Source organism: Telopea speciosissima, chromosome 8 (assembly GCF_018873765.1).
Source record: "Telopea speciosissima isolate NSW1024214 ecotype Mountain lineage chromosome 8, Tspe_v1, whole genome shotgun sequence".
In the NCBI taxonomy this organism is placed as follows: domain Eukaryota; kingdom Viridiplantae; phylum Streptophyta; class Magnoliopsida; order Proteales; family Proteaceae; genus Telopea; species Telopea speciosissima.
The window spans coordinates 48,739,617-48,857,274 of record NC_057923.1 but is presented as its reverse complement, the minus strand read 5'-3'; the positions used below and the strand labels follow the sequence as shown (position 1 = coordinate 48,857,274).

The 117,658-nt window shown below is 37.9% G+C and overlaps 4 protein-coding genes and 1 long non-coding RNA gene across 10 annotated transcripts; 2 read left to right on the top strand and 3 right to left on the bottom strand.

Moving 5' to 3' along the window:
* The first annotated feature begins 299 nt into the window (after window positions 1-299).
* Window positions 300-50,174, top strand: LOC122671878 (protein yippee-like). Of its 5 annotated transcripts, none has more exons than XM_043869348.1 (6): window positions 300-469; window positions 563-665; window positions 1,490-1,533; window positions 49,521-49,629; window positions 49,717-49,772; window positions 49,866-50,174. In XM_043869348.1, exons 2-6 carry the CDS (start codon window positions 570-572, stop codon window positions 49,948-49,950), a joined length of 390 nt encoding a protein of 129 aa, XP_043725283.1. In that variant the 5' UTR covers window positions 300-469; window positions 563-569; the 3' UTR covers window positions 49,951-50,174. The 5 variants fall into 5 exon arrangements, with proteins under 5 accessions (XP_043725283.1, XP_043725282.1, XP_043725279.1 ...); XM_043869344.1 differs by lacking the exons at window positions 300-469; window positions 563-665; window positions 1,490-1,533 and adding exons at window positions 47,230-47,268; window positions 47,367-47,469; window positions 48,765-48,808; XM_043869345.1 differs by lacking the exons at window positions 300-469; window positions 563-665; window positions 1,490-1,533 and adding exons at window positions 47,250-47,311; window positions 47,343-47,469; window positions 48,765-48,808.
* Window positions 18,297-33,399, bottom strand: LOC122671880. The gene is made up of 3 exons (XR_006334406.1): window positions 33,385-33,399; window positions 31,345-31,355; window positions 18,297-18,368 (listed from the first exon to the last, which is right to left on the bottom strand). It is a non-coding gene; the product is annotated as an uncharacterized LOC122671880 (long non-coding RNA).
* Window positions 50,175-54,396: 4,222 nt separating the features above from the next.
* On the bottom strand, window positions 54,397-67,600 carry LOC122671875 (arginyl-tRNA--protein transferase 2-like). The gene is made up of 6 exons (XM_043869339.1): window positions 67,371-67,600; window positions 64,482-64,520; window positions 60,094-60,244; window positions 58,019-59,164; window positions 55,094-55,406; window positions 54,397-54,683 (listed from the first exon to the last, which is right to left on the bottom strand). The coding sequence occupies exons 1-6, from the start codon at window positions 67,513-67,515 to the stop codon at window positions 54,561-54,563; spliced, it is 1,917 nt and encodes a 638-aa protein (XP_043725274.1). The 5' UTR covers window positions 67,516-67,600; the 3' UTR covers window positions 54,397-54,560.
* Window positions 67,601-76,649: 9,049 nt separating this feature from the next.
* Window positions 76,650-82,805, bottom strand: LOC122671116 (non-specific phospholipase C1-like). The gene is made up of 3 exons (XM_043868212.1): window positions 81,627-82,805; window positions 77,643-77,819; window positions 76,650-77,134 (listed from the first exon to the last, which is right to left on the bottom strand). Exons 1-3 carry the CDS (start codon window positions 82,726-82,728, stop codon window positions 76,812-76,814), a joined length of 1,602 nt encoding a protein of 533 aa, XP_043724147.1. The 5' UTR covers window positions 82,729-82,805; the 3' UTR covers window positions 76,650-76,811.
* A 24,731-nt stretch (window positions 82,806-107,536) lies between these two features.
* On the top strand, window positions 107,537-114,705 carry LOC122671705 (flocculation protein FLO11-like). Of its 2 annotated transcripts, XM_043869084.1 has the most exons (7): window positions 107,537-107,752; window positions 107,787-107,832; window positions 107,980-108,161; window positions 108,597-108,708; window positions 110,905-111,019; window positions 112,461-113,534; window positions 114,117-114,705. In XM_043869084.1, exons 3-7 carry the CDS (start codon window positions 108,002-108,004, stop codon window positions 114,345-114,347), a joined length of 1,692 nt encoding a protein of 563 aa, XP_043725019.1. In that variant the 5' UTR covers window positions 107,537-107,752; window positions 107,787-107,832; window positions 107,980-108,001; the 3' UTR covers window positions 114,348-114,705. The 2 variants fall into 2 exon arrangements, with proteins under 2 accessions (XP_043725019.1, XP_043725018.1); XM_043869083.1 differs by lacking the exons at window positions 107,537-107,752; window positions 107,787-107,832 and having other exon boundaries at window positions 107,876-108,161.
* The last annotated feature ends 2,953 nt before the right edge of the window (window positions 114,706-117,658 follow it).

Genomic DNA, 117,658 nt, shown 5'->3' with positions numbered 1-117,658 from the left:
GTTGGTCCTTGCCCTCACCACTATAAATAGTTGTCACTGGCCCATTAAGTGACCACTCTGAGAAAACCTAAAGTTGAGTGGAAGAGGGCAGACCAGACCAACAGTTCGTATGCGACAGGGATCGTCAAGAGTTTGACTTCCAAAACCATGGATCCAGGTACGCCAAGAACACCTCTGTAATTTTATTGTATGTTCATTGATCTCCATGAATGTTCCGCACAGGTTATTCTATCAGATCATCGATCTTCTCTTCTCTGCTCCAAAATCTTAAGGCATATTCCTCTTTTTCCTATTATTTCCTGCTCCATTATCAATCTATGGAATGTGTTTTATCTACTTTTCTTTAATCTATAATGCTGTCTTGTTGATTTCTTTTCTGATTTCGTCTGTTTCCTTACTGGGTTCTGTTGTTTTCAAATTTGTTTTACAGAAGAAACACTTTTCGTGATTTTCAAGGTAAAGAAAGAAGGTTATTTTGGATAGTTTGTCAGATTCAGAACCAGAGAGAGAGAGAAGAAAGAGGAGAAGAAGAAAGAAAGGTTTTATTGGAAAAAAAAAAAAAAGGAGATATGGGTAGGCTCTTCGTGATCAATCTAGAAGGCAAGATCTATAGCCGCAAGCACTGCCAAACCCATCTCGCTTTATATGATGACATCATTTCCAAGGTTTCATCTCCTTCCTTCTCCTCAACCCGTTTACTCTTTGTGAATGTTTTGTATGTGGTTTCTTGATGTGCATTTGTTTGGAATCGATGATGTTCTGCTTGTTATTGGAGTTTCCCTCTCCAACATCCCCTTTCCTTTTTTGTTTCCCCTTCTAATTTTTATGTATTCGGAGATGAAGGATTAAGGGAAGTTCTGTTTGGGTTATTTTGTTATTATAACATTTGAAATTACTTCATCTTAACTTTTTCTTCCTATGTTGAGCTTTTGCATTGATTCTTATTTCTTTTATCCTATCAATCCAGTTTAACTTCTTTCCTTTATTGCATTAGTTCGATTTTGAAGCATGCAAATGTTGGAAACTTGTAGTAGGGGTTTCTTGTATGGATTGTTATTATGCTTGGTGGGGCAAAATGTATCAGCTCGGTATCCATGAGCAATAATTTCTTTTTACTTTTACAATAGGGGAAATGATACTACTAGAATCATGTAACCAATCACTCCCCATTCCCCCTCCCCCAAAAGGCAAAAACAGAAAGTGGGGGAGGGTAACCTCTAGATTCGGACACTTGTTTTCCTAACCATCCCATGATCTTCACTTCTGATCCTGTTTTGGCTATTGGTTCCTCTTCATTTATTTTTGTCTTTGATGTTTTTATTGTCATTTTAATTTGATCTAACTTGTCGGTAGTCAAGTGGTCTTTGTAGGTTTTGGTACTGTAGTAACGCACCCAATATTTTGTTCTTATTGTTATACACTATTGATAAATAGTTGTGTCAAGTTAATTGTTAACTTGGAAATGTCATTGTTCTCTTCTTTTATTCAGTCTTTCCACTGCAGGCATGGGAAGGCTTATCTCTTCAGGAAGGTGTAAGTTTTTTTTATTTTCTGTAATCTGATGCGAGCTAGTACCATCTACTTCGGTTCTTAGCTAGTGGAAATTTCCCATCGTCTCAGTATGAGAAGCAGAGAGAGATGAAATTATTGTTGATGAGTACCCCCTTCCCTTGGTGGCTCGTTTGGAGACATTCAATGGAGTTCTTATGTGAAATATTTATTGCAAAAAATTGAAAATCATTTAATGTAATATTTAATACAGTTCTTATGTGAAATACCAAATTTACTTTCATTGAAAAAATTACATTAAATGCTTTTCAGAAAAAGACAAAGGGGCAATTAAATGAAGGTGTAAAGTTCTAAACACACCTATACTTGTGTCATTCACATACTCTCTCTTTTAAGGGTAAGTTATTGTTGAGGTATTGGTTACCAAAAAAAAGGGTCAACATTGTCTTTGGGGGGGAGCGTGCCCTGCCAATGAGAGCATACATGTTAGCATTATGGGGGTAGGACTTCCGTTTTTCATGGGGAATGACAGTCATTCGTCCCCCTATGTGTTTGGGAATGGGCGATTCGTTTCCCCACAGAACTTTTCTCCAAAAAAAAATTACAGTTGATATATCCAATGTTTGAGAAACCATGTACGTCGTATAGTGTACTAAAGTTTGTAAAATTATGTGTGTGTTACATATTATTGCGCCCACCCCATGTGCCTGGGCGTAGCCTGCACTACGGCACAGAGAACAGCGCCCCTTTTTTATTTATTTATTTTTTGATAAAGAGTAGTTTACTAAGAAAAATGCTTCGTATGGTGAGCCTAATCAGAAGTAATTCACATAAATAATTAACAAAATGTGTCATTTTTTGCCCCCATCTTTTAGCATTTTTTTTTTTCTAAAATATAAAATTCACCTAATTGTAAAATTTGGACCAATTATATATAGGATCCTACTAAAGTCACTGAACATGATGATGTTAGGGACTTGAGTCTATTATTTTTTTCTTATGCGTAGATACCTCAACAGTCTCTTTTACTGCGTGAATGGCTAGTACGTAGAGCCTAAGATCCCGATCTCCCACTCCATACGGGAACTGACGTGGAATTTGAGATCAAACTTCGAAAATTCTTGATTAAACGGGAATTTTCACGCCCCAGCTCTAATATCACTTGTTAGAGACTTGGGTCTAATCCTCAAAAGCTAGCCATTAAGGAGAGGGTGCTCAAGTACCTATTAACCCACCTACATCCCCTTTCATATCTGATGTGGGACAATCCTTTTTGCCTTATGCGTGGATATCCCAATAGGTGATTTCATATGTTTCAAGATCGAGAGAGGATCTCCATTCAACATTAGGCCCCCCACACTATTCCAAAATGATGTTTCATGGTTCCTCGTATCCCCAGAGTTAAAAAAAATGAGGTATCTACAACGTTGAGGTCTTCTTTTCCCCCCTTTGTCGCAAGGTTGTGTGATCGTCAACTGATGGCACATATCTGAAAATCCTAATTCCTGAGGCTTTTATAGGTTTCAATTTTTAATGCAAAGCACAGCGAGATTAGAAGGTTGTGATATTTTACGGATAGTTCACAAATCACAAACATCAAATCAACTGTGAAAGAGAATTTTACAGCAAATTGCAAAATATGAGATTGCAATGTGCGACCCAATGCATTGGATTATGAACTATGGCTTCTTAAATGGGATTGGTGGCGTTTAAGTGTTCACAGTTGGGAGTGAGCACTTGTGGAAATTGGGAATGAAAATCTTATCTATCTTCTAAAATGTTTAGATGCGCTTGAAGGAGAATCATGATTAAAGGTTAAAGTGGAAGTCTAGTAATTTTGATATGTACATGGACATTGGTGGAGAGAAAACTGGGGAGGGGAGGGGTGGGGTGGGGTGGGGTGGGGAAATCTACCTGGTCATTTTAAGTCGGTCGTTGGCAAGTTATGCTTTTGAAAATTATGGTTTTTCTTTAGTTTTTTTATACGTTGGTGAAATACTTTTTTGAGAAATATTGTTTTCTTTAGCTTTCTTTAGTATAATTTATTCTGGTGAGATATGCTTTTGAAAATAATGTTTTCTTTGGTTTTTTTTAGTATACTTTATGTCGGTGAAGTATGCTTTGGAAATCATGATTTCTTTAATTAGTTTTCTTTAGTATATCTTATGTTGGTGGGTTATGCTTTTAGAAATTATGGGTTTTTTTGTTTTAGATTTCTATATTGAGCCAATCACCACACTTTATGTGTAAAGTTGTTTGATCGAATTCATATATAATAATATGTGAAATTTTTTATTAAAAATAAAATAATATAATTAAAATAATTGATAGAGGTATAGATTATTACAAGTTTAAGACCCAGACTTGAACATAAGAAATTGGCAAACATTGACTCCAACTTCTTTGCCACCTTACCTGGCAAAGCAAAGAGACACACTAGTCAATATAAGATTGTTTATCCAATGCTCTGAAGTGAAATAGAGAGAGACACACAGTCATGCCAATGAAGGAGTAAAGAGAAGCTCTGTCCTCAATCCGAGAAAACTGTACGACCAGTAAATGGTTTCTCAAACATTGGATATGTCAACCCCCTCACCTCGATTATGCCCGACTGACAAGTCCCACCCCAGCATATTGAGTAATAGTTCTTCCCTCCCTTGAAATTCGAAGAGTTTTATTATAAGGGAAAAAGTTCTATGTCCTGGAGTGTGGCCTACGCCAGCACTCCCATGAGTCTATCTCTCTCCTCCCAATGTGAAAAGACACATCTGCCCCCTTGTTTTAAAAAGGAGAGAGAGACACATGGGAGTGCTGGCATAGGCCACACTCCCGTACAAAAAACTGTTTCCCCATCATAAAAATAAGGGTATTTTAGGGTTTAAATGAATATATTTACGGTGATGCCATCACTTAACAGTCATTTTTAACGGAATGGGTACGATTGGTAGAATCTTATTAATGCAGGGAAGGTGACAGTTATTACTCAAGATCTAGGGGAGGGGTTTATCATTGGAGCATAATTGAGGGGAGGGGGAGAGTAATTACTTATAGGGAAGCAGTTTTTTTTACGGGAGTGTGGCCTACGCCAGCACTCCCATGTGTGTCTCTCTCTCCTTTTTAAAACAAGGGGGCAGAGGTGTCCTTTCACATTGGGAGGAAAGAGATAGACTCATGGGAGTGCTGGCGTAGGCCACACTCCCGGACAGAGAACTTTTTCCCTTATAATAAAACTCTTCGAATTTTAAGGGAGGAAAAATCTATTACTCAATATGATGGGGTGGGACTTGTCAGTCGGGCATAATCGAGGTGAGGGGGTTGACATATCCAATGTTTGAGAAACCATTTACTGGTCGTACGGTGTACTAAAGTTTTGTGTTCCTTATTATTAATCGGTTGATTTCTAGGGTGGAGATATTTCGACCATCACCCATGGTTGTTTTCTCATACCCACTCCCTTTCTCTCCCCCAGACCCCAATCTTACCTCACCTCCACCTCCACCTCCACCTCCACCACCACCACATCCGCCTGCCCTTTGCTCCCACATCTGCTACATCTTCGCCACCGCCACCAATGCCACACCATATTTTCCACCTCCTCTGTTCTTCCAACCCCACTCCCTTTCTCTCAGCCCACTCCACATCTCTCTTTCACTCTCCGCAATGGATTTTCAATCCATTCCAGTTCCAGGTAAACTTCATTGATTTTAAATGTCTCGTTTTACGAATACACACCTTTTATCGTCACACTTCCTTTGATATATTGTTACCTCTTAATTCAATTCATCTTCTCTAATTGAGTAATTGGTAATCCGATAATTCCCTTGAATCCTTGTAAACAAGTTAAATCCTAACCCTCAACTTCCAAGACCAATCAAAAGGTAAGCAAAGTCAAGAAAACCAATTCTGTGGGAACTCCTCCGATTCACTCTCACAGGAAATAACACAATCAGTAATACTTAGCCATCCACCCTGAATCCAACCTCTTCTTTCATAGATTACCTGCATTTCTATGATTCAGGTCTAAGAGCGTCCTCATAGCATTAGAAGCACAAATTTTCTGTTGAAAGAGGATCTTCATAACAGAGGAAATGACCACCCTATCCCCTGTACGAACAAACTGCCCAGGTGTGCAATTGGTAAATAGAGATTACTTCACCTAATCAGTACTTGTGCTTGAAGTCAATGTCGTTCACTCGTTTGTGTGGATGATCAACAGAGCTGAGTTTGGAAAGAAATTTTAAAGAAACTAATTCACCTTGTTAACTAGCTCAGTGTACATGGTATTCGGTCCAGATCCGGTTAGGTTCCAAGCAGTGGTAGTGGAATCCAAATCCAGAACAAGTCCGGAGCGGTTCTAGAATTGAATACTAGAACCTTTCTTGATCTGTTCTGGTTCGGATCTAGTTGCAATTCGGTTCTTGTATTCGGTTCTTATCTGGTTATTACATCCGGTTACTCTATTAAGTTTAAATTCGGTTATGCCATTTGGTTCTTGTTCGGTTCTAATATTCCCTTTTCTGTTTCCATTTGTTTCTCTATGCATTATTTGTGAATTCGATCTTTCTGTATTCTCCCTCACCAAACAAATGGAAAGCAAAAGATGGAAAGCAAATGAAGAAAGTGAATTCGTTCAAAAAAAAAAAAACACAAAAAAGGAGCTCTTAAGCTCTAATAGTTAATTGAGTATGAAACAAATCAATACCCAATGACATGTATCTCGTTTTTAATGCGTAGAACGATTTAAATGACAAAAAAGCAGGGCAAGTTAGGGCCAACCCAATCCTTGGCAAAAATTAGGGTCAACCAGGGCCAACCCGGCCTAATCAAAGTCAATCAAGTCCGGGCTGGGCTGGATTGAGCCTGGTAGGGTTGGGCCTGGGTTGAGATATCTCAGCCCAACCTAGGGCGGGGTTGGGCTTGGGTTAAGCTAATTAGAGGACTCAGGGTTGGGCTAGGGTTTTAAAAATCTTGGCCCAACCCGACCCTGTTTCACACTTTCACCCCTACGTTGGGGCTTTCGATTTAGGGTTTCTGGGAAGAGAGCAACATCACCGTTTTTGGGTGTTCTTGAAAGATCTTCATTGTACATTTCTTTGATTTACATAGTGAAACATCTTCAACTTTGCCCATGGACGTAGTACACCATATTAGTTTGTGAACCATGTACGTTAAATCTCCGTGTCATCTTGCTCTTTTTTCGTTTTTATTCGTATCTTGTTTGATGTTTGTTCTAACATCAGTTTTAGTCGATGGGAACTTTTACTTAAGTTTCATTCATGGAAGTGATCAAACTATGCAACTTCATAACTGAAGAAAAATTCAATGAATATACGATAGCATTCTCACTGCTAATATTCCAGCTCCTCTGTTGGTATTAAGCTTTCCTAGGAAAGGGATATATACTACAAAGCTAAATTGGTGTTGGGCCATATTTAATTTATTTAAAATGTAATATATACGACTTTATAATGATTAGAAGTAAGTGGGGGAAGGGAAATTTGCTAAATGGGTTCTTACTAGTCTATCTTGAAGCTGCTATCTAATATATTGCAAAATCTTTCACAAAAGATCAGAGAAAGTGAATGGAAAGGGCTTTGATCTATAATTGAATTATAGAAGTAAGAAGAGGTCAGGCTATGAGTAAGGGTTTAGAGAAGATTATGGTATGGAAAAGCTTAATTAATTATGAGACCCATTAATTGTAGTGCTGCTCCTTTTCTGGTCCTACACGGTGAAGACTCTTTTTCTTCTTCTTTCTATTGCAGTTTACCACATGTTTGAATTTTTGTCTCTTTATTAATGCTTTAAATTGCAGGTCTGAGACGCAATGACTAATTGCAACAAGAAGTCATCCATTTGCATCCAAAGTAATAATGCATGACAAATCTCTTCAATTCCAAGTGATTTTGAGAGTAAGAAGTTAAACAAGGAATCTTACTAATTGCTAATTAGTGATGGCCGCGTCATTAATTTCACTGTTCATCCTCGATTTGCACTATAATTAATTAAAGACTAATAGAAGCAAGTGGGGATGCACGTTCTGGTCATTTTGTGCACGCAGCTGTGTCTGGACGTAGGCAAGGTTTAAAGTATCGGTATCGGGTATCGTATCGGTTGGGTGATTTTAAGAGACGTATCGTATCGTTTCGGAGATACGAATCAAATAATACAAATACGCATAGAAATGGTCAAGATACACATGGAAATACACTTTTGAAACAAAAAACAATATAAATAAGCAATATATAATAAGTGTCATGCATAAAACCTAAAATGGTGAATAATATATAACCAAACAAGTGCATTAAATTGAAATTATTATAAAAGATGAAGTTTCTCACATGTTGTAATCGTCTATAGCCCTAAAAAGTATTGGATGATGCAAAGGATGATGTTGTAGCACTCCTTGATTCGTTTTTTAGTTTAAAAGTGTAAAAACCCAAGATTAAATGCAAGATTTTAGACTCTTGGTTGCGAGTTTTTCTTCATTTTTTCGTTAGATTAGGAATTGTATAGAGTCTGTGAGTGAAAATGGCTTTTATATGGAATGTATCGATGGTATCGGAATGTATCGATGGTATCGGTATGTATCGTTATGTATCGGTGTGTCTCAGTATGTATCGATACGTATTGGTGATGTATCGGTATGTATCGATCCGTATCAATCGATACGTATTAATTTAAACCACCCACTGAACCCTTTACTGGACGTATTGATACCATCAATACGTATCGGTCGTATCGTATCGTATTGTATCGGCCCGTATCGATCGATACATTTCGAAGTTCATTTAAAAAAAAAAAGAGACGTATCGGTATCGATCAACACTGATACGTATCGATCCGTATCGTATCATATCGATCCGTATCGTATCATATCGATCGATACTTTAAACCATGGACGCAGGTAAATGCCGGGCTGCGCAACTGGGTGACATTCCTTTTCCCTAACATTTATGTCACACTTTCGTTATCAATTGACTTAGTCTCCCAGTAAAAGAAATCCCATTTCATACGGTGATGCTCAGAGCCTCAATTGACCTTTCTTATCACACTATATGAGTATTGACCAATAAAATAGGAACGACTATATTGGTTAAACCATGGACGCAGGTAAATGCTGGGCTACGCAACTGGGTGACATTCCTTTTCCCTAACATTTATGTCACACTTACGTTATCAATTGACTCAGTCTCCCAGTAAAAGAAATCCCATTTCATACGGTGATGCTCTGAGCCTCAATTGACCTTTCTTGTCACACTATATGAGTATTGACCAATAAAATAGGAACGACTATATTGATCAACAATGAGAAGACATAGTGATTAAAAACCAGATAGTGGAGACCTTAATTACATTTTTGGTTCTTATTCTTGAGGAGACTTTCGCATCAAATTCTCAGAAAACAGGGTTTTTCTCAATAGCTTCATTATGCCTAAATTGCAATTGGTGAGTATATATACTGTACTCTTCAGTTCGTAATTGATCCCAACTCGATTTTATTCGATCCATAGCCTTCCAGGACCCGAGAAAATAATTAACATTTGATTGATGGCTTTTTCCTCGCTGCTTTCGTCCATTCTTCTTCTTCTTCTTCTTCTCCTCCTCTGGTGCAGCAGCAGCTGCATGAGATTATTTGCACATTCACAAAAATCAGGAAGAAGATCAGTTAATGATGGGCTGGCCATCAAGGCTCTAATAACCAATGATCCCTTTCATATTGTGAGCTCCTGGAATGAATCCATCCCCTATTGCCAGTGGCCAGGTGTTATATGTGGCAGTCGTCGACATCCAAACAAGGTCAGAGCCTTGCGTTTACCGTCCAATGGGTTGGTGGGATCCTTGGCTCCAGAAATAGTGTTGGCCAAACAACGGTCCAGGGATCAAACCGTGGTTCCCTAGGGAGACCAAGATATTTATTCTTAGGGTTTTGCACGCCCTGGGTTAGCCCATGGTGTCCCATGGGTGCCCCATTTTAATTTTTAGGGTTTCCCATGGTCGCCCATGGGAACCCTGGTGCATCCCTGTTATAGTTTCTCCTTCCCTCATGTGTCCTATAAAATTTATTATCACAGTAGGGACGAAGAAACTCATCCCTAGTCCATCACATGGCAAGGGGGATCCATCCCTAACTCGAATACGCAACGGAAAAGGTCGATTCGAGTTTCTTTCGTATCCCATAAATATTAATAATCAATAAACTGGAGGAATTAATGAAGAACTGCTAACCTGGTGAGCCTCAAGTGTTGCTCCTCCAATAGACAGTGGTTCTTCCTCTAGCGAGCGCTCCAAGCAAACAGATCTGAACCTCCAATGGTGCTACCAAGGTTCTACACGCCAGTCTCAGATGCCCTCAAACTCCTCAGCACAGATCTAGGGTTTCACAAATCCTAACTCTCAAACACAAGTGAGAGAAGCAAGAAGAAGAAGAGAGATCACAAGAGGGAGAGAGAGAAACCAAAAACGCAGGAGAGAGAGTGTCTACTCCAAAAACGTGGAGAGCTTCCTCTTCTGCGTTTTTTGGTCCCCTATTTATAATAATAGGGTTTAATTAAATCCTAGATAGATTTAATAGAGCCCTAGTGAGAGTCTGACTCTCTCTCTCTCAGTCTGGTAGTTCTGTTTAAACTCAAAGTGCTACACAGGTGAAGAAGCAGAATCTAATAGGGAAAGTATTAATTAGATTCTTTATTTAATTATTAATGGATAATTACAATTAGCATCAAAGCCATTAATTAAATAAAGAGCCAATCAAATTAGCAAATTCCAAATAACTCCCTATATGATAACAATTTATCATATACAACCCCCCCACTAATCAACACCATCATTATGGAATCTAGGGCATGTACACATGTACTGCCAAACCCCAATCCATAGTACATGTCCATATAAGAGCGTCTGTGCATCCGATCAGGTCCCGCAAAACTCGATAAAACACTTTATTTGAAATAACTATAAATAATGTATAATTTTATATAAAATAAATTTTGCAAAACCATTTCCAAAACGGTACTGGATCCAAATTCTGATTCGACCATGCACAAACAATCTCTATCTTGGTGTTCCCCAATCGGGGCAGTGGTGACCGTGTTGTATAACTCCTTTACTAACAAAGTGTTCACGCATTCCCAGAACACCGACTTTGACTCGCTTGAGTCTCAGTCATTGATGAACCAAAGAATGCGATCACACTTTGCAGTGACAGGGTTCCCTCAAGTACAGGGTGTCGGTGACACATGTCTATCCCTTCCTACATCTGGCAGTAATACATGAGGGAATCGACAAAGTAGATTCTTCGCCAATGCACACATCAAACATGTGAGCACTCGCATTCGTATCCTGACATCACATGTCTAGGCATACCCAATGCGACGACCATATGATAAGGGTGCCCAGCCCAAACCCTAGTCGTGACTACCATTTTAAGTATAACTTACGGACACATAATGCTCAAAATTTATATCCCATGTGACAATATTAAACTAAAATGTATAAATGTTCAATACAAAGGTGAACCGGGTTGAACCGGACCAAACCGAATTTGATGGACACACACTTGTCCAACAATCTCCCACTTCACAACAAAGTAAGTGACAGAATCGATTTCGAGGGAGCGTACCTTCTTTAGGATCCATGGAAATGACGAAGAACGAAGCAGAACAAACTTTAATCTCCCTTGAAGCAAGGATCTTCTCCTCTAAACTCCCCCTTTAGCACTGGCTCAATGGTAGAACCTTCAGGTCGCCGTTCCTCCAGAGTGACGACGCAATATTGTGAATGAACAGGGTTTAGAGGAGGGACCTAGCTTCCCTTTTATACAAGTTCCCATTAGATCTCTCCATTAAAGATCTGACGGTGATCTGTGAGCCTACACTAGCCAGTCCATATTAGATCCCTAAGATATTACATATCTACCTTATTAGACCAACCTAATTAAAATGGTAACAGCTACAATTAATTGAGCCCACACAATAGGAAAGGATATCAAATAAAATATTCTAACATTCTCCCACTTGGGCTATATTAATTGTAACCAAAGTTAGAAAACCAAAAATTTTGTTTTCTTTCAAAACAGTTCAAAAACATTTGCGCGTGCCTTTATGTTGGTCTAGAGATAATCCTAAAGGATCAATCCCCTCACATACCGGCTTAAACACCGGATCATGGTGGTAACTGCATCTTTTAAGCGACACAGGACCATCCATAGTCACGAATGTCCTTAACTCTACTGAGATGGATGCAATATGGTAGTGTAGCAACTGAATGACACTTTACAAACAATCTTTATGTGTCATCACTTTGTCAGTCCGATTCTCTTTCTTTAAGTGACACAAAGACACAATAGAGAAAACTTTATGGTTCCAACGAACCTGTATGTCTTACTTTTAGTAGCTCGAGTTTTACTTTATGTGATATAAGACATACCTTAAGGCCAAAAATAAATGCCCCAGCCTTTGCTTAAGGTTATCACACACCTAAAGACTTCATAACGAATACATATACAACATGTCACAATAAACTGCACTTTATTGAATAGAAAATTCATGCCATCGACAGTTGATATATAAATTCCAAAATTTTATCAAAAGATAAAGCACGGATGCTAACTTTATTACACAATAGAACAAAAATAAAATGGCTCCCACTAAATGACCGCATCCAATGATGCTCCTAAGCCCATGCTAGCAACATGTCTTTCAAAAACATTAGGGCGAAGACCTTTAGTTAGGGGATCAGCAACGACCATGTCATCTATGCCAATGTGTTCCACTGTGACGTCACCTTTTTTGACCCTTTCCTTGATGGTCAAATATTTGATCTCTATGTGTTTAGACCCTGTGATACCTTTATTGTTGTTGATAACCAACATTGCAGAATTGTTATCACAATATAGCTGGATAGGTCTGTCCACAAAATCAAACACTGTCAACTCCCTTATGAGATTCCTCAGCCAAACTGCCTAAGTAGTTGCTCCATAACATGCTACAAACTCTGCTTGCATAGTTGAAAAAGTAATCATTCCCTGCTTCGTGCTTTTCCACGATACTGCCCCTCTTGCCATTAAGAAAATGTAACCTGATGTGGACTTCCTGTCATCCTGACAGCCAGCAAAATCAGAATCTGAAAACGCTACTAGCTGCAGGTCTTGAACACGTCTGTAGATCAACATATAATCCCTTGTCACTGAGTGATATCACACCCTGGGTACAACGCTGTGGAAAGCCCTCCACGGTGCCCTGGTAGGCTCCCACAGCAAAGTGGAAAATTTTTACATTGCCGTGGGAGCTTGCGACGTCACCCATGGTTCTGTGGAAGACCCACACGACTTCGTGAAATGTGGCGCTCCCCCTATAAACAGGAGGGTCCCCCTCCCCCATTTTTAAAAGGAGAAATAGTAGAGAGACCCTCCTATTTCGTTCCCACAATCCTCTTGTCCCCTTTTTGAGCCATTTTTAAGTGAATGTGAGTGGTTCGCTCCAGTTATGGGTAGATCCTTCGATTACCCATTTAAGCAATGAGTGCTTCCATTTCAGCCTAGTTGTTACTTCGTTTGTATACGGATAACAAAAATCCTCTTTCATAGCCGTTATTCTGTTTGTGCACAGATAACGAAACCCACCTTTCCCAGCCGTTATTCTATCTGAATACAGATAACGAAGATTTCCTTATATAGTGGTTGCTCTGCCCGAAGTCTGAGTAACGAAATCCATCTTATATAGTCCTTACTCTGTTTGACGAGAGAAAAGCAAGTCGATCATTCGTCTCCACCTGAGCCGTGAGACATTGCATATTTCACATTTGATACATTTTCATTTATTTCTTGTATTTCTTGACAGGTACTTGTCTCTTTCTTTCTTATTATTTTTGGCACAATGTAGACCATTAAAGTAGTTCACTTTAGTGTACATAGTAAATGATTGTTCCCTTCTTTGTCATGTTTAGTACATTATAATCTAGTCTTGCATGTTGGTATAGGACGCATTATTAAGGAAGAATATTTAAAAACAAGCATCTAGTAGAAAGACCGGTTTACCCGGGTGAGGTGGGTACCTAATATCTTTCCACTCTCGTTACCTGACCACTTATCCCAAATCTCTGAACATACCATATGGAATCGCGTAGCCCTTTCCGCTAATCCCGAATGGGGTTACACCTATTGGGTCTTAGGCCCAAATCCTATGTGGCGACTCCGTTTGTTTTATTGAAGCATGACCCCAGTCCCCAAAATGATGTATCAAAATGATATGCCATTATTCACCAAAGACAACCCTGTCGCCATAAGGCCGAGGAAACCCCCTCTGAGGACCGCGGTACTTACAACCACCTTGTTCGCGAGCGCATTCAATCTGGGTGTCTTCAAACTTTTCATGTCTCCTCCATGTTACAGCTAGCCGACATTTTCATCAAGGCACTCGATTGTGACCAATTTCTATTTTTCCTTTCCAAGTTAGACATTCGCAACCTTCACGCTCCAACTTGAGAGAGAGTATTAACGTGACCTACTAGGAGAGTTTACGTTCAACTAGCTGTGTCCCATATTTTTATGTTTCTATCTATTATCACATGTGATAATAGAAACCAAATCAAAATAATATTCCTATTATCACATGTGATCAGATTCGGATTCTAGCTTACCATGTTGTACTCAAACTCAATCGTGCTATATGTATATGCACTCAAACTCAATCGTGCTATATATATGTATATGCACTCTGTCTTATATTATCTTCAAGTCAATTAAATCATTCCAATCCAAATTTTTCAACTGTTGTTGTCACGGTATAAGTCAGAAAGTGAATTGACTTTTGGGTCATTTCATTATTAACGGACTCAGTTGTCTGTAAAGAGTAATGGAAGTTATTATTATTAACAGACTCATTGCCTGTAGAAACTAATGGAAGTGGATCACCAATTAACACCACGATTGGCTATTGTTGTCACGATTTAGAAGTCACATAGTGTATTGACTTTTATGTCACAATTTCATTATTAATTGGTTAAGTTGCTTACAAAAATAGTTCCCATTTATTTGGTAATGACCATTTTTTCAAGGAATTAATTTTCATTTCATACGGTAACGACTCTTTTCTTAAGGATTCTAATTTCCTCATAGGAGACTAATAATAGAGGGGGGTATGTATTCTAATCACAGTTCAGATTTGGTACGGCGTCCTGCCCAGAGCGGCTTGAGCGGTGTACAAACAGGGCACCTTACAATAACCATTTTACCTATGCTCGGGCAAGGTGTTCAGGCATGGGCAAGACGGTCATTGCAGGGCGACCTATATGTGTGCCGCTCAGGCCGCTCTGCCCGTTACACCGTAAAGGATCAGGATCCTTCTAATCAACCCTAGAAATCTCCTTCGCATCAACAACAAATATTCTTATCAAATAGTGTTCTTATAGAAACTCTACATTCCTAACCAAACCGAGTCTAAACTTTATCGAACTTTGTCGAGGAATACCTCTTTTCCCTTCTCCACATGCATTCTACTGAAATTCTAAAACTTACATCTTTTTGTACATTACTCATGCTGAGTATGAAATTTAATCATTTTCTATTTTGGGTAGATTTTCTACCATATTTTTAATTAAATTTTGGTTGTGACAAATAATGCCTGTATCTATACTGCATAAAAACTGTTTTTAATTTTAAATACAAACCGTATCGAAACCGTACTGAATCAATACTGCATCGATATTAGAAATACAGTTTGTATTCGGTATGGTACAATTTCGGTGTCTGCTTTCTATCTTTTGTACAGTACTGAAACCATACTGAATTCTCGGTACCATACCAGTTGACACTAATTTCTTACTATAAATTATTTATTATTTTTTTTTTCTATACTATAAAATGAATAATACTTTTATTAACGATGGAGATTCCAAGGGACTAGAACCTATTTTGAGCAACTTGCATTACTTTTGATTCTCACCAGTCTAACGTAGAAAAATCCTGACCTAAGTTGCAGCGTAGAAAAAAGGAAGCCTACGTTAGTAGCGAAGAAAACTACTTATCGCTAACAAGCCACAACAAGAAAAGACCTACTCTAATCGTAAAGTTGGTCGTAGATCAGCAGCAAGAAAAGCTGATCGTAGACCACCCTATATAAAAGGATGTAAGTGTCCCCGCATTTGAGTTTTAGCTTGCATGATATTCAACTAAGCAACTCAAGAGAAATGTGTGAAACAATATAAATATAAAATATCCTCAAGGACAGGTTTGAGGAACAAAGTGTTTGGAAATTAAAGACAAGGCAATTAAATGGGCCAAGTTGCTAAACAGTTGGACTGTATTTTCCAATGGTTGGTGGGCCTGAGTTGTAATGCTAGTTGTAGCTTATCTAAATATTCTCTAGATTTGTGTCTTTCATGCATGCATTCCTATTTGCATTAATTCTACATCCACCAGTCCAGAGGCAATATATTGTATGAGAGACTATGCATAAATTGCAATTGATGAGGAGACTCTTCTAAGTTCAGAATCAACATTTAATTAGTCTGTTGATTTGTTTTGGAGCTTTCTCATTGTAATATTCTTTCTTATTCGTTCCCCTTATTTGGGAAGGAGAGAAGATTCTCTGTGCTTCGCTAATTTATTTTCATTCATCCAGGAAAAAAACAATATTTCAAAAGTATGATTTGTCATTAGTAATGCAGCTGTTGTGGGAACATCTCATTTTTTTTAATAGGTACCTCAAGTTTAAAAAATGGTGCTTCTTCCTTGGAATGTTCGGTTAAGTGTATCTCGAATTTTCGTACCCATCTTGAAGAGTGATTCGCTCTGATATTTTTTTGTGGCAACTTGACCTGACCTAACCTGATGGAGGAGTATTTATGTTCTTTACCCGTCTTGTTGTAAAGAAGTTGAATTTGGGGTTTTTACGTGTTGGGGTTTTCAGAAGAGAGAGCAACGATAGCACTGTTTTGGGTGTTTTGAGAGATCTCCACATTGTAACTTTCTCCCATTATATAGTGAAACATCTTCAGCTTTGCCAGTACATAACACACATATTAAATACTAGGAAACAGGCCTAGTTAAACAGTTGAACTGTATTTTCTTTATTGAATTAAAATTAAATTGTTGCTTTACTCTTGATGGCCCCAAGTTTTAGTGTTAATAGTAAGTAGTAGTTTATACTAATCTCTAATTAACTTGTAGTTTATCTAAATATTCCTTTATTTTCTCTTTTACTTTACACTTTTATCTAAATATATGGGATAATTTTTGGAAAATTCTCTTGCCACTAAAAAAATTAGGCCAGTGCAAGAAGCCAATGCAAAAGCTTTTTATCTGTTCCGGCCGTTCTGGGTTTCTAACTCAACCCAAAGGCGCCCCCCCCCCCCCACCCCCCCCGGGTCCCAGCAAAATGCTTGGGTTGGAGTGAAAGTAATGATTTAATTGAGAAACTTTCTGCATTTGAATGACCCATTAGTTGGTGAGATATGCTCTTAGAAAATAATGTTTTCTTTAGTATATTTTATGTTGGTGAGGTATGCTTTGGAAATCATGATTTCTTTAATTAGTTTTCTTTAGTATATATCCTACGTTGGTGGTTTATGCTTTTAGAAATTATGGTTTTTTTTTTTTTTTTTTTTTTTTTTACGGATTTCTATATTGAGCCAATCACTACACTTTATGTGTAAAGTTATTTGATCGAATTCATACATGATAATATATGAAAATTTTTATTAAAAATAAAATAATAGAAATCATCCATTTTGCATTAATTCTACATATCCACCAGGCCACACCGTGGGCAATGCCGTATGAAACAGGGAGACTATAAATATATATTATACTCTTCAGTTCATAATTAATCCCAACTCGATCTTCTTCGATCCATAGCCTCCCAAGACCCGAGAAAATAGTAATTAACATTTTGGATTAATGGCTTTTTCCTCGCTGCTTTCGTCCATTCTTCTTCTTCTTCTTCTCCTCCTCCTCTGGTGGTGCAGCAGCAGCAGCTGCATGAGCTTCTTATTGGCACATTCACAAAAATCAGGAAGAGGAAGAAGATCAATTAATGAAATGAATGATGATGATGATGGGCTAGCCTTGCTGGCCATCAAGGCTCGTATAATCAGTGATCCCTTTTATGTTGTGAGCTCCTGGAATGAATCTGTCCCCTATTGTGAGTGGCCAGGCGTTATCTGTGGTGGTCGCCGACATCCAAACAAGGTTAGAGCCTTGCGTTTACCGTCCAATGGGTTGGTGGGATCGTTGGCTCCAGAAATAGGAAACCTCAGTTTCCTTTGAGAGATTTTGCTCTTCAACAACAGCTTCCATGGTGAAATCCCTGGTGAAGTAAGCTTTCTTTCCAGGCTTCGTTATTTACTTCTATTCAACAATTCATTTGAAGGAGAAATCCCACCCAACATATCACGTTGCTCCAACCTTATAGAACTCCGTTTAGGTCACAACAATATTATGGGGAAAATTCCAGTAGAACTTGGCTCCTTGTCCAAGCTTCAATTCCTTTCATTACATCTCAACAGATTAACAGGAGAGATCCCACCTTCCATTGGGAATCTTTCATCATCCCTTGAAATCATTTCTGCAGCAGTCAATGATTTAAGTGGAAGTATTCCAGATGCCCTTGGCCAAATGAAGAGTTTAACGTTTCTCGGGCTTTCTGCTAATAAGTTGTCTGGTACTATCCCTCCCACCATATATAATCTTTCCTCACTTGTTGTTTTTAATGTTGGAGATAATCTACTTCAAGGGAGTCTTCCACCAAACTTAGGCTTCAATCTTCCTAATTTATCGGAGTTTACAATTTTTGGAAACCAGTTTCATGGACCAATTCCAATTTCTGTGTCCAATTTGTCAAAGCTTGAAGTACTTTCAGCTTCCGGCAATCGTCTTACTGGGAAAGTGGATATCCAATTTGGAGGGCTAGCAAAACTATATCAGCTTTCATTGTTCTCCAATCATTTGGGTGGAAGTGGAGAGGCCAATGACTTGAATTTTATCAACACATTGACCAACTCTAGTAGATTAACAATTTTGGAACTTGGGGATAATTGGTTTGGTGGCGTGCTCCCCAACTCCATAGCAAACTTATCGACACAACTGAGAATCCTTGCTTTGCTAGAAAATCAAATATCTGGAGACATACCACTGGGCATAGAGAACCTTGTAAAATTACAAGACTTGGCCCTTTCTAGTAACTTATTAGAAGGAAGTATTCCGACTTCAATTGGGAGACTTCAAAAGCTTCATAAACTCTATTTATATGGAAACAGATTCACAGGGCCAATCCCTTCTTCTCTTGGAAACTTGACACTATTGATTCAGCTCTATTTAGATGATAATCGATTGCAAGGAAAAATACCTTCAATTCTTGGAAAATGCAAATATTTGTTAGCCTTGAGCCTTTCAAGTAATAGTTTACATGGTGTCATCCCCAAAGAGATATTTGATCTTTCCACGTTAATAGAGCTAAACTTGAGTAGAAATTCTTTCTTTGAATCTCTACCTTTGGAAGTGGGTCGACTCACCAATCTCGAAATGCTAGATGTTTCTGAGAACATGTTGTCTGGGGAAATCCCTAGCACCCTTGGTACTTGTACAAGCCTAGAGTACATTTCTATGGATGGTAACTTATTTCAAGGATCTATACCATCGTCTCTAAGTTCTCTAAGAGGTCTTCAAGATTTAGGTCTTTCACACAACAACTTCTCTGGTTTGATCCCAAAATATTTGGGTACTTTTAAATTTTTACAATACTAATCATTTGGAAGGTGAGGTATTAGTAGATGGAGTCTTTCAAAATTTGAGTGCAATTTCAATTAAAGGAAACAATAAGCTTTGTGGAGGTATACCAGAACTTCATTTGCCAGCATGCGATATTCAAAAGTCAAAAGAAGATGGTAGGCATCATGTTTTCAAGCTGATAGTCATCATATGTGGTTGTGGGGGTTCTCTATGTTTGATTTTTGTGATGTTATTTAACATTATCTACCGGAGAAGAAAAGAAAATAAAGAATCCACTTTATTTTCTATTGGGACTCGTCATTTTAAGATCTCTTATGCCCAACTCCTCAAAGCTACCGATGGATTTTCTTCTGCAAATTTGATTGGAGTGGGGAGTTTTGGTTCCGTGTACAAAGTAATTCTCAATCATGGGAAAACTATTGTTGCAGTAAAGGTCCTCAACATTAGACAAAGTGGTGCTTCTAAGAGTTTCATCGTCGAATGTGAGTCCCTTAGAAACATCCGCCATCGTAATCTTGTAAAAATCATAACATCTTGCTCAAGTATAGATTTTGAAGGCAATGATTTTAAGGCTTTAGTATATGAGTTCATGCCCGGTGGGAATTTGGAGAGATGGTTACATCCACATGCAAATGACATACAAGATGAACAAAGGAATTTAAATCTTGTTCAAAGATTGAATATTGCCATTGATATGGCAATTGCATTGGATTATCTTCACCATCATTGTCATACGCAAATTAGTCATTGTGATCTAAAGCCAAGCAATATTCTTCTCAATGGTGATCTAACTGCACATTTGGGTGATTTTGGGATATCAAGAATACTTTCAAAAGCAACAAGTCAATCTCAAAATCACACAAGCTCAATCGGAATAAAGGGATCGATTGGATACATTGCACCAGGTAATGTACCTCTTTTATTGATATAGTCTAATTTTTTTTCTCTTTATTCAAAAGCTTTGACGGTTCATCTTTCCTTATTATGATGAATCTAACATTTTTCTTACCTATTTCACTACAAAACCTTAAGGTTCTCAAACCTCTTTTGAGATACATATTGTTACATTGGATACATACCTAACTCAAAACTTTAGACCCAAATAATTTTCTCTTTAGCATTCTCGTAATTGTTATACTTAATTTAACCCTGAGTTCAACTGAGTAGCAAAAACAAGCTTTCTATGTCATGTTATTTTTCCAATTGAGACCAATAACTTTGATCCTATTCTCACTAATAATAAAGTTACTGACCTCTTAGATGCATAAATTACAGAGTATGGTGTAGGTGTTGATGTCTCAACGCATGGTGATGTCTACAGCTACGGAATTCTCTTGTTAGAGATGTTCACAGGGAAGTGGCCTACTCATGAAATGTTCAAAGATAACTTTAATCTTCACTATTGGGCTGAGATGGCTTTGAATGATGAAGTGATTTCTATAATTGACCCATCACTTCTTTCCATGGAAGAAAATGAAGAAGATGCAACTGTAATCACCATTACTGGAAGTCGAAGATGTGTGAAGAATAGAGTGCAAGAGTGTCTTAATTCAATTATTAGAATTGAAATTGTCTGCTCTGCTAAATCACCATGTCATCGAATGGACATACATGATGTGGTCAAAGAGCTACATTTGATCAAGGATATTTATCTTGGAGTTGGCACTCACCGAGGAAGATAAACTATGATAATAGCTATGAACATTGGTAAGCCATCGTTTCCTTAAAAAAGTTGAGTTTTCTGTTTGAGTTTATTATGCTTTTAATCTTAATAATTTTGATACTAACTACAATTAATTGGGACATTAGTGAATTATTGTAATTTTTTTTAGCTTTTTATGTTGTTAGAAATCATTGTAGTCTGGATAATAAATCAAAATTTTTCATATGGTTTTCAACATGGAGACCTTGGGTTTAGTTAATTATCAGTAGGGGAGAGAAGTTGATTCTTTCTTTTTCTTTTTTTCCCCCTTGTCTTTATTTCTTTTCTATCTTCTTGTTCTTCTTGTAAAACTCTAAATGGGTAGAACATCCATTGGAGAGCCCATTTTGAGACAACCATTAGATTCCCTTGAGTGAGTAAAGGGAATCAAAGGGTATTTTGATCAATGTTGTTCGAAAGGCAAATTTAATTGAGATACCCATTTGGTGTTTTTTCCCTCCGTTGAAAGTGGTGTGCAGGGGACCATCCCTAGAACATGCGTTCTTGAGGATCTGAGTTCCTCTAAACAAGGGTGTTTTCTTTGTTTAACACTTTTGAAAAGAGTATTTATGAACAAAAGGAACCCTTAATTAGCTTTATTATGCTTTGATTAATATTATAGTCTCCTTCTCTATTATGCTCATCTGGAAGAAACTATATTCAGTTGATAATTTGCATAGGCAACATCATGTCTTCACTAAACAAGAACCATGTTATTAGGCTTTGCAACATGGAAAATGTAAGAAGTTTCTTGCAATCTCATGATATGAGAATACTCTTTTTTTAGGCAACATCTTCTCTTCACAAAGTTAAATGAAACGCATGTTGTTAGGCTTTGCAACGTGGAAAATGTAAGAAGCTTCTTATCATCTCATTATATGAGAAAACTTGTTCTTTTTTTGAAGGTTAGGGTTGTCTTCCATGGACGCTGAGAAGCTAGACAACTGAAAGTACAAAGCTTAAGGAAGCTAGTACATTGGCTACAACAAGAATTCCAATAATGACCATGGGATCTTTTTTGTCTGTTGCCGAATATCAAGGAGTAAACTAAACTACTGGATAAGCGTGTTTTTAAGTATATGCTATGTGAAAATAATTGGAAGTCTCAGTGCATTATGTTTCGGCTACAACAGTACTTGTGAGGGAAGTATCTATTGTAGATATACCTTGTCAAGTCGACATTTATTTTTAACAGTTTATGTGGAAACTGTTGTAGTGGGAGTTTAAAGTATATCATGTTTGTATCCTGATGTTTTAGTAGTAGTAGTATGCGATGTGTTCTTTTTATTGCAATGAAATTAATCTATATACAAGAAGTAATATGTTATAGTGCAAGATTTCTAGCTCAAATTTGTGCAAGATGCTATAGTTCAGTTTCTTCTTCTTTTTTTTTATTTCTGGATGTTGTAATGACAATAGTGCTTAGTTCATAGTGCAATTATATTTCTTTCAATGAAACCTTAATTTCTAGATTTTTTTAAAGGGTGCGTCTCCATGTAACTAAGTATGTCACAAATATAATTTATAACCAAACTTTTTTCCCTCCAAACAATGATATGGCAATGTTATAAACAAGTCTAATGATATAATTTCACTCACTCTTGCTCCTTTCCCCATATGTAACATTCTCCCCTCCCGGTCCACAACCTCTTTGTAGCACCTCCTACCAGTCTGGCCCCATCTCTGACCTCAACAACTCCCCATCCCTGCTCCTAACTTCTGCCCTGCCCCACCCCCACCTCTACCAATCTATCTATGAAACTCCGAACATTATAGAGCTTAGATAGGAGTAAGATGTAGACGTTTTCTGAGCAAGTGGGAACTTTTTCTTCTTGGTTGCTAAGATGATAGGGACACAACCAAAGGCTTCCATTGGTGTTTCACAAGGCGATACTGCATCAACCACCCAAGACAAACTGGAAAGTTTAGGAAATCTATGTGGTTTGCTTCTTTATGATCTATTTATTTGCCGGTGTCGAGAGCAGAAAGAAGGCTTACCTACACAATGATGGTGAGGATGGGAAAAAAAAAGTGTAATAAGGAAGCCATTTTCCAAGAAAGAGAAGGAATGTTCGACTTCTTTTCTCGGGTTTTCAGAATTAGCCAAAAGCAGAAATAGTAAAACCTGGGGTGGGATGAGCATGAAGATTTTTCTTTTTTAATTAAATTTTTTGTTCTCTTAACATTGTCTATGTGAATTATTTCTCAGAAGAACTCAATGAGTTTTCATAGATTCAATCTTTCATACCAGCCAAAGGGTTTTTTTAGGCTTTTAATTTATTTTTTTCTACTGTGCCATCCATTCTACATAGCTTATTTTCCAAATTTCCCGAACCAATTGAAGCATTCATCAATGCTAGCTAGAATGATTTTCTACAACAAATTAATTAGGTCAATGTCACACAGACCAAGCCTCGTCTTAGTATGAGATGCAGAGATAGATGAAATTATTTTTAATGAGCATTCCCTCCTTTGGTGGTTGTTGTTGCTACTTCTCCGATGTGTGTGTGTGTGTGTTTTTTCTTTTTTCAGACTTTCAATTTTAAAATAAGTGTAAGATTAATTACTTACCTAGACATTGAAATTGATTTAGGCTGGATAGGCGTGACACGCCTCCACCCAGGATTGAGAGAACCTTCTTCTCCACTCCCTCATTGGTCGTCAACCAAGCTGGCATGGATCAGGTGTGGATTGGGCTAGAAAATTGAAAGGTTGTGGCCGGGGGCCAGGGTTTGCAAGGGGAGGGCAAGGAGGAATAGGGACAGGTAAATTGCAAAAAAAAATCACTTAAAAAGAGAATTTTAAGTATAATTTGGGGGCGGGGGAGTTAAGGGATTTTCTTATTGAGATCGTAATATATTTGTAACCTTAGTTTTTGCCTTTTTTTTTTTTTTTTTTTTTTTTTTTTTTTTTTTTTTTTTTTGCTTTTTTGCTTGCTTGCTTGCTTGCTTGCTAGAAGATCATTTTAAATATGTGCATTATCAATTTGGTTTGACAAAAACTGCACATATTGCTCTTCTGTGTCATCCTTGTAATTACCAGGGGAGGATGCCTTCATCATAGAACTTGAAGCCTCATTACTGGCCAAGCTGCATGAAGCCTTAGCAGTATGTTGCTCTTCTGTCAACATAGATCTTTGGGTAAAAATCAATCCAACAGTATTGCTATAACCACTCTACTACAAGCAGTCTCTAGAATAATTCTAAACAAGTTAAATTTTTCAGGAAAGAAGGATATGTTGACAACATTGGCCAATTTCGATATAGGAAATCTCCCAGGTCCCACAAAGCTTCAACCTTGCAGCTTGCTAGAACATTAAGAGTTCCCTTAAAAACTAATCTAAAAACAACTACCCATCTTAAATACACAAAAGCATGGAATTTTCTTTGATTGTCTTAAACACTCAGAAGAAGAGGGGGGGAATAGGATTTAACATACAAAGGAGGCAGCATCACAAAGGTTAAACAGTTCAGACCTAAACTATTATTGGTGAAGCCTGATTTTTATTCAGATGTGCCATTGGGATCTTCAGAGGGCCATTTCGGCCTCGAAATGATCTCGGATTGTCAAAAATGGCGTACATCCCTGCCAAAGGCTGGGTGTTGTGTTGGGTTTGTCGAGATCTTTAAAACGATATATTTTGGGATATACGTTATGTTTTGGTCCGACCCTGTTCGACTTGGCAATTTCTGGGTCCAGGGGTATTTTTGTACTTCCTCGGATTAGGGCTTCTCTATATAATGTTCTTATCTCTGAGAGGGCTGGATGAGAGGTTTTTGTAACATATCCAAAAGATAGTGAAATTTCTTCTATTGCTCGGCCATGGATGTAGCTTCCCATCTTGGGGTTAACCACATAAATCTCTGGTGTTGTGTGTTGTATGCTTTCTCTGTTTCTCGTTTTCTTCTGCAAATCGTCATTCTGGGCGTTGTTTTCTTAACATGAACCATTGCATTTGTTTAGATACCCAAAGTTGTTCTTAAGAAGGAACATAGTCTGCCTTTAGACGGATAGTATAAAAGGGGCAGCATATCCTCTCGAACTCAGGTTTGTAAGGGAAAGAACCAAATCTCCTCCAACCTCGCTCAAGATCTGGCAAAAAGTGTACAAAAGCATTTGAAAGAAAGTAATGGGGTAGTCAAGAATTTTTCAACATGCTAGATGTATAATCACTGACATCAGAGGTTTCATACTTGTGTATCACAGTAAAAACAGAGTAGAATTTCCTCATTTTATAGAACTACTTCGTACTAATCAATACTTACTAATTGTATGTATATGCATAATGTCATACATAGCTACAGTGATTAAAAAAAATTATGAACAATTGGAACATAATCAATGAGGTAGCAAATGAAAATACAAATGAGACATCATGTAACTAACAAAAACAAATAATTAACCATTCTTTCCTGGAAGTTTTTTTTTCTATTCTTTCATTGTATTTATTTCTTCTTGTTATTATTTGTATATTATTTACTGGGCTTTTAGTCTTATCATGGATATACAGAAGCCAAAATGAACAAAATTAGTCTTCTTCATTGCTAGTCCAAAGTAGGAATGTAAACGGATATTTGAATATCCATATTTGATCCGCGTTTGTATCTGTGTAGGAGAATCCGAATATGTCCGAAACTAATCGGATACGAATATGATAATCTCCTTATCCGATTCGTTTAGCAATCCGACGGTAATAAAATATTTGAAATATATTTCTGTGTTTGTCTATCCTTTTAAGTTCCCTTATTGGATTTTGTTATCTTATTTTTATAAATTTATAAGTTAAGGTAATGTGATTCTTTTTCTAGATTTGCTATTGGTTTATATTTATTGTTTTATGCAATGTGATACAAGAAATCACATATCTATTAAAATAAATACAAGATAAAATCAAAAGTAAAACAAGAAAGAAAATCAGAGACTAAGAAGAGTATATTAAAGGATAGTTGTTGAACTCTCAAGTCTCAACCCTATTCCTCATCATAAAAAGGGCAAAGATATCAATTAATAGTTGAAAACTGGTATTCGATCCGTGTTCATATCCATTTAGGAGAATCTGTATTCAAAAAATCATTATCCAGATATTATCCGAATCCGTCCGAAAACTGATAAGATATTATCCGAATCTGTCCGAATATAATCGGATACGAATATGATAATGCCACTATCTGACCGAATTCGATCCATTTACATCCCTAGTCCAAAGTCCAGATGAAGCCAAAATGTCCATGTGACAATATCAAAGAAGAAGAAAACATTCCTGTGTAGAAGAAGAAGAAGGAGAGAAGTAGTGAAGAGAGAGAGAGAGAGGGAGAACAGCCCACAGTTTGTGTCAACCGATCAAGCGTGAGCCCTGCCAATGTAGTAAATATTACATCATAAGGATAGAAAGAAATAAAAATAACACAAAAGAATAAAAATAATGAAGAGCATGACTAAACTGCCCATGCGCAGGACCAATTTAGTTGATGAAGAAGTTGGTCCTATTTAGTTGAAATAGGAACATCAAGGACCAGCACTCCTACAAGTCTTAATTTATCACCCAGTGGAGAGCCTTAAGTATGTAACAATATGTAATAGAAGTAGAAGGAAGAAACTGAAGAATCTTGGTTGTACCATTTCAATGGGCCGATCCCATTTATTTGGGAGAAGGCTATGTTATTGTTGTTATTGTAGAAACTGAAGGGTTGAAATAGTCAGCAAAAACAAGACTTATGATATGATCGACATTATTGCACCAAATTGAGGGCAGGTCTTGGTGCAACGATAATGTTGCTCCATTGTGACCAAATGATTACGGGTTAGAGTCTGGAAATAGCCTCTCTGTGAAAGCAGGGGTAAGACTACGTACATTATGACCCTCCCCAGAACCTGCAGTGATGGGAATCTAGTGCACTGGGTATACCCTATTTTTTATAATATGGAGATAGAACAACTTATTAATTCTTGATAGACCTCTAAGGCTCCAATAGGCTTGCTGTCTAACAATTACAGGGCGGGCTCTATCAGGAACAGAACCCCCACATGCCCTCCTTGCAATCGCCCCATTTTTCTCAACTTCAAATTCATGGGAGTTATGGAACCATAGGCACTTCAATTAATACACAAAATCCCAAAACAATGGGAAGATCGATCAGATGGTAAGATGAGCCCAATCAACTAATTAAGCAACTCTATGTTGTCGCATTTCTCAATAGCTTCTCGGACCTTTATTTTGATTTATCATTATTGATTTTCCATAAAACAGAATTAATTTGAATGTATTTAGGAAACATTAAGATGATTGAAAGTGACAAATAAATCAGAATCCGGTATTGAACAGTGTTTTTGGGTATTTTTATTTGTTCCATTTTCGGCCCACTCCATTTTTTCAAGTTCCTCTAATAGAGGGGGTGGACCCCATCCAGGCAGGAGTAGGATGGTCATTTTCACCCCCTGTATTAGAAAAACTTGGGGAAATGGACCTGCCCAATTAATAGAGTAGATAAAGGTTCATGTTTTCCGAGAGAGATGAGACACGCCAGCCAACAATCCCTCAAATTCACCTAATTAGAGGTGTCAACAGGGCGGGCTTGGCCTTAGACCTAGCCCAACTCTAAGAGTCTTAACTTAAACCCCAAGTCCAGCCCGACCCTGCCAAGACCAAGTATATATACCTTCAACCCACCCAAAAAAAAGAGAGAGTAAACAAATGCCTTTTAATAAGATAGATCTCACGAATCGCGGCATACTCAAGCTTATCCAAACCCATAAGCAATTTTATCTTTGTAGGGCTTCAAAGAAGACTTGGGATAATATTTTCCTTTCAAAACTCACCCCAGAGAGCATCATCATATGTAATCCAACATTGTCTAGATAATAAAGCTAGATCAGATTTCTCCAATCTCTGGATCTCATACTCCCAATTTTCTTACTTGCACATAAGTGATCCCATTCACCCAATAGGACGGTGTTCATTATTTATTCATCTTAATCAATCTATTAATAAAGAATTGGGGAAAGTATTGATACACGGTATGCATTCAATAGGGGGTGGGGGGCTTTATGGTCATTTTGGATGGATATTTATTCCCATCTGGCGCCTAGCGGTGCTTCATATAGACTGTGTACATACACGATCGTGTATCAAACTTCTACGTAAAGAATTACTTGATCATCAAGGTTTCTTTCCTAGATGTTACTTGTGGTGTAAAGAAACACCATTTAGAACAACACAAGAGACCCAATCAGGTATTAAAAAAATATATGCATCAAATGTAAAATTACCAAAACACCCTTTGATGCCTTTTTCTTTTGTCTCGTTGCATATCAATGATTGGACAGTATTTACGTATGGGACAATCAAACCAAAGTTGGAAAATAATAATCAATTGATCTACTTTATCTAAAACATTATTCTATTTTTGGCTTCAACTACTCATCCAATTAACTTAATCAGTAGAATTTACCAAAAAAAAAAAAAAAGCTTAATCAATAGAAAATGTATCTTAGGGTGTTTTCGTAATAATAGGTTACCCTATTACACCCTTCGATACCTTTCTTATCAATGAAACTAATTACTCAATCAATAATGGAGCTCTTAAGCCCTTCTGATTATTGAACCAATAGAAAGAAAGAAAGAAAAAACAATCAGTTCCTAAGACTGGAATATCAATATCTTCAACCATTAAGATTTGTTTTTGAAAATCGATTGAAACCTTGAATGGAAAAATTCAATCCTACTTGATTCTTAAAAGTTGGCTGGTTGAATCCTTCCTCCAAACCGCAAACACGTACTGATTTTCTATTTTTTCTTATCTCAGGGAAGATGAAACGGTGAAGATTAAAGAGAAAAAAAATGAAAATTGAAAGGTTAAGTTAACCACGTAATCGTCAATTAGAGTCTTTTAAACCTAATAAAATATTAGGATTTTATATTAATTTTTAAGGCACGTATTTGGTTCAGATCCGGCTAGATCCACCAAATAGGTGGGTAGATCCAGATCTGACCCAAACCAAATTATAAAACCATTTTCAGATCTAGGACTTAACCATATTAAATTCGATCCGTATCAGAACCGGGTATTCGATCCAGATCCAGATTCGATACTTGGTTACTGGTTATTCATTAACACCCTTAGCTCAGTGTCCATCTTAAATTTCATTAATCCTTTAGAAAGTGCAGTCTTGAAAGATGAAAGTGAAGAGGGAGAGGGGTGGGCCGGGGTTGTAAGACTCGACCGGAATCTGGATGGAGTGCCGCCACTCCGATTCAAATCAAGCCATTCACTCAACCCAATTCCAATTCCTCGGTTCCCGTCTTTCATCGTCAGACTGCTTTTTTCCGATGAGAAACTGAGGCTATATGTTTGTATTTGTCTTACTCGACAATTTGGAAAGGACTTAATTAGCTTCCTTTTTCTTCTCCTCTTGTTCTTTCCCGGCCTAGAAAATCTGCTTTCATGATATGGTGTTTCAATGTTTGGGCCTGAATTAAACCAACTCCTCTTGCTCTTGTCACATGCAGAGTCATTTAATTCTCTGGCTAAAATGGACACACCGTTTGCGATTTCGGTTGTTACGTATGTGTTGAATTCTTGCACCCGTTTCGAAGAATGGCCTGCTCTAACATTTTTTGTGGCGATCCGATTGGAATTTTTTCTGAGATCTGTAATGGTAGTAGAGGGGTTTGTCCCGTGTTAGGTTTGACCTGATCCGATGGGAGGAGTATTTATATTCTTTACCCATCTTAATGTAAACATTGTGTGAGACTTTGGGATAGGGGTGTAAATTTGGCCCTGTCGGCTTGAGCCCGCCCTAAGCCTGAACAGGGCTTGGGCTAGATTTTTCAACCCTGAGGGTGGGTTAGGGTTGAAATTTTTAAGTCCTAGACCAGGTCCGACTGGGCCAGGATTGAGGCCTCGAGCTAAGCCCAGCCCGGTCCATCCCTGTGTTAGGTTATGCTTTATAATTTATTATTTATATTTTTTACTATTTTTATTTAATATATAATAAAAAAAAGATAATTATCTATTGAACGAAATGTTAATAATTTTAAAATTGGGTTAATTTTTTTAATCCAAAGAAAAGTCCAATAGTTACTTGAGTATGAAACAAACCAATACCCAATCACATGTGTCTCGTTTTTAATGCAAAGGATGACGTAAATGACAAAAAAACAGGGCAAGTTAGGGCCAACCTAGTCCTTGGCAAAAATTAGGGTCAACCAGGGCCAACCCGGCCCAATCAAGGTCAGTCAAGTCCGGGCTAGGCTGGACTGAGCCCGATAGTGTTGGGCCTGGGTTGAGATATCTCAATCCGATCTAGGGCCGGTTGGGCTTGGGTTGAGCTAAGAGGACTTAGGGTTGGGCTAGGGTTTTAAAAACCCCGGCCAACCCGGCCCTGTTTCACCCCTACTTTGGGGTTTTTGATTTAGGGTTTCTGGGGAGAGAACAGCATCACCGTTTTTGGGTGTTCTTGAGAGATCTCAAATGTAATTTTCTCTGAATTACATAGTGAAACATCTTTAGCTTAGCCTATGAACGTTGCACACCATATTAATTAGTATGCGAACCACGTTAATCTTCGTGTCATCTTGCTCTGTTTTCATTTTTGTTCGTATTTTATTTGGTGTTAGTTCTAACATCAGTTATAGTCGATGGGGAACTTCTACTTAAGTTTCATTCATGGAAGTGATCAAACTTTGCAACTCCATACCTGAAGAAAAATTCAATGGGTATACAATAATAGCATTCTCACTACTATTCCAACTCCTCTGTTAGTATTAAGCTTTCCTAGGAAAGGGACACTGCAAAGCAAAATTGGTGTTGGGCCATATTTAATTTATTTAAAATGTAATATAGAAGATTTTATAATGATTAGAAGTAAGAGGGGAAAGGGAAATTTGCTCAATGGGTTCTTTCTAGTCTATCTTGATGCTGCTCTCTCATATATTGCAAAATCTTTCACAAAAGATCAGGGAAAGTGAATGGAAAGGGCTTTGATCTATAATTGAATTATAGAAGTAAGAAGAGGTCAGGCTATGAGTAAGGGTTTAGAGAAGATTATGGTATGGAAAAGCTGAATTATGAGACCCATTAATTGTGCTGCTCCTTTTCTGGCCCTACATAAACTCTTGATTATTGCTGTCATTGTGTAAGACTCAATTTTTTATTCCAACTCGTCCATCTACAATTCAAACAAGTACACTAATTGTTCATCCACCAGTCTTGACAAATCTCTTGAATTCCAAGTGATTTTGAGACTAATTTAGAGAAGGAATCTCTTACTAATATGTCATACTTTCACTGTCAATTGACTCTGTCTCCTCTAATAGAAATCCCTTGAAATCAACAAGGGATCACTTGTAGAGGATAGATGGGTAGGGAGATGAATGTTCAAATCACAGAGCCACATATTTACAGACCATATAACAAACTGTGAATCACCAATAGCCAATCCATGGACCATTTTGTTTCTTACTAACCAAATATAATAACACATAATTAAAATAACTGAAAAAGCAAAAAAAAACCAAATAGAAGATTATTTATCCAATGCTCTAGAGTGAAATAGAGAGACACATATTGCCAATGAAGGGTTGGAGAAAAGCTTTGTTTTCAATCAAAGAGGGTCAGATGCTCAAATACGTTTAATTCAATCACAAGATAGAAAAAATTGTCACATGAACTCATCACAAGAACCACAAAGGACACATGTAGGATCGATCGCCACCCATTTAAAGAGAGTTGCTTTGACAAGCAATCCTGCATTTAAGACACACCAAATGAACATTTTAAATTTCGGATGGATATTAATTTATCAGAAAAATCTCCTCCATTTAGATTGAATGGAGCTAGATTGAGTATTTGAAATGAACTATACAGCCTGTTGAGTGGGGAACATTTTATGGGACCCTTGTGCTGCTCCTTCAGGCTTTCTTCTATGGTTTATTACTTCAATCAATGGATTTCTGTAATTTTTCTTACTTTTTAAAAGTTGGGGATTTAGATATTCTTCTTAATTTTCCTCCTTTGCTCCGCTCCAGATATATATATTTCCTAACCTTGTTCTGGACCTACATACACACAATAATTGACTGAACAGTGAAGTCAATTTCCTTTCAGTACACGCGGAGTTCAATTTTTTATTTAAAACAATCCCATTCCTCACGGTGAAGAGTGAAGACCCTTTCCTTTTTTTAGTTTTTTTTGATAAAAAAGGTTGAAGACTCTTTTTCTTCTTCTTTCAGAATATATTGCAGCTTACCAACAAGTCATCCACCCATCTACCAATCATCCATTTGCATTAATTCTACATCCTCCAGACCACATTGTGGGCAATGCCGCATGAGAGAGAGACTATAAATATATATTATACTCTTTTTCTTTTTTTTTTGATAAGTATAAATATATATTATACTCTTCAGTTCATAATTAATCCCAACTCGATCTTCTTCGATCCATAGCCTCCCAGGACCCGAGAAAATAATAATTAACATTTTTGATTGATGGCTTTTTCCTCACGGCTTTCGTCCAATCTTCTTCTTCTCCTCCTCTGGTGCAGTAGCAGCTGCTGCATGAGCTTCTTATTGGCACATTCACAAAGATCAGGAAGAGGAAGAAGATCGATTAATGAAACGAATGATGATGATGGGCTAGCCTTGCTGGCCATCAAGGCTCGTATAACCAGTGATCCTTTTCATGTTGTGAGCTCCTGGAAGGACTCTGTCCCTTATTGCGAGTGGCCAGGCGTTATATGTGGCGGTCGCCGACATCCAAATAGGGTCAGAGCCTTGCGTTTACCGTCCAATGGATTGGTGGGTTCCTTGGCTCCAGAAATAGGAAATCTCACATTCCTACGAGAGATTTCGCTCTTCAACAACAGCTTCCACGGTGATATCCCTGGTGAAGTAAGCTTTCTTTTCAGGCTTCGTTATTTAAAATTATTCAACAATTCATTCCAAGGGGAAATCCCACCCAACATATCACGTTGCTCCAACCTTAAAGAACTCCGTTTAGGTTACAACAATATTGTGGGGAAAATTCCAGTAGAGATTGGAGCCTTGTCCAAGCTTGAAGTCCTTTCATTACATTTCAATAGATTAACGGGACAGATCCCACCTTCCATTGGGAATCTTTCATCATCCCTTGAAACCATTTCCGCAGCATCCAATGATTTAAGTGGAAGTATTCCAGATGCCCTTGGCCAAATGAAGAGTATAGGGATTCTTGGGCTTGCTATTAATAAGTTGTCTGGTACTATGCCTCCCACCATATATAATCTTTCCTCACTTGTTGTTTTTGATGTTGGAGGTAATCTACTTCAAGGGAGTCTTCCACCAAATTTAGGCTTCAGTCTTCCTAATCTATGGCAGCTTTCAGTTGTAGAAAACCAGTTTCATGGACCAATTCCAATTTCCATGTCCAATATGTCGAAGCTTGAAGTAATTTTAATTGGTGGAAACAGTCTTACTGGGAAAGTGGATATCCATTTTGGAGGCCTATCGAGACTATATTGGCTTTCATTTTACTCCAATCATTTGGGAAGTGGAGAGACCAATGACCTGAATTTTATCAACACATTGACCAACTGCAGTAGATTAACAATTGTGGACCTTGATGATAATCGGTTTGGTGGCGTGCTACCCAACTCCATAGCAAACTTATCGACACAACTGAAAGGCCTTAATTTGCGAAAAAATCAAATATCTGGAGACATACCAGTGGGCATAGGGAACCTTGTAAGATTACAAAAATTGAGCGTATCTAGAAACTTATTAAAAGGAAGTATTCCGACTTCAATTGGGAGACTTCAAATGCTTCAAGAACTCTTTCTATATGGGAACAGATTCATAGGGCCAATCCCTTCTTCTCTTGGAAATTTGACGCTATTGATTGAGCTCTATTTAGATGATAATCGATTGCAAGGAAAAATTCCTTCAATTCTTGGAAAATGCAAATATTTATTACGCTTGAGCCTTTCCAGCAATAGTTTACAGGGTGTCATTCCCAAGGAGATATTTGATATTTCCACATTAATAGAGCTAAACTTGAGTAGAAATTCTTTCTTTGATTCTCTACCTTTGGAAGTGGGTCGAGAGATCAATCTCAATATCCTAGATGTTTCTGAGAACATATTGTCTGGGGAAATCCCTAGCACCCTTGGTACTTGTACAAGCCTAGAGCACCTTTTTATGGATGGTAACTTATTTCAAGGATCTATACCATCGTCTTTGAGTTCTCTAAGAGGTCTTCAAGATTTAGGTCTTTCACACAACAATTTCTCTGGTTTGATCCCAAAATATTTGGGTACGTTTAAGTTTTTACAAAACTTAGATTTATCATTTAATCATTTGGAGGGTGAGGTATCAGTAGATGGAGTCTTTCGCAATTTGAGTGCAATTTCAATCAAAGGAAACAATAAGCTTTGTGGAGGTATACCAGAACTTCATTTGCTAGCATGCCATACTCAAAAGTCAAAAGAAGATGGTAGGCATCATGTTTTCAAGCTGATAGTCATCATATGTGGTTGTGGGGGCTCTCTATGTCTGATTTCTATGGCATTGTTTTTCATTATCCACCGGAGACAAAAAGAAAAGAAAGAATCCACTTTGTTTTCTATAGGGGGATGTCATTTTAGGATCTCTTATGCCCAACTCCTTAAAGCTACCAATGGATTTTCTTCTACAAATTTGATTGGAGTGGGGAGTTTTGGTTCCGTGTACAAAGGAATTCTCAATCATGGGGAAACTATTGTTGCAGTAAAGGTCCTCAACATTAAACAAAGAGGTGCTTCCAAGAGTTTCATGGTTGAATGTGAATCCCTTAGAAACATCCGCCATCGTAATCTTGTAAAAATCATAACATCTTGCTCAAGTATAGATTTTGAAGGCAATGATTTTAAAGCTTTAGTATATGAGTTCTTGCCTGGTGGGAATTTGGAGAGTTGGTTGCATCCACATGCAAATGGCATACAAGATGAACAAAGGAATTTAAACCTTATTCAAAGATTGAATATTGCCATTGATATGGCAACTGCATTGGATTATCTTCACCACCATTGCCATACACAGATTATTCATTGTGATCTAAAGCCAAGCAATATTCTTCTCGATGGTGATTTGACTGCACATTTGGGTGATTTTGGGATATCACGAATACTTTCAAAAGCAACAAGTTTATCTCAAAGTCACACAAGCTCAATCGGAATAAAGGGATCGATTGGATACATTGCACCAGGTAATGTACCTCTTTTATGATATAGTAAAATTTTTTCCCTCTTTTTTCAAAAATTTTGACGACTTATCTTTCCTTATTATTATGAATCTAACATTTTTCTTACCTATTTCACTGCAAAACCTTAAGGTACCCTTACCTCTTTGGAGATACATATTGTTACATTGGATACATACCTAACTAGCTAACTCAAAACTTTAGACCCAAATAATTTTCTCTTTGGCATTCTCGTAATTGTTATACTTAATTTAACCCTAAGTTCAACTGAGTAGGAAAAACAAGCTTTCTATGTCATGTTATTTTTTCAATTGAGACCAATTACTTTAATCCTATTCTCACTAATAATAAAGTTACTAACCTCTTAGATGCATAAATTACAGAGTACGGTGTAGGTGTTGATGTCTCAACCCATAGTGATGTCTACAGCTATGGGATTCTCTTGTTAGAGATGTTCACAGGGAAGCGGCCTACTCATGAAATGTTCAAAGATAACTTTAATCTTCACTGTTGGGCTGAGATGGCTTTGAATGATGGAGTGATTGCTGTAATTGATCCATCATTTCTTTCCATGGAAGAAGATGCAACTGTAATCACCATTACTGGTACTCGAAGATGCGTGAAGGATAGAGTGCTAGAGTGTCTTAATTCAATTATTAGAATTGGAATTGTCTGCTCTTCTAAATCACCATGTGATCGAATGGACATATATGAAGTGGTCAAAGAGCTACATTTGATCAAGGACATTTATCTTGGAGGTGGCACTCACTGAGGAAGATAAACTATGATAATAGCTATGAACATTGGTAAGTCATCATTTCCTTAAAAAGTTGAGTTTTCTGTTTGAGTTTATTATCCTTTTAATCTTAATAATTTAGATACTAACTACAATTAATTGGGACACTAGTGAATCATTGTAGTCTTGTTTAGCTTTTTATGCTGTTAGAAATCATTGTAATCTGGATAAGAAAATCAAAATGCTTCATATTGTTTTCAATATAGAGACCGAGGGTCCAGTTAATTATCAATAGGGAAGAGAAGTTGATTCTTCCTGTTTCTTTTTTTCCCCCTTGTCTTTATTTATTTCTATCTTCTTGTTCTTCTTTTAATTATCCTTTGGAGAGCCCATTTCGAGATAATCATTAGATTCCCTTGAGTGAGTAAAGAGAATCAAAGGGCATTTTGATCAATGACGTTCGAAAGGCAGAATTGATTGAAATACCCATTTGGTGCTTTTTCCCTCCATTGAAAGTGGTGTGCAGGGGACCATCCCTAGAACATGCATTCTTGAGGATCCGAGTTCCTCTAAACAAGGGTGTCTTCGTTGTTTAATACTTTTGAAAAGATGATTTATGAACAAAGGGAACCCTAAATTAGCTTTATTATGCTCTGATTAATATTATAGTCACTTTTGCTATTATGCCCATCTGGAAGAAACTGTATTCAGCTGATAATTTGCATGGGCAACATCATGTCTTCACAAAGCTAAATAAGACCCATGTTATCAGACTTTGCAACATGAAAAATGTAAGAAGTTTCTTGCAATCTCATGATATGAAAATACTCTTTTTTTAGGCAACATCTTCTCTTCACAAAGCTAAATGAAACGCATGTTGTTAGGCTTTGCAATGTGGAAAATGTAAGAAGCTTCTTATCATCTCATTGTATGAGAAAACTTTCTTTCTTTTTTGAAGGTGAAGGTTGTCTCCCATGGACGTTGAGAACCTAGACAACTAAAATTACAAAACTTAAGGAAACTAGTACATTGGCTACAACAAGAATTCCAATAATGACCATGGGATCATTTTCGTCTCTTGCTGAATATTAAGGAGTAAACTAAAATATTGGATAAGCAAGTTTTTAAGTATGTGCCATGTAAAAATAATTGGGAGTCTCAATGCATTATATTTCGGCTACAACAGTACTTGTGAGAAGAGTATCTATAGTAGATATACCTTCTCAAGTCGACATTTATTTTTAATGTTTTATGAGAAAACTATTGTAGTGGGAGTTTAAAGTATATCATGTTTGTATCCTAATGTTTTAGTAGTAGTAGTAGTATGCGATGTGTTCTTTTTATTGCAATGAAATTAATCTATATACAAGAAGTAATATGTTTGTCATATTTCTTTAGGCACCATCTAACTTGTCAGATGTTTCTCCCCACTTCGAAGAAAGGGGGGAAAAAAGGTAAAGCTATGAATATCTTTGCTCCTACAAATTTGTGCAAGATTTCCACCTCAAAATTTTGCAAGATGCTATAGTTCAGTTTGTTCTTCTTTTTTTTTTTATCCCTGGATGTTGTAATGACAATAATGCTTAGGTCATAGTGTAATTATATTTATTTCAGTGAAACTTTAATTTCTAGATTTTTTTAAAGGGTGCTTCTTTTTGTAAGCAAGTATGTCACAAATAGAATTTATAACCAAACTTTTTTCCCTCCAAACAATGATATGGCAATATAATAAACGAGGCTAATGATGTAATTTCACTCACTCTTGCTCCTTTCCCCAAATGTAATATTCTCCCCTCCCGGTCCACAACCTCTTTGTAACACCTCCTACTAGTCTGGCCCCATCCCTACCCTCAACGACTCCCCATCCCCGCTCCTAACCTCTGCCCCTGCCCCACCCCCACCTCTACCAATCTACCTCTGAAACTCCGAAGATTATAGAGCTTAGATAGGAGAAGATGTAGAGGTTTTCTGAGCAAGTGGGAACTTTTTCTTGTTGGTTGCTAAGATGATAGGGACACAACCAAGGGCTTCCATTGGTGTTTCACAAGGTGGTACTACATCAACCACTCAAGACAAAGTGGAAAGTTTAGGAAATCTATGTAGTTTGCTTCTTTGTGATTTATTTATTTGCCAGTGTCGAGAGCAGAAAGAAGGCTTACCTACATGATGATGGTGAGGTTGGGGAAAAAAAGTCTAATAAGGAAGCCATTTTCCAAGAAATAGAAGGAATTTTCAACTTCTTTTCTCGGGTTTTCAGAATTAGCCAAAGGCCGACACAGTAAAACCTGGGGTGGGATGAGCATGAAAATTTTTCTTTTTTAATTAAATTTTTTGTTCTCTTAAATTTGTCTATGTGAATTAATTCTTAGAAGAACTAGTGAGGATCTCCTCAAGAGATCAAGCATTGCTCAATGGAAGAGAGATTGGGAGGGTGAATCGTTATTGCATGTGACGATAAAGGGGTGGAAGGGTTTATATTTTATGTGGAGTTCAAGGGATTGAGGGGCGATGAAGGTGGAGGATAGCGTGAGAAAGGGAGAGTAATGGAGGGAGACGAGAATGAGGGGAAGATGATGGGACGATGGAGGTGAGATGGAGGGTGAAGGTTGTGGCTCTTCTAGGCCGTGGTGAGGGCTCTCTTCAAGGAGCAGAGGGGTGGAACTCTTCTAGGCGCGGGCTGCTCTTTAAGGCTGCCGAAGGGTGGCTCTTCAAGGCTAAAGGAGGGGCGATCACAGCAGGATCGATTGAAGCTAAGTGCCTCACAATATTTTTCATAATATTTTAATCTGCTGCTATTTCATTCCATGGATGGGAATTTAAAACCCATAAACTGATTACAATTATATGGTAAGAAGGAAAAATAGAAACTAGGAATAATGGAAGTTTTCCTAAACTATTAAAACTTGCAACCCAAGTTGTATTACATAAGAGATCCTACGCACATAAGGAAACTAGTAAATAGGAAAGCAAATAATCCTACGTACACATGGAAACTAGTAAATAGGAAAGCTAATATTCTAAAAAACAAAAGATATGCTAAGATAGGAGGGAAGGCACCAATGACTTGCATTCCAAGGACGGATGTGGCACCTAGGTGAGGTGGCGAAGGCGTTGGGAAGGTTGGTGAATCCGTGTGCTACATCAAGAACTCAATGAGCTTTCTCAGATTCAATCTTTCATACCAACCAAAGGGTTTTTTTAGGCTTTTAATTTTTTATTTCTACTGAATCAGTCATCTCACATATATTGCCATCCATTCTACATAGTCTATTTTTCGAATTTCCCAAACCAATTGAAGCATTCATCAATGCTAGCGAGAACGATTTTCTACAACAAATTAATTAGGTCAATGTCATACAAACCAAGCCTCGTCTCAGTATGAGATGCAGAGATAGATGAAATTATTTCTAATGAGTATTCCCTCCCTTGGTGGTTGTTGTTGCTATTTCTCTAATGTGTGTTTCTTTTCTTCTTCTTCTTCTTCTTCTTTTTTTTTTTTTTTTTCCTTGAAGACTTTCAATTTTAAAATAAGTGTAAGATTAATTACTTACACAGACATTGAAATTGATTTAGGCTGGATAGGCGTGACAAGCCTCCACCCAGGATTGAGAGAACCTTCTTCTCCACTCCCTCATTGGTCGTCAACCAAGCTGGCATGGATCAGGTGTGGATGGGGCTGGAAAATTGAAAGGGTGTGGCTGGGGGCCAGGATTTGCAAGGGGAGGGGAGGGCAGGGAGGAATAGGGAGAGGTAAATTGCAAAAAAAAATCACTTAAAAAGAGAATTTTAAATATAATTGGAGGGGGAAATGGTTCAAACAAATTATTTTTTAAGAGACTTTCTTATTGAGATCGTAATATATTTATAACCTTACTTTTTGCACTTTTTTTTTTTTTTTTTTGTTTTGTTTTGCTAGAAGATCATTTATATTGAAAAAATTACAAAATAGAGGCTCAAAAGAGCTAGCATACAACTACATACTAGCTAGGGAAGACTCAACTACCTTCGGCAACCTCGGTTTAATTAGTGAAGAAATAGAATCTAAAAGTGAAATAAAAATAGTTAAATTTAATCTTTAATGGGCATTTAATTATAATTTACATCAATCCCATTTAAGATTAAATAATTAATTATTAATTATTAATTAAAAAATTCCATTTAAGATTAAATAATTAATTATTGTTCAATAGCTATTATACAACAAATCTTCAAATCCTTCAATTAACTTATTTTTTGTTTGTATGATCTTTTATATAGACGCCTTTGGTATTTGGATTTTGGAAGTAAATTCCTCACTCACAGCACATGCACACACCGCATTATCAATTTGGTTTGACAAAAATTGGACATTGCTCTTCTTTGTCAACCTCGATCAAGAAGATCTGACAAAAAGTGTAGAAAAGCATTTGAAAGCAAGTAATAGGGTAGGTAGTCAAGGATTTTTCAACATGCTAGATGTATAATTAATACTTATTAATTGAATGTATATGCATAAAGTCATACATAGCTATAGTGATTAAAAAAAATTACTGAGCAAAACATGTAATTAATTAACTATTCTTTCATGGAAGTTTTTGTAGGGATGTAAACGGATCGGATTCGGATCGGATATGGATCGGATGTGATCGGAGTCGGATATTCCCGATCGAATTCGGATACCTCTAAACGGATTCGATGCGGATCGGATTCGATTTTTACCATCCGTTTACATCTCCTTGTGTAACCCGGATCTTCCTCCCCTAGTGGATACAATTCACTCTCAATCCGTATCTCTTAGATCATGATTCTCTTTTCATCATATTCTAGAACCTATTGAATCTTAAAAAACCGTCAAAATCATTATTTATTTAATTTTTTATTATTAAGTATTCGGATTTTTTCGACGGATTTTAATCGGAGTATTCGGATTATTTCCCGGATATCTCTAAACGAATACGGATGCCCCTAAACGGACACGGATGCAGATTCGGATTCGGATTTCGGTTATCCATTTACATCCCTAAGTTTTTGTTTCTATTCTTTCATTGTATTTATTTCTTCTTGTTATTATTTGTATATTATTTACTGAGCTTTTAGCCTTATCATGGATATACTCATGAAGCCCAAATGAACAAAATTAGTCTTCTTCATTGCTAGTCCAAACTCCAAGTCCAGATGAAACCAAATTGTCCAAGTGACAATATCAGAGAAGAAGAAAACAGTCCTGTGTAGCGTATACACTATAACATTCCACAATAAAGAGAACATAAAACAAGTGCAGCTGAGATCTGGATTTCAAGATGGATGAGTGGCAAGTCTATGACCATTAGGATCAGAAGCACACTTGACTTGGGCACACTTGTATGACAATAAATGGAAAACTGGTGTACCATATAGTTGGGAGAAGATCGACTATGTTATTGTTGTTGTTATAGAAACTGAAGGGTTGAGATAGTCAGCAAAAACAAGGCTTATGATATGATGGACATTATTGCCCAAAACTGAGGGCAGGTCTTGGTGCAACGGTAATGTTGTTCCATTATGACCAAATGGTCATGGGTTCGAGTTTGGAAATAATCTCTCTGTGAAAGCAAAGGTAAGGCTGCATACATTATTATCCTCCCCAGAACCTATAGTGGTGGGAGCCTAGTGCACTAGGTATGTCCTATTTTTTATAATAGGGAGATGGAACAGCTTATTAATTATTTGATAGACCTACCAATAGGCTTGCTGGCACTAAAATCTCATCAGACCAATTCCAAATTGACCAAATAATTGACCACAGAATTGAGAATTGGAAACTACCCATTAAGATGATTGAAAGTGACAAATAAATCAGAAATTATTTAGCCAGTATGGCTCTGCCCACCCCTTGTTGGCCCCACGTTTGGGTATTTTTATCTGTTCCATTTTCCTAAGTTCCTTTAATAGAGAGGGCGGATCCCATCCGGGCAGGAGTAGGATGGTCATTTCCACCCCGTCTATTAGAGGAACTTGGTGAAATGGACTTGCCCAGAAAATGGAGCAGATAAAGGTTCGTGTTTTCCGAGGGAGATGAGAAACGCCAGCCAACAGTCCCACAAATCCACCTAATTAGGGGTCAACAGGGATGGCTTGGCCTTAGCCCTAACCCAACTCTAGGAACCTAAACCCAAGCCCAGCCCGACCTGCCAAGACCAAGTATATATACCTTCAACCCACCCAAAAAAAAGAGTAAACAAATGCCTTTTAATAAGATAGATCTCACGATCTAGTCAAGCTTCTCCAAACCCAAGAGCAATTTTACCTTGGGAAAATATTTTCCTTCCAAAACTCGCCTCATAGAGCATCATCATATGTAATGTAATAACCTCCAACATTGTCTAGATAATAAAGCTAGATTAGAAATCTCCAATCTTTGGATCCCATACCCCCAATTTTCTTACTTGCACATAAGTACGTGATCCCATTTCACCCAATATATCTATTTGTCAGAGTTATATTTTCACCAGAAATTTTTATTGAGCTTGTTCAAGTCCTTGCAAGTACCAATAAGGAATAGAAGCATAGATATAGAATAGGAAGGTATACTAGCATCCACAGATTTTATAAGGATCTCCTTCCTCCAACTTGAGAGATGGTTTTCCTTCCACTTAGATAATTAGTTTTGAAATCTCTCTACAATGTTTGAAAACAAGGTTTTCTTAAATTTACCTAACTTTGTAGGTAAACCTCAAATAACCATGATTTATAACCTTCTTAAAACTTGTGACAGTTGAATCATTCTTTTTTATTTCCATTGGGGTATTAGGGCTATCGGTCCGGTTCTCTAGCTGTTCCGGCTCTAAGATGTCAAGATCAGATCCGGACTAATAAGCTCATCAGTTCCAAATCTGAGATCCAGGACCATTAAGTGATGGGTGGTCTTGTTCCGGATCCTGATCGAGTTTAAACATTATTATAATGTAGAGCCCAAAACAAGGACAATAGGAGTTGCTCTAGAAAAATGGTAGACGTTCCAATGTGTCAATGTATATGTTATCATCTCACACGAACACATATGTTAGACTTGAACTAACTTTGATATCTACAAATTTCAATAATTCCTCATATTTAGACTTTGTTTATGCAGAGAAAAGACAGAGAGAGAGAGAGAGAGTTTAGAAATAGTAAACTATTATAATTCATCATCTGTCATCACCAATTTGGTGGTTCGTGAATAGATATTTTATTGAAATAATAATCTATACATTGCAGTTGTTAGGTATCAGTGGAGATAATACCAAAAACATAGCTTATGAAATTGTTTTACTTTTGTATGACATCATTCATCAAATTTTATTAGATGAAAATCCAGTCCCGATCATTTCTTTCGATTCGAACGGTTCCTTAACAGTTCATGAGACCAAACCAGATCCGGATCAATAACCTATCACTAAGAGTATATCCGAACCATTAAGCTACTGGGTGGATTGATTCTGGTTCCTAACGGGACGGTTTTGGTCCAAAATTTGACACCCTACTCACCCATGTTCACCACATTATGATTTGACACCGAGCTAAATCACCCCATTACCATTGTAATCTAGAAATCCAAACGGAAGTATTGGACGTTGTGTGCTCTTTTGAAGCTCCCATGATTCATGGATTTGAATCTTTTCTATAAGGTTTGCCATGCAATAAATTTAAAAGTTGCAAAAAGCCACTAAAGAATATGATGATGCCAAATCGGCATGCCAAATTGTAGGGTCCCCACAGAAGAGACAAGTAAGAATAAAAGGATGTCAACCATCTAATGGGGGGAGAGTCGAATAAGCAACATCTCCCAAGACTTAGGTTAGAGCCCAACTGCAACCGACAACTACCACCACACCAAGAAGCACTTCCCAGTGGCTTTCAAGTTGTCACCAGTGGATACGCATCTCATAGACATTATTAACTATATATGGGTTATAGAGTATAGAATATGATTCAAAATCAAATATTAGTGTGATTCCACGTCTAGACGAGAATACCACTTTTTTTTCTTCTTCGTATCCAGTGCACGAGGCTCCCGTCACTACGGGGTCTGGGGAGGGTTATAATGTACGCAGCCTTACCCCTGCTTTTGTAGAGATGCTATTTCCAGACTCGAACCTGTGACCTCTTAGTCACAATGGAGCAACCTTAACCATGAATCGTTATCCCTTCCAATTCGTTGCCCACTCCAATTCTCTCCAATTCCGCACATAGGAGTGGAAATGACCACCCTACCCCACCTTGGACAGTGTGTTCAGGCAAGGGATAGGGTGGTCATTTTCACTCCTATGTGAGAAATTGGAGGAATCGGAACGGGCAACGAATTGAAAGTGATAATTATTCCCTTAACCATTGCACCAAGGCCCACCCTCAAATAAAAATACCACTTTAGATAGTCAAATTTCGTGATCTATCTCAGTTATATGATTCACCTTTTAAAGACATTCTTTCCTTGTAACAACAATTCATGTGATAATTCTGGTTATTAAATATATATAGAGACTTGGTAAATTGACCATACGTTAAATTCTGAATATGCAAACAATCATATGGCCCATTCCATTTATTACTAACTACCAAGAGTCAAGACCATTGTTTGAGGAATCGAAATCGGATTGAACTCGCTCAGATCAGATTCCCAATTCTGCCCCTATTCTCAATTCAAAAAATGGGCCAAGGTTCAGGTTTATTCCGATTGAATTGTAATTGGCATCGGCAGAGGCCGATCCCTTTGGCAATTCCACTTACTTGAACCAGGCCTGTTAGGGATCTTTTCCACCTTGCTCTATAATTTTTACTATCTTTTTGATGATTTTCACAATCTAATGTTAGCTTAAAAATAACTTTCTAGGTAAACCATTTATCAAATTTGATTTCCACCGTTCATTTGCCTTTGATTTCTTAAACACCTTTAAGAACTATAGGTGTCACCCAATTGATAAATCATGGTATGATCTATAATCAATTATAGAATTGGAAGTAAAAGTCATTAATTTTTTAAGATTGTGAGACGACTACTCAACATTATTTTAATAGGACAGTGGTCATTATTTATTCATCTTAATCAATCTATTAATAAAGAATTACTTGATCATCAAGGTTTCTTTCCTAGATGTTACTTGTGGTGTAAAGAAAGAACAGCACTCAAAACAGCACAGGAGACCCAATCAAGTATTAAAAAAACAAATGCATCAAATGTAAAATTACCAAAACACCTTATGATGTCTTTTTCTTTTATCTCGTTGCATAACAATGATTGGACATTATTTACGTACGGGACAATCAAACCAAAGTTGGAAAATAATAATCAATTGATCTACTTTATCTAAAACATTATTCTATTTTTGTCTTCAACTATTCATCCAATTAACTTAATCAGTAGAATTTACCCCAAAAAAACCTAAAAACTTAAACAATAGAAAATGTATCTTAGGGTGTTTTTGTAATAATAGGTTACCCCATTACACCCTTCGATACCTTTCTTATCAATGAAACTAATTCCTCAATCAATAAAATTCCTTTGATTGAAGCACAGATTGGGGCACCCTTTTAAGGTTTCAACACCCTTCATTGAAATGATAATAATACCCCTACATAATGACATTTGAGAATTTGTAATCATCTAATGTGCTCTTCTCATTCTACAAAACAAAAAAAAAAAAATGTGCTCTTCTCATTGGAATGGAGAACTTCTTTAATGGATTTTAGAGGCCATTCATGAAATTTTATATAAAAAGCAAAAAATGTAAATCCTTATTTATGGAAGAGAATAATTAAATTGGTATCAACTTTACCAAAATACTCACTCAATGTTTCATTTGACTATATTGCCCAAAAGAAATATGTCTATTACTATTTTACGCAAAAATAATAACTCTCATATGTATGGGGAATATTGGCTTACTATTCAGACGAATTTGCCCATAACACATGCAAACCTATATATGCACAAGTGGGATAAGACCAAGAAAATCATTGTTCAGTTGGTTTAGGGATGTCTTGGGTCCTTTATAGCACGACGCAATGTGTAACGCACATCCAACGGGCTACAATGCTTGGGCACGCAGCCCAACACCCCACCAGTGTGCTAGGCTGTGTGCCCAAGCATTGTGGGCTGTCAATTGAAGCACAACACACCGTGTCACGCTACAGAAGAGCCCCACCCATCTTGTCAAACCACGCTTTGGGTTTTGGTCACTTATGGAGTTATTAGTATCGCATTTTGATGCTAACAGTCACTTCTCTGCCAACCTCTTAGGTGGCCCACCTAGTGGCCAATGGGCCAACATTTACTTGAAGGAAAAAAATTATAGCTCTCTCTCTCTCTCTTCCTCTATAGCTGAACTGATGATCCATCCAATCCTAAGCCCCTTAATCCATCCTTGGCCCAGTTCGACCCTAATTGATCTGGTTGGTCAGGTTGGGCTGAGTTAGCCCTAACTGATCTTGGCAACCCACAATATATGATGTAGTTATATTCAATTATATGGAGAAAAAAAATAACTTGTTGCAACTAAGGTTGGTGCAAAGGATATTGTAATCTTACTTTTATTCCCCTTTTAGCATAAAATAAATTTTTTTCATTGATGATAATAAACATTGTCATTTCACATATGTATTCCAAAAATACTTAAAACAATGATATCTTAATAATATGCTATAATGATAAAACTTTCAAAGTATTTTAAAAATCCTTACCATTAATTAGTTCTGACCAGGCCTTGATAGACTAAAGTCAATCTTGGGCTAGATTGGGCTCATAGGGCTAAACCTGGACCGCCCACATGTTGAGTTGAGAAGTTCAAGACATTCACGTATAAGGTTCTTTGACCCGGAATATTTTATTTGGTACAAACTGAACCGGTATTTTACTATGGGAGATCATAACATTTTTGTCTTTCTACACTGATTTGAAATTTTGACGGAGTAAAATCGTCCATAACGCTTCACCCAAACAAAAAAAAAAAAAATCGTCCATAACGTAGAAAATTGGTACAAATGCGTAAGATGGACACGGTTTTGTATAAAATTGTAATAAATAACTAGCTTTTAGGTATTACGGTAAAGCAAAACATTAGCTCTCAATATATATATGAGGACTGACTGATGTGTATACCTTTGTTGCAACTTGTGTTTTCTTGTAAATGAAAACAGCTGAGCAGGTAAGAAGATCATCGATCTTCTCGTCTCTGCTCCAAAATCTTAAGGCATATTCCTCTTTTTCCTATTATTTCCTGCTCCATTATCAATCTATGGAATGTGTTTTATCTACTTTTCTTTAATGTATAATGCTGTCTTGTTGATTTCTTTTCTGAATTCGTCTGTTTCCTTACTGGGTTCTGTTGTTTTCAAATTTGTTTTATAGAAGAAACACTTTTCGTGATTTTCAAGGTAAAGAAAGAAGGTTATTTTGGATAGTTTGTCAGATTCATAACCAGAGAGAGAGAGAGAGAAGAAAGAGGGGAAGAAGAAAGAAAGGTTTTATTGGAAAAAAAAAAAAAAAGGAGATATGGGTAGGCTCTTCGTGATCAATCTAGAAGGCAAGATCTATAGCTGCAAGCACTGCCAAACCCAACTCGCTTTATATGATGACATCCTTTCCAAGGTTTCATCTCCTTCCTTCTCCTCAACCCGTTTACTCTTTGTGAATGTTTTGTATGTGGTTTCTTGATGTATTCTGTATCTCTGATTTGTTTGGAATCGATGATGTTTTGCTTGTTATTGGAGTTTCCCTCTCCAACATCCCCTTTCCCTTTTTTTTTTCCCTTCTAATTTTTATGTAGTCGGAGATGAAGGATTAAGGGAAGTTCTGTTTGGGTTATTTGGTTATTATAACATTTGAAATTACTTCATCTTAACTTTTTCTTCCTATGTTGAGCTTTTGCATTGATTCTTCTTCTTCTTATGCTATCAAGCCAGTTTAACTTCTTTCCTTTATTGCATTAGTTGGATTTAAGGAGCATGCTAATGTTGGAAAATTGTAGTAGGGGTTTCTTGTATGGATTGTTAATATGCTTGGTGGGGCAAAAATGTATCAGCTTGGTATCCATGATCAATAATTTCTTTCTACTTTTATTATAGGGGAAATGATACTACTAGAATCATGTAACCAATCACTCCCCATTCCCCCTCCCCCAAAAGGCACAGAAAAAAAAGGGGGGGGGGTGTAACCTCTAGATTCGGACAGTTGTTTTCCTAACCATCCCATGATCTTCAATTCTGATCATGTTTTGGCTATTGGTTCCTCTTTGTTTCAATTCTGTGGTTTTGAGGATTTGTTCAAGTAGAACTCTTGATTAAATTTTGGGTCTTAAGGATCAAGAGAATAATGTTCCTTTCTTGAGAAAAGAAATCTAGACTGAATGTATTTTAAAATGACCAATGTGTGTTCATTTATCTTCTCTTGTAGCAGTTTATTTTTGTCTTTGATGTTTTTCTTATCATTTTAATTTGATCTAACTTGTCGGTAGTCAAGTGGTCTTTGTAGGTTTTGGTATTGTAGTAATGGACCCAATATTTTGTTCTTATTGTTATACACTATTGATAAATAGTTGTGTCAAGTTAATTGTTAACTTGGAAGTCATTGTTCTGTTAGTTGAGAAGTGAGTGAAAGTAGATGTAAACTCAACTAACCTTCACTTTACTCGTAACGAAATGCCCTGTAAGAAAGTTTGAACCTTCTAATAAAAATTCATTTTATATTTTTCTAACGAAAATCAAAATTTTATTTGTAATTTGAATATTGGTATGAGTTATACATATACCCATACTGTAAGAATATGATGGTTTTAACATATTGAAGTGTAAATTTCTTCTATGTTTTCACTGTCAACTTTATGTTAGGAATGTTTGTCTGGCAAACGTTCTGACTCAATGTTTTGCGTATGTTCTTTTATTCAGTCTTTCCACTGCAGGCATGGGAAGGCTTATCTCTTCAGGAAGGTGTAAGTTTTCTTTATTTTCTGTAATCTGATGTGAGCTAATACCATGTACTTCGGTTCTTAGCTAGTGGTTATTTCCCATTTTGGTCTCTGGATAAAACATTCTGTGTAATGTACTTGATTTTTCTACTTCAGAAAAAACAAGATTGGAAAACATGACTCTCTACTGTGGACCACACAGCATTGGGTTGCAAAGGCACGAACCAATAATTACTAATTAAGTAACAATTCAGGGTTACAGAAATATCTATGGTAACAAATTCAGCCAGTGATGCTTCTACTTACAATTAACATATTACTTCAAGATAATACCTGTCAGTTGCCAGGATGCTATCACTTGCTTTTTCCTCCATTTAAAACTAAAAGATTTGCAGATTTTTCGTTTCATGGATGTGTTTGGACTTTCTACTCGGTGGTAAATGGAATATCGATTAGAAAACATAATTATTGTTATGGATACTGCGGTTCATTGTTTTTGTCCAATCGAGTGAAGGTTCTGCGGTCTAGTCAGATATCCTGATTTGAATAGGAGAACTGAAGATAAAAGACGATGTTGAGTTATTGAATTATGCAAGACAGAGAAATGTTTCTCAGCATAGACATTTTCCTCTCCGCCACAAGCTTTGGCACAGTTCATATCTTTAATAGTGCAACTGCTTGTAATGTTTTTGGAGGCTTGTAGCTGATGTATTCTTCCTCTGACAATGCTCCACAGTGTGAATGTCTCAGTTGGGGAGAAAGAAGATCGGATGATGATAACTGGAATGCACACTGTTGCTGACATTTTCTGTGTAGGATGTGGGTCAATCGTCGGATGGACATATGTAAGACAAGCAGAATTTCAGAAGTTGCAGCTTGTGCATTGTATTATAATATTGTAGTGGTTAGCTTATTGCTGCGGCAATTTTCAGGAGGCTGCACATGAGAAGAGCCAGAAGTACAAGGAAGGAAAATTCGTCCTTGAGAGGTAGGTGGTGAACAAGTTTCCCAGATTCTGTTTGATGGTCTGACATTCAGAAGTTCCCCCAAGTGTTTAAAATGTTATTTTGTTGTTGAGCAGGTTTAAGGTGTCCGGCCCTGATGGTAGCAACTACTGGCCCAGTCGCGAAGCTCACATTAGTGGAAGTGATGCTGATGATGCTTGATTGCCACTGATCCTGGCAATGCTTCACCTGTTCAACTGTATATCCTCAATCCCATTGTTCTCAACATGAATGGATCTTCTTCAATTGTTCATAATTTCTGATCTTGCAGTTATCTCAGCTGCCTGTTGATGCAGATTCTATTCCATTGTTCATACATGATTGTTATTTTTTCATTTGAATAGTGCATTGGATGTGTAGTGTTGAAATCATTACATTCTAGGTGCCCATGTGATGTTAATGGTTAACCAGTGGTGACTACTTTTCATCCCTGTAGGTATAATAAGCCTTCCCTTTCTCCTTTTATCTTATGTGTTCTGCTACCTCACTTTAGGACAGAAGAAAGATGGTAGTACTCAAATCTTCAAATAACTGTTATTATTAAGTAGCCCTTTTGGGATAATTGACCATGTTAGTCAATGATTAATTTAAGAACAAAATTGCAAAAGTGGATAATATCATCCCTTTTAATATCCAAATTATTGGCAATGTGGAAAGAAATTTATCTTAGGACTGGAATGGCCATGTTAAAAAATAAATCAAAACTTCAAATAAGGTGTGGTTTGGACCTCTTACTGAAAGCTCATCTTCTTCTTTGGTTATCTATGCCTTCATCATCAAGGAAATTGAAAAGCATTCTTGCTTTATTCACAGTTGCTTGTCCCAGATGCTATTTAATAACCATGTTGCTTCAGATCCATGTAGCTGATCCCATTTAATTGGAATAAGGTTATGGTTGTTGTTTGTTGTTGCGTTGGTTGTAAATTTATTCACAATGTGTGGGTTCAAGGAGAAAAATGAAGGGTCAGGCCCTATAAATATACTTTTCAATGAGAAGAAATTAAAAAAAAAAACATCCCAACTATGAAGATTGGGCACTACTTGACTCTAGGAACTAGGTGGTTGACCAATATCGGATCAGTGATACGGTACGGAAAGAGGGTAAATGGTCAAAATGTGGTACGGTATTGATACCTTTGAGGGCAAAAACAGGCAAAAACGTCTGATTTGACTGATATGGATTGATATGTATCAAATACAATATCGGTTTGGAACTGGCTAATACCCGATTTGATATTGTGCACTGAGTATCATCTAGGAGTTCCAAAACTATGACCAACACCTAAAACCTCGGTATACATATATGCACCAGGGATTTCATAAATCGGAATCCGATAGGCTGTTTGACTGATCCATGTACAGATTGATTTTAGGATTCGGATTATGGGCCATTTCTAACCGATTCAGGCCGATTCCAAGCTGAACCTGATTTGAATCCTTGGTATGCATTAAATTTCTTGTATCTTGGGAGATTAACAGGAGGCAAAATATTTATTTGTTTTAAAAAAAGGGAAAATATCAATCCAGTACCCAAGTTTTGAAAAATATCTTCCCCTTCTCCTACTGTATAAAGTTACTATCAACCGTTTGTTAATCGTGAGTCTCATGAGTTTGGATCAGCTCCACATATGTGGAGAGTATTTAGAGCATCCAACACGTATCTCTTAAGAAACCGATTGATTACCCATTGAACTCTCTCCCTATTCCTCCCCTTTTCTCTCTGCCTCTTTTTTGTCTCTTATTTTTTTGTTCTTTTTCTTTTTTTCTTACATCTTCTTCATAGAACACTAACGCCCTGCAACCCCACCCATGACCCAACCACCTCTTCTCCCAACCTCGCCCTCTACTACCCATTCACCCTGTCCCGCAATCCTTACAACCTCATCTGCAACTCCGTCCCTATCCCTTACTTTTTCTTTCGCCCCTACCCCTGTTCTGTTTTTGTGTTCCACACCAAATTTGAAAAAAAGAAAACGAAAATGGACCACGTCCAGGTTTAAAATTTTCAGTTTGTTACCAAAAAAAAATAAGAGATAAAACAAATTCAGACGATCTTAATCTTAGGATGCCAAACTAAAAAATGCCGATCTATATTTTTTGCCTTTCTTTGATTTGTTTTCCATCAGGTATAAGTTTCTTTCCGACATTGAAAATTGAAAAGGAATCCCAAAAAACAAAAAATGGCTATTTGATGGTTTGCGTTTCTAGAGTTTTGAGAGACTGCGTGAGTATGGAATAGATTGGTATTGTTCTTTGTCGTTGAATGTTAGCCGTTTAAATAATGAGAGTCTCAACCCTGAAGTTGGGTAAGCCACTTCATGCTCGCATTCTCTTGAACACTGTAAATCTATTTTTTAGCGTATCGTTCTCTCTCTTTGTCGTGTTCGTTAATGTCTCTCCCTCGCTTAATTTTTTTTGCAACTTAGTTTCTAAATCAACGACTCTATCAATTGATTTGTGGAAATATTTCAGTATATTTCAGGATTAAATGGGGTTTTAGGTCTTTCAAGCATAAGATTTTAATGTCTAAACGGTATTATCCTGCAGAACTTTTCAACAATAATTTGGCCAACGAATCGACATGAACCCTAAAAAATGTATAAATCATTGTTCAAGTAAAGGGAATCTGCTTAAATCCTTTGCAAGTGGTGGGGCGTTGGTGTTCTGTTGTGAAGAAGAAGAGGGGCAGGGGTTGAATAAAGAAAATTAAGAAACAAGGGAGAGAGAGAGAAGAGAGGGTTCAGTGGGTAATCGATTTTCGTTTTCTTTTTTTCAAATTTGATGTGGAACCAAAAAACCAGAGCAGGGGGAGGGGCGAAAGAAAAAGTAGGGGATAGGGACGGAGTTGCAGACGAGGGTGTGGGGATTGTGGGACAAGGTGAGTGGTAGCAGAGGGCGAGGTTGGAAGAAAAGGTGGTTGGGTGGGGTTGCAGGACATTAGTGTTATGAAGAAGAAGAAAAGGAAAAAAACGAAAAACGAGGCAGAGAGAGAAGGTGAGGAATAGAGAAAAGTTTCAATGGGTAATCGGTTTGCAGACTCCTTCAATAGATATAAAAAAAGGTAATTTTGTCTTTATGCATATTTTTTTAACAGTTACAGTTGATAGTAACTTTATAAAGTAGGGGAGGGGAAGATAGTTTTTTAAAACTTGGGTACTCAATTGATATTAAGCAAACTTAGAGGGAAGGGGATGATATTTTCCCTTTAAAAATTTGTGTATAGACTATAGTATTGATGAAGTTAATTGGATTCTGGAAAGAATAAAGTCACTAATCAAATGGGTATCCTAATAAGGTTGTTCCATAGAGTGATCAGGTGATGAGCTAGGGTTGAAATTGAATTGAGGGAGAGATCATATGACTCGAACAAAGAGGAGTTTGAACATTTATGTAATGAATTTTTTTTTTTTTGATGAAATTAATGTAATGAATTTGGTTCTGCATCAAACTATCAATATAATGCTCAGATGGATACCACCAACTCTCTTGCAGAACTCAAGGAACCAACTGGATTTCCAAAATTGTCATGAGAGCAGGTAAAAATTTGGTGGCAACTGCTTTATGGAAAAGGGTTTTTGAGTTGGAGTCATTTTAAATCTATTTGGAGCAATATATCCTCTATGGTTGGTTGGAAAGAGATGAAAAATAATGTAAAACTAAATTATTAAAACAAAAAGCGGGGAAATTGTTCTCTGCAGCTACGCCCAGACACATAGGGTGGCAAAATGACCGCCCACCCCCTTGAATGGCCGATATGACCGTCACATCCCGCCCCATGTGTTTGGGCGCAGCCTGACCCGGTGCTCTCCCAGACAGATAACATGCCCCCACAACACCCCCCCCCCCAAAAAAAATAATAATAATAAATAAAAAATTAGCCACATCTCTCAGTCTTTGCGATTTTTTATTTTGTTAATACTTCTCTGCTAAAATTCAAGCAATTTGGTGGGAAAAAATTGAATAAAAAAACATTTCTACATTCATTATGTCGCCATTGATGACAAAGGCAGGCATCTTGGTAATTAAACACCCACGGCCAAAAGTACAGGTGCTGTTTCTGTTCTCATGATTGGACCTGTTTCTACATGGGGAAGATGGTCGACTGAGATGTTAGATGTTTAATGAAGGTCGCTCCATTGTGACCTAGTGGTGGTGAGTTCGAATCTGAAAATAACCACTACGTGAAATGGGGGTAAGGCTGTGTACATAATTACCTTCCCTAGACCCCGCAGTGGTGGGAGCCCTTTTTTTCAGACGCAATGAATTGGTTGATCACTTCTGTGTTTGAGTAGCTAATGGCTAAGCTATGCTTTTTTGCCCACAATTTTCTGATGAAAAACAGCAGAAAAAGAGAACCCATTGGGTAGCTTTCCTATTTTAAAGCTCCCATGTTCCAGTGCTTTCCTTGGTTAACCAAGCTCAGTATTGTGGAAAAGCTGAATCATTTGAAACTGGACCTCCACACGCATACTCAGAAACATAGTTGAATGATGCTACATTTATCATTCAGAGCATCAGCCATCTCCTCGGCCGGCATAGCTCCTCCTTTCTGTCAACTTTTCTACCTTTACTGACCTAGTTCTTGGAATCAATCAATTCAGAGATGAAAGGCCAGAACCCATGCAAGACTTTATACCTTTCGCTCATAAAATCAAACATGAAAACATATATATGAGGATCATATGAACCTCATTTTGAACCCAAATCGAACAGAATAATCCCCATCAGAAGGATTAAATAACATCTCCACACTGTTTTCCCCTATAGCCTTCTCAGAACCACTCAGCCAAGTTATAAACAATGTGCTTCGAGAGTGTGGGGCCCACCAATTTGATGTATCTATGCAACTCAAGTTCTAAGTATCTCCTTTCAGCAGGATTGAATGCTTGCAGATCCTTCACACAGGAAATGAGGTACAAAATATTAAAGAGTTTAAATGATAACAACCCACACACAAGGCATGATCTGTATTTGATACACTGAAGGGTCCCACACTCAATACACTTCAGAAACAACACATAAGTTTAACAACTCTAGCTAGCTACATAAAGCCTGATTCTTTTTGGCCAATAATTATTTCTTTTCATGAAAGGATGTGATGCATTAGAAAAGAAGTTGATGATGGGGCAGTTAAGATGAAAGACTAGAAATCAGAAAACAAGTAATGAAGAAGAAAACCACCCTACAATAAGAGAAATCCCTACACACAAATCAGTAAGGAACCCCTTGCAGAAACAGTAGTTGATGGTTTCTAGTTATAAATGTACCACAGCATCAATTATTGACATATAATGGATATCCATACCTTGAATCTCAGACGTGAGCCCTTTAACTCTATCAAAACATTGCTCGCAGCATCAGCAACCTTTAGTTCATCTGATGTTAGATCACTTGTTTCTGGACCTGAGTCATTGTCAGCGCCAACAAAAGCAGGTTCAACCATTTCTACATCTTCACTGTCAATGTCACTCTGGTCATCTTGACCAAAATCATCATGAGGTTCAACAGAATTTCCTGGAACCTTTCGTGACTCATCAATTTGTGTAGTGGCAAAATCTGATAAGACAACATATGGCCTTTTATCAAGTAAAGGCCTTGCAATATCAAATGGGATCCACCTGGACAACACATCAAAGATTCAGTCACAAACAAATTTAGACTGGAGTCAAATACAGCTCAAGAACAATATAGTTGTAGAAGAAGTTAGTTTTTCAACTAGTTGGTTTCCAAAGCTAGTGGTGTCAACCTGTCGGATATGGTCGTTTCGGTCAGGCCTTTAATCAATCCGGCACATTTGAGGTCCATGACCAAAACCAACAATTCATGTAATCAGTCTGCATAGAGCCCAAATCGAGACTAGGGTGTAATCGATCTCAGGCCAATTGGTCTATCATCAGGCCAGGCCAGAATTTTTCTTTTGGTCCAAGCACTTTATCACAGTTTATTTTTGAATTTCCAGGAGGGGAAAACTGTAATAATAATAAAAATATCAGGGCATTTGGGAAGAGAAACTATTGGAAGTCTGAAAGCACAATTTATTATTTACTTAATAGTATTATGTATAAGGTGCATCTTGTTGTCACCAAGTAGGTGAACTAAAAAGTTGTAACCTTACTTTTTTGCCTATTGTCTTACTTTTTTACCCATTGTCTTATTCTCAAAAGTTATTTAATGCAGGGGTAATCTTGTCATTTCACATTGATAATGACAACCTTTGAAAATGACATAATAATGAGTCACTTTCAACTTATTTTGATAACCCTTTTTTACCTTTGACTAAAACAACTTCTGAGAATAAGACAAGGGACAAAACTATAAGGTTATATATATATATATATTAATAAGAAAATTAAAATGATTTTATACGGGTCTGTTTCCAACCAACTGATTTGAAAAATGTTACATCTACCAAAATCGAAACTGGTTCGTTTAATACAAGACTGGTATGTTTCCTACTAAGAGTCCAATACTATAATATAAAAGTCTATTGCTGGACCAAAAGAGACTGATTCTGATTCTATCATGTTCTAGCTCTCCCGATCTTCTCTATCTCCCTCGTCTCCACTGTCCTTCTCTTCTCCCTCCTCTTCTCTTCTTCTTCACAGGTTCTGGTTGTTGAGATCAGGTTTTGTCACATGGTATCAAGGCTATGAAAAAGAAAAAGGAAAAGAAGATAAAAAACTGCTATGAAACTCTAATTGGAAAAAAAAAAAAAAACTAGGATTTCTTACGGTTTTTTTTCATAAAGATTAATCGTGCTTCTTTCCTCTGTTGTTCATATTTTTGTGATTAAAACTGAAGTAAAACCACAAATAACCAAAACCAGAGAAGAAGACATGAGAGGAGGAAGAAGGGAGACCATGAGGATGGAAGAGGCTGTGCGATAGTAACTGAATGAATTACCGTCAAGCACAACTCTTATTTATAAAACTTTAAATTACAATCATAATATGAACCAACCTTTTAGGTAGCTAATCCTAAGATGTCCCAGCTACTATATGAAACTATTCCTAGTTACAATAGGAAAGAATAAAGTACGGGCACAATCATCCCATGGTAGTGAGGTCTATGGGCACCATAGACCTCTAACCGATATACACACTCTAGCACTCCCCCTCAAGCTGGAAAATATATATCTCTCATATCCAACACGGAACAACCATCAACAAATGCAGGTCAAAAACAGCATTTATAAACATATCACCAAGTTGATTGCTGGAGTTGACAAACGGAATTTAAATAAGCTTTTGCATGATTGCATTTCTCATAAAATGACAATCAACCTCAATATGTTTGGTTCGTTCATGAAAAAATGGATTGTTAGCAACATAAATTGCAACTTGATCATCATAATACATCTTCATTGGTTGAGAAACAGAGAACCCCAACTCTTGTAGCAGAGACTTCAGCTCAGCTGCAGTATGAGGGACAGAGGGACAGAGAAAGGAGACTACAATCTCAACTTTCAAAAACCAACCTTTTCAATTCATTCATCAACCATCTGGAGGTTGTGCCTCTTACTATATATTTATAAATAAGTGTCCATGCATGATTGGTATTGGAGTGACCTGGACAGGATTAAACATTAAATAAAAGCAATTAAACAGAAAAGAACTGTAAAAATTCCGATCCAAAGTCTATGGAAGTACTCTACTCTATTGGGAAACTTAATAATAAAGAAAGAAAAAATCTAAACTAGCGTAACTAACTACATGGGAGTTTCTTTAGTGACACAACCAGTTAATCTAAAAATAAATAACAAAATAAAATAAACCAATGCACCCCATGTCTGGACTTTGGAGATTAGGTTCCTAAAATTTAGGAAAACTATAATTGCAAGCATCTTGGAGATAAGATTCCTATTTCCTGAAATCCTGAACCCGTAAGCAAGCTTTAAACCTCTTCAAATGAGTCACACAAATCCTGGTTTTAAGGAATCTAGAAATACGAGTCACAAGCTACTTAAAATCTTCAATGGGCCCCACAATTCCTGGTTTCCAGGTTTGAGCCTTCCTTGGGCCATGGGCTTGGTTTTGAATCAGAAAGCTGACTCAAAACCAGAACCGTAATCATGTTGTAACATTAACTGCAGATTGTAATAAAATAAGAGTGATAATTTGCATTTCATTTCAAAATGTGTCTATAAAACTCTATATTATTCGGGTGTCAGCCACCTATTTGTGAGGCTGTGACTACAGCTAAGTGCTATAGTAAAAGGAAGGAAACTCACTGGTAACGTAGAGGGCAAAGAAGCTCTGGTGGACGATATGCTGCCTTGTATCTCATCTTGCCACATGAGTGAATATAATAGCCAAGATAGTAGTATTGAAGGCTAGGACAATGGACCTGGTTCTCTTTTACCCAACCTATTTCTTGCAGAGCTGAATATTTACCCAGTGATAGAAAGGCAAGGTCAGGATCCCAGAACATATACTTACTTGAGAGACACCTTGGAAGGATATCCACTACACCAACCGCAACTAGGCGCCCATCAATCACATATTGCTGATGGAAAGAGCCAAATCCACAAGGTGGAACTGTACCATCACCAGAATGCGGAACAAACACTAAGGGAGTGTCAACCAGAAACCTTCTGTATGAACTTTCCATGACTTTATCAGGTGAATCTTTATGCACTTTAATTTGGTATCTTCTGTACAAAGCATATTCTTCCGGATCAAAACTAGACCTTTTCAATCGGATCTCAAGCTTCCGTCTTGACTGGGGACATTCCCTGTTCTTCTGGATATAGCTATGTTTACTTCCACTGACTTTAGGTGATTGGCCAATGGCATTATCCATCGCAGTCCCCTCACCTGAAGAAGCTTGTCTTGTAGCAGAATAAAAGTTAATATGCCCAATGCAGGCTCTGATTGACAAACCAGAAAATTCTCCAAGTTGATTTAAAGAACATGCCAGCATTTCTGCAATAGTATTGGGTGAAAGGTCAATAGTACAACCATTTTCATTTGTGCCATTTATCAATGGTCCTAACACATTATTCTTCTCCAATTGCACAGACTGCCTTAGGGTTGCTGCTATCTGAAATGAAATGTTGCTAGTGTACAACAAATCTTCAGATCCTTCAATTAGCTTCTTTTTGGTTTGTATGACCTTTTTCACAGAAGCCTTTGGTAGTTGAATATTAGAAATGAATTCCTCACTCACAGCACACGCATGCACCGCATTATCAATTTGGTTAGACAAAAGTTGCATATATTCTTCTTCTTTGTCATTCTCCTTGTAATTACCACCAGAAGCTGCCTTTGTTATAGAACTTGAAGCCTCATTACTGGCCAAGCTGCATGAAGCCTTAGCAGTACTTTGCTCTTCTGTCAACGTAGGTCTTTTAACATCTAACGTGCCATCCAGAAATCTAGACATTAGTTTTATTACCATATCAGCAATCTACACAAGGAGGACGTCTTAAATACTTTTGGGCGTAATTAGAAACAATTTGACAGCATCAAATGAATCCATGCAGGTCTATGCAGGAGGAATTCATTATTTCAGTTCCTGGCTAGGAAATCTCTTACATTAAAAATCAATCAAACAGTATTGGTGTTGGAAATGTGACCATCAAATCCATTTTATGTGCTCTAATTCATATAAATTTGCATGACATAATGGGCCTTGGTCGTCCTTAGCTTTTAACTTATAATCGTTCACAACTATGGACAGAAGTGGACTCCGCCCCGTTCATATGGTCACCACACTGTGTGTTCTTAGGAATGAAGATTCCAGGACATAAGTGCGAGTGTACATACTGTGTGTACATTAAACCGGATCATACGAGAATTTCGCATGTGTTATTATCAGTTGATTTGGAACGAAATTCTCTTACGTAGAATAAGTTTATATTCCCTTGTCTTGGGGGTCCTTATCAATGCAGACACACATTGCGAATACTGCAGCACCAACGGTTGACGACACCCTAACTATATATCGGTGTACTGGATTTGCATTGATTGACCGTAGTCGAAAGAGATGCCCACAATGGAATCCACCTCTCTCTCTCTCTCTCTCTCTCTCAAGATCCACAAAGGGTTATGATGACAACATTGGCCAATTTAAATATAGGAGACCTCCTAGGTTCCACAAAGCTTAAACCTTGCAGCTTGCTAGATCATCAAGAGTTCCATAATAAACTAATCCAAAAACAATTAAAAATCTTAAATACACAAGAGCATGGGATTTTCTTCTGATTATCTTAACACTCAGAAGAAGAGAGGAGGAATAGGATTTAATATGCAAAGGAGGCTGGCTGCATCACAAAGGTTAAAGAAAAAAAGTCAACCAAGGTACCTTTGCATTCGTCGAGATACCCGAAGTTGCTCTTTAGAAGGAACAAAGTCACCTGCCTTCAAACGGATAGTATAGGAGGGGCAGCAAGTCCTTTCCATCTCAGGTTTGTAAAGGAAACAACCAGATCTCCTCCAGCCCCGATCGAGAAGATCTAGTAAAAAGAATACAAAGCATTGAAAGCAAGTAACAGGGTAATCAAGAATTTATAGCATGCTAGATGTATAATGACTCATTGCTGAGGGTTTCTTGCTTATGTACTAAAGTAAAAACAGAGAACAAAATAATCTTTTCTCCTCATTTGATAGAACTATTTCTTACTAATCAATACCCATCAATTGCATATACAAACAGTCACACATAGCTACAGTGACGAAAAAAATACTAAACAATTGTCAGTTTGTCACATAACTAAAAAGGCAGCACAAGAAAATGCAAATGGGACATCATATTACCAAGCAAAGCAAATAATGAACTATTCTTTCTTTGAAATATTCTTTTTTATTCTTTATTTTATTTATTTATTATTATAATTATGTTATTTGCTGATCGTTTAATCTTTTCGTTGGTAAACCAAAGCCCAAATAAAAGAGATTAGCCTTTTTACATTGCTAGTTCAAACTTCAAAGTCCAGATGAAGTCGAAGGATAGCTACAAGTTAGCAAGTGGCAACAAGCACAGAACCTTCCCAAATCCATCACATGAGTTCAGCTGATTCAGGAAAAACTAAATCACTAATGCATTACTGGAGAGGCACTACAGGAAGTTGATGAACTGGTTCAAGTCATAATTGTGTGAATCATACACTAAGAAAATTGTCCTAATCTTTTCCAGTTTGATAGCACATATAATGGTAGCCCAACCGCTTCAAATTTTCAAGATAGCATACTTCATGGCATCTAAAACTTGTTTTCCTTCAACAAAGAACCTTGGAGAGGCAACAGAATGAAGATCCAAGTCCTCGTACCATCACACCTTTGGCAGACAGCAAGGTTGTTTTCACTCTTTTGGTGAAGGTTTGAGGTTTCTCAGGAAATCTATACAATTGCTATGTTCTTAGTCCCTATCCAATTTTTTAGCTTTAATAACATCTTTTTTTTTTAAGAAGAAGAAGAAAAGGTAACACAGATTGCATTAATGATTGCAAAAACAAGCAGCCTGTATGCTCTGGTGCTTTAATTGTCATTAGCATCAATAAGATATCTCATTTATTCTATTTTTCCAGACATTGTTGGATACATCCACTTGCTTTTATGAATAAATTCTTTACAAGTAAATTTGATCAAAGTTCGAAGTGTCATTGTTGGAAAATATAGTTGGCGAGAAATGGCGATTGAAAAGGGAATTCAAAGCCAAGTGAATGAAGCAGAGAGGAGATTCAGGTGTTCTGCAACCAACAAACTCCACTACAACAGGGTAAATTCTATAAGATGGATACAATATTAGCAATGCTTGATGGAACAATGTCCACAATAAAGAGAACATAAAACGAGTGCAGCTGAGCTCTGGATTTCAAGATGGATGAGTGGCAAGTCTATATACATTAGGATCAGAAGCAAATAAATTCAAGACAAAGTAGGATTAGCACCAATATCTTCATGGAAGAATGATTTGAAACTCAATAGTTGACTTGGGCATACTTGCATGACACTAAACGAAAAACTGGAGTTCTATGACAATTGAAAAGGGTTAACGAGTTGCTCCAATTTAGTTGATGAAGAAATTGGTCCTATTTAGTTGAAATAGTAGCATCAAGGACCACCACTCCTATCAGTCTTAATTTATCATCCAGTGGAGAGTCTCAAGTATGTACCAGCATTTAAGAGAAGTAGAAGGAAGAAACTGAAGATTCCTGGTTGTACCATTTAAAAGTGGGTTCCCTTCAGAAAATGGTACCCTGTCAGCTTTTCCCAACTCTACCATATCACATTGTATGCAACTGAAAACTTCTCTAGCCAAACCAAAACAAAGCCAATTAAAAATGTTCAGACCAAAGTGCTGTAATCCATCACACTCACCGTCAAATTACAGATTGACAATCTGAGAGCATGAATAAACAAATCCACTATTTCCCCAAACCACACACATGCTGAAAGTTTGAATTTTCAAGCTAATGGATGTTCACAGAAGTCATCCCCGGTCATCAGTAACTCAGTTCACATTAGAAATTTTAACAATAAATCTCCAATCGTAGAAAAGTGAAGAGCTTATAACTAGCAAATTTATAGAATACAATAACCTGTTAAAAGAAAATAAGAACCCAAAAAAAAAATATACATCCTACATTAAAAAATAGAAAGGTATTATCAATGATGCCCTTACTAATACTAAAATCTCATCAATTGAACTCAGTGATGTAGGGGTTAGGAGGTCTTTTGTAGAAATTTGTACTCTTCTTTCTTACATATATTTTTCTTTACTAGTAGTAATAAGCTAGGTGATGCAGTAGCACTTTTCAAACCCGTTTGAGAGCCCAGATGGAGATGAACTAGGTCCAAATTTAGTTTTGATCCAGTAGGATATGTAGTCTATTTACTTGGGTTATTCTTGTAAGTGGCACTTTAATTTTATGAGGGGATTTTAGATTGGGTTGCATACCGTACGTGATAGAATTTGATTTTGCTTCTATTTTAGTTTTAGACTACAATTAAGAAACTTCTATTTTCTTGCTTTCTTTTTCTTTATATATATTTATATATTATCAGCATGTAACCATCAATTTAGTAGATTGAATAATGGATTGAAGGTTTCGTTTGCGTGTGCCCTGCGTAGCTTGGTCCTTTACTTCTTTCCTCTCTTCTCTCTATCCTCTCTCCCTCTATCCTCTATCGAACCACCTTTCTCCCCTTCCTTACAGCAATTCTATTCATTCTAATTTCTTCCTTATTTCTCTATTCTTCTATTCTATTGATCTGCTCTTTCCATCTTCTATTCTGCCATTGATAATCTGCCTTCTCTTTGTTACGGCTACCACAGGTACTGTTTGGCTATACTCTTGGGTCTGAGACGACGACCGGCGGACCTACCATACCAGTTGCTTTAAGCCTGAGATTCTGGGTGTGAGATCTTGATGTAAATTGGCTGTCTAAAACCAGCTGCAGGAGTAGCCATTGGGTAGGTGTAGGGGAATCCCCATACCAGCAGCAACCGTGGGCTGAAGTTAGGATTTTATTTGGTATTTTTTTTTAGTTAGTCTTTTATTGAATTGTAATTCTAAGTGGGATTCCTAATGCAAGTTTGAATCCTAGTTAGAAGTCCGAGTTAGTATTCCTAGTTCTGTTTTGAGTCATAGTTAGAGTTTGTTTTCTTTCAGCCATAAGGCTATAAATGTGTAAGAGCTCCAATTGAGCCCCCACGATTTAATGAATAAGAATTTCGCTTCTGCAATTGTCATTGTCCTAAGATAGGCTGTGAGGGTGAGATACACAGGCTGAGATAGCCTTCACTGCCTCTCTCCATCGATCTGCATTCAAGGTTCATTATAGTTCAGTTCTGCCCTTGCCGATATCTTGAAGACTCTCCCCCAGCTGCTGATTTCTGCTGCAAGGTTCAAGAATCTCTCAGTCAACAATAAGTTCATACCCCCCATCCCCAAACCCTTTTTCTCCCAAACCTCTAGACCAAACCTTAACATTCCCCCATACTCGAACATCATTCCCCATACCCCAAATCCTGCCCAGATCAAACTAACCACCAGAATTCACTCAAACTTGAACCGAGTACCCCTCCCACCATTAGGGAAACTCGACCCAAGCCCCTGCCCTAAAATCCAACCTAAACCCTAGATTCCCTCTTCTTCCACTTTCCCAAAACCCAGAACCCAAACCTAATTCATTTCTCACTCTAGTTTACACATCCAACCTCCACAAAACATCTCAGGACCTTCACTGGAAGGCTTCCCTACACCAACTTACCCTAACCCTGTAACCAAACCCTATGTTCCATCTAACCCTAACCCTAATATCATAATTTCACCTATTTGACCTAGCCAATTTCCCTAATCCATAGCAGATCCTGGTTATTGGTTCTAGTTGGTCTCCTACCCATCTAGAATTACATTAGATCTTCAACCTCAGGTGACCAAAGCCCCTCAAGCCCCAGCACTTAAGCCCCCTTCTGCTGTGAGATACTCCTGTGAGTTCATATTTGAGCTTGCAACTATCGCCGGTTCTTGCTTCAGAGATTTTTAACTAGCTCTCAGGCCACTCCTCTTATAAACTTGGAGATATTTACAGAAATTGCCATCAAACTTATTCTTTGAGTTGTTTAGAGTTTGGGTGGGCCCACAAGTGATCCAAACCGGGTTTTTTTCTTAACCCTGAATTGCATCACTAAGTTATTGCCTGTACATATAGAACATATGTAGCAACTTGAAGCCTTAAAATACCAACCTTGGTAGTCATCTACAGTAATGCTATGAGACCTTAAACCTGCAAAATATTCAAAAAAAATATCAGGTGCGAGACAAAACGGTGTAGTGAAAAAAAAAAATGAAAACAGCCAACAGATACAAGTAGATATTGATCCTGAAACAAGCTATAATTGTCTAATTGCAATATATAGATAAAACAAACACACTAACGGCAGAACTATCAGATCTAGGATGCTCGTCCTCTAGTATCCTAATGTACAATGTGAAAATATTCACTTATTTATTGGGGATAAAATTTTATATCCTTCAACTCAAATATAAAATTGTTTTACTCCCTCCATCCCACGTTAACTGTCTTCTTTGACAAATCCCTTAGTTTCAGGAATGGTTAAGTTAAAGCATAAAAACCTCTTATTTCTCAATATTGCCCTTTCCATTACTTATTTAAGCTCTCTTCAAGTTGAGTAATAAGTGAATCTGGTAATTTTCAAGGCGGCTAAATGGTAAATTTCCAGGAAAGTCATGATGTAATTTGTGAGATGAACAAAGAATTTGGGACACAGCCAAAAATGGGAAGGAGGATTGTCTTTGCAGGCAGGAGGGAGTATGTTGGAGACTTATGCAAGATCATATAATAACTCATCCAAAAAAAAAAAATCTAATATTCTTTCACAAAAACTGACTTGGGTTGAATAGTCAGGAAAAACAAGGGCTTATGATTTGATGGACGTCATGGCCCCAGATAGAGTGGAATTGTGAAATAAGATTCATCAAGCTAACCTTGAGTAGTTGGGTTAAGGATTGCTAGAGTTGTTTAACAGACCATTTATTCATTTATTCTCCGATTGAATGTGAACATATAAAAATGGAGGTGCCTTTATAATGAATTAAGACAATTGAGAACTGTAACAATCTGATTCAGATGACAAATTCATCAAACTTTGAAGGTTTATGCATAACAGAAACCTCAATATTTAATAGATTCGAGTCCAAGCCATATAAGTGACAAGGTTTATTACCTTATTTATATGGAAATAATATAATGACTTGATGAGGAGTTGTAACAAGTTAGAGAGGGAGAGAGAAATTATCAATAATATGGCAATAGAGGGACCTGAAACAACCTCAGCATTTAATACATTTGAGTTGACAGCTGGACAAGAATTGGTGCACAATTATTAGAAGAAAATTAAGGAGAAATGAAGTCACGGCTAATTAGACATGAGGTAGATAAGAAAATTGTAAACTAAACACAAAAGAAGATGGACATTAGGCTGATGGAACCAGCATTGTGCTAAGAAATCATAAGATTTATACATTTATCAAAAAGAATATAATCATAAATATTTCTATACAATGGAAGAAAAATATCATAGGAGAAGTTGTGAGAAAGGACATGCATAGTCTAGGTCTCGTGCCATGTATGACCTCGGATAGAGCCTATTGGAGGGCAAGGATCCATGCAGCAGACCCTATTTAGCTGAGATTCTCCTGACTTGATGGGCTGTGCCTCTTTCCTCTTTCACTGTTCTTGTATTTACCTTTGTTCATTTGTCATTTGTCATTTTTCACTTCTCATCTCATTTTCCCATTCTTCTCTTTCACTTCGCAGTTTTTACCTACTTTGTTTGATTGGATCCATGTAGCCGACCCCATTAAGTTGGGATAAGGCAGAGTTTGTTGTTGCTGTTGGAAGAAAAATATCAACCCCAAGTGTAATCACGCATGACTATTTCAAGATCTAATTTCCAAATCCTGAATGATACTCCAACCAGCCAATAATAATTAATAGACCTACCAATAAGCTGGCATTAAAATCTGATCATTCCAATTCCAAATTGAATATTGACCACTTGGAAACCACCCAATTGACAGCAAATGTTTAACAATTAGCAGGTCTCTATCAGGAACAGAACCCAACACCCACCTTGCACTCACCAAATTTTCCTAAGCTTCAAATATGTAGAGAAAATCATAGGCACCTCAATACAAAAAATCACAAAACAATTACAAGATCAGATGGTACGAAGAGCCATATCAATTAAGCCAGTCTCTGCTGTCACAGTTTTCAACAGCTTCTCGGAACTTTGTGATCTATCAGAGCATTGAATTTGCACAAAAAAGAAATTTAGTATATTATGCAACATTAAGATGATAGAAAGTGACTTACAATTATACACATTTGGCACTCTCCAGCCCTTTCTGGGCACTCCATCAGCACATCTTTGGGATAAGGATCTAAGGATGCAACATCAACAAAGCCACTAATTATTTGTACTCAAAGGTCCACTGAGAAGGCCTTTTACAAGTATTGTGTTATGTAATCTCACCAGAAGAGAAATGTAAGAAACTGTCTGTTTCAGTGCAGTAAAAAGGGGGAAAAAAGAAAATAGACAAGACATCCTAACTCCCCCCCCCCCTGGGTTTGGTATTAGCAGGAATGCAGGACACCAACTCCAACTCCATGTACTTAAAAATTTAGACTTATTCATTAATTCCAGAAAAACTAGAGCCAAATTTGTAGGATCAGCAGCCAATTATTGCCCAGAGACAGGTTTTATTCCCAGATTTAGTGTGCAGGAATAAATTTTTTTTTTTTTTTTGTTAATTCCAATCGAACTGTTTACACAAATATCTTATTACATATCCAAAGCTAAGTTCTTCAGAAAAGTGAAAACATCAGTTCCCCTCCATTAAGAGCTGCCAGGATACCTACGGATTGAATTAAGGTGATAGGCTTGCAAACTTCATAAAGAAAATGAACACAAAAAGAAAAGTCTCCTTTTTTCTCTTTTCCATGTTCTCACTATAACCATATAACATATGAGTGGTATTAAACAATACAGAGAAAAACAATTCAATTTAAATCCAAGTTAAATCGACATAATCAGGTTGAGAGGGAGCGTACCGTGAGAAACACGAGTTAGTCCACCAGATTTGCAATAACCGCAAGAGTTCCTATACTTTCCAACATCAACAACGATGCTTTCACCTCTACTGCTGCTTCGGCTACCACTACTGTTGGCCTCGTTGTTTCTAATGTTCTTCGCCATTACCAGACATTCAGGTCGTGTGATCAGAAGCACACTCAATATTATAGAATTTGGGGCTCTCTTTGTTAATTGGACCTGACGTACGACGATGACCTGCAAAAGTAGGACGCTCGAAGGCTCTTGACGATAAACGGTGAAGATCTCTCTCTCTCTCTCTCTCTCTCTCTCTCTCTCTCACACTTCTTCGACTTAAACTAAACCTGTACCGAAAAAAAACTTAAACTAAACAGTAAACACTGTTTCAGATGAGTTGAGAAAAGCCAGCCAACGTTCCACAAATCCACCCCAAATGCAACTAAAAGAATTTAATTAATTTCTACCAAAAAAAAGGAATTTAATTAATAATGAATGAATAAGTAAATAAAATCTTTTCTCCAAAATAAATAAAATACGGGTAACGGTGGCAAAATCAAATCGAAACCGTTTATCGAAATCAAATCAAACCGTTTTAAAATTGAGATCCTTTAATTAAACAGTTTAATCGAATGGGTCCATTTAACATTCTTAGATGTATAAAAATTGCCTAAATAAAACGAAAATCATTTACCAAAATCGAACCGAATCGATTATGCCGAAATCATGAAACCGTTTAATAAGTGTTTTGTTTATGGTTTTAAAATTGGGAGACCGTTTAATTAAATGATTTAAATTGAATCGGACTGTTTAACCGAAACCGAACCAGTTAACACCCTTAGACCTACGAAAAAAACACAACACCGGCAAATCAAAAAGTGTGAAAAGGCAGCAAGTATAAAAGGGCGTATCCAATACACAAGGCTGCATAATGTATGCAATTTTATCCCAGCTTTTGCAAAGAGGTTGTTTCTAAACTCGAATCCATGACCTCTTAGCTTAATCACAATGGAGCAACCTTATTGTCGTACCAACTATTACCGAGGCCCACCCTCTCCAAGACCCACCCTCTTGAAAGACAACAAGTATGCTACCAATAAATTCAAACCTTTGATATTCCTCAAATGCTGAGAAATTTTTGAAAAATGCTGATTTTTTTTTTTTTTTTTCTAAAGAAAGTTGGAAACTCTAGGGGAGTGTAGAGCCTACACCCAGACCCAGAGGGAGCAAAATGATTTCCATAGCTACCCCTAGACAGACGAAAATCCATACCAATGTGTGTGCTCTCATTGGCTCTCATGTATGCACAAGAGCCACGCTCCCCAATAAACAACACGGGCCCAATGTCATCATTAGCTTTCACTTAGTCTGATATACCCGGTCTCAATTCAATTAGAGGGTTAGTTTATGTGGAATGAGGTTCTCTCTCCTCGCCATGGATAAAAGGATGTTGTCTTTGTTTTGATCAGTCTTTTCAGCGTAATCAGAAGGGAAAATCTGTTTGTGGTTTTAACCATATCACTTATAAGTTATAACCTCTTTTATTGGGGTCGTATCTGTCATTTCCTTCCCTTCTTCTCTTCTCCCTCTCTCCTCTTTGTTTTAGAAATATTGGACCTTTTATTTATTTTTGGATGAAAACAGAAAAGCATTTGAATTAAAAGGAGACCATATACATAGACTTAGCAAATAACCGCATTTGAATTAAAAGGAAACCATATACATAGACTTAGTCAACTTAGCCTAGTTATTTGCTACCGTACCACAAAAAAGATCTGCCCTAGTAGTATAGTATATATCAGGAGCTAGGTCATGTATGTACATAAGATCTTTTAATAAAGACAATGGCCAAGGATTAGAAGTTGGAGATGAAAAAAGATCAGCGATATGTTGTTTTGAGCACCACACTTCTTTGATCTTCAACCCTAGGTTCTTTGAGAGGTCCAGGCCCATTCTAATACTAAGTAGTTTAGGATCTAAACCACTGGAATTCTTAATATAGTCGGCCGCTATGATAGTAAATCTACCAGGTAACAAAACCATAGTCAATCATCCTGCCGAAATCACGCTGACATCCATGAATCCTGCACAAATTAAAATAGCATTACTAAAAATAGGCAAAGCCGAAAAATGAGTAATACCTACCTCATCAACCGTATCTGGACTTACAAATTGGGAATTAAAAGCCGCCGGGGGGGGGGGGGGAATAGATTTCCATATCAGAGAGCCAACATTCAGTCTGTTTTAAAGGCCAAATGGGATCAGGTTTTTCATGACCAATAACAGCTTTATTTCTAGCAGTCCAAATAAAATAGCACAGAATAACAAACACCTTCTTACCAAAATAATAATAATAATAACCAACACCTTAAAAAAACAATCTAGAGAAATCTTATCTAGTTTGCGATTAAGCAAGGTCTCTTTGCAGAAATTCTCCAAAGATGAATGCAATAAGCATTCCGCTCTTAGCCCCAATGGCCCTGCCGCCGAGATATGTTTGTTTCAATCACATGAAAGGGATAAGTGCCAGTAGGACTCGGCACAATTTCCACAAAGAGCACAAGTAGGATCGATTTGGACTTGGAAATGACCGCCTTATCCGGAAGACCTACATTTAACAGACGTCAGAAAAAGATTTTTAATTTAGGATGAATTTTTAATTTCCAGAAAAATTTCCACTAGGATGGATAGCAAAGAGTTATTAGTCGAAACACAAGGAACCAATGATTTAGCCACTAGTTTAGTATTAAATTTTCCATTTCTGGTAAGAGTGCACCACCAGCTATCATTAGTAGAAGATAAATTCATCCTGTGAATAAGAGAAGATAGATGCAAGGGAATCGAAATAGAAATGCGATCAAAATCCCATCTACCATCTATAGTATAATCCGCAACTTTTTCAATTCTTTTACTTGAATCCTACAAATAAGGTAATAAACATCCATGAGAAGAGGGAATCCAAGGATCAGTCCAGAAAAAAGTTGATTTGCCATTCCCAATTTTCATGATGGAACGTTATTGAAGATTAGGGGTGATTTGAGAGATGCTTTTCAAGTCCACGAGCCTCTTTTCTTTCTCACATGAGGATTAAAAAGGGAAGATTTAGGGAAATACTTGGCCTTAATCAAACGTGCCCATGGAGAGGATGTCTCCGTCAGCAATCTCCACCCTAACTTTAATAACAAGGCCTTGTTGTGGACCACAGCCTTACGAAAGCCCAATCCTCTCTGCGATAAGAGAGTGCACATCCTATCCCAGGAAATGAGAGTGGTTTTTTTCTTATTCTATGAACCCCAGCTAGAAATTCAGAAATATTGGACCTTCGGCAACTCACCCCTTGCCGTGAACTCTCTCTCTCTCTCTCTCCATATCCAGGTCCGAACCTTCTCAAAGATAACCTTAGATTGATGAGACTGGAGAGTTCAGGAACTACCCTTTCTTCTACTGTTCTTAGTCTTTGATTTTCTTATGTTTTTTTCTTTTGATTTATCTTGTATTTATTTTAATAGATATGTGATTCCATGTGTTGTGGTATATCTGATCCGAGCTCTCATGTGGCCGAGCTGACTTGCACAGAAGAACAGAGCTAAGAAATGGAGGGTTGGCCTAAGCTGGAGGAACCACTCTGATGCTTAAGTCAGACCTCTTGCAATAGATAAATCTTTAAGCAGAGAAAATGAAAATTGAAAATTGACCCCTTTACCTAGGCTTGGAGTTGTTATTTAAGAGTTTGGATGATGGATCGGTGTAAGATTCCCAAGATGATAGACCGTTGCAAGGTGTACTTGATTTGTATCCGTGGCACTCTTCAGGTTAGACACATAGGTTACTTGGGTTAGCTCAAGTTGGCTGGCATCGGGTCAGCCTAGCATCTGATAGTTGTAATGAGCTAGATGGATGATCTAAGGGTCGGCCTGGCATCTGACAGGTATGATGAGCTTGATGGATATCTGATGGTCAGCTCAGGTCAGATCGGGTCAGCCCGACAGACAGGTATGATGAGCTAGATGGATGATTTGATGGTCGACTCAGGTCAGATCGGGTCAGCCTAATCCCAGATGTTTCCACATGTCATCCTCTAACTGGTCGATAGTAATTTGGTTCATCATCATGTGTCATAGTGTATAAAACAATATATATAAACCAATAGAAAATCTAGAAAAAGAATCACATTATCTTAACTTATAAAATTATAAAAATAAGAAAACAAAATCTAACAAGGTAATTTAATTGGATAGACGGATACAAAGATATATTTCAGATATTTTATCACCGTTGGATTGCTAAACGAATCGGATAATACTCGGTCGGATAGGGGGATTATCATATTCGTGTCCGATTAGTTTTCAGACAAATTCAGATTCTCAAGTCTCAACCCTAACCCTCATCAACAAAACGGTAAAGATGTTAACGGATAGTCGAAAATTCGTATTTGATCCGCGTTCATATCCATTTAGGAGAATCTGTATTCAAAAAATTACTATCCGAATCTGTCCGAAAACTAATAGGATATTATTTGAATCCGTTTGAATATAATCAGATATAATATGATAATTCCACTATCTGACCGAATTCAATCCGTTTACATCCTTATGCATAAACAATGATGAAAGGGTAATGTCATTACATGAGGGGTATATGATTTTGGGTCCGAATTATCCGCATTATACTAGCACTTGCTTTCTGCTTGTCTTACTACCGCTTCCTACTAGTTAGTTGTCATGTGGCATATTTAAACTATTTCTTAGATATCCATCGTTAGATTCACTCATCACTTTCTAATGTGGCACAAATAAATGTACAATAGAAAATTTCTTAGACCTACAAAACCAAGAAACCTTTTACAAACAAAGTATCTAAAAATACAGGATTGGAAAGAGGGTGCATAGATGTTACTACATGGGAGACTAAATGATTGAATTTTTTATTTTTAACAAAAACCATATATTATATGTAACCTCCCACCCCTCCTCTCTCTCCTCCACTCACCAACTCAGGCCAAGTTAAGGTAGGATCAATTCCAAGACCTGGATATAACCAGGCAAAGTCCCTTTAGTAGTTGCACTAGCTGACATGAATATATGATTGAATTTTGAGTTTGAGATTTACTACACAATGTTGGTCTGGTCTTTTTATTATTATTATTATTATATATTCAGAGAGTGTGTGTAGTTAACCACATGAGCATTTATAAGAAATATTAACAACTCAACTCAACCTTATCCCAACTAAATGGTTCTGCTACATGGATCGTCACCCTCCAATCAACTTTATTCAAATTCATACTTGATACAAAGCCTAAGCTATGCATATCTTTCTTCACTAATTCTCCCAGAGTCATTTTAGCTATGCCCTTGACTCATTTAGCTTCTTCAATCTACATCAAATCACTCCTCCATATTGGAGCATATGAAGGTCTTCACTGTACATGGTCATGCCACCTCAAATGACTTTCTCACAACTTATCATGTATTGAAGCTACTCCCAAATCAGCTCTAATTTGCTCATTCCTTACTTTGTTCTTCATAGTTTTACCACACATCCATCTCAACATCATTTTCTCAGGTACATTAAGTTTATCCTATATAATGTTTCTTAATTGCCCAACATTCGGTACCAGACATCACAACCGCTCGTATGATTGCCCTATAAAATCTTCATTTATGTTTTAAATGAATATGCATGTCAATCATACAACACTCCGGACGCACCTCTCCTCTTCATCTATCCTATTTTAATTCTGTATAACATCATCTTCCACTTCTCCTTTATTTCTGATGAGCCCAGATACCTAAAATAATTGTTTTGCAAAATCTCTCTCACATCAATTTTCACCACCTTATTGTCTAGGATAACTAAGGTTATACACCATATACTCTATTTTCGTTCTGTTATCTTTAATCCTTTTGATTCCAATTAAGTTTGATCTTCATAATTTCAACTTTATGTTAATCCATGCTTTTGTTTCATCTACCAAAACAATATAATCAACAACAAGACATACACTAAAGGGACTCGATCTTAAATGTCTCAAGTTAATTCAACTACAATAAATGCAAACAAATAAAGGTTTAAAGTTGATCATTTTGATTCCAATTAAGTTTGATCTTCATAATTCCAACTTGATGTTAATTCATGCTTTTGTTTCATCTACCAAAACAATATAATCAACAAAAAAACATACAGTAAAAGGACTCGATCTTGAATGTCTCAGGTTAATTCAACTACGATAAATGCAAACAAATAAAGGTTTAAAGTAGATCCTTGATGCAACCAAAGCTTCTCACGCAGGCAGGTAAAGAAGTTCTTCTAAAATCAGCAATGTCACCAATGTCAAACTATGCAGGGTCACACTTCAAGCCACCTGTCTCCTTCTATGATGCGGTGAAGAGGGCTTCAGCAAACTTCTTTTGGAATGGTTCAGATGATTCCCGAAAAACCCATTGGATATCATGGAAGAGGTTATGCCAGCCAAAGTCTCAAGGAGGTTTGGGCTTTAAGGACTCTAGAAGACAAAACCACCTGCTTCTAGCAAAAGCAGCTTGGCGACTTTGGTCTTCATCGTATTCTTCTTGGGCTTGCTTTATCAAGTTCGTTTATTTTTCACACTCAGACTTTATAAATGCCAAACTAGGTAATCGGCCATCATGGGGATGGAGGAGTCTATTGGAAGGACGGTTTTACTTGAAGGTATGATATGGAAGATAGGTGATGGTAGGAGTGTTGATATATGGTTGGACCAGTGGGTGCCATCTCTACCAAGCTTCAAATTCATTTTCGACTGGTGGGTTGTGCTTTAGACCGTGTCTCTGACCTCATTGATCCGGACAAAAGATATCAGGAGAACCACTCTACTTTATAGTTTGTTCCAACCTAGTGATGCTGCCGAAATTTTAAAGATCTCTATTAGCATGTTTGTGAATGAAGACAAGCAGGTCTGGGGCCCTTCAAGAAACGGAGTGTTCTCAGTCAAATCAGCATACTATATGCTATCTAAAAAGGAGGACAAGGAGCAAAGGCAAGCTACGTCGACATCAAGATTACATCAGTGGGATTCAATTTCTGAGGTTACTTGGAACCGAATCTGGGCAATAAAATCCCCGCCGAAGATAAAGACTTTCATCTAGAAGCTTTGCAATGATGGAGTAGCCACGTTGTCAAGCATGGCTGCTAGACAAATGCCTATCGACCCTACTTGTATTCACTGTGGATGTGCAATGGAGATTGCTGATCATTTAATTCTGGATTGCCCCTTTGCAAGAGCTGTATGCTATGGGTGCGCTTTGCAATACTCTCCTCCAACGAGTTTTGTGCCAAAGTTTTTCGAATGGATCCGGAGTTGGGATCCTATTTTTCTCCATGACAAGAAGGCGCAGGAGACCTTGTCCAAAGCTTCTTTCGTATGTTGGTACCTGTGGTGCTCGAGAAACGAAGCTACTTTCAATGGGAAGAAATGGACTCTGCTGGAGGTAATTAAAATGGCTGAAAAAGCTTTCATTGAGTATAACTCAGCAACTTCTGGCTGCAACCAAAACCATGCAAGGAATGTTCTGACTATTCATCAATGGAATCCCCCACCACACGGCTTTATGAAGGTTAACTATGATGCAGTTTTGCCACACGGGGCGTCCAAGGGAGGTTTGGGTCTGATCTTCTGGGACCATAATGGTAAACCATATCAAGCTGTTTCGGTGCCCCAATGCTTTGGTCTTCCCCAAGAGTTCATATCAACGGGAAGGTTAGGCACCTCGATGTTGGCTCTTCGCCACCTGGGGCTGTAGTTTGTTCCAAGGGTTAGGTTGTTCGCCCATTAAAGCGGTATGTGAGCTAGGCTCAAGGCATCGGTGCATCTTTTTCGTGTACTCGTTTCTATTAATAAATCTTTCTCTTGTACTGATCCTCTTTCTCGCAGTAGTCATTCTTGATGGCACTTGTTTTTCAACAAAGTCATTCTTTCTTGCTCGACTACTTGTGTTTCGGCACTACTCTTTTCCTTCGTGTTGTGCCACTTTCTGCTCTTCAAGGGGAGCTCCTCGTAATCCGGGTTGCACTTAGCATGGCCATTACTTTAGGCCATCAAAGAATCTATGTTGAATCTGACAGCAAGGAGGAAAGGGATTATATCCTGAAGCATAGGCGACTTCCACATATTGGTTCTGCAACCTTTGTATCTGATATTCACTACCTTTCTCAGTCTTTTGATTCAATCTCTTTCTCTTTTATTCCACAGACTATCAATTTTGTTGTTGATGTCCTGGCTAGGGAAGCCCTATCACTTGTGTGTGTGATGGATTGTCCATTATCCACTCAGTGGCTTCATAAACTCTATATTCATGAAACTGCTACTTGTACATACTTCCGTTATCAGTAAATTTCCCTTTACCAAAAAAAAAAATTTGGTGATTAATTATCTTAACAAACCACCCTCCCCCCCCCCCCCTCCCGGTTATACTCACAACACCATTGTGTATATATGTTTGGCCCTTTTTTTTTTGTAATGTTTTTAACAATGTCCACGTATTTACTTGAAACAGTTAGTTTTCTCTAGCACTTGCCAAATCAACTCTAGGGACTTTGCCATAAGTGTTTTTTTTGGATCAATAAATACCATACGAAAATCCCTACATTGTCGAAATCTTTCCATGAGTCAAAAAATTCTTTAAAGACTCTATCATTAACTTTTTCTAAGTTGATAAATAATATATGAAGATCATTCTTTCCTTCTTACAAAGGAAAGAGGGAAATTTTATAAGAGTGTCAAGAGTTATTTTTGGCAAGTACTAGAGTAAAAAATATTTCAAGTAAATTTGTGGACATAATTAAAGTTAATGACAACCCTTAAGTGATTGTTCACAAACATTGCTAACAAATGAGGTATAATGATCATGGAGCACGCACGAGCCCTCTAGGTTCTCTCCATTGCCATTTTGACTGATGACGATTGCACCTAGATTCTTGATCTGATTACTGTTTGCTACCATCACAAGAAGTTGAGTTACAAGTATAATGGACATTATTATTAGACGTTTGGGGTTTTAAGCAAATGTTGAAGCTCTACATTCTAACAACTAAAAGGCTTGGAATTAGGCCATCTCAGTATCTCACACCTTCCCACTTCACTCCTGTCCTTTCTCTCTCTCACAGACAAAGTGCACCTTGGGCATTTAGGTCGCATCTGTCAACTCACCACCCTTGCTGATTAAAAATTACAACACACACTTCATCCTTTCGGAACCATGCAACAGAATATTTGCTGACCAACCACCGAACTGTATTAGCCATTCCATAAGAGGCTGGCCACCAGTCCAACCATTTTATTCTATAGCAATCGCAGAAGTAGAACAATTTTCATATATAATACAAAAATACAGAAATACAGAAGTGTTTGTGAACTTACATATCATATTTACAATAAATTACTGAAGATAATCATCATGGGGTAGTCAATGACTTTGAACCTGTGACCCATAGACTCCTCCAGTTGTTCGGCTTGTGAGGGAAGGTTTCATGGTAACAATGGCAGACTCATTAGCTCCAGCCCTTAAGGCAGCTCTTCCAGCTTCCAAAAACCTAGCCACTGCATCCTCAGCATACCGGTTGGCTTCGACCACCGTCATGCTTTTGCCTATGTCTGGATAAGAACCGAGAACGTGATCTCCATTCAGTTGGGATGCAAGCTGAATCAACTCCAACTGGAACTCCGAAAGGCTTTTGTCTTCATGCGGTCCATGTGGCCTCAGCGAAGTCGTGACCTCCGGCAACTTTTCTGCAAAATAAACCAGATTTGGAGTTTTCTAAATCAATCACTGGAGCATGTCAGAGGATGCTCAAAGCAATAGAAAGGGACCTTGCCACTCTAAGAAACCAACAGTGCATATGCTCCCAAAGATATGCATCAGCTGGATGACTCTGTCTTTCAGTTTAAGGAAATATATTTTGTAGACAATAGCATGATGCTCATTGACCAATGACCACCCAAAAGAAAGAAGTAATTTTATGAATTACTAGACCCCCCCCCCCCTCCCAACCCCCTCCCAGAAGAACAAAAAAAATAAGAGGACTTGTGACCATTGGCTCAATTTTAAGATTTTATGCAAAAATCAGCTGGTACAGCCACCACTGAGTGTTTTGAGAGGGAAGGACTAACATCCCATGTTTATTTCTTCATAACCATGAATAAGTTAAATAATACAACAAATTTAAAAATTTTCAATTCCACAATACATGAAGCATATGCAGTTGATATGGCAGTATACTAGGGGATTAGCACAAACCTGGACAATCAGTGCGGGGAGTGTCACGGAGGTAGAAGTAGTTCTCAAATGTCCCAGCCCATGCATCTCTCTTTGTCAGGAAATTTGATTTCAGGTTGAAGAGCTTCTTTACAGTTGCAGGAATAGAAGAATGTTCATATTGTGAATATTGAGTTGGCCCAGTAGGCTCATGAATCACTGTATGAAACAACCAGCAATCAGTTAAACAACATAAAAACATGAAAAGGAGAAGAGCTTAGCACCAAAAAATATAGGAAAAAAAAAGACAGAAAATTCGTCATATGATTTATTGACAGAACTATGTAACTCAATAAAGCCTAACCCCAAGTTCCTAACTACTTTGGGTTTGCTAAGAGTCCTGTTCTGCCGGTCCACTCTGCATCGGTGCTTTTTCTCCCCACTCCAATCCAATTCGTTTGAGTCTTTTATTACTCCACCAGATCATTCCTTTTCACCAGTGCATTCATTGGTCTTCTCTTGTATATGTTATTGGAAACTTTGAAGTAACTTTAATAAGGGATTTGCACCCATGTCCAACATGTGTGCATGCAGATTCTGACACAACAAGTCTAAAATTACCATTTAAGCCTATTCAATGATTTACTTCCCGCCGAAAAGTGAGTAGAAGGGAAAGACTCCAAACCAGAGTTAAAAATGTTGAATTTCGATTTCTTTCCCCCCCCCCCCCCGGTTCAAGAATCATAAGACGGTTAAATCTTAAATGTAATTAATATATTTTATAACTATCAGTGGGAGGTCATTTTCCTTAATCTAGCAGCTACTAAATGTGTCTTAGACTTCCTATCAGCAAATGAGTGGCTGAAATCTGGTGAACATCCAGAACTTAAGTAGAGTTCACCTCTCCCCCTCCCCCCACCCCCCGGGTCCGCCAAACCCTTTTCTTGGTTGGAAAGGGCTTACTGTTGAAGTTGATTCATATTATTTTGTCTGCCTCTTTTAACTTGTGACTCTTCCAGTATTAGCAGGGATTAGTTTGGGTTATATCCTTTAGAAACTACCAAACACAAATACTGGTTCAAGAACCCCCAACAAAACCTAGAGCCAAAACCCACTATTTTCCAGGAGCATCACACGTACCCAACAGCCTCTGTGTGAAGCGGGGTTAAGGCTGCTTACATTATGACCCTCCCCAGACCCCGCAGTGGCGGGAGCCTCGTGCACTGCGTAAGCCCTTTTACCACATGTACCCAACACCACTTCATTTTTCTCCACGTGTGGAGAGAGAGAGAGAATTAAAACTTTTCACCATGGAGCCCACAAACAACCTACTTCATATCCATAATGATAACCATATCTGGATGGTAAAGTAGGTACCGCTCCCTAAACAAGCTCAAGAGATTACAATATGCCAATGCAATCAAACAGAGTATTTTTATTTGTTAGGTCATTGATATGAATCTATAAACAGCTTGTTGCGTGTACAAGATGGGGTGTAGTTACGACTTACGAGATGGACTGAATGTAGTTATTTCTTAATGGATGTAGTTATGAAGTTGCTTAAAGTAGAAGTCTTACTTGTAGTGGAGTGTGGTTACATAGGAGTTATTAGAAGTTATGTAAATATGGGAGGGTGGTAGTTGTGTAACCTCTGATAATTACCTTGTAAGCTTATTTATAGGAAGATAATGAGAGAATCCACAAGATTTGGAATTGCAACAAATTACTCCAACGAGTAGAGAGGTCAGCTTCCTCCAACATCAGACTTTGTCAGTAAAGCCAATCCCTTTTTCCCCTACAATTTCTCTCCCATTCATAATCTTAACCCATGCCACATAAGGTAAACCAAAAATAGCGGGAGGTTAATACCGAAAATACCAAGATTCCAAAGCTGCAGTTAACTAATTGCATTCCAAAACCAAAGGTTCTAAAACATCCACGAGACAAAAGCATCGAGAATCCAAAAGATTTGGAATTGCAACATATTGCTCCATCGAGTAGAGAGGTCGGCTTCCTCCATTAAGCCGACACCAAGCTTCGTCACTAAAGCCAATCCCCTATTCCCCTACAATTTCTCTTCCATTTATTATCTAAACCCATCTATTCTAAGAGGTATGTATCATCCGATATCAGAGCCAGACAGCGGAGAAGAGCAAAGGTTTAGTAGGTTTGAGGCAAAGGTGGCAACTCTTGTCAGCGGACAGGAGAAACTATGGGCGTTGTTCACCCGCCTTGAGCAATTGGTAGCCGGCGATAATGGTCAAAATGAGTCTATTTAGGCCAGGTACTCCATTTCGGTGCTACCCAAACTCGACAAGCCTTAACTTTCCCATTTCAACAACGACAATGGTGAACTAGCCGTTATTGATTTTGTAGTTGACAATTTTAAGGACGACATTCAGTTCATAATTACTAGTTCACTTTCCCTACGGTGCATCATCCAAAGTGACTCCGAGACCGTGCTCCTGATTTTAATGGTGGAGTCACCATTGCACTTCATTACATGGCCATTTCCAGTATGATGCTTGGGAAGAGATTCTTCGATCATTTGGCCAAACTTCCACATATGATCCAACCCCTAGCAGTAAGAATCCATAATATTTTGGGCCAATGAAATTGGAGCCCCTTCATTCCAACATTTGAAAAGCGACAAAGAAGTTTCAATTCAGTGAGGTTTTGAGGTAACAGGTTTCTAACAATAGAAGCCACTTTTGTTTGTCCTTGAGGGCAAGGACAAATACCAAGGGGGAATGAATGTTACATGTACAAGATGGGGTGTAGTTTCGTGGTGCACTGAATTTAGTTATTTCTTAATGGATGTAATTATGTAGTTGTTTAAAGTAGAACTTACTTGTAGTGGGGTGTGGTTACATAGGAGTTATCTAAACATGGGAGGGATAGTACTTGTGTAACCTCCGGTAACTAACTTGTAAGCCTATTTATAGGAAGATAATAAGAGAATCCAAAAGGTTTGGAATTGCAACAAATTATTCCAATGAGTAGAGAGTTCGGCTTCCTCCATTAAGCCAAGACGCTAGGCTTCATCAGTAAAGCCAATCCGTTTTTCCCTACAAAATCTCTCCCATTTATAATCTTAACCCATCTATCCGAAGAGGTACACATCACAGCTTCTTAAAACTATGTAACCCACGTCTCATATCCTTAAAACGAACCTCAATTACACTATATAAAAACTACAACGGGGTTGAAGAAACAGTTAGTGGGAGGCTAATACCAAAATAGTTCACCGGTGAGAGCATATGTGAACTGCCACATAAGGCAATCCAAAAATAGTGGGAGGCTAATACCGAAATAGTTCATTGGTGAAAGCATTTGTGAACCGCTAGATAAGGCAAACCAAAAATACCAAGATTCCAAATCAGCAGGTAACTAATCGCATTTCAAAACCAAAGATTTTAAAACATCCATGAGACAGAAGTATCAAAAGTAACTCTGCACTGTAAAGAGAAACCCAAAACCTAACTAAAACTAGGATACTGACCAGCATAATAGACTAAACCTTTTCCTGTTTCTTATTTTAGATGAAGAAACATAATAGAACTAGAATCCAAATTTTGTAACTGAGAAGCCTAGCAGAACCAACATGTTTCCTTACACAATCGAGATCATGGATCTTGGGAAAGAAAACTTAAAGCAGAGCAAGCAGTTAGGCCAGAAATAAGCTAGAAATGACAAATTCCCCCCCCCCCCCCCACACACACACACAAAAAAAGAAGGATAAGAGAGTATATTTATCTAGCTAAATCTCATCCTGATATAGTTAATCATGCAGTTGTCCATCAATTCAAACCAGTCAACATTATTCTTTCACAGTTACATGCTAATTAAAACGAAATTGGGAATTATCTATTAATAGAAAAAAAATAAGTGCAGAAATTTATTAGTCTCGCAATTAATTATGCATCAAACACCCAAATGTAAGGCGATCGAAGAAGCAATATCATCAATTGAAAAAGAGATATAAACCCAGAACTAAATAAATAGAACAAGCACAAGAAAACTGACCTAGCCCTTTTTCTATCCAGGGTGAGATTAGTATCGTCGGAACTCGAACACCCAACCTATCGAACCTGAAGTAGAATGGTTCAGGCCCAATAATCCCATCAGGGCTGGGAACACCAGCAACCGGCGTGGGCACGTGATCATAGAACCCACCATGCTCGTCATAGGTGATCAATAGCGCCGTTTCGTTCCATTGCGGGCTCTTCCTCAATGTCTCATACACCTCCTTCACAAACTTCTGCCCAAGCGCAACGTCATGCGATGGATGATCATCGTTTGCAGGGTCCACATTCACATCGAAGTACCTCTGCTCGATCAACACATAATTAGGAAGCTTACCCATCATGGCATGTAATTTGAACTTCAAACTGTAACTGTGGAACTTAATCACGTGTTTCAGCTTCCTCAAGCTATTCAAGAAGAGAGTTGCAGGGATATTCTGGTAATAAATCCCAAAGCTAAGCCCATTCTCTTCAATCGAATCGAAAATAGTCTTCTGAGGGAAACCATGGATAAGGTCCTTCCGTACGTTGCTCTGAAGGCCATGAGAAGTGGCCGAGTGAACGTAAAGACGATTGGGTTGAGTCGAAGTGGGCACAGAGGCAAACCACCGATCAAACACGGCGAACTCGTTCACCAAAGCGGTGTAAATCGGCACAACCTCGGGCTTAAAACCACTCATAACCGTCTTCGGCATGTGGTCGCCCATACTTGCTGCTTCTTGAACAAAGCCATTCATGGGAACTGGGTTGGCGGAAACGTCCTCCGAACCAAAAATCTGCTCTCGAATCGCTTGGAACGAGTGACCGGGATCGGAGTCGACGAATATAGCGTCGTCGGAGACGAATACTTCGTCCGAATTAGGGTCAGAAGCCGAGAAACGGTTCGACTCTTTTCCGGTCAGACCATCGATGTCCGGCCGAGTTTTTTTTAGCCAGCCTAAAATATGATCGAAGGAACGGTTTTCCATTACTACAACCACTAAAGTTTTGATGGGGCCATCGATTTTTTTCTTCCGGTGGAATTGGTTGAACTTGCGGGACTCAGAAAAAGCCAAGAGGCTGAAGAAGAGGAGGGTAAGGAGTAGACGACGGCGGTCGACCATCTTGGCGGCCTGGAAGTAAACGCCGTCGCCGGAAGAAAAAAAACCCAGACTACCGAAGAAGGAAAATGGTGGCTCTGCCTTCAAGAAAGGATTGGTTGTTCCGTCTGTGAAAGCTTTAAAGAAGTAGACGACAAGGATTGGGTGTCTAAGTGGTATATAAGATATAAATAATAAGAATTAAAGATTAAAAAATAGTAAACAAAATTCAAATAAAACAGAGTTGAGAAACATGCCAATCAGCAGAGACAGTCTCTGGAAGGGAACTGCTGGCAGTGGTGGGTCCGGACAGTTCGGGGTTTCTTCTACCCTGCCACATACCTATTTCGACGGTTGGATTGGTTTCAGATTGGAATCAAAAATGTTTTTCATTTTAGTTGTAAGGGTAATTCAGTCATTCAGATGTATTGTCTCCACTGAATCAATTCCCTTTTTTTTTTTTTTTGTTTGGTAACCAATTCCCTTGTATTTGGATGTTGAGAAACGTGAGATTTTTTATTTTTTTTTAATTTTATGAGAACGAGAGACTTTGATGGAAAAGAGAAAGGGTAAAGTGGGACCCAAAGGGAATTCAGTGTGAGATAATTATCATTTGAGAAAGGACGAAGCAATAGCGATGGAGGGAAAATTATCTCTAGAACACGTGGCTTATGTTTCCACCGTTTGATAATCTAGGCCGTTAATTTGCCCTCGTTTGGGCTTTAAAATCAACCCGAACCAGTTGAATTGATTAGAACCAACCCAAAAACGAACCAAATCGAATTCCTTTATTGATCGTTTTTAGTTGGGGTTTTTAAATATTTCCATAAAACAGTCTATTGAAAGTTTGAAACACCCCCCCCCCACAAATAAAACGAAAATAAGATTTTTATGTTATATTTTTATGGGTAAGACATCGTTGCTTGGTCATGTAGAACACGGATTAGATTCTCGTACTAGAACCATTCTCATACACCTACAATCTAGAGGATTTCATGTGGATGGTTTGCAGGCGTACGAGAACCTGAACTGGTCTCGATTGTGTAACCCTTGAACCAGTGTAGGGGCCAACGAAAGGATAAAAATCCTCTGCAATACCAGCGGGGAGACAGTGCACATTCGACGGCACAGCAGAGGTCATGTGTGCCACTTGGCCTATGTTGTACCGTCGGATGTGCACTGTCGCCCTGCTACTATTGTAGAGGATCCTGGTCCCCAACGAAAACATGCACAAAGGCATCAACACAGATAAGATTTTTTATAACAGTGGGCGATAATTTCAAGCCACATGACCAAAGAACCTTCTTATATATGGAAAGCATACAAATTGATAAATAAATGGAGAAAGAACCAATAAGAGCTTGTTAAGAAAACCAATAAATTTGTAACAAATCGAATCAAAATTAATCGAAACTGCATCTCACCATAACTTTTCGATAATTAAACCAAACCAGAGTCCAGACCGAACCAACCGTTTGATACCCCTTTGAGATATTTTATGAATAATAGTCCGACGTGGAAGGTTCTAAACCGGGTATGGTTTCCGTGGCCAATATATTTTCTAATGTCCAAACCACATTCAACAATCAGGACCATTAGGCACCTACGTGCCTCTCTTGAATTTTTTAAACTTTTAATTTATCACTAGAATAAATGTGGCTTTAAAGTAATAAGTACGACACATTAATGTCCATTTGGATGGAAACCGTAGGATCACAAGAAAAGTCGTTAGTGGGTCCCATTCAAAATCTATTTTCAAACCTGGCAACGTAGACGGACATATACCAGAACTTTACTTGAGAAGACTTGGTAAGGGTAGGCTAAGGCTTGGTCCACTCCCTTATCGATGACGGATAATAGACGCAACTATACTTGTCACACTATGGTCCAATCATGCGAAACTTTCACGAGAAAGAGAGCGACACTCAGAAAAAAGTGCGTTTTGTCTGAAATGATGACTCAGAAATGGTCTAATCATCCGATTTTTTGTCATTTTTTATCGATTCTGAGTTCTGACCCATTTTAACCGATCCTGTTCCATATTGGAATTTCAATCCAGACTAAAACAAATTATTATTGTTACAAAAGTTAAATTTTTTTGATTGCACCCAGACACATGGGTGTGGGTAAAATGACTATCCTGCCCTCCTGAATGGCAGGCCCATGTGTCTAGGCATAGGTTGCGTTGGGGCACAGAGAACATCAGTCCATTATTTATAATCTAATTCAAACAAGGGCCGAAGATCACTACTAGGTTGTGTGGTCCCTACACCTAGATAAAGGGAGGGTGAAATGACCATTCTGCCTTGTGAGGCCACCCCTGTTAGATACCTAGGTGTGTGTGGTCCCTTTGGCCTCTACACTGGCACAAGGGACATGCCAATTGGCAACCACCTTCTTTTTCTTTTCAATCAAATACCCTATTCGATTGATTCCACTAGGTTTTGATCAAAGCAGAATTAGAATCGTATGGACCTGATCCATATCCCAATTCTGAGTTTAATATCCTTAATCATCGGTATCCGTAAAAAAAGATGGTGTTTTTTCTTTTTTTTTTTTAGACAATTTGGACCAATATGGTCTGATATCGATATTAGTATTGATATCGTGAACTAAATCCTAGTCTATTTGGGTAAGGTTGGGGCAACACTATTTAGATTTGGATATTTATTTATGGAAAAAGAAAACACTGTTAGGTTACATGGCTCATGCGCCCAAACACACGAGCAAGCGAAATTATCATCTAGTCCCTCATAAAATAAAAAATTTCATCCGTATTGATGCCCCTATTCACGCTCTCATTGGCCCCCACACCGATGTAGAGGCTACACTACCAACCAGTGATCGATCTATTGTCCTTTATTTATTTATTTTTCCATACCCACTAGGGGGTGACTATTCACTTGGGCGCCCTAGGAGGCCACCCCTTTTGGACTGGGGAGGGATTAAGGGGCATGGTTTTAAACATTGCGATCGGATAGTTTTACCCTTAGAGATATACTGATTCCATATTGTAATTAACAATTTTACAGTACCGTTCCATACAAGTTGTATCAAACAGTTTTACTGACTAGATGCCCTCTCACATAGGACAGTGAATGATCACCTCGCCCCTTCTCTTGGATGTGTGTGTGCATGCTCCCATTGGCCCCACAATGGCAAAAAGATCATGCACCGTGGAAGCAAACCCAACCCTTTATATAATTTTGCTTTATAAACATCATTAAATATGATAGGTTTATATGAATGTGACAAATGATTAACAAATTCTACCAAAAAAAGAGACAAATGATTAACAAAGCAAAGTAGGAGATTAATCATCGTGGGTATTTTTGTTGGCCAAACAACGGTCCAGGGATCAAACCATGGTTCCCTAGGGAGACCAAGATATTTATCTTTAGGGTTTTGCATGCCCTGGGTTAGCCCATGGTGTCCCATGGGTGCCCCATTTTAATTTTAGGGTTCCCATGGTCGCCCATGGGAACCCTGGTGCATCCCTATTAGGGTTTCTCCTTCCCTATTGCATTCCATAAAATTAATTATCACAATAGGGACGGAGAAACTCGTCTCTAGTCCATCACATGGCAAGAGGGATCCATCCCATACTCGAATGCGCAACGGAAAATAATTGATTTGAGTTTCTTTCGCATCCCATAAATATTAATAATCAATGAACAGAAGGAATTAATAAAGAACTGCTAACCTGGTGAGCCTCAAGTGTTGCTCCTCCAATAGACAGTGGTTCTTCCTCCAATGAGCGCTCCAAGCAAACAGATCTGAACCTCCAATGGTGCTACCAAGGTTCTACACGCCAATCCCAGATGCCCTCAAACTCCTCAGCACAGATCTAGGGTTTCACAAACCCTAACTCTCAAACACAGGTGAGAGAAGCAAAAAGAAGAAGAGAGATCACAAGAGGGAGAGAGAGAAACCAAAAACATAGGAGAGAGAGTGTCTGCTCCAAAAACGTGGAGAGCTTCTCTTCTGCGTATTTTTGGTCCCCTATTTATAATAATAGGGTTTAATTAAATCCTAGATAGATTTAATAGAGCCCTAGTGAGAGTCGACTCTCTCTCTCTCGATCTGCGATTCTGTTTAAACTCAAAGTGCTACCAGGTGAAGAAGCGAGAATCTAATAGGGAAAGTATTAATTAGATTCTTTATTTAATTATTAATGGATAATTACAATTAGCACCAAATCCATTAATTAAATAAAGAGCCAATTAAATTAGCAAATTCCAAATAACTCCCTATATGATAGCAATTTATCATATGCAACCTCCCCACTAATCAACACCATCATTATGGAATCTAGGGCATGTACACATGTACTGCCAAACCCCAATCCATAGTACATGTCCATATAAGAGCGTCTGTGCATCCGATCGGATCCCGTAAAACTCGATAAAACACTTTATTTGAAATAACTATAAATAATGTATCATTTTATGTAAAATAAATTTTGCAAAACCATTTCCAAAACGATCTCGGATCCAGTTCGATCCGACCATGCAGACAGTCTCTATCTTGGTGTTCCCCAATCGGGCGTGGTGACCGTGTTGGATAACTCCTTTACTCACAAAGTGTTCACGCATTCCCAGAACCGGCTTTGACTCGCTTGAGTCTCGGTCATTGATGAACCAAAGAATGCGATCACACTTTGCGGTGACAGGGTTCCCTCAGTGCGAGTGTCGGTGACGCATGTCTATCCCTTCCTACATCCGGCGAGAATACATGAGAGAATCGACAAAGTAGATTCTTCTCCAATGCACACATCAAACATGTGAGCACTCGCATTCGTACCCTGACATCACATCTCTAGGCATACCCAATGCGACGACCATATGATAAGGGTGCCCAGCCCAAACCCTAGTCGTGACTACCATTTTAAGTATAACTTACGAACACATAGTGCTCAAAAAGTTTATATCGCATGTGGCAATATTAAACTAAAATGTATAAATGTTCAATACAAAGGTGAACCGGGTTGAACCGGACCGAATCGGGTTTGATGGACACACAATTGTCCAACAATTTTGATGCGGACTCTTTGGATTTCTATTACAAAGAGACATCCTATATCTAGCATCTGTATTTGAAAACTGTAGTTTCTCTCATATTCCAAGAGTTTGCAATATAGTTGCTGATACTCTTGCCCGGAAAGCCACGTCGGTGACGAACACGACAGTGTGGCCATTGTCCTCTCCTTGACTTATAGAGTTATGTAACTCTGAAGCCTTGGCTTCTTCTCGTCTTCCTCAATAAATTTACCTTTTACCACAAAAAAAAATAGGTGTTCCTGTGGGCATAACAAAGTACCCTTCGAACAGAAGAAACACCATCCGGATCCTCTCCAATGAGCATCCCACCCAATGAGTGCTCAGTGAACATCCAACGACTGGGTTGCTTGGGTGCACACCGGGATGTGTGCGTGGCAGCCCAGCTGTTGGATGCCTCATTGAACAGGATGCTCATTGGAGAGGATCCCGATCCGAAAAGATCCTCCCATTTTTTTATTTCATTAAAATAAAAAAACCATTAACTGAGGATCCAACTCCTCTCCAATGAGCCTACCGCCCAGAGAGTGCCCAATGAGGCATCCGACGGCTGGCCTAGCTAGCACACATCCATGCGTCAAGATGTGTGCCAGCCAGCCCAGCCGTCGGATGCCTCATTGGGCACTCATTGGGCGGATTCCTCATTGGAGAGGAGCCCGACGCCTAATGTAATGGGCTGAGGTAGGGCCATTCGAGTCCTTAATCATGTATATCCATTGCTTAGTGTACCATTACCATTTTTGGCTTTGCACTAGACCAGACTCAAGCATTATCATGCACAGTTTACGTGATCAAGCCAGGCTAAAGCATTGTTGTGCACACATTATTATTATTATTATTATTACTTTTTGGATAAAGTAATAAGGCAATTAATGAGTCATTAGTGTGATCTACTGGGAGAGATCACCTCTGTGTCGAAAGAGGACTGACATTTGTGAGTAGGGAAAGATCAGAAACCATGTGATATGAAGCCCCACTGTCAAGAAGCCAAAGGTGAGATCGCATGTGATAATGGAAACCATATCAATGTAATCTCACCATTATCACATGTGATAATAGCTGTATTCTCTTTTGTAATCATGCTATTTAAGTAGCACTTCTATTGTAAATCAATTAAGCAATTCAAATTATCTTCTTCCAATTTTAACATGAGTGCTTCAGAAAACAGCCACGTAATATTTAGGACTAAGTTTCTCATTACCTATGGGGAAAAAATTTTATGTTCACGTACCAAAAAAAAAACACATTGAAGAGATTTTCTGTTTTTATTGCCATCAAATGTAGGATTTCATACAATAGGAAGAAGGATGGTCAAATGATTCTGTAGAATGGGGAGAAGGATGATCTTTGATTCTCTTCACTATAAATGAAGAGAAGCGCTCTGCTCTCTCTTAAATTTATATGGGGAGGGCTTTCATACGTGGTCGCATTAGGCAGGGTAGGTTACGAAGTATCAAATAGGGGGGTTGTTATTTCGACCCCCTATTGTGAGACAGGAATAGGACCATGCATGGTGCGTGGCTATGCACAAAAACTTTATAGAGGGTGCAACACTAAGGTTACTCCCGTGCGTTGCATGTCTGTTTTTTTTTTTTTTTTGTTTTTTTTTTTTTTTTTGTTTTTTTTGTTTTAGTGTTATTTATGTATCTCGGAATTAGCCGATCAAGAGCTTGCTCTTGTGGTTTGGCCCTGCTCCCTTAGAACAATGCTCAAGGACTTGCTTAGTGGATCAAGTCCCCACAATGACATTTAAGTGACAATATTATTATGTACTAGTTTAATTGCTTTCAAAAATGTGTGGTTCCGGGTCTCTATTTAGCCCCTCAATGGAGTCTTGTATGGCCTATTTTGGGCTCTTGAACCTTGCACCCAAAAATAAAATGTATCTTGAAATTTTTGTTGGTTTCTTTTACGCTTTTTAGTTTTCTAGATTGTCCAACAAGTCTTCTACCCAAAAAACAAAAACAGAAAAAAAAATTATCGAACAATGTATGTTTTCTCAAAATATAGCTTTTGATTGAGTGGTCTTGTGCATTTTGCCTTTGTACGTGTTAAGCTTGTAGTTCATTATCATTGTAATTTTCATTTAATTTATGATTTTATGTAATATTTTTATTAATTTCCTTCAACAAGTAAGGGAGACGACACTTAATATGTTTTTTTTTCTCCTTCAGCTAAATGTGTGATGCATGCACGCCACTTTAAAAATTGAAACATTAAGAGCTATGTATTGACTTTAATTAATACTTGATCAAAAAAACTTTAATTTAGTCTTTTTAGTTTACACACTAATAATACTCAACCATATCTAACTTTCAAATGTCTATTCTTTTTGCCGTCTTTTTATTGAACATGAAAGTGATATTTAATTTTGCTTCTTCAATTTATTTATAACCTTTGGTTGATGATCCTTATTTGTTACTAGAGGGTCTCCAACATCTCTTTCCCTAAAGTAAATTCTCAATGTTTATTGAGTCTCATATAATATCACTTTTGGTAAAATCAAATAATGACTAAACACAAATTTTGTCACATTTTTATCCTTTTTACCTTGTGCCTATTGAAATTTTAATTATCATCTCCTAGATTTTTTTTTTTTGTTAAATAGAACAAATAAATCAATTAAATGAAGTCTAGTAAAACTCTTCCTGCTATTTGAAGAATTCTCCCTAGATGACTAAGTGACGTGACGTAGAATTGAATGTTATCAATACTCATATTGGTTATAAGAAATTTTTTATTTATAAAATATTTATTACAAGGGGTTGACTGCACCTACATTTTTTTTTTTTTTTAAATGGTCATATATTTCATTTGAAAGAGAGCAAAATGGCCATTAAAACAAAACTTCAAACATAATGCTATAATTTAGATATAAAATTATCAAAAACTGCAACCTAATGTAATTTTACTAGTATTTTTTTTTTTCAAAAAAAAAAGGAATTTCTCTCAAAGGTTTGTCTCATTTATCTCCTCTCTTCTTTAAAATATCCTTATTAGATATGTGAGTTTCTCTTCCCTCTCTTCTTTAAATATATTGTTTCATTATTCATTGTTAGCTCGGCATGTAAGTTGTCAATATAAGTAGACATGTAGATTTCCTCCCCCATCCCCCATATACACACACACACACACACAAAAATTATGTCAAGTTATGTTTCCAAGAAATGTTATATCAGATCCACATTTCATGTACCAAAGAGGGGCCAAACAAGGCAAGCCCAAATTCTCTTTCTATGTATCCTGCTTTCTTCCTCCAAAGAAAAAACAAAAAGTATAAGAAAATATTATTAAATTCATATGTTCCATAGGTATTGCTCGGCCCACAACAAATCTATTTCCAGCTTGGGCTAGTCCGGTTTTAGGCACTCTTTGGTATTATTTTTATTTTATTTTTGTTGGAAATACAAGGTTCCATTTATATATTGAGAGTTTTGAATATGAAAACCATTGTGTGTTGTGTGTTTCGGGTATTATATAGCTTCTTGTGAGCGCTTGAACTTTGCACCCAAAAATAAAATGTATCTCAAAATTTGAGATGTTGGTTTCTTTTACGCTTAGTTTTCTAGATTGTCCAATAAGGATTTTACTTAAAATTTTTGAATAAGGCGGCTCATGAATCAACATTTCACGGTATCCACCATGAAAAAGAAAAGAAAAGAATCATCATGTTTTGTAGTCAAAAGACTAAAAACATAGCTTTTGATTGAGTGGTCTCGTGTATTTCACCTTTGTACGTGTTGGTTATAGTTCATTATCATTGTAATTTTCATTTAATTTATGATTTAATGTAATAATTTTATTAATTTCCTCTAACAACTAAGAGAGATGAAACTTAATATAATTTTCCGCCTTCATCTTGAATGTGTGATGCATGCACACTGCTTCAAAAAATGAAACATGAAGAGTTATTATCAACTTTAATTAATACTTGATCAAGAAAGCCTTAATTTAGTCTTTATGCACTAATAATACTCAATCACATATAACTTTCAAATGTCTATTCTTCTTTTTGTGTTTTTATTTAATGAACGGGATGATTAATGTTGCTTCTTCAATTTATTTGTTATTAGAAAGTATCTAACACTTCTTCTCTTTTTATTTTTTTCCAAATAACAAGAAAAAAATCTGTAGCCTTTGGTTGATGATCCTTATTAGTTTCATTCTTCCTCAACATTATTACAATCAACTCCATATGTACAAAGCTGAATCTATTTTTTCATTTATTTCATGAAGTAAAATTTTCGATGTTGATTGAGTCTCATGTGCAACACATTTATTTGATCAAATAATTACTTATCAAAGATAAATTTGGTTATATTATGATCCTTTTTACATCGTGCCTATTGAAATTTTAATCATCATCTCCTAGATTTTTTTTGGTCAAACAAAATAAATCAATCAATTAAATGAAGTCAAGAAAAACTTTCTTCAAAGAGTTTTCCATCGCCTAGATTATTAAGTGACTTGCCTTACAATTGAATGTTATTAATACTCGTATTGGTTATAAGAGATTATTTGTTTATAAAATATTTGTTACTAGGGATCGATAGAACCTATCTTACCCAAAAAAAAAAAAAAAAAAAACTCAAATATTTTATTTAAGAGAGAGAGAGAGATCGAGCAAAATAGCTATTAAAACAAAACTTCAAACATAATGCTATGATTTAGATATAAAAGTGTCAAAAACTGCAATCTAATGTAATTCTCTATTAGTCTTTCAATAAAAGAGACTTCCTCAAAGGTGTGCCTCCTTTCTGATGCAGGCAGCCTTGCATCTTATTTTGTCTGAGGAGATCAGCTTGTGTTCAAGTCCAATAAATACTTTCTTTCAAGGCCCATAAAATACTCAAGCCCAAGACTAGAAATCAGTCCTAACAAGGCCGGCCCTTGTGTAAGGCTAACTCAAGTCCAAGTCCAGTGAACCCTGGCCAAATTTTAGGTGCTCCTCTTAGAAAGCCTCTACCTCCCATTGTGGAAGATGATATGGAACCCATTTTTGACCAGCCCTCAACAAGTCTCCTTGACAATTCAATTTTTGTGTTTACCAAAAAAAATGAAAAAAAAATTCAATTTTTGTCTTTTCCAAAAGTCTCTCATTGGATCCTAAAAGAATCTTATGGGAGGACATTCTTACCTGTCCAACGTACGTTTCTTGTTGTCTTCTCTTGTGATTGCGACTATAAGACTAAGGAAAATTATCACCTTCAGTTTGCTGACCGGTTCAGTTCCTCAGTTCCTCTAACAGGGGGATGGTGGACCCCACCCGGGCAGGGTGTTTGGGCATGGGTAGAGAGGTCATTTCAGCCCCCCTTTGTTAGAGGAACTGGGGAACTGGGCCGGTCAGCAAACTGGAGGTGATAAAGATCCATAAAACTAATGAATTGAGAAATGGATAAAGAGTGGCTTTTGATTCCTTCTCTCATGCAATAGGGAGAGATGGATACCTGTGTATCTCTTGGGTCAAGTTGGGCTCACGTTCATGTACGTGAGTGTATGAGAACAGCTCCCAGCTGTTCAAATGGAATCCATCCATATGGGTCGAGTTGAGCTCACGTTCACGTACATGAGTGTACGAGAACAGCTCCCAATTGTTAAAATGGAATCCATCCATGTGGGACACACATGGATGGATTCCATTTGAACAGCTGGGAGCCGTTCACGTACGTTCCGATGAACATGAGCTGGACTCTCTTCTGGGGACCAACTTTAAACTTAATACTTCCCATGATTACCACCTCTCATCAAGGTGGTTACATAAGCTCTCACACCCAATATGAACTACGATTCCAACAAGGATAATATTATAAGTATTGAGTATTCCTTCACCCATGGTAAAAAGAGAATCTCTTACTTCATGGGTTCTAGTGAACAGATGGAACTAAGGGAATAGTGCCAAGGGCATTTTGGACTTCATACAATAAAGATAAGAGGGAATAATGACACCCCAATAGCCAAATTCTCTTCACACATATAAAAACTTTGTCAAAAAATAATCGAAGGAAAAAATAATCCTAAAAGGTCGCATGGTCCATGCTCTCAGACACGGAAAGGTGTGAAATGACCACCTTACCCCCATGAAAGGCTAAACTCCCACCGTTGTTGATGCTTTTGCCCTCGCTCCCACGCTGCCGTTCAAGGAACTATCTCCCATAAATCAATTAACTTCCCTATCCAAATGACTCTAGAAAAAAAAAATGACTTTCACATACACCACCTATCGATTGCATTTCATACAAAACCAGTGTGATCCTAGAAAAGCTTCTTTTATCCTAATGTTTGCCCTGATTGTTCGATAGGATACTGAATGTTGACACAATGAGACTGAGATTACGGTGCCAAGGGAGACTAAACTGTCATAAATCAACTCAATTCATTTCTTCATCCCCAACCACGAATTTAGGAATTGGTATCAGATCATCCGAATTAGGAGATTCATATCAGAATCGGTGGAGGGTGATACCGTATCAGTGGATTGAAACGGGCCAAGGGTAAAACAGTTAAAAAGAAAAAAGGGATTTTTATTGATCAGGCTGATCCAGATTGATATCGGATCCGTATCGGCCAAGAATGATCCCATCCCGATAATTTATTCTTAAAATTGGAGATCCAATCCCAAACCAATCAATTAGCGAGCATATTTTGAAAACCAAAGTCCATATATATCGCAATAAAATGATGGCTAAAAAAAGGAACTGAGGCCCAACCCACCTCTCTTGTAGTGGGATTAAAGTTGTCATCATAAAAAAAGAATTAGTTGATCCTCAACACATAAACTTCGATAATCCTATTGAGATAGATATTTAGAATCAGTCTCCTTTAAAAGGATATGCAAATCATGGATCCATTTAGAAATATTCTACATGATAGTAAAATGGACCCTTAAATTTGTCATGTGTTCGATCAAGAAGATATAGGTGACTTGAGAGAGACGTCATCTGTCCATGTCCTATTGTCATCATCGTCGGGGGGAGGGGGGAGGTAACAAAATTCAGTGTCTACAGTACTGCAGGGTGACGCTTACACAATCGGTCCAATGCGGCATACATTTCAATCTCGTAAATATTCTACACTTCTATCTCTATGTTAGGGATAGACCAAGTTCATCCTCCACATAGCTCTCGATGACTGTTTCGATGTAGAATCAGCTACAGCCGAGGGGTTCTCAGGGTTGAAACACTGAGGCCTTGCGAATAATCTTCTCAATGCAAACCAAGCCGAGGGGGTTCTCGGGTTGAGACACTGAGGCCTTATGAATAATCTTCCCAGTGCAAACCAAGCCAAGGGATTCTCGGGGTTGAAACACTGAAGCCTTGTGAATAATCATCCCAATGCAAAAAGCCGAGGGGTTCTCGGGGTAGAAACACTGAGGCCTTTTGAATGATCTTATCAATACAAACCAAGCCGAGGGGATCTCGAGGGATCTATCAAAGAATCGTTATCGCCTACGGTTCCCTGACTGGTACGGTTCCTAGTGCCTCTCACAAGAGGGGGGTGGGACCCCACCCGGGCAGAGTGTTGGGTCAGGTGCCCCGGGTGGGTCCCACCCCCTCTTGTGAGAGGCACTAGGGAACCGCACCGGTCAGGGAACCGCAAACGATAAAAATTTGAAACCACCAGTTTGAATGGGCCTCATGAATGATGAATCCTCTTTGTAGATCGTAAAAAGGACCTTTCATTATTTTCTGTAAATAAGAATACTTTAGTAGCCCAGCCCGCAATCCGGCTTCGATGGGCTGCTACATGATGGGCCACTGCCCAAAAAACCATACACATACATAACAACAACAACAACAACAACAACAAAGCAGTAAAACACATCTGCTCGACACTCGAGAGTTGTAAACATAAAATCCCATCAAATGTGGATCATTGTTGCTTGTACGCCACGTGTCATCCTTATGAATACAAAATTAGCCAGCTTTAATTTATATGACGTCATCAATTAAGATATATATGATTGGTACACGTGGTGCACAATGCAGATCTTTTTTTAAAGGGTTTGTTGCTCACTTGCTTATAAGCCAAGTTGAATCAATGGAATATAATTTGGTTACAATCTGGATCTGAAATGTAGGATCTGAATTCGGTTCAGTTTTGGTTCCATAATAGGAACCGTCAGTTCGACTCGAAATCAAACTGAATTTAGATGTTAATATATATATATATATTTTTTGGTTGATAGCTGCTAATATATTAATACATTATAATACTAATATATTATAGTATAGTATAAATATAGTATATTAATATATATAGTATTACTATATTGTAACGTATGAACCGAGTATAGGAACCGTACTAGACCATGTAAGAACTGAATAAGAACCCAAACTGAACAAACCAAGTAGCTTTGGCTTGAGTATCAATTTTTAGAATCGATCCGGTCTTGGTTTGATTCGGAATCACAACAACACTCTTTAGAACCAAACTGAATACCCAATTCCAGACCGATTTACACCCTTAGTTTATTTATTTATGTAGATATCACCAATAAATGTTCATCTAATAATTTATCCCCACAGGCATTTGTTTTTCATAATGCTGAATTTAAGGTTGTCAATCAAGATGGTTTTTGGTAATTGAGAGGTTCCTAATCGCTCTTGATCCCAACTGCCCAATCCTATAACCGTTTTATTAATTGAACGGTTATGTAAATGGGATCCGGTCTCATTTATTAATGGGAGAGTTCAGTTCTAATTCCTAAACAGTTTTGGACATTGTTATAGTGTATAAAATTCTAAAGGACACACTTTCCCTTCACCCTCCGACGAAATCGATCGAAAAAACTTGAGATCGAATTAAATTGATCCTTATTGGATTGGTTTTGGATTGGGATATGATGAGATCGGTTGAAAACTGAACCGCACCGGACCAACCGATAACAAATCGAAAATCGAACCGAATGAAAATCGATAAAAAAAAATAATGAGTATAAGGTTATGAATAATTGAATTGATTTCAATATTACTGAGCAAATTTATGGTTGTAAAGGAAATTGTTACAAATCAATGAGTATAAGGTTATGAAAATAGGAAAATTGATTTGTAACAATGCTTGTTCCATTGATCTCCTTTTTAAGTGTGGGGCTAATGAAATATTTTATGTAATTGAAAAGAGAAAGAGAAGAAAATAGGCACAAATCGAATCCAACTTGTTTAAAAAAATCCAGTACCGAATCGAATTCAAACCACTATCAACCAGTTATCATAAATCGAAATCGACACAAAATCAAACCGCACCGAAACCAAAATCGAGTCGAAACTGAAAAGTCCTTATTGGTTCGATTTCGATTTCCCTAAAAGCCACACCGAAAATGAAAAAATCGGATTGAACCGACCGATTGACATCTCTAATCAAATGTGTGTTTTTTTTTAAATCTATTTGTATACACACCAAAAACTTTTTAAGTATACAAATAAATTCAAAATCCCACACTTTCAAATAACCAACACCAAATCAGATACCAAATAAATTAAATAAAAAATTCCATAAACATAACCCTTAAAACTAGACCTATCCATCCATGCGTTTAAAACAGATCCTCATGGTTTTGATTTTCCAATCGATTCCTTCTTGGTTTTTCAAATGTTGAACTGTCGAAAAACCTTTCTCAGAACCATCCGTTCCCATCCCGTCCCATTTATTAACTGGTTCTAAAACAAGTTCTCAAAACCGTCTGATTTATTGATGGGGACGATTCGATTCGGAATTATAACGGGTTGACTCGGAGACGATTCTCGTTCTAAATTCTAATCCCAAAATGACACGCTTTTAGCCGTATTGCATTTTCATTATCCACCGGCGGTGTAAAATTGAGAATGGGGTAATACCGTAATAAGAAGAAAAACAGAGGTTCAATTCGGAAATAAAAATTGAAAAAGGTAAGAAGTCCAAAATTTGAAACACCACGATTCACGAGGGCACGACATGGACAATACTTGACTTTGTCATTGGGGTCTGAAGAAGTCACCGGTGACGTGTAGGTAAAGTACAACCTCGAAGAGAATCTGACGGACCACGTTGAGCTCAGTCCAGCGCCCGCAAGGCCTCCGTTATTTTATTTTTGGCGGATAGTCAAGCCTCGCGCATGTGCTTGGGTGTGGAATGTTTCCTCCACGTTTTATCTATTAAGCGTCAATCTTTCCTAATAAAACAAGGGAGACTCTTCTCTGTGTCACAATGCAGTCTACGCCCAAGCACATGGGCAGTCTGTGCAAGAGGCAGGGTGATTATATTGCCCACCCCCATTTGCCTGAGCGCAGGCTATGCTGCGACACAGAGAACAGCATCCCAAAACACAAAAATGCGACCTATCAAGTATTACCTCTCTCTCTCTCTCTATCTCTCTCTCATCAGGATAAAGGGCAGATATGTTTTTTTAGAAGGGAAGGAGATGCACATTGGAGCGCTAGTATAGGCCATGAAGATGTTCTCCAAGCCAAGTCATGGGTAAGATAAGCTACTACACTCTCTGTCTATTTGTTTTCTTTTCACATGAAATGATCTTACTGCCCTCCCATACATGATAATGTTTCGTCACATTTTATTGGTCTACTGCACTATACCATTTGTTTAGAGAATCCTCTCTTCAAGAGAGGGGGGGGTTGAACACTGTTTATATCATGTGGCCCATGCTCCCAGACATAGGAGCTTGTGAAATTACCACCTCACCCCCTAAACTTTAAAAAAAAATCTCATCAATGTTGATACCTATACGCATGCTCTCATTGTCTCTCATGTTGGTGCAGGAACCAAGTGACAAGATAGTGATCTCTTGTCCATATGTGCCCAAAATAGATTTGAATTTGAAAGATTTAAATATGGGAAGTAGTTTTTTGTTTGGAAGTGTGGCCTATGCTAGTACTTTCATGTGTCTATCTCTCTCCTCAAAACAAGAAGACAGAGTTGTCTTTTCATATGAGTAGACAAATAGACTCATGGGAATGTTTGCATAGGCCACAGTAACAATGTTCTTTTTCCCTTTAAATATATACTTCAATCTAAAATTTGTTTTTTTCCAATTTTAGTATGGAATTTAAGAAAAAAAATATGGGAGAATGCTTCTAGCTCAAGGGTGTAGCCTCAGTCAGCACCCATTTTTCTCTTTCTCTCTTCTTTCCTATGAAATGATCGTGTTGGGCTCCTCTGTAGCGTGACAGGGAGTGTAGCGCACATCCAATGGTCCACAATGCTTCAGCATGCAGCCCAACACCCCGTCTGTGTGTTGGGCTACGTGTTGGAGCACTGTGGGCTATCAGATGGTGCGCTACAAACCCTGTCGTGCTACTGAGGACCCAAATCCTGAAATGACCTCCCCCCCCCCCTCCCCTTTGATTGTAACAATAGGGGCCCTCATTGGTTCTAGCCTACCTGCGTAGCCTCTACTACCAGGCATGAACCATATTTCTATAAAGGAATAAGGCAATAATAATGATGAATATAAATAAGGGGTTATTTTTATGTAACCATGTATGGTGATAATAAGTAGTCACCATCCTACGTGGTATTAAAAAGATAAAATGCTTTTACTTGTAAAACAAAACACTATTAATGAGGTGGCATTTTGACAATCACGGTCATACGGTCATACCTGTTTACCCCCCCCCCCCATTGGGTCAAAATACTAGAACAGGTAAGACACTATTGGGCAATCTATGGCGTGACGGTGTCAGATCAGCATCACATGCTTGGTATGGACCGTACGGGGGTGGATATGGGAGTGGTCATGAATCAACTGTTGTTACATATGGATATGGGGATGGGTCAGGTGCTGGGTCATCTCTTGTTGACAGTGTCTTTGGTTATCCATCCCAGTCATGTGTGTCGGCTTCACATTCTTACACTCTCGGTGAGCCCTTCTCTAGATTAGGATATCTTGGACAAGTTGATGTTGAGGCTTATCATTGGGCAGTAATTGACTATGAGACCAATTGGTCCCATAACATGTCATGGGATACGTATGTTGTGCATTCGGAGGAACGGCTTCGCGATCTTCAGTGGTACGCTGCTCGAGGATTAGACCCACCAAGAAACTCTGCATAGAATTGAAGAGGGACAGCTTAATGTTTTATTTGGATAATATATATTATTCAAGGTTCAAGTACTTTAAAATTATGTGAACTAAGTATTTATAATACCACTTTAGTGATTGTATTAACACATACATTTGTAAACTTGGGTCAATAACCACAAGTACCATTTTTGAGTAATGCTTTGGTGAAAATAATTAATGGATTGTGTTTAAAATATCAAAAATGGGTTACCTGTAAAAAATTAGACCTAAAAAAATTGTTTTGGTGATTGAAACCATGGTTTCCCCATCAATGAGAAAAAATTCCTTGATCTCCATGCATCGACAATGTGAGATGGAAGAAAAGACAAAACACGAACAAAAATTATATATGTAATAAAGAAGATGGTTTTTCCCACCAAATCCCACGACCTCACTCCCTTTATATAGATATACAAAGAGGTATACAAAAGAAATGAGAAAGTGAGTAACAAGTTCTCTTCATCCTATGGCTAATTTTTAGGGGTGAGTTCAACTTAAATCCCAGCATATCATAGTCAGATGTCGCAACTCTGATGTGCTTCTCGAATATGGAGAATTTCTTTAGGGAAGTTCTCAATTACCATGTATGCTTCGCGTGATGAGGGAGATTGTTGTGGTTTAATGCAAAAACAATGATCCCACATTGGATGTCAATGCATTAAGGACTTGAACACAATTTTCTTAACAGCCCTTTTAAAGGTGATTCCATCTGAGGTATTAAAATCCTCTGCAGTATCGGCGGGGCGGCGATGCACATCTAGCAGTACAACAGAAGCCATGTGTGCCACCTAGCCTCTACTATGCCATAGAATGTGTACCACCGCCCTGCCGGTACTGCAGAGGATCCTGGTCCCCATTCGAGTCCTATAGAATTAAACCTCTGGAATCTTATTAATCACAAGAATAGTGGAAAACTTGAAAGTAGATATCTTGCCATGGAGTAGTTATAGAGTAGAACCCCACTGTGAAAATAAACACAACTAGGAATCAGCAGCTAAAGTGTTGCAAGGAAAGAGATCTCAACATAATAGACCCTTGCGGCCCCCTTCCATCAAATTGATCATTCAGTCTTCTTATATGTTGGATAACCATCCAATTTAAAGCATCACATGGAATGTTGGAATCTGAATGGTTATATCGTTTTCTCCTCTCCCTTGGAAATGAGGAGGTTGGGGTTGAGAAAAGAAAAAGAAAGAAAATTTTGATATAATTGAGGACAAAACAATTAATTTGGTGGTCCACATGCCATCAAAGTGAAATAAGTGAATATGAAGTATCATATGAAACTCTATTTAGAATATGGGAGAAACAACGCCACCTGGTTGTGCCAGACATGTCACCTCAGCACCTTGACACATGATGTGTGCGAAATGATCGTCACATCCCTGGTCATTTTTCGAGTTCCAGGAGGTGTGGCAGTCATTTCGTACCCCCTCTGTCAGGATACAGGACAACGTGCACTATATGGCATTTTCTTTACCATAGAATATATAGATTGAAGATGCTTGAATAGTGAAATAATGATCTTATTTCATTATCAAATAAATTTGAAAACCAAAGTTTTACCTATTTGACATCATTAAGTGGAGTAAGGTTCATCCACCATCTTACGGTCATATTTACTCTGCCCCTTATTATATGAAATCGATGATGCCCTTCCCATTGTTCAGGATGACTATCCCAAGACACCCACTCATCGAGGAAGGAATTCTTCTTTCACCATGGGCGAAGGAAAACTCAATCCTCAAGTACATAATATTTTTTTTGGGTGTAATTGTACAAAGTTGATTAGTCAAGAACATGGTTTTAGTGCAAGGTATTGGAACAAGTATCGGCAACACGTAAAACCGATACGATACCAATACAGTATCGGCTGTATCGGAGAAATTATCCCTTAATGTCTTTAAAAAAACAAGTTTTTTGACCATTTTACCCCTTATCCGTACCGTGCTGCCGATACCGATACAGTATCGGTATCGGTATCAGTGACTAGCAAAATCGGTACATATCACCTGATACCGATACTTAGAACCATGGTCAAGAAGTACTTATTTATTGTCAAAGACTTGACCCATGGCAACCAATTTGGTAAATAACACTATTAGATGCGGACTACCTGCACTTGGACAGAAAGACCCTATGAAGCTTTACTGTTCCCTAGGATTGGCTTTGGGTCTTTCCTGTGCAGTTTAGGTGGAGGACAAAGAAGGTCTCCTCCCCGGAGGGCCCGAGCCATCAGTGAGAAACCACTCTGGAAGAGTTAGAATTCTAATCTTGTGTCAGACGCACGGGCCTATTACTCCTCACCAAGAATGGTTTAAGGATACCTATCCAAAACAAAAAACAAAAAAAAAGTTTAAGGATTGAAACTTGAAATCATTAATTCGAAGTGATATTTTACCAAATCTCTCTAATGAGGAAAGGTTTGAGGTTGGAAGCAAAAGTTTCAGCTAATTGCACTTGATTCATTGCCCATGGTACCATAACCATACAATGCAGATGGGGATGTCTCAACCGAAATTAGGAGAGCATCACTAAATTGATAAATTGAAATCTGTATTTACTTCTCTTTGGGCCTTTGGGAATTAAATGCAAGTGTTTCATCTGAATTGAAGTCACATCCATGATTCAATGAACCAAACTCTAACCTCAAAAATCATTGTCCCATGCTTCCTATTAAATGCACAATTTCCATGACTGTCTACTATGGGAATGGCGTAGGATCATAGCATGGGTGCATAGGGCACCAATGATTTGGTGTGTGTCAAAGTTAAGGAAGATGGGACCCATAAGTAAGGCATTATCTGCACGGCTGACCTTTATGTGTATGATTAAATGTATTTTTCAGTTTCTTCTAAGGATTGCTAATTTTGTTGCACACTCCGTTGCTAGAGGACTCTATCTATTATGGATAGGATAGTTTTATCCAATTCTGACCTTGTTTCTCTATCGATGTTGTTTCAAGAAACGCGAGTTTAATCTGTTCTCTTCAATAAATCTTATTTCTACCAAAAAAAAGAGAAGGGCATCCCTACCAGGCCACCACCATGTGTTACTTTTCTACTATTAATTTTTTATTTTTTTTTTTGGGTTTCATAGAGCCACTGATTTTGATCCCTCTAATATGTAACTCTTTTTTAATGAAAACCTGTCATATTTGCTATTTAGTTTAGAATTCAGACGTTTTGGATTTTTTGTAAGGCGGAGGTTTCCCATGACGTCAAAGTGGGGAATCACACCAATGAGAGGATGGGAGACAGGTTCATATAGTATGGACCTACATTTTGTCGGAGAAGAGAATGAGTCAGTGTGAACCCCCAAACTCTTTTTGTGAGAGAACGTGGGGATAAATCCCACTCAACATTGTGAGGATCTTTTCCCTTTTTTTTTTTTAAGGGTATTTTTCCGTCACTATGCCTAGTGAAGTATAACGCTTCACCATTTGTCCCATGGTAGTACATGGGTTAGTCCATGTGATAAAAGACCAAACAATAATTTCATTGGTAAAATTTCAGTTTAAAATGAGTAAAGTAACTAAAATTGCAAAAGATGTCATTTTGTATTATATATATATTAATCTTCGTTTGATAGTATTTTGATAATTTTACTAAAACTTAGTCAAAATTTGAACAATTTTCTTTGCTTACTTTGGAATAAAATTTGGCCATTGATATGTATGTTGGGTTTTCTCTCATGTGGACTAACTCATGTACTACCGCGTGGCAAATAATAAAGCATTATACTTCACAAAGCATAGTGATGCCTAGAAAGACCTTTTTTTTTATTGTTTTTATAGACTTTGTTGATATGTTGTTCACATCATTTTCTAGTCATGCATTTGGGAAAAAGATCTCTATCCAGGAGTGTGGCCTACACCAGCATTCCCATGAGTCTATCTCTCTCTTCTCCATGTGAAAAGACACCTATGCCACCTTGTTTTAAGGAGGAGAGAGATAGACTCATGGGAGTGCTGGCATAGGGCACACTTCCGTACAGAAAACTGCTTCCCCATGCATTTTTAGTTTAAATTGATCTCTACCATGTTTGGATTGGAATAGATCGAATCAATCGTATCACTTGATTCAAAGCGGAATTAACCTCTGTTGATTTCGATTTTCACTAATTCAATTAAATACAAAATTAATTAATAAAAATAGGAAAAATGAACGTTAATCAGTTGCGTTGTTCTTATGCCCAAACACAGAAATGTGCAAAATTATCGCTCAACCCCAATGATTAAAAAATTTCATTTAATCAAATGTTCCTGCATGTGCTCTTAATCCTCTTATTGATCCCCTTGAGCTAGTGCAAGCACTACACAACCACACAACGATCTCTTGCCCATATATAGAAAAATTAGAAAATCTTACTTTCTAGTTATTGCCTTCTTTCTTTGATCACCAGAAGCATAGGAAGGCAAAGATAACTAATATTCTGCCCAAACCTGAATAGGCATAAAGACTCCAAACATCTACGTATGAAGAGATCAGATCTACCTTCCCCTGATCCACTAATTCTGATTACCCACTGCTCTAGCCATAAGCTATGGCAGCTCCAACTCGCAACCATAGGGCCCATCTTGTGAGGCCAGAGTGGGCCCAGTGGTCAGCCTCCATTTGAATTACATCAGGGGGTTTTTCACTTTTGCCAGATCTAGAGAGATATTACGAGTCCTTTGCCATTGGAATTGGAGTCAGTGGAGAGACCAATGCAATTTCGATACAACTAATAACAGAACTAATGATGTGCGGTCCTAGGAGAACATCACGTTGCCTCTACCACTCATAGTTTAAGTTCACGATATCTGGCACGATATAAGGCTATAAAAAACGAATCTTGATTGGCCTATGTTAACGATACTGATCAAGGATTAATATCGGCCTCTATTGATACTGATCTGGATTTACCGATCCAAGACCTATACTTAAGGGGATTGGAGGAGTTGAGAGATGGGGTGTTAAATACAAGGAAATTTGTCCTCTTAACACTTAAGAATCCAATCATCCACCTAGCACTTGAGATGATAAAATAATGTCATTGCCCATGTTTTTATAGTTGGATTCTTAAGTATAGTGTACTGCCCACTCGAGAGGATGAAAATCCTAAATACAGTGCATCTTTCTTTCACAAGAAATGTTTTTTACAAATTTCTAACAAGGAAAGAAAGAATAAGAATGAAAGTCCCATGTGACACAAGCTAGTACATAGTGAGTACAAAATCATCTTAAAGGTACATTTATTCGTTTACAATCGTCAATGGACTAATCAATTCCATTCCTTGCTTACTTATTCCAACGTTGAAAAGCAATCCTGTTTCAAAAAATTCTGCTTCTCGTGTAACTCTACTACTTAAGGGACATGTGATACCTAAATTGTTTTTCAAAACAAATTTTTGAGGGGGGGTGGAATTTTTATCCGCTGCTGTGCGCATTGTGCGGCGCAGCAGCGGATAAAGGTCCGAGGGGGGTGGGGGGAATCTAGAGGGGGGGAATGGACCTTTATCTACTCCATTTTCTGGGCAAGTCCATTCCCCCAAGTTCCTCTTATAGAGGGGGGCAAAAAATGACCACCCAAACCCTGCCTAGCTGGGGTCCATCCCCCTCTATTAGAGGAACTTGAGGAAATGGAACGGGTAGGAAATAGAGCAAATAAAAATACAAAGGGCTGGGGTTGAGACGGATTTTTATCCTTTGCTGTCCGCTGACCGGACAGCAGGGTGCTGTCCACTCACATGGGGGTGAAATGACCATTTAACCTCCTTGCCCAAACACACTGCCCGAGGGAAAGTTAAATGGTCATTTCACCCCCCATGTGAACGGATAGCACCCTGCTGTCTGGTCATTGGACAGCAGTGGATAAAAATCCGATTGAGACCGGGGAGGCGTAGTGACAATCAACACTGCTTTGTGCGAGAAGGTATTTGAAATCAAAATAAAATCTCCGGCCTTGAAAAAGACAAGAAATAATGGGCAAGATCATTTTTAGAAAAAAATGACCCATGGTGTAAGTTATTTTTGAAATGCAAGAAAAAAAAAAGATATATAAATTAATCATTATTTTTAGGGTAGATGGTGGTATTATGGATGTTGTGAAACTTAATAAAAGATTCCGAAGTAATATTTGCCACTTGGCAAACCACCTCGAACATAAAAATTGGCGTACAAATAGACTCCATCATTCATTCTCTATTAACTCATACAATTTGAACATAATCCAAGTTTTGTATATAAAAAGAGAAAGAGTTCTCTATGAGGAGCGTGGCCCTTGCGTACATGTGGGGTCAATAAGAGCACATGCGACAACATCAACAAAGCGATCATTATCGTTTTTCATGGGGGCAGGGCAGTCATTTTACCTCATGTCTGGGGCACATGGGTACATTCACCCATGGGTACATTCACCCACAAAGAACATTTCTCCATAAAAATAAATAATTCAAAAATGGAGAAAAGTTCTCTAGGGGAGTGTAGCACTCATGCCTAGAGAGGTCGGTTCAAGGGCGTACGAGATGGTTCTTATATGGTCTAGACAAAATTGGGGGGGGAGAGGCGAAATGATCTCCCCGTCCCTTGTGAAAGACGAAAATCCGACCCCCAAGATGCCTTTACACCCTCTCTCATTGGTTTCCACGAATGCAGGGGCCACATGGCCCACACTCCCCCAGAGAAAACGATCTCCCTTCAAATATATATTTAAAGGGAAAAAATTCTCTATCAAGGAGTGTGGCCTATGCCAGTACTTCCATAAGTCTATCTCTCTCCTCCTCATGTGAAAAGACATCTCTATCCCCTTGTTTTAAGGAGGAGAGATATAGACACATGGGAGTGTTGGCGTAGGCTACACTCCATTACAAAAAAACTACTTCCCATATTTAAAATAAGAGCAAAAAATTATGGACCGTTCAAATACAAATGTAGAATTGAATACAAATGTGACATATGATTGAATTTTTACACATAATTTGACATGAAATGATTAATCTATGAGGAACTTTATCCATCCATAAAGTTAAGAAACTGCCACATCATGAGTCATGTGAGTAATGTGAGTAAAATAATTGAGATGTGCTTTTAGGTATGGCAATCCATCCATGCTGCTGCTGAGCGAGTTGCACCCTTTCAAAAATCGGATTAAATCAGCCATGGTCAATCCTGATTTTGGCTGATTCTTGGTCCAAGTCCTAGAAACTTCGAGTTTTAGATCTGAGGACCGATTCTAGGGTTTTCCGACCGATTCCGTATTTTGAATCCTTGGTGAGTCGACTCGAATATGTACGATCGAAAACCGACGAACTCTGAAAAGCGCCCTTTTCTCTTTCAAAAGATAAAAGGAGGGTATTATCGTTATTATGTTTAAACATATCGATATTTACATACTCTCTCTCATCTCGCGTAAGCTTCTGTGTCGTTTTGTTTTTCTCCAAATATTCCATTTTCAAAAATCTGAAAACGTAGTAGCCTTCAAGTTCAAGTGAGAGAAAACGCGACCAGATAGAGAGAGAGAAGGAAAATTGTTTTGGTTGCGGTTGTTGACTTGGTAAGTTTGTAATGGCGATTGGCGTCGGAAGAGAAATCAAAATGATAAACAGAAGCTTTTGATCTTCCTTTGCTCCCTTTCTCGTTGCTCCGCTGGTCCACAGCGTCACCTGTCGATTTCTCAGACTTCACAAAACTTAAAATACCACTCCATATTCTTCACCTCCATTGCTAGCTTCCATATCCGATCGCTCTTTTTCTCTTTCTGAGTTGTTTTGTTTCTTGCATTAATGGCGGTCATCTTCAGCTAAGCTGGAGCTAAAGCTTAAGTTTTGTTTTTTAAACTCTTTAAGGCTCGGAAATTGATTTTATAGAAACGGCGGAGATCAGGAGGTTTTTTTTTTCTTCTTTATAGACAGCTTCGATTCGTGGACGTTAGAAGAAATGCAGCTTATTTTGCAGTTTTGTACCTGGTTTTTCAGACGATTTCCACAGCTCTTGAGTTGGATTTAAGATCTACAGGTCTTGTTTTCGCTTTGGGGAGAGTTAGAGGAATTTTGTTCTCTTTCAAGACTCAAGACAGTTCATTTTTTGGAGGTGTGGATGACAAGATAGGTTTTAGGTGGGAGATTTCTCTATTTTGACCTTTTTTTTGTTACTGGAGCTTAGATTCGGCAATGAATCGCAGCTTTAGGGCTCAGGAATCACGAATGCTGGCGTCCGTACAGCAGAGGCAGCCGGTGAGAAGGCTCGGAACGATGATGAAGGAGAAGGAAGAGGAGCTGGCTTTGTTTCTCGAGATGCGGAAACGCGAGAAGGAGCAGGATAACCTTCTTCTTCAGAACTCGGAAGAGTTCGACGGTCCTTTGGGTACGGTTCTTGTTTTCTTTCTGTTAGGCTTTTAGGTTTCGAGGTCTTTGATAGGCATTTTTTGGAAGTCTTGCGCTTGAAATTGCTCTTAATTGATCAAAGGGTGGAATATCGACTGTTGAGCTTTTAATTGGTCCATTAATGAAATGCGGATTATTGTTGTTATTTTTACTTATTGTATTCATATTTTGTTAAGAGTGTCGACAAATTCAAGCATTTTTCTTTTGTTGGCTATTGTTAGAATGGCTCCTTTAGATATTCTATTTTGTAAGGGAATTTATCTCTTCCTAATTCGTTATTGAGATTGCTTTTGTGGAATTCTTTAGCCACCTTTTGAAAGCCTACAAAATGATCAACCATTCTCGTAAATTTTATGTTCTCTGGCTATTGTTTTCATATTCATTTCCCTTGTTTACAAATAATTTATTGCTGCAGGATCTAAACCTGACAATTCTCCCATATTTAAGATTGTCACGCCCACACCTGCGCGGAAGACCGGGGCTGATGAGTTCCTGAATTCAGAGAATGATAAAAATGATTATGATTGGTAATGTGGAAACATCTCTTTGATTTGCAACAATACTAACCCTTTTAGTAGGGAAAATTAGATCAGACAGGTTATCATTATTGCCAGAGACTATTCTATGTTTAAGTTAGTTGGTTACCAGTTGGATACAATTAAAAGAAAAGCTGTCCAGTGGTTAGCGTTTTACTATCTAACTGTCATTTACATCAACTACTATATTTGAATGTTTGACCTACCTCTTAGTTGTGACTCCTGTTATTTATTAGATTGTCTTGATTTATCAAAAGGAGAATGGACTGTTAGCTAGGGGATTCTCAATTCAGTTCAGCACTTCAGCTAAGCTGTTGCATAATTATTTGGGATTAACCATGGCACTGTCTGGTTACAAGTAAAACAAAATGAAGGGAAAAATTAATCAAAAAGAAAATTGAAACTTCTGTAGCCAACTTAATATCTTATCAAATATGGTGAATAAATGTTTCTAATATATTCCCTTGCCCTATCATATTTTCCTATTCAAACCAATTTTTTTTTTTGAAAAGTGAAGTGAAATTTTGTTACAATGCTTAATAAGTTATTTAGTTACAGTGTCATTGTTGGTAATGATTAGAAAAGTTTCCAGTTAAAATTTTTTTTTTTTTTTTTTTGGGGTATTAATTTCATTTCCCTTCCATTCACTTCACTCCAACCAGATGGAGACTATATAAATCATTTTAACCATTACTCTCTCTCTGTTAAGTCATAAGTTGTTGAGTGACATGAGTCTCTCTCTCTCTGCTTCCATTCTTATCCTTTGTCAATTTTATAATCTTCACGTCCAGTTTCTGTAGCAATGGATGGAGGAATTCTTTACTTGAGGATTAATCCATCCTATATTTTTCTTAGTGGTGGATTGAATGGACTCCTTGAAACTGAACTAGTGTCATTAGGTATGGGCATTCTGAAAAGCCTTAAGATGTGGAAATCTTAATAAATGTTCAAAACCACATTGCCTACGTTACTTTGTCTTGAAATAATGGCCACTTTTTGGAAAAACTTCTGATGATCTAATCCTCTCTTATTGGAATGCAATTCTATCCTTGTTCTCTGTATCCTTTGGGAATGCAACACTAGCAGCGCAAGTTTGTAGTCCTTGTTCCATCAATTTGGCTTTTCTCCATTTGCTTCTAAAGTCTGGTTTTACCGACAAGATAAAAGAAAGGGCGTACCCAGTGCACAAGGTTCCCGTCACTGCGGGGCCTGGGGAGGGTCATAATGTACGCAGCCTTACCCCTGCTTTCGCAGATATCAACACAATATTATTAATTCTTGATTCTTTTGAAAACAATCATGTTGTACATATTTTTTTCTCCTCAAATCCATGAGTCTATTCTCCCTACAATTCTCTAAAGTAACAAAACGAACCACTCTCAAAGACAACTGGTATCTACTACTTTACAGATGTAAGGGCTATACTCAATATATAAATCCTTCACGTATGGAACTGAATTTTATGGTCACTTACTCCTATATTCTCACAAAACCATCAGTAAACAACAGATGCAACAAAAACAACAAACTAAACCTTTTCCCTATCACTTGAGGTCAGCTACAATAATCCTGTTCTAACCTTTCTTTTTCTGTAAGGTTATGTCTGCTGTCAACCCATTTTGTCTTTTTTCACCACTAGCATGCAGGTGATCTTGAGCCTCTTTCTTTCAGAACATATAATTCATGCAATATCATTCCTCACTGTCATATTTGCTGGTACTCATTTCCCATAGTTGAGTCATCTCAATCAACTTTAACTCATTTTTTCATCTCCTTGTGCTACTGTAAAGTTGCGTCAAGTAACATTTCTGATTCTGTCTTTCCTTATCATACCAATCATCAGCACATCTTCACTGCAGATGCAATTATTTTATATAGATGTTGCTTTATTGCCCAACTTTCTTCTGTAATCTTTTTTATCAGCTGAAAACACTTGTATTTGTTGGAGAACGTGGAAACCAGGCAACGGAGATAGCATTGTTAAGTTTCAATATTTTCTTTGTTATTTGATGTCCATTTCTTAAAATTCTGAATATTCTCAGACTATGTTATGGTTGCAAATGATGAAGTAGCTTTGCATAGCATGAACTTGAAATTGATGATGTTAGTTTTAATGCTTTGGGGTTCTTTTTGAGCTTGGTGAGTAAGGTCCCTTTGGAATTGGTATTTATTTTGCTATGTTTACAGGCTGCTTACACCCCCTGGTACTCCTCTTTTTCCGTCTTTGGAGATGGAATCACAGAAGATGTTAATGAATCAGATTGGAACTCCTAAAACACGACCTGCTTCCTTGAAGTCTAGGGTGAGAACTCAATTTAATTTAGCTTTTGGATGCTTAATATCCCACTGCAGTCTATGGAAACCATTATTTTAAAATTTATAGATGGTGATACATGAAACTAAGTATCGTAATCATCATGAACTTGAACCTATCTCCCTACTTCCACTTTATGGGAAAACAGGTGGTGATGAATGAAAAGCACAACTGCATTGAACATCCACATTTAGAATATGCAAGGGAAGTATCCATTCTTTGATGGGTGTTCTATTATGTGGGAGCCACAGAACCCTGACTATTGGAAGTCACAAATTGAAACACAACTACCAGATCTTCTGAGACCCATTGATATGAAAAGGGGGGACGGGGGTTCCTCCCCTTGCATGTATGACAAGCTTAGGCCAGATTTGGTATAATTTCTTTTTAATTTCAGATTGATTTCATGAAATAGTCACCAAATAGATTTTTGGTCAAGAAATTGAAATTGTTTTGGTTGCATCAATCTTAAATATTTCAAGAACCAAGAAATCCATGGGGTAGTTCAATTTTTGAGGATAGATTCTCTATATTTCTTTGGGAGAGGGTGGTGGTGATGGTGGCTGGGTGGAGGTGGTGGTAGGGTGGTAGCGGTGGCATGGTGGTGGTGAGACCATCAAGAGAAGAAGAAGGTTGATGTTTTATTTTTAACCTGAAATTACTGCTTTGCCTATCAAATTAACCGTGTGCTCATTAAAGAGCTAGAGTGAAATCAACTACAATTTCAAAATTGAAAGGGATTCTCGCCTATTTCAGAATTTCTGTTCTCATTTGATTTCTATTTCACTGAAATAAGATGCAAAGATCAAACCAAACAATTTTCGAAACAGAAAGCACCCCATGAAATTGAAATATAACCATACCAAACCAGGCCTTTATATTACACTGTGTTAGTTGTAATTGTCTGGCATAAAAAAACTTTATTTTTCCTTCGATTTTAGCTCCTTGATTCAATATGCCATTCTGTCATGTTACCATTGAGAAAGCGAACTCCAGAGTGTTGGAATCAGTGGACCAATACTCAGTGAGGGAGATTGGTTTAGTGTTTATATAGAAGAGGAATTTGAGAAAAATAGCAGATAATGTCCTTTTTGTGACGAATACATACCTTATTACACTGTTGCCATGGGATGCATTTTGACTTGCTTATTTAATGTGGCTGAACAGTTGAATCTAGGAAATATAAATTTATCTGAACTCCATTATGCTGAGTTAGGAAATAAATGAAATGGGTTTGAATAGGTTCGTTTATTACTGTTTCAAAAGTTTTCATATTCATAATTTTGTTGAGATGTTTCAAGGAAAAGCATTGTTTGGGAGTTGGGACTTTTCCCTTTTTTTATTTTTTTTTTAATTTTTTTGTGGCAGTATTCTTTCTTAAGTTTTGAAGTCATGCTGCCGTGTCATTTTCTTTCTGACTTTGTTGCAGTTAGCAAATCCGCAGACTGAGGCTGCACCAAGGGACAATTCATTATGTAGGCAACCAACTTCATTGCCTGGGTTGAACTCAACTACTTTAGGAATTCGAAGGCCTTCCTCATCTGGAGGACCAGTTTCAACTGCATCAAGACCTCAAACACCGACTGGACGACCAACATTAACAGCACCAGCTAAACCCTCAAGATCTTCCACACCTACTTCGCGTACCACCTTGCCTTCCTCTAAGTCCACAGCTCCTGCAAGATCTTCAACACCTACTTCGCGGACCACCTTGCCTTCGTCCAAGTCCACAGCTCCTGCAAGATCTTCAACACCTACTTCGCGGACCACCTTACCTTCCTCTAAGTCCACAGCTCCTGCAAGATCTTCAACCCCTACCACGAGATCTGTGGCTAGATCTTCTACACCAACAGCAAGACCCACTGTACCAGCATCAAAGCCCATATCAAGGTCAGCAACACCAACTCGTAGAACACCAACTACATCAAGTGTACCAAGGGTCTCTGCTCCTCCTGGACGGTCTTCTTCAGTTACGAAGTCGGCTCCCACAACAGCAACAAAGCCAGTGCCATCACGTGGCAGTTCTCCAACTGTAAAATCCAGACCATGGAAACCCTCAGAGATGCCTGGATTCTCACTCGATGTTCCCCCAAATCTGAGGACATCACTACCTGAAAGGCCAGTTTCAGCCTCTAGGGGTAGGCCTGGAGCTCCCACTGCTAGATCATCCTCTGTTGAGGCTGGTTCCAATGGAAGAACAAGAAGACAATCATGTTCTCCTTCAAGGGGACGGACTCCAAATGGTAGTATCCATACCAGTGGAAGCTCTGTTCCTGCAGTGAGTCGATCACCCTCTAATGTTAGTGATAATGTGAGCCCTGTTGTAATTGGAACGAAGATGGTTGAGAGAGTAATAAACATGCGGAAACTGGCACCCCCAAAGCGAGATGACCCACGCTCTACCCAAAATAACTCTGGAGGGAAGTCATCATCATCCCCAGATAGTTCAGGTTTTGGAAGAACACTCTCGAAAAAATCCTTAGATATGGCTCTGAGGCATATGGTATGTATCTCCTCCTCTTCTTGCTTTGTTTCCTTTTTTGTTTTGCATAGGAAAACTAGAATATAGGACGGTGGGACTGGAAGAAAGACTGGTCGACTCATGCATTTCGTGCAATCAGAATTCCCTTCATCTATGTTGCCCTTCACAAAATGACATGCACCTGGGATCTGTCAGATGTAGCTTTCTGGAATATTCTGTATTATAGAATATCTTAGAGGAGTGCCATTTCCATTTCCATTTTTGTGTCAAGTTGGGGTCTTGTAATCTTAGATTTTAAAGTAAAGTAATCATGAGCCCCAGACTTTCCATAACACACATGCACATTGGGTGAGAATTGTGGTGCACTCTGAGGGCGGGGTAATTGAGACCTCACCAGTCGAGTGACAACTACCACAATGAGATACCCTCTATTGGTATGCCATAAATAGATTTGGTGAGATGTTTATAAACAAAACATGTGTCTTTGTCTCCTTATAATACAACTTGTCAGAGTTTCTTAGATAGATCTATGAGAGTAAGAGCTAAGCACTTGTTGGGTGTTGTATGGTGTATGTTTTTTACTTTGTGGATTTCCTTAATCAGGATATAAGGCGAAGCATTCCAGGAAACTTACGCCCATTAATGACGAACATCCCAGCTTCTTCTATGTATAGTGTGAGGTCAGGGACCACAAGAAGCAGGACGGTTAGTGTATCAGATTCTCCTCTTGCCACGTGCAGCAATGCCAGTTCAGAGCAAAGCGTCAATAACAATGCCCTTTGCTTAGATGGGAGTGAAGTAGATGATGATCTTGGTAGTGAAAGAGGTGGTTGATCATCTCCTGCAAGTCATCATGGTAGGTGATTGTTTGGCAATGGTTTTGTGCACTGCCTGAAGGTACCCCCCCACCTTTAATTTTTAATTGTAAACTCAGCCTCTAGAAAGTGAATTGTCTTCACAAATTGCTGACAGAAGACTTTGCTTCTATGGTTTCTGTAAAGGTTATCGGGTAAGTTCGCTGCTAAATTATAGTTTTCATAGGCTTTTGTAATATTAGGGAAACTGATTAGGAATGACCTTTAGCTCTCTGGGTCAACATCCACGATTAGGTATTGTGAACCATATTTATACAAACTTCCTAATGTTAGAACTGGAAATTGAAAGTTCAAGTTTCTTTTTCATCTCTATATGCTATGATTAGACTAATTTGGCAATGCTTACCTTGTTTTGTGCATCATTTTTTTGGCTTTAGACTTCCTTCATCATTGGCTGAACCACAATCTGCTTAAGGTTATCAAGTTTCATCTTTGAACTAATTGACTAGTATGCAATCTTTCAAGTGTTTTGGGCCCCAATGGTTGCCTCGTCTCAGTTCTCCTGAATCCAGAATGAGTATTCTGTTCTGATGGCTTCACCAAAGGCCATTGATTGCGTCAAGGGGTTTTTAGTCCATGGATGCCAATGACTTGATACTGTAATCATGGTTTGCAGAATCGGAATTGGATTGCTGATTTGGGCCACTTTGAATCAGATAATTCAGACTAGATTTATAGGATTCAGGCCGATTTTGACCGATTCTCAACTGATTCCGGTCAAATTATTCATGGAAGCAATTTCGTTGCAGATTCCACTTACTGGAATCTTGTACGTAACCCTACAGGGCCACATGCTATATCCTTTCTTTTCTTTATATATTACACGTGGGAATATTGTTAGAAAAATATATAGGCATGTGCCCGGGTATGAATCACAATGATGTCAGTGCTGCCCGTCTTCTCCTCTATTATTGGAGGAATGGAAGAGAAAGTCGAAAACCTTAATCCCCAGCACGTTCCTTCCTTTTTTTGTTTTCATGTGAGTAGGTCCCCCTAATAGTCCATAATACTATGATAATCACTCTCCAGCTAACCATTCCTCCTCTACTACCCACTGTTCTTGCCTTCGATTATAGCTGTGAATGTGTTGCTTGCTTAATTGTTTTGTCAAACGTGCAAGTTCATTATAAGATTTCTTTAATTACTTAAAAGACTTCCGAGTACTAATTATGGTTTTTTTTTTTTTTTTTTTTTTTTTTGGTATGATATCTCATGTGCCAAACCCAAAAAAAAACCCCTTCAACAACTGATCTTGCCATGGTTTGAAAGCTCAGGTTAGAAAAAAAAAAATCTAGTCCAGTTTTAAAACCTGGTTGTGTTTGGTATGCATTCTCGGGCGATATGGATAACTATTTTTATCATCTAAGAATACAAAATTGACTTAGAATACATTTCAAGAATGCATACCTAATGCTGCCCTAGTGTTCTTTCAATCCTAGGAATTGGTGAAATGAAACAGACAACCAAAGACCTGGGATTCACTCTAAAAATTACCTTCACTGCGGTAAGGATTATCCTTGTACAGTCAATAATGGCGATCATTTCCAGTTAACAGATGGCAACAACCTTGCTTATGGGATCAGTACATTTGGCTTTGGGCAAATTACAATCTTCTTTCTAATGGAACAAAAGGGAAGATGGTAGAAACCCTTAGTCTTTGTGTCTTGGGATTCATTATGCACACCAGAGATGGATTGGGATTCAAAAAAAGCTCAAACCAAAACTTTGCACTGCTTCTCAGATTAGGCTGGCATTTGTGACAAATCCAGACTCCTTGTGGGCAAGGATACTTAAATCCAAATACTTCCGTAATTCTTCTTTTTTGGTGTAAAAAAGACCAAAGTTTTCTTCATGGGTGAGGAGGAGCATTGAGAATACCAAACCATAGTTAGGGATGTAAATGGATTACCGAATATCCGAATCCAGCCAGAATACATATCCGTTTAGGGACATCTGTATTTGTTTAGAGATATCTGGAAAAAATCCAAATACTCCGATAAAAATCTGTCCAAAAAAAAATCCGAATACTTAGTAATAAAATATTAAGTAAATAATGATTTTGAGGATTTTTTAAGATTCAACAGGTTCTAGAATATGAGGAAAAGAGAATCATGATCTAAGAGATATGGATTGAGAGTGGATCCCGGTTACACAAGGCAAAGATGTAAACGAGTGGTCGAAAATCCGAATTCGCATCCGAATCCATCTGTATCTGTTTAAAGGTATCCATATTTGATCACATCCGATCTGTATCTGAGCCGAATCCTACCCGTTTACATCCCTGTCCATAGCTATAGAAAATGACTTTGCTGGAGAGTAGTAGGTAGGGGAGAAATTACCTACTCCCAAATTTCAGGATCCCAAACTTTGTGCCTAGACGAAATTACCTTTGCAAAGTGAGTGATCTCATTCAAAATGATAGTGAACTGGAATATTCCTGGGGTGATTTCCCTTTTCTTTACAGAAGCAGTAAATGTAATATTGGATATCAAACTCTCCACATGGAATTTAGTAGTTAGGTTTATTATGTCTAAGATCAGTGAGATCAGGAGGGAATCTTAAGACTAAACATTGCTTACAGATCTAGTATTGCAGAAAACGTGGAAGTGTGCCCAAACACCCAAATTCAGAATGTTCTTGTGCAAGTGTGTCCAAGAAGCGGGTTTTCAAGAATCGGAATCGGATCAGCCAAGGCCAATCCCGATTCCGGCCACTCCAGAGCGGCAGATCCATAAGTTATTTGGAGGGTTAGAGCAGACTATGGCTGATCTGGATTGGAATCAGGTGAACCCGTGAAATGGTTGGATTGAGTCGTAGAATCTGGGGCATCGCTAGATTCATACCATGGAAAAAGTGTAAGACTCAATGCACGGAATTCCTCATTTCTTGTCTTTGGATTCCAGAAATCAGAATCGACATCCTCTACTTCCTCCTACCCCTACTTCTGTGTGCGCCCTACACACAAGGAGGCGCACAAAGACTGCCTTACCCCCTACTCGGGCAAGGCACTCGGGCAAGGGTAAGGCGATCTTTGCGCGCCCTGTTGTGTGTAGGGCGCACACGAAAGTAGGAGCAGGAGGAAGTAGAGGATCCGGACTAAATCAGAATCGACATCCTCTACTTCAACAACACTATAGCCTGTGGAATTCTGTGTCAGGATCCAAAATTACGGTAATTACAGATGAAGCATATGATTGCAACAAGGGAAAATCTGGTTGATGTGCAACATCATGTTTGTTTCAGGTGTTCTCTAAAAAGAAGCCTGTGTCG

Bases quoted from the DNA above. Each gene is read 5' to 3' on its own strand.
- LOC122671875 (XM_043869339.1), bottom strand. From the start codon at position 67,515: ATGGCGAAGAACATTAGAAACAACGAGGCCAACAGTAGTGGTAGCCGA. The intron at 60,245-64,481 runs GTTGGTATTTTA...TCTTTTTACTAG, and splicing joins TACTGTAGATGACTACCAAG to ATCTTCTCGATCGGGGCTGG. The intron at 59,165-60,093 runs GTACCTTGGTTG...ACTAATGTCTAG, and splicing joins GTATCTCGACGAATGCAAAG to ATTTCTGGATGGCACGTTAG.
- LOC122671705 (XM_043869083.1), top strand. From the start codon at position 107,969: ATGAATCGCAGCTTTAGGGCTCAGGAATCACGAATGCTGGCGTCCGTA. The intron at 108,162-108,596 runs GTACGGTTCTTG...TTATTGCTGCAG, and splicing joins AGAGTTCGACGGTCCTTTGG to GATCTAAACCTGACAATTCT. The intron at 108,709-110,904 runs GTAATGTGGAAA...CTATGTTTACAG, and splicing joins GATAAAAATGATTATGATTG to GCTGCTTACACCCCCTGGTA.
- LOC122671116 (XM_043868212.1), bottom strand. From the start codon at position 82,728: ATGGTCGACCGCCGTCGTCTACTCCTTACCCTCCTCTTCTTCAGCCTC. The intron at 77,820-81,626 runs GTCAGTTTTCTT...TGTTTCATACAG, and splicing joins CTGGATAGAAAAAGGGCTAG to TGATTCATGAGCCTACTGGG. The intron at 77,135-77,642 runs GTTTGTGCTAAT...TTTATTTTGCAG, and splicing joins TCCCCGCACTGATTGTCCAG to AAAAGTTGCCGGAGGTCACG.
- LOC122671878 (XM_043869348.1), top strand. From the start codon at position 570: ATGGGTAGGCTCTTCGTGATCAATCTAGAAGGCAAGATCTATAGCCGC. The intron at 49,630-49,716 runs GTAAGACAAGCA...GGCAATTTTCAG, and splicing joins CAATCGTCGGATGGACATAT to GAGGCTGCACATGAGAAGAG. The intron at 49,773-49,865 runs GTAGGTGGTGAA...GTTGTTGAGCAG, and splicing joins GGAAAATTCGTCCTTGAGAG to GTTTAAGGTGTCCGGCCCTG.